The sequence below is a fragment of the Hyla sarda genome, chromosome 2 (genome assembly GCF_029499605.1).
Source record: "Hyla sarda isolate aHylSar1 chromosome 2, aHylSar1.hap1, whole genome shotgun sequence".
Lineage (NCBI taxonomy): Eukaryota > Metazoa > Chordata > Amphibia > Anura > Hylidae > Hyla > Hyla sarda.
This window is the reverse complement of record NC_079190.1, coordinates 476,406,329-476,550,507: the sequence shown is the minus strand read 5'-3', so window position 1 is coordinate 476,550,507 and position 144,179 is coordinate 476,406,329. Positions and strand designations below refer to the sequence as shown.

Genomic DNA, 144,179 nt, shown 5'->3' with positions numbered 1-144,179 from the left:
AATACCCCCGCACAGTACATAACCTCTAGATGTGACTGCACTATTACACTGTAACAATCACCATCCTGTGACCTCATCTAATACCCCCGCACAGTAAATAACCTCTAGATGTGAGTGCACTATTACACTGTAACAACCACCATCCTGTGACCCCCATCTAATACCCCCATACAGTACATAGCCTCTAGATGTGATGCACTATTACACTGTAACAACCACCGTCCTGTGACCTCTTCTAATGCCCCAGCACTGTACATAACCTCTAGATGTGAGTGCACTATTACACTGTAACAACCACCATCCTGTGACCCCCATCTAATACCCCCGCACAGTATATAACCTCTAGATGTGACTGCACTATTACACTGTAACAACCACCATCCTGTGACCTCCAGCTAATACCCCCGCACAGTATATAACCTCTAGATGTGAGTGCACTATTACACTGTAACAACCACCATCCTGTGACCCCCATCTAATACCCCCGCACAGTAAATAACCTCTACATGTGAGTGCACTATTACACTGTAACAACCACCATCCTGTGACCTCCATCTAATACCCCAGCACAGTACATAACCTCTAGATGTGAGTGCACTATTACACTGTAACAACCACCATCCTGTGACCTCAATCTAATACCCCCTCTCAGTATATAACCTCTAGATGTGACTGCACTATTACACTGTAACAACCACCATCCTGTGACCCCCATCTAATACCCCCGCACAGTACATAACCTCCAGATGTGAGTGCACTATTACACTGTAACAACCACCGTCCTGTGACCTCTTCTAATACCCCCGCACAGTACATACCCTCTAGAAGTGAGTGCACTATTACACTGTAACAACCACCATCCTGTGACCCCCATCTAATACCCCCATACAGTACATAGCCTCTAGATGTGAGTGCACTATTACACTGTAACAACCACCATCCTGTGACCTCCATCTAATACCCCCGCACAGTACATAACCTCTAGATGTGAGTGACTATTACACTGTAACAACCACCATCCTGTGACCTCCATCTAATACCCCTGCACAGTACATAACCTCTAGATGTGAGTGCACTATTACACTGTAACAACCACCATCCTGTGACCCCCATCTAATACCCCCGCACAGTACATAACCTCTAGATGTGAGTGCACTATTACACTGTAACAACCACCATCCTGTGACCCCCATCTAATACCCCCGCACAGTACATAACCTCTAGATGTGACTGCACTATTACACTGTAACAACCACCATCCTGTGACCTCCATCTAATACCCCTGCACAGTACATAACCTCTAGAGGTGAGTGCACTATTACACTGTAACAACCACCATCCTCTGACCCCCATCTAATATCCCCGCTCAGTACATGACCTCTAGATGTGACTGCACTATTACACTGTAACAACCACCATCCTGTGACCCCCATCTAATACCCCCGCACAGTACATAACCTCTAGATGTGAGTGCACTATTACACTGTAACAACCATCATCCTGTGACCCCATCTAATACCCCCGCACAGTACATAACCTCTAGATGTGAGTGCACTATTACACTGTAACAACCACCATCCTGTGACCCCATCTAATACCCCCGCACAGTACATAACCTCTAGATGTGAGTGCACTATTACACTGTAACAACCACCATCCTGTGACCCCATCTAATACCCCCGCACAGTATAAAACCTCTAGATGTGAGTGCACTTTTACACTGTAACAACCACCATCCTGTGACCCCCATCAAATACCCCCATGCAGTACATAACCTCTAGATGTGAGTGCACTATTACACTGTAACAACCACCATCCTGTGATCCCATCTAATACCCCCGCACAGTACATAACCTCTAGATGTGAGTGCACTATTACACTGTAACAACCACCATCCTGTGACCCCATCTAATACCCCCGCACAGTACATAACCTCTAGATGTGACTGCACTATTACACTGTAACAACCACCATCCTGTGACCCCCATCTAATACCCCCGCACAGTATATAACCTCTAGATGTGAGTGTACTATTACACTGTAACAGCCACCATCCTGTGACCCCCATCTAATACCCCCGCAGAGTACATAACCTCTAGATGTGACTGCACTATTACACTGTAACAACCACCATCCTGTGACCCCCATCTAATACCCCCGCACAGTATATAACCTCTAGATGTGAGTGTACTATTACACTGTAACAGCCACCATCCTGTGACCCCCATCTAATACCCCCGCAGAGTACATAACCTCTAGATGTGACTGCACTATTACACTGTAACAACCACCATCCTGTGACCCCCATCTAATACCCCCGCACAGTATATAACCTCTAGATGTGAGTGTACTATTACACTGTAACAACCACCATCCTGTGACCCCCATCTAATACCCCCATACAGTACATAGCCTCTAGATGTGAGTGCACTATTACACTGTAACAACCACCATCCTGTGACCTCCATCTAATACCTCCGCACAGTACATAACCTCTAGATGTGAGTGCACTATTACACTGTAACAACCACCATCCTGTGACCTCCATCTAATACCCCCGCACAGTACATAACCTCTAGATGTGACTGCACTATTACACTGTAACAATCACCATCCTGTGACCTCATCTAATACCCCCGCACAGTAAATAACCTCTAGATGTGAGTGCACTATTACACTGTAACAACCACCATCCTGTGACCCCCATCTAATACCCCCATACAGTACATAGCCTCTAGATGTGATGCACTATTACACTGTAACAACCACCGTCCTGTGACCTCTTCTAATGCCCCAGCACTGTACATAACCTCTAGATGTGAGTGCACTATTACACTGTAACAACCACCATCCTGTGACCTCCAGCTAATACCCCCGCACAGTATATAACCTCTAGATGTGAGTGCACTATTACACTGTAACAACCACCATCCTGTGACCCCCATCTAATACCCCCGCACAGTAAATAACCTCTACATGTGAGTGCACTATTACACTGTAACAACCACCATCCTGTGACCTCCATCTAATACCCCAGCACAGTACATAACCTCTAGATGTGAGTGCACTATTACACTGTAACAACCACCATCCTGTGACCTCAATCTAATACCCCCTCTCAGTATATAACCTCTAGATGTGACTGCACTATTACACTGTAACAACCACCATCCTGTGACCCCCATCTAATACCCCCGCACAGTACATAACCTCCAGATGTGAGTGCACTATTACACTGTAACAATCACCGTCCTGTGACCTCTTCTAATACCCCCGCACAGTACATACCCTCTAGAAGTGAGTGCACTATTACACTGTAACAACCACCATCCTGTGACCCCCATCTAATACCCCCATACAGTACATAGCCTCTAGATGTGAGTGACTATTACACTGTAACAACCACCATCCTGTGACCTCCATCTAATACCCCTGCACAGTACATAACCTCTAGATGTGAGTGCACTATTACACTGTAACAACCACCATCCTGTGACCCCCATCTAATACCCCCGCACAGTACATAACCTCTAGATGTGACTGCACTATTACACTGTAACAACCACCATCCTGTGACCTCCATCTAATACCCCTGCACAGTACATAACCTCTAGATGTGACTGCACTATTACACTGTAACAATCACCATCCTGTGACCTCATCTAATACCCCCGCACAGTAAATAACCTCTAGATGTGAGTGCACTATTACACTGTAACAACCACCATCCTGTGACCCCCATCTAATACCCCCATACAGTACATAGCCTCTAGATGTGATGCACTATTACACTGTAACAACCACCGTCCTGTGACCTCTTCTAATGCCCCAGCACTGTACATAACCTCTAGATGTGAGTGCACTATTACACTGTAACAACCACCATCCTGTGACCTCCAGCTAATACCCCCGCACAGTATATAACCTCTAGATGTGAGTGCACTATTACACTGTAACAACCACCATCCTGTGACCCCATCTAATACCCCCGCACAGTTCATAACCTCTAGATGTTAGTGCACTATTACACTGTAACAACCACCATCCTGACCCCCATCTAATATCCCCGCTCAGTACATGACCTCTAGATGTGACTGCACTATTACACTGTAACAACCACCATTCTGTGACCCTCATCTAATAGCCCCGCACAGTACATAACCTCTAGATGTGAGTGCACTATTACACTGTAACAACCACCATCCTGTGACCCCATCTAATACCCCCGCACAGTTTATAGCCTCTAGATGTGACTGCACTATTACACTGCAACAAACATCATCCTGTGACCCCCATCTAATACCCCGCTCAGTATATAACCTCTAGATGTGAGTGACTTTTACACTGTAGCAACCACCATCCTGTGGCCCCCATCTAATACCCCCGCACAGTATATAACCTCTAGATGTGAGTGCACTATTACACTGTAACAACCACCATCCTGTGACCTCCATCTAATACCCCCTCACAGTATATAACCTCTAGATGTGACTGCACTATTACACTGTAACAACCACCATCCTGTGACCCCCATCTAATACCCCCGCACAGTACATAACCTCTAGATGTGAGTGCACTATTACACTGTAACAACCAATGTCCTGTGACCTCCAGCTAATACCCCCGCACAGTATATAACCTCTAGATGTGAGTGCACTATTACACTGTAACAACCACCATCCTGTGACCCCCATCTAATACCCCCATACAGTACATAACCTCTAGATGTGAGTGCACTATTACACTCTAACAACCACCATCCTGTGACCCCCATCTAATACCCCCGCACAGTACATAACCTCTAGATGTGAGTGCACTATTACACTGTAACAACCACCATCCTGTGACCCCATCTAATACCCCCGCACAGTTCATAACCTCTAGATGTTAGTGCACTATTACACTGTAACAACCACCATCCTGACCCCCATCTAATATCCCCGCTCAGTACATGACCTCTAGATGTGACTGCACTATTACACTGTAACAACCACCATCCTCTGACCCTCATCTAATAGCCCCGCACAGTACATAACCTCTAGATGTGAGTGCACTATTACACTGTAACAACCACCATCCTGTGACCTCCATCTAATACCCCCACACAGTACATAACCTCTAGATGTGAGTGCACTATTACACTGTAACAACCACCATCCTGTGACCTCCATCTAATACCCCCTCACAGTACATAACCTCTAGATGTGAGTGCACTATTACACTGTAACAACCACCATCCTGTGACCTCCATATAATACCCCCACACAGTACATAGCCTCTAGATGTGAGTGCACTATTACACTGTAACACCCACCATCCTGTGACCCCATCTAATACCCCCGCACAGTACATGACCTCTACATGTGACTGCACTATTACACTGTAACAACCACCATCCTGTGACCTCCAGCTAATACCCCCGCACAGTATATAACCTCTAGATGTGACTGCACTATTACACTGTAACAACCACCATCCTGTGACCTCCATCTAATACCCCCGCACAGTACATAACCTCTAGATGTGAGTGCACTATTACACCGTAACAACCACCATCCTGTGACCTCCATCTAATACCCCCGCACAGTACATAACCTCTAGATGTGAGTGCACTATTACACCGTAACAACCACCATCCTGTGACCTCCATCTAATACCCCCGCTCATTATATAACCTCTAGATGTGACTGCACTATTACACTGTAACAACCAATGTCCTGTGACGTCCATCTAATACCCCCGCACAGTACATGACCTCTAGATGTGAGTGCACTATTACACTGTAACAACCACCGTCATGTGACCTCCATCTAATACCCCCGCATAGTATATAACCTCTAGATGTGACTGCACTATTACGCTGTAACCACCACCATCCTGTGACCCCATCTAATACCCCCGCACAGTACATAACCTCTAGATGTGAGTGCACTATTGTTACGCCGAGCGCTCCGGGTCCCTGCTCCTCCCCGGAGCGCTCACGGCGTCTCTCTCCCTGCAGCGCCCCGGTCAGACCCGCTGACCGGGAGCGCTGCACTGACTTTGCCGGCGGGGATGCGATTCGCATAGAGGGACGCGCCCGCTCGCGAATCGCATCCCAAGTCACTTACCCGTCCCGGTCCCCGGCTGTCATCTGCTGGCGCGCGCGGCTCCGCTCTCTAGGGCGCGCGCGCGCGCCAGCTCTCTGAGACTTGAAGGGCCAGTGCACCAATGATTGGTGCCTGGCCCAATTAGCTTAATTAGCTTCCACCTGTTCCCTGGCTATATCACATCACTTCCCCTGCACTCCCTTGCCGGATCTTGTTGCCTTGTGCCATTGAAAGCATTTAGTGTTGTCCAAGCCTGTGTTACCTGATCTCCTGCTATCCATATTGACTACGAACCTTGCCGCCTGCCCCGACCTTCTGCTATGTCTGACCTTGCCTCTGCCTAGTCCTTCTGTCCCACGCCTTCTCAGCAGTCAGCGAGGTTGAGCCGTTGCTAGTGGATACAACCTGGTTGCTACTGCCGCAGCAAGACCATCCCGCTTTGCGGCGGGCTCTGGTAAACACCAGTAGCCTCTTAGAACCGGTCCACCAGCACGGTCCACGCCAATCCCTCGCTGACGCAGAGGATCCACAACCTGTAAGCCGAATCGTGACAGTAGATCCGGCCATGGATCCCGCTGAGGTGTCGCTGCCAAGTCTCGCTGACCTTACCACGGTGGTCGCTCAGCAATCGCAGCAAATTGCCCAACAAGGACAGCAGCTGTCGCAGTTGACCGCCACGTTACAGCAACTTCTGCCTCTGCTACAGCAGCAACCATCTCCTCCGCCAGCTCCTGCACCTCCTCCGCAGCGAGTGGCCGCTCCTAGCCTCCGCTTGTCCCTGCCGGACAAATTTGATGGGGACTCTAGACTCTGCCGTGGGTTTTTGTCTCAATGTTCCCTGCATATGGAGATGTTGTCGGACTTGTTTCCAACAGAACGGTCTAAGGTGGCGTTCGTAGTGAGCCTTCTTTCTGGAAAGGCCTTGTCTTGGGCCACACCGCTCTGGGACCGCAATGATCCTGCCACAGCCACAGTCCAGTCCTTCTTTGCTGAAGTCCGTAGTGTCTTCGAGGAACCAGCCCGAGCTTCTTCTGCCGAGACTGCCCTGCTGAACCTGGTCCAGGGTAATTCTTCAGTAGGCGAGTACGCCATCCAATTTCGTACTCTTGCTTCCGAATTATCTTGGAATAACGAGGCTCTCTGCGCGACCTTTAAAAAAGGCCTATCCAGTAGCATCAAGGATGTGCTGGCCGCACGAGAGATTCCTGCCAACCTGCAAGAACTTATCCATTTGGCCACCCGCATTGACATGCGTTTTTCTGAGCGACACCAAGAGCTCCGCCAGGAAAAAGACTTAGATCTCTGGGCACCTCTCCCACAGTATCCTTTGCAATCTACGCCTGGGCCTCCCGCCGAGGAGGCCATGCAAGTGGATCGGTCTCGCCTGACCCAGGAAGAGAGGAATCGCCGTAGGGAAGAAAATCTTTGTCTGTACTGTGCCAGTACCGAGCATTTCTTGGTGGATTGCCCTATTCGTCCTCCACGTCTGGGAAACGCACGCACGCACCCAGCTCACGTGGGTGTGGCGTCTCTTGGTTCGAAGTCTTCTTCTCCACGTCTCACAGTGCCCGTGCGGATTTCTCCTTCTGCCAACTCCTCCCTCTCAGCCGTGGCTTGCTTGGACTCTGGTGCCTCTGGGAATTTTATTCTGGATTCTTTTGTGAATGAATTCTGCATCCCGGTGACCCGTCTCGTCAAGCCGCTCTACATTTCCGCGGTCAACGGAGTTAGATTGGATTGCACCGTGCGTTACCGCACTAAACCCCTCTTAATGTGCATTGGACCCCATCACGAATTGATTGAATTTTTTGTCCTTCCTAACTGCACCTCTGAGGTCTTCCTCGGTCTGCCATGGCTTCGGCTTCATTCTCCCACATTTGACTGCACCACCGGGGAGATCAAGAACTGGGACTCTGCTTGCCATAAGAAATGCCTCTCCCCCCCTCCCAGTCCCGTCAGGCAAGCCTCAGTGCCTCCTCATGGCCCCCGTCCTGGTGACACACTGCCCCATGCCAAGCTTCACCCTCTGCCCTCCCTCCCCATTCCCACTCCTGCTGTACTGCCTGCCTTTGAGGAAACCCTCCATTCACTCCCGGTGTCCTCGTCCCAGGTAAAGCAGTTGTCGGACAAAAAAAGGGGGAGACCTAAGGGGGGGGGGTACTGTTACGCCGAGCGCTCCGGGTCCCTGCTCCTCCCCGGAGCGCTCACGGCGTCTCTCTCCCTGCAGTGCCCCGGTCAGACCCGCTGACCGGGAGCGCTGCACTGACTTTGCCGGCGGGGATGCGATTCGCATAGCGGGACGTGCCCGCTCGCGAATCGCATCCCAAGTCACTTACCCGTCCCGGTCCCCGGCTGTCATCTGCTGGCGCGCGCGGCTCCGCTCTCTATGGCGCGCGCGCGTGTGCCAGCTCTCTGAGACTTTAAGGGCTATATCACATCACTGGCTATATCACATCACTTCCCCTGCACCCCCTTGACGGATCTTGTTGCCTTGTGCCAGTGAAAGCGTTTAGTGTTGTCCAAAGCCTGTGTTACCTGATCTCCTGCTATCCATCTTGACTACGAACCTTGCCGCCTGCCCCGTCCTTCTGCTACGTCTGACCTTGCCTCTGCCTAGTCCTTCTGTCCCACGCCTTCTCAGCTGTCAGCGAAGTTGAGCCGTTGCTAGTGGATACGACCTGGTTGCTACTGCCGCAGCAAGACCATCCTGCTTTGCGGCGGGCTCTGGTGAACACCAGTAGCCTCTTAGAATCGGTCCACCAGCACGGACCACGCCAATCCCTCGCTGACACAGTGGATCCACAACCTGTAAGCCGAATCGTGACAACTATTACACTGTAACAACCACCGTCCTGTGACCCCATCTAATACCCCCGCACAGTACATAACCTCTAGATGTGAGTGCACTATTACACTGTAACAACCACCATCCTGTGACCCCATCTAATACCCCCGCACAGTACATAACCTCTAGATGTGAGTGCACTATTACACTGTAACAACCACCATCCTGTGACCCCATCTAATACCCCTCACAGTACATAGCCTCTCGATGTGAGTGCACTATTACACTGTAACAACCACCATCCTGTGACCCCCATCTAATACCCCCGCACAGTACATAACCTCTAGATGTGAGTGCACTATTACACTGTAACAACCACCGTCCTGTGACCCCATCTAATATCCCGCACAGTACATAACCTCTAGATGTGACTGCACTATTACACTGTAACAACCACCATCCTGTGACCTCCATCTAATACCCCCGCTCAGTATATAACCTCTTGATGTGACTGCACTATTACACTGTAACAACCACCGTCCTGTGACCTCCATCTAATACCCCCGCACAGTACATAACCTCTACATGTGACTGCACTATTACACTGTAACAACCACCATCCTGTGACCCCATCTAATACCCCAGCACAGTACATAACCTCTAGAGGTGAGTGCACTATTACACTGTAACAACCACCGTCCTGTGACCTCCATCTAATACCCCCGCACAGTACATAACCTCTTGATGTGACTGCACTATTACACTGTAACAACCACCATCCTGTGACCCCATCTAATACCCCAGCACAGTACATAACCTCTAGAGGTGAGTGCACTATTACACTGTAACAACCATCATCCTGTGACCCCCATCTAATACCCCCGCTCAGTATATAACCTCTAGATGTGAGTGCACTATTACACTGTAACAACCATCATCCTGTGACCCCCATCTAATACCGCCGCACAGTACATAACCTCTAGATGTGAGTGCACTATTACACTGTAACAACGATCATCCTGTGACCCCATCTAATACCCCCGCACAGTATATAACCTCTAGATGTGACTGCACTATTACACTGTAACAACCACCATCCTGTGACCTCCATCTAATACCCTCGCACAGTACATAACCTCTAGATGTCAGTGCACTATTACACTGTAACAACCACCGTCCTGTGACCCCCATCTAATACCCCCGCACAGTATATAACCTCTAGATGTGAGTGCACTATTACACTGTAACAACCATCATCCTGTGACCCCCATCTAATACCCCCGCACAGTACATAACCTCTAGATGTGAGTGCGCTATTACACTGTAACAACCATCATCCTGTGACACCATCTAATACCCCCGCACAGTATAAAACCTCTAGATGTGACTGCACTATTGCACTGTAACAACCACCATCCTGTGACACCCATCTAACACCCCCACACAGTACATAACCTCTAGATGTGAGTGCACTATTACACTGTAACAACCACCGTCCTGTGACCCCATCTAATACCCCCGCACAAAACATAACCTCTAGATGTGAGTGCACTATTACACTGTAATAACCACCATCCTGTGACCCCCATCTAACACCCCCGCACAGTACATAACCTCTAGATGTGAGTGCACTATTACACTGTAATAACCACCATCCTGTGACCTCCATCTAATACCGCCGCACAGTATATAACCTCTAGATGTGAGTGCACTATTACACTGTAACAACCACCATCCTGTGACCCCATCTAATACCCCCGCACAGTACATAACCTCTAGATGTGAGTGCACTATTACACTGTAATAATCACCATCCTGTGACCTCCATCTAATACCGCCGCACAGTATATAACCTAGATGTGAGTGCACTATTACACTGTAACAATCACCATCCTGTGACCCCATCTAATACACCGCACAGTTCATAACCTCTAGATGTGAGTGCACTATTACACTGTAACAACCACCATCCTGTGACCTCCATCTAATACCCCCGCTCAGTACATAACCTCTAGATGTGAGTGCACTATTACACTGTAACAACCACCATCCTCTGACCTCCATCTAATACCCCCGCACAGTATATAACCTCTAGATGTGACTGCACTATTACACTGAAACAACCACCATCCTGTGACCCCCATCTATTACCCCCGCTCAGTATATAACCTCTAGATGTGAGTGCACTATTACACTGTAACAACCACCATCCTGTGACCTCCATCTAATACCCCCTCACAGTATATAACCTCTAGATGTGAGTGCACTATTACATTGTAACAACCACCATCCTGTGACCTCCATCTAATACCCCCACACAGTACATAGCCTCTAGATGTGAGTGCACTATTACACTGTAACAACCACCATCCTGTGACCTCCATCTAATACCCCCGCACAGTATATAACCTCTAGATGTGAGTGCACTATTACACTGTAACAACCACCATCCTGTGACCTCCATCTAATACCCCCGCACAGTATATAACCTCTAGAAGTGAGTGCACTATTACACTGTAACAACCACCATCCTGACACCCCCATCTAATACCCCCACACAGTACATAACCTCTACATGTGAGTGCACTATTACACTGTAACAACCACCATCCTGTGACCCCATCTAATACCCCCGCACAGTACATGACCTCTACATGTGACTGCACTATTACACTGTAACAACCACCATCCTGTGACCCCATCTAATACCCCCGCACAGTACATGACCTCTACATGTGACTGCACTATTACACTGTAACAACCACCATCCTGTGATCTCCATCTAATACCCCCGCACAGTACATAACCTCTAGATGTGAGTGCACTATTACACTGTAACAACCACCATCCTGTGACCTCAATCTAATACCCCCGCTCATTATATAACCTCTAGATGTGACTGCACCATTACACTGTAACAACCACCGTCCTGTGACCCCATCTAATACCCCCGCACAGTACATAACCTCTAGATGTGAGTGCACTATTACACTGTAACAACCACCATCCTGTGACCCCATCTAATACCCCGCACAGTAGATAACCTCTAGATGTGACTGCACTATAACACTGTAACAACCACCATCCTCTGACCTCCATCTAATACCCCCGCACAGTATATAACCTCTAGATGTGACTGCACTATTACACTGTGACCCCCATCTAATACCCCCGCACAGTACATAACCTCTAGATGTGAGTGCACTGTTACACTGTAACAACCACCATCCTATGGCCCCATCTAATACCCCCGCACAGTACATAACCTCTAGATGTGAGTGCACTATTACACTGTAACAATCACCATCCTGTGACCCCCATCTAATACCCCCATACAGTACATAACCTTTAGATGTGAGTGCACTATTACACTGTAACAACCACCATCCTGTGACCTCATCTAATACCCCCGCTCAGTATATAACCTCTAGATGTGACTTCACTATTACACTGTAACAACCACCATCCTGTGACCTCATCTAATACCCCAGCACAGTACATAACCTCTAGAGGTGAGTGCACTATTACACTGTAACAACCACCATCCTGTGACCTCCATCTAATACCGCCGCACAGTATATAACCTCTAGATGTGAGTGCACTATTACACTGTAACAACCACCATCCTGTGACCCCATCTAATACCCCGCACAGTACATAACCTCTAGATGTGAGTGCACTATTACACTGTAACAACCACCATCCTCTGACCTCCATCTAATACCCCCGCACAGTATATAACCTCTAGATGTGACTGCACTATTACACTGTGACCCCCATCTAATACCCCCGCACAGTACATAACCTCTAGATGTGAGTGCACCATTACACTGTAACAACCACCGTCCTATGACCCCATCTAATCCCCCCGCACAGTACATAACCTCTAGATGTGAGTGCACTATTACACTGTAACAACCACCATCCTGTGACCTCATCTAATACCCCCGCTCAGTATATAACCTCTAGATGTGACTTTACTATTACACTGTAACAACCACCATCCTGTGACCTCCATCTAATACCCCCGCTCAGTATATAACCTCTAGATGTGACTTCACTATTACACTGTAACAACCACCATCCTGTGACCTCATCTAATACCCCCGCTCAGTATATAACCTCTAAATGTGAGTGCACTATTACACTGTAACAACCACCATCCTGTGACCCCATCTAATACCCCCGCACAGTATATAACCTCTAGATGTGACTGCTCTATTACAGTGTAACAACCACCATCCTGTGACCCCATCTAATACCCCCGCACAGTACATAACCTCTAGATGTGAGTGCACTATTACACTGTAACAACCACCATTCTGTGACCCCCATCTAATACCCCCGCACAGTATATAACCTCTAGATGTGACTGCTCTATTACACTGTAACAACCACCATCCTGTGACCCCATCTAATACCCCCGCACAGTACATAACCTCTAGATGTGAGTGCACCATTACACTGTAACAACCACCGTCCTGTGACCCCATCTAATACCCCCGCACAGTATATAACCTCTAGATGTGAGTGCACTATTACACTGTAACAACCACCATCCTGTGACCCCATCTAATACCCCGCACAGTATATAACCTCTAGATGTGACTGCACTATTACACTGTGACCCCCATCTAATACCCCCGCACAGTACATAACCTCTAGATGTGAGTGCACTATTACACTGTGACCCCCATCTAATACCCCCGCACAGTACATAACCTCTAGATGTGACTGCACTATTACACTGTGACCCCCATCTAATACCCCCGCACAGTACATAACCTCTAGATGTGAGTGCATTGTTACACTGTAACAACCACCATCCTGTGACCCCATCTAATACCCCCGCACAGTACATAACCTCTAGATGTGAGTGCACTATTACACTGTAACAACCACCATCCTGTGACCCCATCTAATACCCCCGCACAGTACATAACCTCCAGATGTGAGTGCACTATTACACTGTAACAACCACCGTCCTGTGACCTCCATCTAATACCCCCGCACAGTACATAACCTCTAGATGTGAGTGCACTATTACACTGTAACAACCACCGTCCTGTGACCCCATCTAATACCCCCGCACAGTACATAGCCTCTAGATGTGAGTGCACTTTTACACTGTAACAACCACCGTCCTGTGACTTCATATAATACCCCCGCACAGTACATACCCTCCAGATGTGAGCGCAATATATACGCTGTAACAACCACCGTCCTGTTACATATATATTGGGGACATCTCACCCACATGACACCTCGAAGTGACGACATTTTTCCCTGTTCTCCCTCGAGCTCCCACCGTACTCTTGCTTTGAAAGCTTTGGCTCAGATCTAAACCCCTAGTTGGTATGTAAGGGTTAATCCTTAATCCAGAATTTAATCTTTAAGACTTTCTCTGACTTGCTCCATTGATTTATTTTAAAATGTTTACAATAATGCGCAAATGATGCACAGCATAGGGTCTATTCACACAGCAGAAATTGCGCCTCAAATTAAAGCTTTAATTTGAGGTGGAATATCGCAAGCAGATATTCTGCCATGTGAATAGACCCTTAAGATACGTTCACACGCGGATTACCTGCAGATTTTCCGCTGCGTATCTGCTGAGAAAATTCAGCAGTGGATTTTGCTACTATTGACTTCAATGTGTCTGAAGGAAAATCTGTAGATCTGCCTCTATTGCGGATTTTCTGCTGACCCATTGAAGTCAATGATATAAAAAATCCGCTGCAGATTTTCCGCAGCCAATATGCAGCGAAAAATCCACAGGTAATCCGCCCGTGTGAACGAACCCTTAGGGTACGTTCACACATGCTTATTTTTTCTGCAGCTGCAGATTTTGCTGCCCGTTGACTTCAATGGGTAGCAAAATCTGCAGCAGCAGATCTGCAGCTGAAAATACGCACGTGTGTACATAACCTAAAGCTCTTGGAGGGGGAACTCTCGAAACTCTGTTCCCTCAGGACTCATTGGGAGGCAGATATGGAGCTATAACATTTGGGTGGAAGTTCTTCTGCAGTCATCTGTTAGGGAACCCCATAGACTCTCACATTTCTGTTTCATGCTTTCATGTATATATATGCAAACATTGTGACGAACCCTCAGCTGCGTTATGAAGGGGAGAATTAATGCATTCTGCGCATTAGTCGTCGGATCCACAGGTAAACGCGGCGGCCGTAGATCCTGCAGATTAATCATCTATTGTAGATGAAGGAAAACTGAGGAGAAGGTGTCGTGTTTGCCGTGTATCCGAGCTGCTGTTAACTGATCTGTTCGCTGTGTATCAGAGCTGCTGTTCAATGATCTGTTCGCCGTGTATCCGAGCTGCAGTTCACTGATCTGTTCGCCGTGTATCCGAGCTGCTGTTCACTGATCTGTTTGCCATGTATCCGAGCTGCTTTTCACTGATCTGTACGCCATGTATCCAAGCTGCTGTTCACTGACCTGTTCGCTGTGTATCCGAGCTGCTTTTCACTGATCTGTACGCCATGTATCCAAGCTGCTGTTCACTGATCTGTTGGCTGTGTATCCGAGCTGCTGTTCACTGATCTATTCGCCGTGTATCCGAGCTGCTGTTCACTGATCTGTTCGCCGTGTATCCGAGCTGCTGTTCACTGATCTGTTCGCCGTGTATCCGAGCTTCTGTTCCCTGATCTGTTCTCCATGTATCTGAGCTGCTGTTCCCTGATCTGTATGCCATGTATCCGAGCTGCTGTTCACTGATCTGTTCGCTGTGTATCTGAGCTGCTGTTCACTGATTTATTCGCTATGTATCCAAGCTGCTGTTCACTGATCTGTTCGTCGTGTATCCAAGCTGCTGTTCACTGATCTGTTCGCCGTGTATCCGAGCTTCTGTTCCCTGATCTGTTCGCCATGTATCCGAGCTGCTGTTCCCTGATCTGTTCGCCCTGTATCCGAACTTCTGTTCCCTGATCTGTTCGCCATGTATCCAAGCTGTTGTTCACTGATCTGAACATAGACTCTCACAGATCCGTCTGCCCGTCAGGGTATATAGGACACCATTCCTCTTGCTTCTGGGGATGATTCCTGTGCCCGCTGTGAGGGGCAGGCGCTGATCTTATTTCTCTTATGGAATTGTCGGAGGTTCTGTAGGCACTGGGGGATGTAGTCTCTCATCAACTCCTTTTATGACTGTAGCCTCGAATTAGAACTGATTGTGCACTAATAATTTCTGGGGTCCACAGATAATCAGGGTCCCAGATACGGTGTCCTCGGGAAGCTCTGCCAAGTTCATGAATTGCTAACACTTTATTGGAGAGACACCGCCCTCCCTTGTCAGAATATATATCCTAAATAAATGTCTTTCTAATCTTCAGAGAGAGGAGGAGGCTACCGTATATAGGCGCCATGGTTAGATACTCCATTCACTAGATACTCCTGGCCTAGCGTCTTCCTTGTTGACCTGGAATAAACATTTGTCCTCCTTGAGCAGGAGAAAATCCCCATAGCAAACCTCTCCTACTTTGGACAGTTCCTGACATGGACAGAGGTGTCAGCAGAGAGCACTGTGGTCAGACTGGAAAGAACTACACAACTTCCTGTGGAGCATACAGCAGCTGATAAGTACTGGAAGGGTTAATATTTTTACATAGAAGTAATTTACAAATCTGTAGAAGTTTTTGGTACCAGTTCATTTGTAAAAAAAAAATTAAAAAATTAAAAGTTTTCCACCGGAGTACCACTTTAACCCCTCAAGGACCAGGCCCATTTTGGCCTTAAGGACCAGACCAATTTTATTTAGTATTTTTGTTTTTTCCTCCTCGCCTTCTAAAAATCAGAACTCTCTTATATTTCCATCCACAGACCCATATGAGGGCTTGTTTTTTGCGTCACCAATTGTACTTTGTAATTACATCACTTATTTTACTATAAAATCTACGGTGCAACCAAACAAATATTATTTATGTGGGAAAATTGAAAAGAAATCCGCAATTTAGCAAATTTTGGAAGGTTTTGTTTTCACACTGTACACTTTCCGGTAAAAATTACATGTTTTCTTTATTCTGTAGGTCAATACGATTAAAATGATCCCCATGATTACATACTTTTCTATAATTGTACCACTTAAAAAAAAATCTCAAACCATTTAAACAAAATTAGTATGTTTGAAATTGCCCTCTTTTCACCACCTATAACTTTCTAATTTTTCTGTATATGGGGCGATATGAGGGCTCATTTTTTGCACCATGATCTTTAGTTTTTATCAGTACCACTTTTGCTTAGGTTTTACTTTTTATACATTTTTATAAAATGTTTTTTTTAATAAAATGTGACAAAAAAAGCAGCAATTTTGGACTTTAAAAAATAAATAAAAATTACGTTTACGCCGTTCACTGTACGGGATAATTAACAATATATTTTAATAGTTCAGACTTTTACGCATGCGGCGATACCAAATATGTGTATTAATTATTTTTTACGCTTTTTGGGGGGTAAAATGGGAAAAACTGTCGTTTTTTGTTTTTTTTGGGGGGGAGAGGATTTTTCAAATTTTTTTACTTTTTTATTTTACATTTGTTACTTTTTTTGTTACACTTTTTATGTCCCCATAGGGGACTATTCATGGCAATCCTTTGATTTCTAATACTGTTCAGTGCTATGTATAGGACATAGCATTGATCAGTGTTATTGGTGATCTTCTGCTCGATCTCAGACCAGAGCAGAAGACCCCGGGAGATGGCTGGAGCCAGGTGAGGGGACCTCCGGCCGCCATGCTGGATGATCGGATCGCTGCGTCAGCGCTGCAGGCGATCCAATCATCCATTCAAAGTACCGCACTGCCGCAAATACCGTGATCTGTATTGATCACGGCATCTGAGGGGTTAATGGCGGACATCCGTGCGATCGCGGATGTGCGCCATTACTGGCGGGTCCCTGGCTGCTGATAGCAACCGGGACCTGCCGCGCATGACGTGAGCACCGCACCGCCGCGTTAAGTACCATGTCACCATGACGTACATTTACGTTCATTGTCGTTAAGGGGTTAAACACAATGGAGCTGGTTCTCTGCTGTTGTAGGTCACCCGTGCTGAGGTGCGGGGAGTTGTGGGTCCTAATACGTTAATAACCCGACCCCATCATTATATTCAGCTCCAGTTTCCTGACTGTTCATCAGAACGACTCCTGACATCCTCCTCTGACCCCTTTCGGAGTTATTTCTTATTTCTGGAGGTTTGTCCTCAGTCGCACCGTTCTCTGTATACTCTCCGTATACTCTCCATATACTCTCCGTATACTCTCCATGAAAAAACTTTTCACAAGTTCGGCAATGAAATCCTGGCTAGTCGAGCCCCGATGACCAGGCCTTGCTACAAGTCGCTCTGATCCCTAGATTTTATCACCTAACGTGGATGGACACTCGAACGGATCCCCAGAAAACTGATCACTGGATTTAGGGCTCATTTCAGGGTCCAGGATCTAATGTCCATCTATGGAAGATACTTTACTGTAGTTAGGAATAAAGTGCACAACTCCATATTATGAAGGTCCCATAGATCTACTCCACTCAAAATGGCAAAATTAGGGCGACCTACGAAGGTCCCCACCCAACTGATCTGTATTAAAAAGGCGGTAAAGTAAGGAGCGCTCCGTTATCTCCACCACATGGCTGCGCTCCACCCGGGGACCATCTTCCTCCTCAGATCTCCTGTGCTCCACATTTCATCATGGACGCAGCATGAAGCTACAATATCCCGGAACTTCTGTGGAATTCATCCGGAATCCAGGAACAAAGAACAAAGATTAAACCATTACTTGGTTAAGACAAAGTTTCCAGAATTGAGTCTATCGGATTCCTGATCAACCATGTACCCAGATCCCGTCTGTGGATCCCCTTCAGATACAGGGAAGCATAAGTGTTCTCTCAGTCATCCTCTTTTGGTGTCCGGAATCCCGTTGGCCTAAGGGTAGCTTCACGCTACTGAAATTCCGCCTGTCTGCTTGCAAAAGTTTGATATAGTAATCTCCACCTCCAAAGTCTATTTTCTGTTGCAGGCGGAGTTTTGTCATTTCCACCCCTATTCCAGACGGATTTTCTGCCCCCAATTCAAAATAGAAATTTGAAGCAGAAAACAGTGGGAGTGCACTAAGGATCAAAGTTCAGCCCCTTTTGGACCATTTGGTCACATGACCAGAACCAGGTTAAAATTCTAACTAAACTCCGTACGGAAATATCGCCTGCAATCCGCTTCCACTCTGTCTCCATTCCGCGTTGGGTAAAAATCTGAAGTCAATGGGATTCTAGGCGAAAATCCCCCTGAAGAAAGAGCACCATTCTTCAGCCAGAAATTTGAACGTAAAACTTCTGCTTCAAAAATTCCGAAGTGTGACTGGGTGCATGGAAAACCCATTGACTCGCATGTACATTTTAGTAAGCAGAATTTCTGTCTGCAAATTCAAAGGGGAATTGCAGGCTGAATTCTGTAGTGTAAACCTAGCCTAAGTGTTCTAAGTTCTTTCAGTCATCCTCCTTTGGTGGCCGGGGTGCCAGAAGGGGACAGGGTCCACCCCCACCCCACCCCAGCGTTATACCATCTGTGGATCCCCTTCAGATACATGGAGGTGTAAGTGTTCTTAGTTCTTTCGGTCATCCTCCTTCCTCATAGTCTTGGAAGACGTGCAGAAACCATTCCTTAGGGTACGTTCACACGAGCGGATTTACAGCATATTTTGCACTGCGGATCCGCTGGTGAAGGCCCGCTCTATGCTGTCTTTCCATGTGCCTGCTCATAGCGGCAATACACCGCGACGAGCAGACACCCTGCAACAATGTGCGCGGCGTACTCGCACATCGCGGCCACTCTCCCTGCTCTGAGCTAGGCTGAGATCTCCCGCGATGTGCGAGTATACTGCGACTCGCACATCGCAGTGTGTCTTCTCATAGCGGCGTATTGCCGCTACGAGCAAGCACTTGTAAAGACAGCATAGAGCGGGCTTCACCAGTGGATCCGCAGCGAAATAGGCTGCAAAAATCCGCTCGTGTGAACATACCCTTACAGGAGAATTCCCACAGAGAAGCCCTCTCCACCCTAAAACATTTTCACAAACAGTCTGTAACATCCTTCATGAATAGGTTCGGTCTGTTCTCACACAATAAGTCTGGAGATTGTGACAATGACAAGTTGTCTCCCAGGTGTCTTTGGAGAAATCACCCAAATTCCAGGACTAATCTTTACTTTTCTTGGGTCCAGGCTTTTGCTCTTACTGCAATGCAGTTGACGCCTCTGAATAGCACTGAATTTCTGACATCACCCCAGGGTCAGAGACGTAACTTGTAGCTTTTAGGCCCCGATGCAAAATCTGCAACAGGGTCCCCTGCGTCAATTATAACACTGGTTTCTTATGGGGCAGATGCACTTTGGGGCCCCCAAAGGCACCAGGGCCCCAGTGCGACTGCTACTTCTGCACCCCCTATAGCTACACCCCTGCCCAGGCTCCTCTCCATCTGCATCAGATATCACCAACAAACCACCCCAATGCCCAAGACATCCCGATTACAAGCAGAGGTCTCCTATATAGAGGGAGATTGTAAGCTCCTGAGGGAGGATGTTACTTATACACGGTTCAGTGAGATCAGTTGCTGATATATGAGGAGCAGGTAATAAATAGCAGCAGATATGGCTTCTATATAGTATAAGGGGGTAGTTATTGGACTGGTGCAGTGTTAGGACATTTCCCTGCCGGGGTTTCCATGTGCTTCTTGTCTACACATTACTGAGCTCAGCAGAGACGCGGCCCCCTGGGTGCCTAATTGCTTTTACATCACTGAGCTGAGTGGAAGGCAATGCTGTTGTGATCCCTGCCAAATACAGAGGGATTGCGGTAAAATTACTGGAAGATTCACTGATTCTGCAATAACAAGAAGACAGACTCAGCACTGAATGCAGCTCCAGCAGCAGCAAACGGACAGCAGCAATGCAGAGAACGAGGATAGCAACAATGTAGATAGAGGAGAGCAATGCAGAGAATGAGGAGAGTGATGCAGAGAACGAGGAGAGCAACAATGTAGATAGAGGAGAGCAATGCAGAGAACGAGGAGAGCAACAATGTAGATAGAGGACAGCAATGCAGAGAACAAGTAGAGCGATGGTGCACAGAGAGGGGAGAGAATCTGGTAGAGAGAGAGAAGAGCAACAATGATGAAGAGAGAGCAAAGATGTAGAGAGATAAAGGGACAGCAGCAATGCAGAGAACGAGGAGAGCAATGCAGAGAGAGTGGAGAGCAATGGTGCTGAGAGAGAGGAGAGCAATGGTGCTGAGAGAGAGGAGAGCAATGGTGCAGAGAGAGAGGAGAGCAATGATGCAGAGAGAGAGAGGATGTCCTGCAGCTTGCACCAGGAAGTTCTGCAGCTCGCACCATGATATCCTGCAGCTGGCATCATAATGTCCTGCAGCTGGCACCATGATGTCCTGCAGCTCGCACCATGATGTCCTGCAGCTGGCACCATGATGTCCCGCAGCTTGCACCATGATGTCCTGCAGCTGGCACCGTAATGTCATGCAGCTGGCTCCATGATGTCCTGCAGATGGCTCCGTGATGTCCTGCAGCTGGCACCATTATGTCATGCAGCTGGCTCAATGATGTCCTGCAGATGGCTCCATGATGTCCTGCAGTGGGCTCCATGATGTCCTGCAGCTGGCTTAATGATGTCCTGAAGCTGGCTCCATGATGTCCTGCAGCTGGCACCGTAATGTCATGCAGCTGGCTCCATGATGTCCTGCAGATGGCTCCGTGATGTCCAGCAGCTTGCACCATGATGTCCTGCAGCTGGCTCAATGATGTCCTGCAGCTGGTTCCATGATGTCCTGCAGCTGGTTCCATGATGTCCTGCAGCTGGTTCCATGATGTCCTGCAGCTGGCTCCATGATGTCCTGCAGCTGGCTCCATGATGTCCTGCAGCTGGCTCCATGATGTCTTGCAGCTGTCTCCGTGATGTCCTGCAGATGGCTCCGTGATGTCCTGCAGCTGGAACCATGATGTCCTGCAGCTGGAACCGTGATGTCCTTCAGCTGGCACCATGAAGTCCTGCAGCTGGCACCATGAAGTCCTGCAGCTGGCACCATAATGTCATGCAGCTGGCTCCGTGATGTCCTGCAGATGGCTCTGTGATGTCCTGCAGCTTGCACCATGATGTCCTGCAGCTTGCACCATGATGTCCTACAGCTGGCTCCATGATGTCCTGCAGCTGGTTCTATGATGTCCTGCAGCTGGCTACATGATGTCCTGCAGCTTGCACCATGAAGTCCTGCAGCTTGCACCATGAAGTTCTGCGGCGCGCACCATGATGTCCTGCAGCTGGCATCATAATGTCCTGCAGCTGGCACCATGATGTCCTGCAGCTGGCTCCATGATGTCCTGCAGATGGCTCCGTGATGTCCTGCAGTGGGCTCCATGATGTCCTGCAGCTGGCTCAATGATGTCCTGAAGCTGGCTCCATGATGTCCTGCAGCTGGTTTCATGATGTCCTGCAGCTGGCACCATAATGTCATGTAGCTGGTTCCATGATGTCCTGCAGCTGGTTCCATAATGTCCTGCAGCTGGCTTCATGATGTCCTGCAGATGGCTCCATGATGTCCTGCATCTGGCTCCATGATGCCCTGCAGCTGGCTCCATGATGTCTTGCAGCTGGCTCCGTGATGTCCTTCAGCTGGCACCGTGATGTCCTTCAGCTGGCACCATGAAGTCCTGCAGCTGGCACCATGAAGTCCTGCAGCTGGCACCATAATGTCATGCAGCTAGCTCCGTGATGTCCTGCAGATGGCTCTGTGATGTCCTGCAGCTTGCACCATGATGTCCTGCAGCTTGCACCATGATGTCCTGCAGCTGGCTCCATGATGTCCTGCAGCTGGTTCTATGATGTCCTGCAGCTGGCTCCATGATGTCCTGCAGCTGGTTCCATGATGTCCTGCAGCTTGCACCATGAAGTCCTGCAGCTCGCACCATGAAGTTCTGCGGCTCGCGCCATGATGTCCTGCAGCTGGCTACATGATGTCCTGCAACTGGCTCCATGATGTCCTGCAGCTGGCTCCATGATGTCTTGCAGCTGGCTCCATGATGTCCTGCACATGGCTCCGTGATGTCCTCCAGCTGGCTCCATGATATCCTGCAGCTTGCACCAGGACGTTCTGCAGCTCGCACCATGATGTCCTGCAGCTGGCATCATAATTTCCTGCAGCTGGCACCATGATGTCCTGCAGCTGGCACCATAATGTCATGCAGCTGGTTCCATGATGTCCTGCAGCTGGCTCCATTATGTCCTGCAGATGGCTCCATGATGTCCTGCAGCTGGCTCCATGATGTCCTGCAGCTGGCTCCATGATGTCTTGCAGCTGGCTCCGTGATGTCCTTCAGCTGGCACCGTGATGTCCTTCAGCTGGCACCATGAAGTCCTGCAGCTGGCACCATGAAGTCCTGCAGCTGGCACCATAATGTCATGCAGCTAGCTCCGTGATGTCCTGCAGATGGCTCTGTGATGTCCTGCAGCTTGCACCATGATGTCCTGCAGCTTGCACCATGATGTCCTGCAGCTGGCTCCATGATGTCCTGCAGCTGGTTCTATGATGTCCTGCAGCTGGCTCCATGATGTCCTGCAGCTGGTTCCATGATGTCCTGCAGCTTGCACCATGAAGTCCTGCAGCTCGCACCATGAAGTTCTGCGGCTCGCGCCATGATGTCCTGCAGCTGGCTACATGATGTCCTGCAACTGGCTCCATGATGTCCTGCAGCTGGCTCCATGATGTCTTGCAGCTGGCTCCATGATGTCCTGCACATGGCTCCGTGATGTCCTCCAGCTGGCTCCATGATATCCTGCAGCTTGCACCAGGACGTTCTGCAGCTCGCACCATGATGTCCTGCAGCTGGCATCATAATTTCCTGCAGCTGGCACCATGATGTCCTGCAGCTGGCACCATAATGTCATGCAGCTGGTTCCATGATGTCCTGCAGCTGGCTCCATTATGTCCTGCAGATGGCTCCATGATGTCCTGCAGCTGGCTCCATGATGTCCTGCAGCTGGCTCCATGATGTCTTGCAGCTGGCTCCGTGATGTCCTGCAGATGGCTCCGTGATGTCCTGCAGCTGGCACCGTGATGTCCTTCAGCTGGCACCATGATGTCCTTCAGCTGGCACCATGAAGTCCTGCAGCTGGCACCATGAAGTCCTGCAGCTGGCTCCGTGATGTCCTGCAGATGGCTCTGTGAAGTTCTGCAGCTCGCACCATGATGTCCTGCAGCTGGCATCATAATGTCCTGCAGCTGGCACCATGATGTCCTGCAGTTGGCTCCATGATGTCCTGCAGCTGGCTCCGTGATGTCCTCCAGCTGGCTCCATGATATCCTGCAGCTTGCACCAGGAAGTTCTGCAGCTCGCACCATGATGTCCTGCAGCTGGCATCATAATGTCCTGCAGCTGGCACCATGATGTCCTGCAGCTGGCACCATAATGTCCTGCAGCTGGCACCATAATGTCATGCAGCTAGCTCCATGATGTCCTGCAGCTGGCTCTATGATGTCCTGCAGCTTGCACCATAATGTCCTTCAGCTGGCACCATGAAGTCCTGCAGCTGGCACCATGAAGTCATGCAGCTGGCACCATAATGTCTTGCAGCTCGCGCACCTTTATGCCGTGCAGAGAACATGCTGTGGTTACAGGCGAGGGAATGTTCCAGAATATTTCCACAACGATATTGATCTGCAGGGGAGATTTCCTATTCAGTTTCTATTAGAGAAATATTGTCTTATATCCACAACGAAGCTGCTTCATGAAGAGTCATCAGATGATGTTCACACGTTGCTTTTGTACTGGATTTTTGACAAAGTTTTGCCTGTTTTTACTGTAATCGCTTTAAAATAGAGGAGGGGCGGTGTTAACTATTATATATCCTGATCCCATAGAGATAGCAGCAGTATACAGATAGAGCTGGAGGGGAGGGGTATAGCTATTATATATCCTGATTCCATAGAGATAGCAGCAGTATACAGATAGAGCTGAAGGGGAGGGGTATAGCTATTATATATCCTGATCCCATAGATAGCAGCAGTATTCAGATAGAGCTGGAGGGGAGGTGTATAACTATTATATTTCTTGATCCCATAGAGATAGCAGCAGCAGTATACAGATAGAACTGGAGGGGAGTTGTATAACTACTATATATCCTGATCCCATAGAGATAGCAGCAGTATACAGGTAGAGCTGGAGGGGAGGGGTATAACTATTATATATCCTGATCCCATAGAGATAGCAGCAGTATTCAGATAGAGCTGGAGGGGAGGTGTATAACTATTATATTTCCTGATCCCATAGAGATAGCAGCAGCAGTATACAGATAGAACTGGAGGGGAGTTGTATAACTACTTTATATCCTGATCCCATAGAGATAGCAGCAGTATACAGATAGAGCTGGAGGGGAGGGGTATAACTATAATATATCCTGATCCCATAGAGATAGCAGCAGCAATATACAGATAGAGCTGGAGGGGAGGTGTATGACTATTATATATTCTGATCCCATAGAGATAGCAGCAGTAGACAGATAGAGCTGGAGGGGAGTTGTGTAACTACTATATATCCTGATCCCATAGAGATAGCAGCAGCAGTATATAGATAGAGCTGGAGGTGAGGTGTATAACTACTATATATCCTGATCCCATAGAGATAGCAGCAGTATACAGAGAGCAGGAGGGGAGACATAACTATTATATATCCTGATCCCATAGAGAAAGCAGCAGAAGTATACAGATCTATCTATATACTTCTGCTGCTATTTCTATGGGATCAGGATATATAGTAGTTATATGTCTCCCCTCCTGCCCTATCTGTATACTGCTGCTATCTCTATGTGATCAGTATATATATATATATATATAGTAGTTATACACCTCCCCTCCAGCTCTATCTGTATACTGCTGCTGCAATCTCTATGGGATTGGGATATGCGGGAAGCCTATTGGCTGAATTTGTGTGAGGGACGGGAGTATCGCCGCCACCTGCCACCCCCCCCCCCCCACACACACACACACACACACGTGTCTAGGCGGGGCGTCTAGTAGAGGTAGGTAGGTAGGTGGTATATAATGCCCCTGCTCCTACGGGAGGGGCGTTCGGGATGTTCTCCGGACGCCACGGGTCCTTCACTGCCAGCCGGTCTGCTGACTATTCGAGTCAGCTGATTGGAACCGATAGTCAGCGTGAGCGGCAGCGAGAGAAGGGTAAGTGGCCGGGACTGATCGGGGGGTTGTGTAGCTTCCTTATCCTCGGCTCCGGAGGTAAGCTGGAGACGGAGGGGACCCCTGATCAGCCCGGTCCTGGTTAATCATGTGCCGCACTTTTGTAAATGGCCGGCTAGCGTCACGCGGCGCAAACTAAGTACGGGCCGTTCCTTCTCACAGGGGGATGCCAGCTCGAGCCACGCCACGAGGTGTCAGGAGGGAGGGGCTGGAGCAGTGCAGGGTTGTTGGCCAGCCAGGCAATTCCACAGCTAACCTATTCAGCTTGCACCATGATGTCCTACAGCTGGCTCCATGATGTCCTGCAGCTGGTTCTATGATGTCCTGCAGCTGGCTACATGATGTCCTGCAGCTTGCACCATGAAGTTCTGCGGCGCGCACCATGATGTCCTGCAGCTGGCATCATAATGTCCTGCAGCTGGCACCATGATGTCCTGCAGCTGGCTCCATGATGTCCTGCAGATGGCTCCGTGATGTCCTGCAGTGGGCTCCATGATGTCCTGCAGCTGGCTCAATGATGTCCTGAAGCTGGCTCCATGATGTCCTGCAGCTGGTTTCATGATGTCCTGCAGCTGGCACCATAATGTCATGTAGCTGGTTCCATGATGTCCTGCAGCTGGTTCCATAATGTCCTGCAGCTGGCTTCATGATGTCCTGCAGATGGCTCCATGATGTCCTGCATCTGGCTCCATGATGTCCTGCAGCTGGCTCCATGATGTCTTGCAGCTGGCTCCGTGATGTCCTTCAGCTGGCACCGTGATGTCCTTCAGCTGGCACCATGAAGTCCTGCAGCTGGCACCATGAAGTCCTGCAGCTGGCACCATAATGTCATGCAGCTAGCTCCGTGATGTCCTGCAGATGGCTCTGTGATGTCCTGCAGCTTGCACCATGATGTCCTGCAGCTTGCACCATGATGTCCTGCAGCTGGCTCCATGATGTCCTGCAGCTGGTTCTATGATGTCCTGCAGCTGGCTCCATGATGTCCTGCAGCTGGTTCCATGATGTCCTGCAGCTTGCACCATGAAGTCCTGCAGCTCGCACCATGAAGTTCTGCGGCTCGCGCCATGATGTCCTGCAGCTGGCTACATGATGTCCTGCAACTGGCTCCATGATGTCCTGCAGCTGGCTCCATGATGTCTTGCAGCTGGCTCCATGATGTCCTGCACATGGCTCCGTGATGTCCTCCAGCTGGCTCCATGATATCCTGCAGCTTGCACCAGGACGTTCTGCAGCTCGCACCATGATGTCCTGCAGCTGGCATCATAATTTCCTGCAGCTGGCACCATGATGTCCTGCAGCTGGCACCATAATGTCATGCAGCTGGTTCCATGATGTCCTGCAGCTGGCTCCATTATGTCCTGCAGATGGCTCCATGATGTCCTGCAGCTGGCTCCATGATGTCCTGCAGCTGGCTCCATGATGTCTTGCAGCTGGCTCCGTGATGTCCTGCAGATGGCTCCGTGATGTCCTGCAGCTGGCACCGTGATGTCCTTCAGCTGGCACCATGATGTCCTTCAGCTGGCACCATGAAGTCCTGCAGCTGGCACCATGAAGTCCTGCAGCTGGCTCCGTGATGTCCTGCAGATGGCTCTGTGAAGTTCTGCAGCTCGCACCATGATGTCCTGCAGCTGGCATCATAATGTCCTGCAGCTGGCACCATGATGTCCTGCAGTTGGCTCCATGATGTCCTGCAGATGGCTCCGTGATGTCCTCCAGCTGGCTCCATGATATCCTGCAGCTTGCACCAGGAAGTTCTGCAGCTCGCACCATGATGTCCTGCAGCTGGCATCATAATGTCCTGCAGCTGGCACCATGATGTCCTGCAGCTGGCACCATAATGTCCTGCAGCTGGCACCATAATGTCATGCAGCTAGCTCCATGATGTCCTGCAGCTGGCTCTATGATGTCCTGCAGCTTGCACCATAATGTCCTTCAGCTGGCACCATGAAGTCCTGCAGCTGGCACCATGAAGTCATGCAGCTGGCACCATAATGTCTTGCAGCTCGCGCACCTTTATGCCGTGCAGAGAACATGCTGTGGTTACAGGCGAGGGAATGTTCCAGAATATTTCCACAACGATATTGATCTGCAGGGGAGATTTCCTATTCAGTTTCTATTAGAGAAATATTGTCTTATATCCACAACGAAGCTGCTTCATGAAGAGTCATCAGATGATGTTCACACGTTGCTTTTGTACTGGATTTTTGACAAAGTTTTGCCTGTTTTTACTGTAATCGCTTTAAAATAGAGGAGGGGCGGTGTTAACTATTATATATCCTGATCCCATAGAGATAGCAGCAGTATACAGATAGAGCTGGAGGGGAGGGGTATAGCTATTATATATCCTGATTCCATAGAGATAGCAGCAGTATACAGATAGAGCTGAAGGGGAGGGGTATAGCTATTATATATCCTGATCCCATAGATAGCAGCAGTATTCAGATAGAGCTGGAGGGGAGGTGTATAACTATTATATTTCTTGATCCCATAGAGATAGCAGCAGCAGTATACAGATAGAACTGGAGGGGAGTTGTATAACTACTATATATCCTAATCCCATAGAGATAGCAGCAGTATACAGGTAGAGCTGGAGGGGAGGGGTATAACTATTATATATCCTGATCCCATAGAGATAGCAGCAGTATTCAGATAGAGCTGGAGGGGAGGTGTATAACTATTATATTTCCTGATCCCATAGAGATAGCAGCAGCAGTATACAGATAGAACTGGAGGGGAGTTGTATAACTACTTTATATCCTGATCCCATAGAGATAGCAGCAGTATACAGATAGAGCTGGAGGGGAGGGGTATAACTATAATATATCCTGATCCCATAGAGATAGCAGCAGCAATATACAGATAGAGCTGGAGGGGAGGTGTATGACTATTATATATTCTGATCCCATAGAGATAGCAGCAGTAGACAGATAGAGCTGGAGGGGAGTTGTGTAACTACTATATATCCTGATCCCATAGAGATAGCAGCAGCAGTATATAGATAGAGCTGGAGGTGAGGTGTATAACTACTATATATCCTGATCCCATAGAGATAGCAGCAGTATACAGAGAGCAGGAGGGGAGACATAACTATTATATATCCTGATCCCATAGAGATAGCAGCAGAAGTATACAGATCTATCTATATACTTCTGCTGCTATTTCTATGGGATCAGGATATATAGTAGTTATATGTCTCCCCTCCTGCCCTATCTGTATACTGCTGCTATCTCTATGTGATCAGTATATATATATATATAGTAGTTATACACCTCCCCTCCAGCTCTATCTGTATACTGCTGCTGCAATCTCTATGGGATTGGGATATGCGGGAAGCCTATTGGCTGAATTTGTGTGAGGGACGGGAGTATCGCCGCCACCTGCCACCCCCCCCCCCCCCCACACACACACACACACACACGTGTCTAGGCGGGGCGTCTAGTAGAGGTAGGTAGGTAGGTGGTATATAATGCCCCTGCTCCTACGGGAGGGGCGTTCGGGATGTTCTCCGGACGCCACGGGTTCTTCACTGCCAGCCGGTCTGCTGACTAGTCGAGTCAGCTGATTGGAACCGATAGTCAGCGTGAGCGGCAGCGAGAGAAGGGTAAGTGGCCGGGACTGATCGGGGGGTTGTGTAGCTTCCTTATCCTCGGCTCCGGAGGTAAGCTGGAGACGGAGGGGACCCCTGATCAGCCCGGTCCTGGTTAATCATGTGCCGCACTTTTGTAAATGGCCGGCTAGCGTCACGCGGCGCAAACTAAGTACGGGCCGTTCCTTCTCACAGGGGGATGCCAGCTCGAGCCACGCCACGAGGTGTCAGGAGGGAGGGGCTGGAGCAGTGCAGGGTTGTTGGCCAGCCAGGCAATTCCACAGCTAACCTATTCACTTACTCTGCATTCAGCCTACCCCCCCCCCTGTTCATAGATGATTGGGAGGCGGGGAATCCTTAGGGTCACAGTGGATGTCTTTGGCGTTGTTACGGTTTGTGGGGCCACGCTACAAGTCACGGCACTCTGGGATTCCCCCTCCTCTCAAACCTAGTTCTCTCCCATCTCTCCTGATATGTCGTTTTGAATTTTGTATAAATACGGTCAATCCCTTAGTTTCATTTCATACAGTCCGCCCGGTTCATTTTCAGGCTTCATCTGCTTAAGCTAATTTACATTATATCGCTTTCTGCTCAGGGGTTAATGCATTTATCATATCATCTGACTATCATCATGCATTGTGTACATCTATACTATGTATTCTCAGAGCGTTTGTGCGTGCATTTATACTATGCATTCTCCAGCATTGTTGCATGCTCTGGGCAGTGCTGCGTTCATGCATAGCATTTTCTGTCAGTTCCTCCACAGCATTACACCATTTGTTCACTGTTGGCATTTGCCGTGCATTCACTCATAGCGTGTGTTGGTGTTATTTCTGTGATGAGCGCAGGGGGCAACTGACGTACGTATCGCCATACTCCAGTACATAGTTGTTCCTTCATAAATCTTATGTAGCGGTGACAATTATAACAAGATACGGATGTCCCACGCGGGTGCTTCAACATAATTGCTGTGCACACATCACACAAATCATTGCACGCATGCAACACGATATAGTTATACCACATACATGCACCGCGATATAGTTATACCACACACATGCACCGCGATTTAGTTATGCCACACACATGCACCGCGATATAGTTATGCCACACACATGCACCGCGATATAGTTATGCCACACACATGCACCGCGATATAGTTATGCCACACACATGCACCGCGATATAGTTATGCCACACACATGCACCGCGATATAGTTATGCCACACACATGCACCGCGATATAGTTATGCCACACACATGCACCGCGATATAGTTATGCCACACACATGCACCGCGATATAGTTATGCCACACACATGCACCGCGATATAGTTATGCCACACACATGCACCGCGATATAGTTATGCCACACACATGCACCGCGATATAGTTATGCCACACACATGCACCGCGATATAGTTATGCCACACACATGCACCGCGATATAGTTATGCCACACACATGCACCGCGATATAGTTATGCCACACACATGCACCGCGTTATAGTTATGCCACACACATGCACCGCGTTATAGTTATGCCACACACATGCACCGCGTTATAGTTATGCCACACACATGCACCGCGATATAGTTATACCACACACATGCACCGCGATATAGTTATACCACACACATGCACCGCGATATAGTTATACCACACACATGCACCGCGATATAGTTATACCACACACATGCACCGCGATATAGTTATACCACACACATGCACCGCGATATAGTTATACCACACACATGCACCGCGATATAGTTATACCACACACATGCACCGCGATATAGTTATACCACACACATGCACCGCGATATAGTTATACCACACACATGCACCGCGATATAGTTATACCACACACATGCACCGCGATATAGTTATACCACACACATGCACCGCGATATAGTTATACCACACACATGCACCGCGATATAGTTATACCACACACATGCACCGCGATATAGTTATACCACACACATGCACCGCGATATAGTTATACCACACACATGCACCGCGATATAGTTATACCACACACATGCACCGCGATATAGTTATACCACACACATACACCGCGTTATAGTTATACCACACACATACACCACGATATAGTTATACCACACACATACACCACGTTATAGTCATACCACACACATACACCACGATATAGTCATACCACACACATACACCACGATATAGTCATACCACACACATACACCACGATATAGTCATACCACACACATACACCACGTTATAGTCATACCACACACATACACCACGATATAGTCATACCACACACATACACCACGATATAGTCATACCACACACATACACCACGATATAGTTATACCACACACATACACCACGATATAGTTATACCACACACATACACCACGATATAGTTATACCACATACATACACCACGATATAGTTATACCACATACATACACCACGATATAGTTATACCACATACATACACCACGATATAGTTATACCACATACATACACCACGATATAGTTATACCACATATATACACCACGATATAGTTATACCACATACATACACCACGATATAGTTATACCACATATATACACCACGATATAGTTATACCACATACATACACCACGATATAGTTATACCACATATATACACCACGATATAGTTATACCACATACATACATCATGATATAGTTATACCACACACAGGATAAAGAAAAATAAATAAATTTAAGAAAAATAAAATAAATAAATAAATAAAATAAATCCATCACGCTCAAGCCGTCTAAGATAGCCGCATCAGGGCACACACTTACGGACGCATACCACAAACAGAGGATACAACTAATCAAATTCATCGAATTGCCGTTACAAGCATGTGGCATGATGTCATATTGTTTAACAGTCTGATGGCATTCATACTGGTCATACATTCATGGCATTCATACTGTTCATACACTCACAGCGTTTACACTGTCCATACGCTCACAGCATTTATACTGTTCATACGCTCATGGCTTTCTTTCACTTATGGCTTGTATAGTGTTCATACGCTCATGGCGTTTTACTGTTCATACGCTCACAGCATTTCACTCGATTCACACGCTCATTGCTTTATACCGTCCTCACGTTTATGGAATTTATACTGTTTATATGCTCTTGGCTTTACTGTACACACAATCATAACATTTCATGCTCTTGACATTCGAACTGTCTATATGATCAGGGCGTTTATACCATACGCATCCATACTGTTTTACCGGACATCCATACTGTTTTATGTTCAGGACATCCACACTGTTTCATGCTGTTCATACACGGCATTTACACCGTTCTTACATTCATAACATTCCATGTATATGCTTGTGGAACACACACTGGGCGGGCACACATAGTATTCATGCTGTTCTACGCTTATGCCACTGGTATTGCTCGCTCCGTTTATGGCATTCATGCTGTGCGTATGCTCAGGGTTTTTCGATCATTGCATTTACAATGTGTATGTCATGGCTACATTGTTAGGTGCTCATGGTATTCATTCGCTCATGGAACAAACTGTTGATATGATTGTGGCATTCATACTGGTCGTGAGACATGGTAGTTATACTGTCGTTACGCTCGTGCCAGTTATACTCTGCATATGCTCATGGCATTCATACTGATCGCATGCTCATAGTGTTCATACTGTTCGGGTTTCACACGCTCAGGGCTTTTAGACGGTTCACACACATAGTTTCATACTGGTTCATAGGTTGTGGCGTTACAGTCTTTACGCTCATGGCATTTATACTGTCGTACGTTCATAGCTTTCACACTGTCATTCGCTCGTGGCATTGATACTGTGCGTCCCTTTGACATTATACCATTCCCACGCTCATAGCATGTACACTGTTCACATTCTTGGCGTTACACGGCTCATACGCTCTTTTGTTCACGTGTTCATAGTATTATGTGGCACATGCATCCTTGGCGGTTGGTGCTACGCATGCACTCCTGGCTTTGTGTTTTTCATGCCCATGGCAGTAGTGCTGCATGTGTGCTTGTGACATCCTGTGTTTGTGCGCCTGTGGTGTCGGTGCTGTTCGGATGCTCATACACACTCATAGTAGTACTATGCACAGTGATTGGCATCTATGCTCTGTATACATTCACATAATTATAATGTACAGGTGCTCCTTGAATACGGCTCATACGCTCATAGTCATACCATGCACACGCTACAGCATGTACACGGTACACGCGGTCATAGCTTATACCTTACTTCACACATCTCGGCATGGACATCATAGCGTAACACGGTACATACGCTCATAGCATGCTGTGTTATAGGTTTGTAGTATTCATGTTATGTAACTGCACAGCATTCTCTCAGGGCATACATACTTTAGATATAATACTATACTGTAAGTTCGATTGCAATTTACATTGTTTTACACTATGCAGTCATACGCAGCATGTTACACAGGTCATTAGCTTGCATCAGTCGTACGTTCATGACAACATATGATGCATAGTTAGGTTACACACAGACGTCAATGCTAGAATTCACAGGCATACTCTTGACGTCACATCGATACATTCAACAGTACACTTGCACTACTGTAGCCATCACCCTGTGCATGTGATAGACGTTGTTACCACGCACGTGTCTACCACACGTCTGTTAGTTCACCAGAAGTTCCGAATACTATTACTTTCTAATGGTATTACGTACGCCACCAAGTCAATCTCACTCATTGCCACCACACAGTTCGTATCATGGCCATACACCACCACATGGTTATACTGGTTTCCTGCAGCTGATAGGTCATACAGGTTACTGGAGTTGCACCATGGTAGTCACCACGTCAGTATCATGATCACATGTTAGCACTATACGTTGACATCTGATAGTCAGCCTCTTTAATAAGTTGTTGTCGCAGACACGTCTCCAGCAAATAACATCATGACACGTAAGTGGTTTCCCAACACACGATACACCTTCAGAGCAACAATATCTCGACAGACAGATGGTTGTTTACCCATTATGCCTGCCACGTCCGATGGGGGTGGCACCACGCAGGTAATTGCTACTGACACGTCTTCAAAGCAATAACTATACGACACATAGGTGTTTGTTTAACCTTTATGCCTGCCACGTCGGCAGGGGTTAATATCACGCAGTTAGCTGCTACTGACACGTCTTCTGAGCAATAACTATACGACACATAGGTGGTTGTTTACCTGTTATGCCTGCCACGTCTGCAGGGGTCGGTATGATGCAGTTAATTGCTACTGACACGTCTTCAGAGCAATAACTATATGACACATAGGTGGTTGTTTACTCGTTATGCCTGCCACGTCTGCAGGGGTCAGTATCAAGCAGTTAGTTGCTATTGACACGTCTTCAGAGCAATAACTATACGACACAGAGGTGGTTGTTTAACTGTTATGCATGCCATGTCTGCAGGGGTCGGTATGATGCAATTAATTGCTACTGACACGTCTTCAGAGCTATAACTATACGACACATAGGTGGTTGTTTACCCATTATGCCTGCCACGTCTACAGGGGAGGCACTACACAAGTTATTGTTACTGACACATCTTCAGAGCAATAATATTTTGACATGCAGGTGGTTGTTTACCTGTTATGTCTGCCATGTCTGCAGGGGGAGGCACCACGTAGGATATTGTTACTGACACATCTTCAGAACAATAACATTACGACACAGTTGGTTGTTTACCCTTTATGCCTGCCACGTCTGCAGGGGGAGGCACCACGCAGGTTATTGTTACTGACACACCTTCAGAGCAATAACATCTCGAGTCATAGGCTGTTGTATACCAGTTATACCTGCCACGTCTGCAGAGGGATGCACTACGTAATTGTTGCTACTGAAACATCTTCAGAGCAACAACATCACGCTTCACAGGCTGTTGTATACCCGTTCTAGCTGCCACATCTTCAGGGGAGGGCACTGCACAATTGTTATTACTGACATGTCTTCCGAGCAACTACATCACGACACGTAGGTGCTTGTATACGCTTCAGACCTGCCAGCCTGCAGGAGGATACACTGCGAAGGTATTGTCACGGACACGTTTTTTCACAGAAATAATTTCATGAAACACAGGTGATTGCAAAGAACGGAAATATAATAAATAAGATAAAATAAAAGAGCCTCAGGTCCATAGCAACAATGGCTGCGTAGGATCTGACACGACCATAGTCACGATGGTGCACGGGATCTGTTTAGTCCACAGGCATGATGGTTCGCTTACAGAACCCTAGCGTCTATGGGTAAGTTGGTTGCGCAGGGACTGGTCATGACTGGTCATGTCTACAGGCATGATGGCCATGAAAGGATCGGTAAATCACAGCGGGACGTCACTCCCAAGATCACTGAGTGGGCAGCTTGTGAGTTGAAGGTATGGTTTAGCCAGGCAAGTTGCTTATTCGAGGGTAGTTGATTACAAGAGACATGGCTCCACAAGGTTATTATCACCAGGTCTGTCAGGTAGCATACTGTGTGTCACTTTCTAACAGTTTTATTTTTGCCCCCTTTTTATTCCTACCAGGTCCATTTTTGCCCACTAAAGGCGTGCCTTCCGTCGCGGTCATTGGGCACAAATCTGACCGTTAGGTTTAGTGTAATGTTTCCATACAGGTACGTATGTATTACTATAACCACGAGCACGAGTGTGAAGCCCTGAACACAAATAGTAGTTAAACAACTCCCCTCCAGCTCTGCTATATATCCTGATCCCATAGAGATAGCAGCAGTAAACAGATAGAGCTGGAAGGGAGGTGTATATTTACTATATATCCTGATCCCATAGAGATAGAGCAGCAGTATACAGGCAGAGCTGGAGGGGAGAGGTATAACTGCAAAATATCCTGATCCCAGAGAGATAGCAGCAGTATCCAGATAGAGCTGGAGGGGAGGGGTATAACTGCTGAATATCCTTATTTTAGAGAGATAGCAGCAGTATACAGATCGAGATGGAGGGGAGGTGTATAACTACTATATATACTGATCCCATAGAGAAAGCAGCAGTATACAGACAGAGCTGGAGGAAACAGCCTCCGACACAGATGTGACCACGGATAGAAACAGCCTCCGACACAGATGGGACCACAGATAGAAACAGCCTCCACACAGATGTGACCACGGATAGAAACAGCCTCCACACAGATGTGACCACGGATAGAAACAGCCTCCACACAGATGTGACCACGGATAGAAACAGCCTCCAACACAGATGTGACCACGGATAGAAACAGCCTCCAACACAGATGTGACCACGGATAGAAATAGCCTCTGACACAGATGTGACCACGGATAGAAACAGCCTCCACACAGATGTGACCACGGATAGAAACAGCCTCCACACAGATGTGACCACGGATAGAAACAGCCTCCAACACAGATGTGACCACGGATAGAAACAGCCTCCACACAGATGTGACCACGGATAGAAACAGCCTCCACACAGATGTGACCACGGATAGAAACAGCCCACACACAGATGTGACCACGGATAGAAACAGCCTCCAACACAGATGTGACCACGGATAGAAATAGCCTCTGACACAGATGTGACCACGGATAGAAACAGCCTCCACACAGATGTGATCACGGATAGAAACAGCCCACACACAGATGTGACCACGGATAGAAATAGCCTCTGACACAGATGTGACCACGGATAGAAACAGCCTCCACACAGATGTGATCACGGATAGAAACAGCCTCCAACACAGATGTGACCACGGATAGAAATAGCCTCTGACACTGATGTGACCACAGATAGAAACAGCCTCCGACACAGAGATGAAGATGGATGTTATTAGGAGATTGTCTCTACAGGATGAGACTGCTGTAGGACATGCCACTTCTTATCCTCCTCAGTCATATAGCAGGAGGGAGGGTTTGGTAGGTTGCCAGATTTGGTTGAAGTCTCCAAGAGTCACAGAACATAGAGACATCTGTGGGAGTCATAGAACATAATATCATGTCTGATGAGACCGCAGCAGTCTGTGAAGCTCCTGTATATAATATCATGTCTGATGAGACCGCAGCAGTCTGTGAAGCTCCTGTATATAATGTAATGTCTGATGAGACCGCAGCAGTCTGTAAAGCTCCTGTATATAATATCAGGTCTGATTATACCGCAGCAGTCTGTGAAGCTCCTGTATATAATATCATGTCTGATGAGACCGCAGCAGTCTGTGAAGCTCCTTTATATAATATCATGTCTCATGGGACCGCAGCAGTCTGTGAAGCTCCTGTATATAATGTAATGTCTGATGAGACCGCAGCAGTCTGTGAAGCTCCTGTATATAATATCATGTCTGATGAGACCGCAGCAGTCTGTGAAGCTCCTGTATATAATATCAGGTCTGATGAGACCACAGCAGTCTGTGAAGCTCCTTTATATAATATCATGTCTGATGAGACCGCAGCAGTCTGTGAAGCTCCTTTATATAATATCATGTCTGATGAGACCGCAGCAGTCTGTGAAGCTCCTGTATACAATATCATGTCTGATGAGACCGCAGCAGTCTGTGAAGCTCCTTTATATAATATCATGTCTGATGAGACCGCAGCAGTCTGTGAAGCTCCTTTATATAATATCATGTCTGATGAGACCGCAGCAGTCTGTGAAGCTCCTGTATATAATATCATGTCTGATGAGACCGCAGCAGTCTGTGAAGCCCCTGTATATAATATCATGTCTGATGAGACCGCAGCAGTCTGTGAAGCCCCTGTATATAATATCATGTCTGATGAGACCGCAGCAGTCTGTGAAGCTCCTGTATATAATATCATGTCTGATGAGACCGCAGCAGTCTGTGAAGCTCCTGTATATAATATCAGGTCTGATGAGACCGCAGCAGTCTGTGAAGCTCCTGTATATAATATCATGTCTGATGAGACCGCAGCAGTCTGTGAAGCTCCTTTATATAATATCATATCTGATGAGACCGCAGCAGTCTGTGAAGCCCCTGTATATAATATCATGTCTGATGAGACCGCAGCAGTCTGTGAAGCCCCTGTATATAATATCATGTCTGATGAGACCGCAGCAGTCTGTGAAGCTCCTGTATATAATATCATGTCTGATGAGACCGGTCTCGCATATTCTAGTCTTGCATGTTCCGGACTCGCATGTTGCGGTCTCATTAGAGCGCGGTGATGAAGTCTCTTTACTCGGTTGGTTTATGAGGGTTGGAGGTTTCCTTGGATAAGTGACATTAGGACATTATCAGCCGACCTCTCGCACCGGGATCGGCTCATACTGGATATTTACAGGCGCCTATTAAATATCCATTCACATTCCTGCCGCCCATTAACCTCTTCATGTCCTCCACCACCTGTTCAGGGAGCGTTCAGCGCCATCTGGAGTCATGTGACTATGGTCGGGCCCCTCAGATCATTCTATACTGTGACCCCAAACCACAGGCTGTGACATACAAGGATTATATGATATTATATATTACTCTATTCACTATACAGAGGATTATATTATATATTACTATATTCACAATACAGAGGATTATATTATATATTACTATACAGAGGATTATATTATATATTTACTATACAGAGGATTATATTATATATTACTATACAGAGGATTATATTATATATTACTATACAGAGGATTATATTCTATATTACTATACAGAGGATTATATTCTATATTACTCTATTCACTATACAGAGGATTATATTATATATTACTATATTCACTATACAGAGGATTATATTATATATTACTATATTCACTATACAGAGGATTATATTATATATTACTATATTCACTATACAGAGGATTATATTATATATTACTATATTCACTATACAGAGGATTATATTATATATTACTATATTCACTATACAGAGGATTATATTATATATTACTATATTCACTATACAGAGGATTATATTATATATTTACTATACAGAGGATTATATTATATATTACTATATTCACTATACAGAGGATTATCTTATATATTACTATATTCACAATACAGAGGATTATATTATATATTACTATATTCACTATACAGAGGATTATCTTATATATTACTATACAGAGGATTATATTATACATCACTATACAGAGGATTATATTATATATTACTATATTCACTATACAGAGGATTATATTATATATTACTATATTCACTATACAGAGGATTATCTTATATATTACTATATTCACTATACAGAGGATTATATTATATATTACTATAGTACTATATTCACTATACAGAGGATTATATTATATATTATATATTCACTATACAGAGGATTATATTATATATTACTATACAGAGGATTACCGTATTTATCGGCGTATAACACACACTTTTTAGGCAAAAATTTTTAGCCTAAAGTCTATGTGCGTGTTATACCCCGATACACCCCCAGGAAAGGCAGGGGGAGAGAGGCCGTCGCTGCCCGCTTCTCTCCCCCTGCCTTTCCTGGGGTCTAGAGCCCTGCTGCCGGCCCTTCTCACCCCCTGGCTATCGGTGCCGCTGCCCGTTCTGTCCCCCTGACTATCGGTGCCGGCGCCCCATTGCCGGCGCCGATAGCCAGGGGGAGAGAAGCGGCGCCGACAGCCAGGGGGAGAGAAGGGGCAGCGGCACCCATTGCCTCCCCCCATCCCCGGTGGCATAATTACCTTTTGCCGGGGTCGGGTCTGCGCTGCTTCAGGCCTCCGGCGTGCGTCCCCGGCGTCGTTGCTATGCGCTGCACGGCGCATGACATCAGTCCGCCGCGCCGTGCATAGCAACGACGCCGGGGACGCACGCCGGAGGCCTGCAGCAGCGCGGACCCGACCCCGGCAAAAGGTAATTATGCCACCGGGGATGGGGGGGGGGCAGCGGCGCCGGCAATGGGTGCCGCTGCCCCTTCTCTCCCCCTGGCTGTTGGCGCCCCATTGCGCCGGCACCGATAGTCAGGGGGACAGAACGGGCAGCGGCGCCGATAGCCAGGGGGTGAGAAGGGCCGACAGCAGGGCTCTAGACCCCAGGAAAGGCAGGGGGAGAGAAGTGGGCAGCGACGGCCTCTCTCCCCCTGCCTTTCCTGGGGGTGTATCGGGGTATACACGCGCACACACGCACCCTCATTTTACCGTGGATATTTGGGTAAAAAACTTTTTTTACCCAAATATCCTTGGTAAAATGAGGGTGCGTGTTATAGGCCGGTGCGTGGTATACCCCGATAAATACGGTATATTATATATTACTATATTTACTATACAGAGGATTATATTATATATCACTATACAGAGGATTATATTATATATTACTATATTCACTATACAGAGGATTATATTATATATTACTATATTCACTATACAGAGGATTATATTATATATTACTATATTTACTATACAGAGGATTATATTATATATTACTATATTCACTATACAGAGGATTATATTATATATTACTATATTCACTATACAGAGGATTATATTATATATTACTATATTCACTATATAGAGGATTATATTATATATTACTATATTCACTATACAGAGGCTTATATTATATATTACTATATTCACTATACAGAGGCTTATATTATATATTACTATATTCACTATACAGAGGATTATATTATATATTACTATATTCACTATACAGAGGCTTATATTATATATTACTATATTCACTATACAGAGGCTTATATTATATATTACTATATTCACTATACAGAGGATTATATTATATATTCACTATACAGAGGATTATATTATATATTCACTATACAGAGGATTATATTATATATTCACTATACAGAGGATCATATTATATATTACTATACAGAGGATTATATTATATATTACTATACAGAGGATTATTGTTACGCCGAGCGCTCCGGGTCCCTGCTCCTCCCCGGAGCGCTCGCGGCGTTCCTCTCTCTGCAGCGCCCCGGTCAGACCCGCTGACCGGGAGAGCTGCACTGACTCTGCCGACGGGGATGCGATTCGCCTAGCGGGACGCGCCCGCTCGCAAATCGCATCCCAAGTCACTCACCTGTCCCGGTCCCCGGCTGTCACGTCCTGGCGCGCGCGGCTCCGCTCTCTGAGATTTAAAGGGCCAGTGCACCAATGATTGGTGCCTGGCCCAATCAGTCTAATTAGCCTCACCTGCTCCCTGCTCATATAACCTCACTTCTACTGCACTTCCTTGCCGGATCTTGTTGCCATTGTGCCTGGAGAAAGCGTTTATTGTGTTTGCCATTACTGTGTTCCTGACCTCTTGCTATATCCATTGACTACGAACCTTGCCGCCTGCCCCGACCTTCTGCTACGTCTGACCTTGCCTCTGCCTAGTCCTTCTGTCCCACGCCTTCTCAGCAGTCAGCGAGGTTGAGCTGTTGCCGGTGGATACGACCTGGTTGCTACCGCCGCAGCAAGACCATCCCGCTTTGCGGCGGGCTCTGGTGAAAACCAGTAGCAACCTAGAACCGGTCCACCGACACGGTCCACGCCAATCCCTCGCTGACACAGAAGATCCACATCCAGCTAGCCGAATCATAACAGTAGATCCGGCCATGGATCCCGCTGAGGTCCCGCTGCCAATTGTCGCTGACCTCACCACGGTGGTCGCCCAGCAGTCGCAACAGATAGAGCAACTTGGACAACAGTTCGCCCAACAAGGACAGCAGCTGTCGCAGTTGACCGCCATGCTACAGCAACTTCTGCCACAGCTACAGCAGCAACCATCTCCTCCGCCAGCTCCTGCACCTCCTCCGCAGCGAGTGCCCGCTCCTGGCCTCCGCTTGTCCCTGCCGGACAAATTTGATGGGGACTCTAGACTTTGCCTTGGTTTCCTGTCACAATGTTCCCTACATTTGGAGATGTTGTCGGACCAATTTCCTACAGAACGGTCAAAGGTGGCTTTCGTGGTCAGTCTCCTGTCTGGGAAGGCCCTGTCATGGGCCACACCGCTCTGGGACTGCAATGATCCTGTCACTGCCTCCGTACAGTCCTTTTTCCCTGAGATTCGAAGTGTCTTCGAGGAACCAGCCCGAGCTTCCTCTGCCGAGACTGCCCTGCTGAACCTGGTCCAAGGAAATTCTTCTGTAGGCGAATACGCCATCCAATTTCGTACTCTCGCCTCCTAATTATCTTGGAATAACGAGGCCCTCTGCGCGACCTTTAAAAAAGGCCTATCCAGTAACATCAAAGATGTGCTGGCCGCACGAGAAATTCCTGCCAACCTGCATTAACTTATCCATTTGGCCACCCGCATTGACATGCGTTTTTCTGAAAGACACCAGGAGCTCCGCCAGGAAAAGGACCTTGATCTCTGGGCACCTCTCTCCCGGAATCCTTTGCAATCTACCCCTGTGCCTCCCGCCGAGGAGGCTATGCAAGTGGATCGGTCTTGCCTGACCCATGAAGAGAGGACTCGCCGCAGAGATAAAAATTTATGTCTGTACTGCGCTGTACCGAACATTTCTTGGTGGATTGCCCGATTCATCCTCCACGTCTGGGAAATGCACGCACGCACCCAGCTCACGTGGGAGTGGCGTCTCTTGGTCTGAAGTCTACTTCTCCACGTCTCACTGTGCCCCTACGGATTTCTCCTTCTGCCAACTCCTCCTCCTCAGCTGTAGCCTTCTTGGACTCTGGTTCTGCGGGAAATTTCATTTTGGCCTCTTTTGTTAATAAATTCAACATTCCTGTGACCCGTCTCGCCAAGCCGCTCTACATTTCCTCGGTCAACGGAGTGAAATTGGACTGCACTGTGCGTTACCGCACAGAACCCCTGCTCATGAGCATTGGACTGCATCACGAGAAAAATTGAACTTTTTGTTTTGCCCAACTGCACCTCTGAAGCCCTCCTTGGTCTGCCATGGCTCCAGCGCCACTCTCCTAACCTTGATTGGACCACCGGGGAGATCAAGAGCTGGGGTGCTTCTTGCCACAAAAAATGCCTCACGTCTGCTCCCAGTCCCGTCTGGCAAGCCTCAGTGCCTCCTCCTACACCTGGTCTCCCCAAGGCCTATCAGGACTATGCTTTGCTTCGTCATAGCCTCCGTCCTGGTAACACTCTGCCCCGTACCAAGCTTCACCCTCTGCCCCCCTCCCCATTCCCACTCCTTCTGAACTGCCTGCCATTGATGTGTATACCCAGGACTTCTCTGTCCTCCAGAAGGAGACTCTACAATCGCTCCCAAAGTCCTCGTCCCTGGTGGAGCGACAACCGGAAAAAAAGAAGGGGAGACCTAAGGGGGGGGGGGTACTGTTACGCCAAGCGCTCCGGGTCCCTGCTCCTCCCCGGAGCGCTCGCAGCGTTCCTCTTTCTGCAGCGCCCCGGTCAGACCCGCTGACCTGGAGCACTGCACTGACTCTGCCGGCGGGGATGCGATTCGCATAGCGGGAAGCGCCTGCTTGCGAATCGCATCCCAAGTCACTCACCTGTCCTGGTCCCCGGCTGTCACGTCCTGGCGTGCGCGGCTCCGCTCTCTAGGATTTAAAGGGCCAGTGCACCAATGATTGGTGCCTGGCCCAATCAGTCTAATTAGCTTCCACCTGCTCCCTATCTATTTAACCTCACTTCCCCCTCACTTCCTTGCCGGATCTTGTTGCCATTGTGCCTGGAGAAAGCGTTTATTGTGTTTGCCATTACTGTGTTCCTGACCTCTTGCTATATCCATTGACTACGAACCTTGCCGCCTGCCCCCGACCTTCTGCTACGTCTGACCTTGCCTCTGCCTAGTCCTTCTGTCCCACGCCTTCTCAGCAGTCAGAGAGGTTGAGCCGTTGCCGGTGGATACGATCTGGTTGCTACCGCCGCAGCAAGACCATCCCGCTTTGCGGCGGGCTCTGGTGAAAACCAGTAGCAACCTAGAACCGGTCCACCGACACGGTCCACGCCAATCCCTCTCTGACACAGAGGATCCACATCCAGCTAGCCGAATCATAACAATTATATTATATATTACTATATTCACTATACAGAGGATTATATTATATATATATATAATAAAGATATAGGTCACAGCAAAAAGTATGCAGACTCCCAATTTCAGGTGAACACCCCTGAGGAAGTCACAAACGGTGACGGAACGCGTGGGGCTTAGGGGTCCCATCCCGCTACTTACCATCTCGGCTCCTTTGTTCTGTGGTTGCTGTGCACTGGTGATATGTATTTATTTATCTTTTCTTTGTACACCGTGTATTTCTTCTCATTTGATGTTAGGATTATTTATTTGGTGACATAGATTGATGCTGTACGTGTACCATCTTATTAGTTAGCACCACTGCCTGAGCCATTGTATTGTATAACAGAGGGACGGGACTTTGGTGAGAAGGGGATTCATGGCCCCTCTCCCATGTTGTAGAGGTTGCTCGATTGAGAGCTTTTAATTGATTTTAGCCCTTTTGTGTCTTTTTTGCAAACTTTATATGATACTTAATAAAATTTGTTACTTATATGAATATTGATCTTGTGGTGTGCACTCTTTACAGTAATCCTTACCCTTGTATAGAAACATGTATACTGTGTGAAAAATGCAAGGGTGTATACTGTATGGAAAAAATACAACGTGTATACAGTATAGAGATGCAAGCTTGTAATGCTGTCTGAATATACCAGCATGATCTACTGTATGTAAATGCAAGTGTTCTACCGAACGGAACGTACCAGCGTGTGAATTATACTGGCGTGTCTGCAGTATTGTACCTACCAGCGTGAATATTGTATAAAAATGCCAATGTGTATACTGTATGGTAAATACCAGCATGCATACCACATGGTGAAAACCAGCGCGTATACTGCATAAACATCAGCGTATACACTGTATGGCTGGAACCAGCGTGCATGCTGTATAGCGGATACCAGCGTGTATACTCTATAATGAGTACCGACATGTATACTGTATGGTAAATGTAACTGTGTATACAAGCGTGTATACTGTATGAAAAACCGTATGGAAAATACAAGTGTAGACTTTATGGTGAATAGAAGCGTGTATACTGGATGGTGAGTAGAAGCGTGTATACTGTATGGTGAATAGAAGCGTATATACTGTATGGTGAATAGAAGCGTATATACTGTATGGGGAATAGAAGCGTGTATACTGTATGGTGAATAGAAGCGTGTATACTGTATGGTGAATAGAAGCGTATATACTGTATGGTGAATAGAAGCGTATATACTGTATGGGGAATAGAAGCGTGTATACTGTATGGTGAATAGAAGCGTGTATACTGTATGGTGAATAGAAGCGTGTATACTGTATGGTGAATAGAAGCGTATATACTGGATGGTGAATAGAAGCGTATATACTGGATGGTGAATAGAAGCGTATATACTGGATGGTGAATAGAAGCGTATATACTGGATGGTGAATAGAAGCGTATACACTGTATGGCTGGAACCAGCGTGCATGCTGTATAGCGGATACCAGCGTGTATACTCTATAATGAGTACCAACATGTATACTGTATGGTAAATGTAACTGTGTATACAAGCGTGTATACTGTATGAAAAACCGTATGGAAAATACAAGTGTAGACTTTATGGTGAATAGAAGCGTGTATACTGGATGGTGAATAGAAGCATGTATACTGTATGGTAAATAGAAGCGTGTATACTGTGTGGTGAATAGAAGCGTGTATACTGTATGGTGAATAGAAGCGTATATACTGTATGGTGAATAGAAGCATGTATACTGTATGGTAAATAGAAGCGTGTATACTGTGTGGTGAATAGAAGCGTGTATACTGTATGGTGAATAGAAGCGTGTATACTGTATGGTGAATAGAAGCGTGTATACTGTATGGTGAATAGAAGCGTGTATACTGTATGGTGAATAGAAGCGTGTATACTGTATGGTGAATAGAAGCCTGTATACTGTATGGGGAATAGAAGCGTGTATACTGGATGGTGAATAGAAGCGTGTATACTGTGTGGGGAATAGAAGCGTATATACTGTATGGTGAATAGAAGCGTATATACTGTATGGTGAATAGAAGCGTGTATACTGTATGGTGAATAGAAGCGTGTATACTGTATGGTGAATAGAAGCGTGTATACTGTATGGTGAATAGAAGCGTGTATACTGTATGGTGAATAGAAGCGTGTATACTGGATGGTGAATAGAAGCGTGTATACTGGATGGTGAATAGAAGCGTGTATACTGTATGGTGAATAGAAGCGTGTATACTGTATGGTGAATAGAAACGTGTATACTGTATGGTGAATAGAAGCGTATATACTGTATGGTGAATAGAAGCGTATATACTGTATGGGGAATAGAAGCGTGTATACTGTATGGTGAATAGAAGCGTATATACTGTATGGTGAATAGAAGCGTATATACTGTATGGTGAATAGAAGCGTGTATACTGTATGGGGAATAGAAGCGTGTATACTGTATGGTGAATAGAAGCGTATATACTGTATGGGGAATAGAAGCGTGTATACTGTATGGTGAATAGAAGCGTATATACTGTATGGTGAATAGAAGTGTATATACTGTATGGTGAATAGAGGCGTGTATACTGTATGGTGAATAGAAGCGTATATACTGTATGGTGAATAGAAGCGTATATACTGTATGGTGAATAGAAGCGTATATACTGTATGGTGAATAGAAGCGTATATACTGTATGGTGAATAGAAGCGTATATACTGTATGGTGAATAGAAGCGTATATACTGTATGGTGAATAGAATCGTATATACTGTATGGTGAATAGAAGCGTATATACTGTATGGTGAATAGAAGCGTATATACTGTATGGTGAATAGAAGCGTATATACTGTATGGTGAATAGAAGCGTGTATACTGTGTGGTGAATAGAAGCGTGTATACTGTATGGGGAATAGAAGCGTGTATACTGTATGGGGAATAGAAGCGTGTATACTGTATGGTGAATAGAAGCGTTTATACTGTATGGTGAATAGAAGCGTGTATACTGTATGGTGAATAGAAGCGTGTATACTGTATGGTGAATAGAAGCGTGTATACTGTATGGTGAATAGAAGCGTATATACTGTATGGTGAATAGAAGCGTATATACTGGATGGTGAATAGAAGCGTATATACTGGATGGTGAATAGAAGCGTGTATACTGTATGGGGAATAGAAGCGTATATACTGGATGGTGAATAGAAGCGTGTATACTGTATGGTGAATAGAAGCGTGTATACTGTATGGTGAATAGAAGCGTGTATACTGTATGGTGAATAGAAGCGTATATACTGTATGGTGAATAGAAGCGTATATACTGTGTGGTGAATAGAAGCGTGTATACTGTATGGGGAATAGAAGCGTTTATACTGTGTGGTGAATAGAAGCGTGTATACTGTATGGGGAATAGAAGCGTATATACTGTATGGTGAATAGAAGCGTTTATACTGTGTGGTGAATAGAAGCGTTTATACTGTATGGTGAATAGAAGCGTATATACTGTATGGTGAATAGAAGCGTTTATACTGTATGGTGAATAGAAGCGTGTATACTGTATGGTGAATAGAAGCGTGTATACTGTATGGTGAATAGAAGCGTATATACTGTATGGTGAATAGAAGCGTATATACTGTATGGGGAATAGAAGCGTATATACTGGATGGTGAATAGAAGCGTATATACTGTATGGTGAATAGAAGCGTATATACTGTGTGGTGAATAGAAGCGTATATACTGTATGGGGAATAGAAGCGTGTATACTGTATGGTGAATAGAAGCGTATATACTGTATGGTGAATAGAAGCGTGTATACTGTGTGGTGAATAGAAGCGTGTATACTGTATGGTGAATAGAAGCGTGTATACTGGATGGTGAATAGAAGCGTGTATACTGTGTGGTGAATAGAAGCGTGTATACTGTATGGTGAATAGAAGCGTGTATACTGTATGGTGAATAGAAGCGTATATACTGTATGGTGAATAGAAGCGTTTATACTGTATGGTGAATAGAAGCGTGTATACTGTATGGTGAATAGAAGCGTGTATACTGTATGGTGAATAGAAGCGTGTATACTGTATGGTGAATAGAAGCGTATATACTGTATGGTGAATAGAAGCGTTTATACTGTATGGTGAATAGAAGCGTGTATACTGTATGGTGAATAGAAGCGTGTATACTGTATGGTGAATAGAAGCGTATATACTGTATGGTGAATAGAAGCGTGTATACTGTATGATGAATAGAAGCGTGTATACTGTATGGTGAATAGAGGCGTGTATACTGTATGGTGAATAGAAGCGTGTATACTGTATGGTGAATAGAAGCGTGTATACTGTGTGGGGAATAGAAGCGTATATACTGTATGGTGAATAGAAGCGTATATACTGTATGGTGAATAGAAGCGTATATACTGTATGGTGAATAGAAGCGTATATACTGTATGGTGAATAGAAGCGTGTATACTGTATGGGGAATAGAAGCGTATATACTGTATGGTGAATAGAAGCGTATATACTGTATGGTGAATAGAAGCGTATATACTGTATGGTGAATAGAAGCGTATATACTGTATGGTGAATAGAAGCGTATATACTGTATGGTGAATAGAAGCGTATATACTGTATGGTGAATAGAAGCGTATATACTGTATGGTGAATAGAAGCGTATATACTGTATGGTGAATAGAAGCGTATATACTGTATGGTGAATAGAAGCGTATATACTGTATGGTGAATAGAAGCGTATATACTGTATGGTGAATAGAAGCGTATATACTGTATGGTGAATAGAAGCGTGTATACTGTATGGGGAATAGAAGCGTGTATACTGTATGGGGAATAGAAGCGTGTATACTGTATGGTGAATAGAAGCGTGTATACTGTATGGGGAATAGAAGCGTATATACTGTATGGTGAATAGAAGCGTGTATACTGTATGGTGAATAGAAGCGTGTATACTGTATGGTGAATAGAAGCGTGTATACTGTATGGTGAATAGAAGCGTGTATACTGTATGGTGAATAGAAGCGTGTATACTGTATGGTGAATAGAAGCGTGTATACTGTATGGTGAATAGAAGCGTGTATACTGTATGGTGAATAGAAGCGTGTATACTGTATGGTGAATAGAAGCGTGTATACTGTATGGTGAATAGAAGCGTGTATACCGTATGGTGAATAGAAGCGTGTATACTGTATGGTGAATAGAAGCGTATATACTGTATGGTGAATAGAAGCGTATATACTGTATGGTGAATAGAAGCGTGTATACTGTATGGTGAATAGAAGCGTGTATGCTGGATGGTGAATAGAAGCGTATATACTGTATGGTGAATAGAAGCGTGTATACTGTATGGTGAATAGAAGCGTATATACTGTGTGGTGAATAGAAGCGTGTATACTGTATGGGGAATAGAAGCGTTTATACTGTGTGGTGAATAGAAGCGTGTATACTGTATGGGGAATAGAAGCGTATATACTGTATGGTGAATAGAAGCGTTTATACTGTGTGGTGAATAGAAGCGTTTATACTGTATGGTGAATAGAAGCGTATATACTGTATGGTGAATAGAAGCGTTTATACTGTATGGTGAATAGAAGCGTGTATACTGTATGGTGAATAGAAGCGTGTATACTGTATGGTGAATAGAAGCGTATATACTGTATGGTGAATAGAAGCGTATATACTGTATGGGGAATAGAAGCGTATATACTGGATGGTGAATAGAAGCGTATATACTGTATGGTGAATAGAAGCGTATATACTGTGTGGTGAATAGAAGCGTATATACTGTATGGGGAATAGAAGCGTGTATACTGTATGGTGAATAGAAGCGTATATACTGTATGGTGAATAGAAGCGTGTATACTGTGTGGTGAATAGAAGCGTGTATACTGTATGGTGAATAGAAGCGTGTATACTGGATGGTGAATAGAAGCGTGTATACTGTGTGGTGAATAGAAGCGTGTATACTGTATGGTGAATAGAAGCGTGTATACTGTATGGTGAATAGAAGCGTATATACTGTATGGTGAATAGAAGCGTTTATACTGTATGGTGAATAGAAGCGTGTATACTGTATGGTGAATAGAAGCGTATATACTGTATGGTGAATAGAAGCGTGTATACTGTATGATGAATAGAAGCGTGTATACTGTATGGTGAATAGAGGCGTGTATACTGTATGGTGAATAGAAGCGTGTATACTGTATGGTGAATAGAAGCGTGTATACTGTGTGGGGAATAGAAGCGTATATACTGTATGGTGAATAGAAGCGTATATACTGTATGGTGAATAGAAGCGTATATACTGTATGGTGAATAGAAGCGTATATACTGTATGGTGAATAGAAGCGTGTATACTGTATGGGGAATAGAAGCGTATATACTGTATGGTGAATAGAAGCGTATATACTGTATGGTGAATAGAAGCGTATATACTGTATGGTGAATAGAAGCGTATATACTGTATGGTGAATAGAAGCGTATATACTGTATGGTGAATAGAAGCGTATATACTGTATGGTGAATAGAAGCGTATATACTGTATGGTGAATAGAAGCGTATATACTGTATGGTGAATAGAAGCGTATATACTGTATGGTGAATAGAAGCGTATATACTGTATGGTGAATAGAAGCGTATATACTGTATGGTGAATAGAAGCGTATATACTGTATGGTGAATAGAAGCGTGTATACTGTATGGGGAATAGAAGCGTGTATACTGTATGGGGAATAGAAGCGTGTATACTGTATGGTGAATAGAAGCGTGTATACTGTATGGTGAATAGAAGCGTGTATACTGTATGGTGAATAGAAGCGTGTATACTGTATGGTGAATAGAAGCGTGTATACTGTATGGTGAATAGAAGCGTGTATACTGTATGGTGAATAGAAGCGTGTATACTGTATGGTGAATAGAAGCGTGTATACCGTATGGTGAATAGAAGCGTGTATACTGTATGGTGAATAGAAGCGTATATACTGTATGGTGAATAGAAGCGTATATACTGTATGGTGAATAGAAGCGTGTATACTGTATGGTGAATAGAAGCGTGTATACTGTATGGTGAATAGAAGCGTGTATGCTGGATGGTGAATAGAAGCGTATATACTGTATGGTGAATAGAAGCGTGTATACTGTATGGTGAATAGAAGCGTGTATACTGTATGGTGAATAGAAGCGTATATACTGTATGGTGAATAGAAGCGTGTATACTGTATGGTGAATAGAAGCGTGTATACTGTATGGTGAATAGAAGCGTGTATACTGTATGGTGAATAGAAGCGTGTATACCGTATGGTGAATAGAAGCGTGTATGCTGGATGGTGAATAGAAGCGTATATACTGTATGGTGAATAGAAGCGTGTATACTGTATGGTGAATAGAAGCGTGTATACTGTATGGTGAATAGAAGCGTGTATACTGTATGGTGAATAGAAGCGTGTATACTGTATGGTGAATAGAAGCGTGTATACTGTATGGTGAATAGAAGCGTGTATACCGTATGGTGAATAGAAGCGTGTATACTGTATGGTGAATAGAAGCGTATATACTGTATGGTGAATAGAAGCGTATATACTGTATGGTGAATAGAAGCGTGTATACTGTATGGTGAATAGAAGCGTGTATGCTGGATGGTGAATAGAAGCGTATATACTGTATGGTGAATAGAAGCGTGTATACTGTATGGTGAATAGAAGCGTGTATACTGTATGGTGAATAGAAGCGTATATACTGTATGGTGAATAGAAGCGTGTATACTGTATGGTGAATAGAAGCGTGTATACTGTATGGTGAATAGAAGCGTGTATGCTGGATGGTGAATAGAAGCGTGTATACTGTATGGTGAATAGAAGCGTGTATGCTGGATGGTGAATAGAAGCGTGTATACTGTATGGTGAATAGAAGCGTGTATACTGTATGGTGAATAGAAGCGTGTATGCTGGATGGTGAATAGAAGCGTGTATACCGTATGGTGAATAGAAGCCTGTATACTGTATGGTGAATAGAAGCGTATATACTGTATGGTGAATAGAAGCGTGTATACTGTATGGTGAATAGAAGCGTTTATACTGTATGGTGAATAGAAGCGTATATACTGTATGGTGAATAGAAGCGTGTATACTGTATGGTGAATAGAAGCGTATATACTGTATGGTGAATAGAAGCGTATATACTGTATGGTGAATAGAAGCGTGTATGCTGGATGGTAGATGAAACTGTGTATACTGAATGGTAAATACAATTGTGTACCGTAGAGAAAATACAAGTGTATACTGAAGGAAAATCTATGCGTGTATACTGTATGGTAACATGTAGTGACTGCACGGTATGAATGCTATGAGTGACTGCACGGTATGAATGCTTTGAGTGTCTGCATGATGTGGACGCTATGAGGGACCGGACGGTATAAATGCTGGGTTACTGCCAGGTATGACAACTGAGTGACTGTATGGAATGCGATTCTATGAGCGATGTGCGGTATAAATGTTATGAGTAACTGTACGGCACAACATTGTGAACGGCTGTAGTGCATAGCCGCCACGTGAACCGTCAGCCACTACTAAACATGGTCCGAGGTGACCCGGAACACGGCAGGGAAAACCTGGGGAGTAAGAACTGAAGGGGGGGGTTGTGCTGGGGACTCCCCCCTTGGCATACCCGCGGCCCGTGGCCACGGGGAGCCGAGCCCTTAAATGATAAAGAGCTGCCGCCGGTTCTCCGTCTGTTGGGAGGCCGGTGTGCTAACCCGGCCGCCCGATATTTCCCAGTTATTAGCTCCGCCCCCTAGCACACTACATGACCCGGCGGTGCCACCCCCGGCAACCGGGGAGGACGCTGATCCCGCCGCCTGGAGCAAGGAGGAGGAGAGCCCGGCCCAAGAACCAGGCCGGGTACCGTAACGGTCGTGGTTTCCCCCACACCACGCGGCCGGGCAATCGAGGATGACGCCGGTCAAGCCGCCCGGAGCCACGGGACGCGAGGAGGAGACCCGGCGCAGACCCAGGTGAGGAACCGGCCAGGCACCGAGACGGCAGTGGGCCCCGCGCCCCACCCCCGTGGCACCACTCGAGTGGGGAGAGAAGCTGTACTCTGGCTACGGGGAGCGAAAAGGGGCGAGGACCCCGGTAAAAACACTGGGGGTGCTGGAACCGGGGCTGACCGAGGGTGCCCTCCGTGCTCCGGCTTACCTTCGGAGAGAGGGCTTCAGTGGACATCGCCGGCCCCGGCCGCTTACCATCACCCTGAAGACCGGAACTCCTGCTCGTCAGCTGATCCCCAGTCATGTGATATACAGCGTGACGTTCGACGTGCCCCCTGAACCTGCACGTAGACGTATTTATACTACCCAGGCCCCTCCCATAAATTCAGGTATGAAACCAACCTTCCACATATATAGTAAAGATGGCGGTGATGTCATATAATATATATATATATAGTAAAGATGGCAGTGATGTCATATAATATGTATATAGTAAAGATGGCGGTGATGTCATAATAGTAAAGATGGCGGTGATGTCATATAATATGTATATAGTAAAGATGGCGGTGATGTCATATAATATGTATATAGTAAAGATGGCGGTGATGTCATAATATGTATATAGTAAAGATGGCGGTGATGTCATATAATATGTATATAGTAAAAATGGCGGTGATGTCATATAATATATTAAAGATGGCGGTGTTGTCATATAATATATATATAATAAAGATGGTGGTGATGGCATATAATATATATATAGTAAAAATGGCGGTGATGTCATGTAATATATATAGTAAAGATGGCGGTGATGTCATATAATATGTTTATAGTAAAGATGGCGGTGATGTCATGTAATATATATAGTAAAGATGGCGGTGATGTCATGTAATATATATAGTAAAGATGGCGGTGATGTCATGTAATATATATAGTAAAGATGGTGGTGATGTCATGTAATATATATATAATAAAGATGGCGGTGATGTCATATAATATATATATATATAATAAAGATGGCGGTGATGTCATATAATATATATATAATAAAGATCGCGGTGATGTCATATAATATATATATATATATAATAAAGATGGCGGAGATGTCATATAATATACATATATAATAAAGATGGCGGTGATGTCATATAATATATATATATAATAAAGATCGCGGTGATGTCATATAATATATATATATATATAATAAAGATGGCGGAGATGTCATATAATATACATATATAATAAAGATGGCGGTGATGTCATATAATATATCAGTAGACTCTGTCCTCCTGGGTCGCACTGCTTCAGTCGCTGCAGTGCACAACACTGACCACAGATCACCAAAAATTACTACAGATCCCAACAAATTATTACAGATCATTACAGATCATCACAAATCATTACAGATCATAACAAATCATTACAGATCACCACAAACCATTACAGATCACCATAGATCATTGCAGATCACCACAGATCATCACAGATCACCACAAACCATTACAGATCACCACAGATCATTACAGATCACCACAAACCATTACAGATCACCACAGATCATTACAGATCACCACAAACCATTACAGATCACCTCAGATCATTAAAGATCATTACAGATCACCACAGATCAATACAGATCACCACAAATCATTACAGATCACCGCAGATCATTACAGATCACCACAGATCATGACAGATCACCTCAGATCATTACAGATCATTTTAGATCATTACAGATCATTTTAGATCATTACACATCACCACAGATCATTACAGATCACCACAAATCATTACAGATCACCACAAATCATTACAGATCATTACAGATCACTGCAGATCATTATAGATCACCACAGATCATTACAGATCACCACAAATCATTTCAGATCATTACAGATCACCACAAATCATTACAGGTCACCTCAGATCATTGCAGATCACCACAGATCATTACAGATCTCTATAAATTCATACAGATCACAACAAATAATTACAGATCACCACAAATCATTACAGATCTCTATAAATTCATACAGATCACAACAAATAATTACAGATCACCGCAGATCATCACATTTCTAATCCCATCAAATTATTACAGATCACCACAGATTATTGCTCACCATGACAGATCACTATAAACCATAACAGATCTTTTCAAATCATGACTGATCATCACAGATCACTACAAATAATCACAGATCTCTATAAATCACTACAGATCCCCACAGTTTACCAGAAATCACAATAAATATTCACAGATCATTACATATTAAGAGAAATATTCACAAATCTCAACAGATCGCTGCAGATCATTACAAATCACCACAAATTATCACAGATCTCCATAAATCACCACAATACATCACTGATCACCAGAGATCATCATATGTGATTACAGATCCCCAGAGATTATTACAGATCATCGCCGATCACCATTAAGTGGGCACTGCCACCCACAAACACTGGTGACATGTAGCAATAACATGTAAATAGTTTTGATCAGTGGGGATCGGGAGATCCCCACACTTAAAGGGGTACTCCGGTGGGGGGGAAAAAATTAAAATCAACTGGTGGCAAAAAGTTTAACAGATTTGTAAATTACTTCTATCTAAAAATCTTAATCCTTCCAGTACTTATCAGCTGCTGTATACTACAGAGGAAGTTATTTTCTTTTTGAATTCCCTTTCTGTCTGACCACAGTGCTCTCTGCTGACATCTCTGTCCATCTCAGGAACTGTCCAGAACAGGAAAGGTTTACTATGGGGATTTTCTCCTACTCTGGACAGTTCCTGACATGGACAGAGGTGTCAGCAGAGAGCACTGTGGTCAGACTGGAAAGAACTACACGACTTCCTCTGTAGTATATAGCAGCTGATAAGTACTGGAAGGATTAAGATTTTTACGTATAAGTCATTTACAAATCTGTTTAACTTACTGGCACCAGTTGGTTTGCAAAGTTTTTTGTTTTATTTTTGCCTCCAGAGTACCCCTTTAAGGTGCCTATACATATTATAGTTCATGAAAATGAATAATTTTAGCCAAAACCATTTTTTTTTCGGGTGAACTTTAAAGGGGTACTCCACTTGGAAAAAAAAAATTTAATCAACTGGTGCCAGAAAGTTAAACTGATTTGTAAATTACTTCTATTAAAAAATAATAATAATGATAATCTTAATCCTTCCAGTACTTATCAGCTGCTGTATGATCCACAGGAAGTTCTTTTGTTTTTGGAATTTCCTTTCTGTCTGATCACAGTGCTCTCTGCTGACACCTCTGTCCATGTCAGGAACTGTCCAGAGTAGGAGAAAATCCTCATAGAAAACCTCTCCTGCACTGGACAGTTCCTAAAATGGACAGAGGAGTCAGCAGAGAGCACTGTGGTCAGGCAAAACAGGAAATTCAAAAAGAAAAGAACTTTCTGTGGAGCATAAAAGCAGCTGATAAGTACTGGAAGTATTAAGATTGTTTTTATTAGAAGTAATTTACAAATCAGTTGACTAAAATAAAAAATGTTTTCCAGTGGAGTACCCCTTTAAAAATAAACAATCAATTTGACAACCGATGGGGGATTATTAGCGTCTGAAGAAGAAACCGGCCACGCTGAAAATATTCATTCAATATGGAGTAAATCCTATAGAGCGGCTTTTTTTTAATTTTTTTAAAACAGCGTGTCTCCAGCTGTTGCAAAACTACAACTCCCAGCATGCCCGGACAGCTGTTGGCTGTCCGGGCATGCTGGGAGTTGTAGTTTTGCAACAGCTGGAGACACACTGTTTGGAAAACTGCATAGGAAGACCACAATCCATGACACGGAACGTGCAGAATGGCGAAACATCCTGCTCCGCGACGTGTCGCGCACACAACTGCGGAGATCACTGCATGATGGAAAAAAATTCTGGAATTAATAATTTACTGACAGCAAGCAGAGATCTTGAGCAAGGAACTGAAAAAACATAATAAACAAGATACCTGCAGAATATTTTACTATACACAGGGTGAGGCTGCCATTCCCTGGAGCAGCGCTGACACCTGGTGGACAATCTGTGCTCTGCATGTCCTGCCTCCTGGTCACAGATGTGAGCAACCAAGGACAGCCTGGGCAGGGGGGAGTAATAGCGCAATGACCAGAGGAGGCTACAAGAAAGGGGCCCCATAACAAATCAGGGGGGCCCAACTCTTCCTCATAGCCATTGTTCACACTGCCTATAGGGAATGGCCCAATGTGAACGGGGCCCCAGCCCCCTATGTGACGTGATGATGCCCCCTCTGATGTACACACACCCTGATGATGTCTGACTGCTCGTACGGTGAAATGTGACACATTCTACGTCTGTTATGTTATGCGCTCCGGCCGCACACGCTGGCCGTGAGCGCGTGGTCCCGTTACCTGCTGCTGCCGGCGGGGCTGGGACTCGCATTGCGGGACGTGCCCGAGTCTGTCACTCACCTGGTGCTTCTCCTGCCCACGCCTCTGCCTCTCTGCTCCGGCGCACGTGTCCCAGTCCCCTAGGGGCGCGCGCATGCCCGAGCTTTAAGATTTAAAGGGCCAGTGCGCTCATTAGTGTATTTCACCTGTGGCTCATTGATAAATTCCTTCACCCTCCTCACTTCCATGCCGGATCTTTGTTGCCTTGAGCCTGAGAGAAAGCATTCCTGTCATTGCCTTGCCGTGTATCTGATCCTTTGCTCCGTGACCTGACCTTGCTCCTTGCCGCCTGCCTACTGACCTCCTGCTACGTTCCTGACTACGCTACTGTGCCACCTGCCTTGAACTTCTGCTATCCAGACTACGAGCTGTCTTATCCCTCCTGTGCCTCGCATCTCCTCAGCCACCTGTGTGGTCGAGCTGTGCCAGGGGTAGAGACCTGGGTGCCGCCTGCCGCAGCATGTCCATCTGGTGAAAACCAGCAGCACCTTAGACTCCGCTCCCTGGTACGGTCCGAGTCATCTGCCACACAGCTGCAGCAGAGCCACATCCACCGGGGTTCCTGTCTTCTGAAACGTGAGTGTTACAACATCCTACAGAAAAATGGCACATCTCAAACCTTCATTCCTCACAGCCCTTTTATGCCACGTCCTAAATTAGATTTAACCCCCCCACTCTCCATTCACGGCATTAGGGATTTGACAGTGACGGCTCCTCGGGGGTGGTTCAAGGTGGAGTTTATTGTAACAGGGCAGAATCACAATGCACAGGGTAAAAAATCGATACATCTAGACGTGACCCTACAAAGTGTAAATAACATATAGAATACAATGTATAACGGGGCTCTATATCACCTCGGGAACGTAGGCGTGTTTTTTTTTCTACTAGGGCGGAGTCATGGAGGATGCAATGTGCAATGAGATTTAGGGATTACCCCCCCCCCCACACACACACACACACACACACACACACACACACACACAATCCACAGTAAATATATGAGGACTTTATTCTCTGGGCGCGACCATCACACACATGACTGCACTGTGACTCTCGTCTCCTGAAACAGATGTCACTAATGGTTAACTCCGCCCCTGAGGAACTGAGTGCCTCTAGATTATCATTTACATCCAATGTGAAACCCGTTAGTCCTGATGGGCAGGTGATCCCTCCATGGAGTAGGGCAGGGCAGTCAGTCAGCGTTCTTCACAAGGACATGCTTCTAGTCAGAGGGAACGCTGCTAGTTACCTGTAGGGGGCAGATGAGTGTTCTTTGACTTATGGAACATTGTCTTTAATCTCTGGACAGTGATGTTTCTACCACTGGAGACTCGGCGCCCCCTCCCCCCCCCCCCCGATTGGACGATCACATTCTTTATCCATTGTAATCTGTACACACTTCACTATATCCACAGGGAGAGATATCCGGAGAGATGCTCCTCGGGGGTGGTCTCAACAGATGGAGGTGTGGTCACAGTATGGAGAAAGATTCAGAGTAGGACACTGCAGGAATCTCCTCAGTTTGTCAGCGAGCTTGTCTAACTGGTTGGCGTCTGCGTATTTAAGAAGATTTGCCCGTCTGACGAAGTAATGGCGCAGGAAGCGCTGGCGGGAACATTTCAGGAGTCTGCGAACAAGACGGAGAAAGGAGGAGCCAAAATTGAGCCAGGCCTTTGAGGAAGGATTCCGCTCACACTCCCAGAGGAGGATCATCTGTCAGGAGGAGGACAGCATCAATAGTCAGAGGGGGATATACGGCCATGAGATCGGGGGATGTTCACACACTGGGGATCTGTTGCAGATTTTCTGCAGCGTGTGAACAAACCCTAATATAAACATCTAGTCACACCGGGGTAACATGCAGAACTGAGCCGGAGCTCTCCCCCTGAAGGGTGACCCCAGACAGTGACTGCTCACCCTGAGGGGGAGGGGGTGACCCCAGACAATGACGGCTCACCCTGAGGGGGAGGGGGTGACCCCAGACAATGATGGCTCACCCTGAGGGGTAGGGGGTGACCCCAGACAGTGACTAATCACCCTGAGGGGTAGGGGGTGACCCCAGACAATGACGGCTCACCCTGAGGGGTAGGGGGTGACCCCAGACAATGACGGCTCACCCTGAGGGGGAGGGGGTGACCTCAGACAATGATGGCTCACCCTGAGGGGGAGGGGGTGACCCCAGACAATGACGGCTCACCCTGAGGGGGAGGGGGTGACCCCAGACAATAACGGCTCACCCTGAGGGGGAGGGGGTGACCCCAGACAATGACTAATCACCCTGAGGGGGAGGGGGTGACCCCAGACAGTGACGGCTCACCCTGAGGGGTAAGGGGTGACCCCAGACAGTAACTAATCACCCTGAGGGGGAGGGGGTGACCCCAGACAATGAAGGCTCACCCTGAGGGGGAGGGGGTGACCCCAGACAATGACGGCTCACCCTGAGGGGGAGGGGGTGACCCCAGACAATGACTACTCATCCTGATGGGGAGGGGGGTGACCCCAGACAATGACGGCTCACCCTGAGGCGGAGGGGGTGACCCCAGACAATGACTTCTCATCCTGATGGGGAGGGGGGTGACCCCAGACAATTACTACTCACCCTGAGGGGGAGGGGGTGACCCCAGACAATGACGGCTCACCCTGAGGGGTAGGGGGTGACCCCAGACAGTGACTAATCACCCTGAGGGGGAGGGGGTGACCCCAGACAATGACGGCTCACCCTGAGGGGGAGGGGGTGACCCCAGACAATGACTAATCACCCTGAGGGGGAGGGGGTGACCCCAGACAGTGACTAATCACCCTGAGGGGGAGGGGGTGACCCCAGACAATGACTAATCACCCTGAGGGGGAGGGGTGACCCCAGACAATGACTAATCACCCTGAGGGGGAGGGGGGTGACCCCAGACAATGACTAATCACCCTGAGGGGGAGGGGGTGACCCCAGACAATGACTAATCACCCTGAGGGGGAGGGGGTGACCCCAGACAATGACTAATCACCCTGAGGGGGAGGGGGGTGACCCCAGACAATGACTAATCACCCTGAGGGGGAGGGGGGTGACCCCAGACAATGACTAATCACCCTGAGGGGGAGGGGGGTGACCCCAGACAATGACTAATCATCCTGAGGGGGAGGGGGGTGAGCCCAGACAATGACTAATCACTCTGATGGGGAGGGGGGTGACCCCAGACAATGACTAATCATCCTGAGGGGGAGGAGGTGACCCCAGACAATGACTAATCACCCTGAGGGGGAGGGGGGGTGACCCCAGACAATGACTAATCACCCTGAGGGGGAGGGAGTGACCCCAGACAATGACTAATCACCCTGAGGGGGAGGGGGGGGTGAGCCCAGATGATGACTAATCACCCTGAGGGGGAGGGGGGGTGACCCCAGACAATGACTAATCACCCTGAGGGGGAGGGGGGTGACCCCAGACAATGACTAATCACCCTGAGGGGGAGGGGGGGTGAGCCCAGATGATGACTAATCACCCTGAGGGGGAGGGGGGTGACCCCAGACAATGACTAATCACCCTGAGGGGGAGGGGGTGAGCCCAGATGATGACTAATCACCCTTAGGGGGAGGGGGTGACCCCAGACAATGACTAATCACCCTGAGGGGGAGGGGGTGACCCCAGACAATGACTAATCACCCTGAGGGGGAGGGGGTGACCCCAGACAATGACTAATCACCCTGAGGGGGTAACCCCAGACAATGACTAATCACCCTGAGGGGGAGGGGGTGACCTCAGACAGTGACTTATCACCCTGAGGGGGAGGGGGTAACCCCAGACAATGACTAATCACCATGAGGGGGAGGGGGGGTTACCTCAGACAATGACTAACCACCCTGAGGGGGAGGGGGTGACCCCAGACAATGACTAATCACCCTGAGGGGGAGGGGGTGACCCCAGACACTGACTAATCAACCTGAGGGGGAGGGGGTGACCCCAGACAATGACTAATCACCCCGAGGGGTGACCCCAGACAATGACTAATCACCCCGAGGGGGAGGGGGGTGAGCCCAGATGATGACTAATCACCCTGAGGGGGAGGGGGTGACCCCAGACAATGACTAATCACCCTGAGGGGGAGGGGGTGACCCCAGACAATGACTAATCACCCTGAGGGGGAGGGGGTGACCTCAGACGATGACTAATCACCCTGAGGGGGAGGGGGGTGACCCCAGACAATGACTAATCACCCTGAGGGGGAGGGGGTGACCCCAGACAATGACTAATCACCCTGAGGGGGAGGGGGTGACCCCAGACAATGACTAATCACCCTGAGGGGGAGGGGGTAACCCCAGACAATGACTAATCACCCTGAGGGGGAGGGGGTGACCCCAGACAATGACTAATCACCCTGAGGGGGAGGGAGTGACCCCAGACAATGACTAATCACCCTGAGGGGGAGGGGGTGACCCCAGACAATGACTAATCACCCTGAGGGGGAGGGAGTGACCCCAGACAATGACTAATCACCCTGAGGGGGAGAGGGTGACCTCAGACAATGACTAATCACCCTGAGGGGGAGGGAGTGACCCCAGACAATGACTAATCACCCTGAGGGGGAGGGGGTGACCTCAGACAATGACTAATCACCCTGAGGGGGAGGGGGGGTGACCCCAGACAATGACTAATCACCCCGAGGGGGAGGGGGTGACGCCAGACACTGACTAATCACCCTGAGGGGGAGGGGGTGACCCCAGACAATGACTAATCACCCTGAGGGGGAGGGGGTGACCCCAGACAATGACTAATCACCCTGAGGGGGAGGGGGTGACCCCAGACAATGACTAATCACCCTGAGGGGGTAACCCCAGACAATGACTAATCACCCCGAGGGGGAGGGGGTGACGCCAGATACTGACTAATCACCCTGAGGGGGAGGGGGTGACGCCAGACACTGACTAATCACCCTGAGGGGGAGGGGGTGACCCCAGACAATGACTAATCACCCTGAGGGGGAGGGGGTGACCCCAGACAATGACTAATCACCCTGAGGGGGAGGGGGTGACCCCAGACAATGACTAATCACCCTGAGGGGGAGGGGGTGACCTCAGACAGTGACTTATCACCCTGAGGGGGAGGGGGTAACCCCAGACAATGACTAATCACCATGAGGGGGAGGGGGGGTTACCTCAGACAATGACTAACCACCCTGAGGGGGAGGGGGTGACCCCAGACAATGACTAATCACCCTGAGGGGGAGGGGGTGACCCCAGACACTGACTAATCAACCTGAGGGGGAGGGGGTGACCCCAGACAATGACTAATCACCCCGAGGGGTGACCCCAGACAATGACTAATCACCCCGAGGGGGAGGGGGGTGAGCCCAGATGATGACTAATCACCCTGAGGGGGAGGGGGTGACCCCAGACAATGACTAATCACCCTGAGGGGGAGGGGGTGACCCCAGACAATGACTAATCACCCTGAGGGGGAGGGGGTGACCTCAGACGATGACTAATCACCCTGAGGGGGAGGGGGGTGACCCCAGACAATGACTAATCACCCTGAGGGGGAGGGGGTGACCCCAGACAATGACTAATCACCCTGAGGGGGAGGGGGTGACCCCAGACAATGACTAATCACCCTGAGGGGGAGGGGGTAACCCCAGACAATGACTAATCACCCTGAGGGGGAGGGGGTGACCCCAGACAATGACTAATCACCCTGAGGGGGAGGGAGTGACCCCAGACAATGACTAATCACCCTGAGGGGGAGGGGGTGACCCCAGACAATGACTAATCACCCTGAGGGGGAGGGAGTGACCCCAGACAATGACTAATCACCCTGAGGGGGAGGGGGTGACCTCAGACAATGACTAATCACCCTGAGGGGGAGGGGGGGTGACCTCAGACAATGACTAATCACCCTGAGGGGGAGGGGGTGACCCCAGACAATGACTAATCACCCTGAGGGGGAGGGAGTGACCCCAGACAATGACTAATCACCCTGAGGGGGAGGGGGTGACCTCAGACAATGACTAATCACCCTGAGGGGGAGGGGGGGTGACCCCAGACAATGACTAATCACCCCGAGGGGGAGGGGGTGACGCCAGACACTGACTAATCACCCTGAGGGGGAGGGGGTGACCCCAGACAATGACTAATCACCCCGAGGGGGAGGGGGTGACCCCAGACAATGACTAATCACCCCGAGGGGTGACCCCAGACATCTCACCTGCAGATGTTGGGAAGTGATAACAGGGCGAGATCCCGGGCACCACACGTCTTCCTTCAGCTGCCGAACCACTCGCAGGCACTTCATCCGACACCCTCCATCCTCATCTATGTCGTCCAGCAGGAGGCGCTCTGCCCTCAGGAACGAAAGCTGCCAGTGGTAATTTGTACGAGCGATGAGGTCAAAGCCAAAAGACTAAAGGAGAATAATTATTACTGAGTGAGATAAGAGACATAGTGCTGACAACAAGCCTCGTAGTCATAGCCCCGCCCCCTGCATGACATCACTGATATAATGACATGTGGTCACAGCCCCGCCCTGTATGACATCACCGATGTAATAGTGATATAATGACATGTGATCACAGCCCCGCCTCCTGTATGACATCGCTGATATAATATAATAGTAATATAATGACATGTGATCACAGCCCCGCCCCCTGGATGACATCACTGATATAATAGTAATATAATGATGTGGTCACAGCCCCGCCCTGTATGACATCACCGATGTAATAGTAATATAATGACATGTGATCACAGCCCCGCCCCCTGGATGACATCACTGATATAATAGTAATATAATGATGTGGTCACAGCCCCGCCCTGTATGACATCACCGATGTAATAGTAATATAATGACATGTGATCACAGCCCCGCCTCCTGTATGACATCGCTGATATAATATAATAGTGATATAATGACATGTGATCACAGCCCCGCCCCCTGGATGACATCACTGATATAATAGTAATATAATGACGTGGTCACAGCCCCGCCCCCTATATGACATCACTGATATGATATAATAGTAATATAATGACATGTGATCACAGCCCCGCCCCCTGTATGACAGCACTGATATAATATAATAGTAATATATTTACATGTGATCACAGCCCCGCCCCCCGCATGACATCACTGATATAATATAATAGTAATATAATGACATGTGGTCACAGCCCCGCCCCCTGTATGACATCACTGATATAATATAATAGTAATATAATGACATGTGATCACAGCCCCGCCCCCTGTATGACATCACTGATATAATATAATAGTTATATAATGACATATGATCACAGCCCCGCCCCCTGTATGACATCACTGATATAATAGTAATATAATGACATGTGGTCACAGCCCCGCCCCCTGTATGACATCACTGTATAATACCTTCACACAGCGTGCTCTCTCCTTAGAGGGCCAACGCTTAAAGAATCTGGGCCACCGCGCCTTCCGAGACCAACATCCTGGGATCTCCACCACTGGGAGCAGCTCCACCTCCACCATCTGCCCGAACGTCTCTACGGTGACTCTGATGGTCGAACCAATGGACTCCAGGACGCTCACCCTGTCTGGAGGAGACACCACAACAACATTGAGCTCTGAATAACACCACCTGTTTGTGGTTGTATTGATTGTATTCACCTGTCCTACAGTCACCTCTCCTCTCCTGACATGGCTGATAACAGAGAACAATAGATATATTCACCTGTCCTACAGTCACCTCTCCTGACATGGCTGATAACAGAGAACAATAGATATATTCACCTGTCCTACAGTCACCTCTCCTCTCCTGACATGGCTGATAACAGAGAACAATAGATTATATTCACCTGTCCTACAGTCACCTCTCCTCTCCTGACATGGCTGATAACAGAGAACAATAGATATATTCACCTGTCCTACAGTCACCTCTCCTCTCCTGACATGGCTGATAACAGAGAACAATAGATTATATTCACCTGTCCTACAATCACCTCTCCCCTCCTGACATGGCTGATAACAGAGGACAATAGATTATATTCACCTGTCCTACAGTCACCTCTCCCCTCCTGACATGGCTGATAACAGAGGACAATAGATTATATTCACCTGTCCTACAGTCACCTCTCCTCCTGACATGGCTGATAACAGAGAACAATAGGTATATTCACCTGTCCTACAGTCACCTCTCCCCTCCTGACATGGCTGATAACAGAGAACAATAGATTGTATTCACCTGTCCTACAGTCACCTCTCCTCTCCTGACATGGCTGATAACAGAGAACAATAGATATATTCACCTGTCCTACAGTCACCTCTCCCCTCCTGACATGGCTGATAACAGAGAACAATAGATTATATTCACCTGTCCTACAGTCACCTCTCCCCTCCTGACATGGCTGATACCAGAGAACAATAGATTGTTTTCACCTGTCCTACAGTCACCTCTCCCCTCCTGACATGGCTGATAACAGAGAACAATAGATATAATCACCTGTCCTACAGTCACCTCTCCTCTCCTGACATGACTGATAACAGAGAACAATAGATATATTCACCTGTCCTACAGTCATCTCTCCTCTCCTGACATGGCTTATAACAGAGAACAATAGATTATATTCACCTGTCCTACAGTCACCTCTCCCCTCCTGACATGGCTGATAACAGAGAACAATAGATATAATCACCTGTCCTACAGTCACCTCTCCTCTCCTGACATGACTGATAACAGAGAACAATAGATATATTCACCTGTCCTACAGTCATCTCTCCTCTCCTGACATGGCTTATAACAGAGAACAATAGATTATATTCACCTGTCCTACAGTCACCTCTCCTCTCCTGACATGGCTGATAACAGAGAACAATAGATTATATTCACCTGTCCTACAGTCACCTCTCCCCTCCTGACATGGCTGATAACAGAGAACAATAGATATAATCACCTGTCCTACAGTCACCTCTCCTCTCCTGACATGACTGATAACAGAGAACAATAGATATATTCACCTGTCCTACAGTCATCTCTCCTCTCCTGACATGGCTTATAACAGAGAACAATAGATATATTCACCTGTCCTACAGTCACCTCTCCTCTCCTGACATGGCTGATAACAGAGAACAATAGATATATTCACCTGTCCTACAGTCACCTCTCCTCTCCTGACATGGCTGATAACAGAGAACAATAGATTATATTCACCTGTCCTACAGTCACCTCTCCTCTCCTGACATGGCTGATAACAGAGAACAATAGATATATTCACCTGTCCTACAGTCACCTCTCCTCTCCTGACATGGCTGATAACAGAGAACAATAGATTATATTCACCTGTCCTACAATCACCTCTCCCCTCCTGACATGGCTGATAACAGAGGACAATAGATTATATTCACCTGTCCTACAGTCACCTCTCCCCTCCTGACATGGCTGATAACAGAGGACAATAGATTATATTCACCTGTCCTACAGTCACCTCTCCTCCTGACATGGCTGATAACAGAGAACAATAGGTATATTCACCTGTCCTACAGTCACCTCTCCCCTCCTGACATGGCTGATAACAGAGAACAATAGATTGTATTCACCTGTCCTACAGTCACCTCTCCTCTCCTGACATGGCTGATAACAGAGAACAATAGATATATTCACCTGTCCTACAGTCACCTCTCCCCTCCTGACATGGCTGATAACAGAGAACAATAGATTATATTCACCTGTCCTACAGTCACCTCTCCCCTCCTGACATGGCTGATACCAGAGAACAATAGATTGTTTTCACCTGTCCTACAGTCACCTCTCCCCTCCTGACATGGCTGATAACAGAGAACAATAGATATAATCACCTGTCCTACAGTCACCTCTCCTCTCCTGACATGACTGATAACAGAGAACAATAGATATATTCACCTGTCCTACAGTCATCTCTCCTCTCCTGACATGGCTTATAACAGAGAACAATAGATTATATTCACCTGTCCTACAGTCACCTCTCCTCTCCTGACATGGCTGATAACAGAGAACAATAGATTATATTCACCTGTCCTACAGTCACCTCTCCCCTCCTGACATGGCTGATAACAGAGAACAATAGATATAATCACCTGTCCTACAGTCACCTCTCCTCTCCTGACATGACTGATAACAGAGAACAATAGATATATTCACCTGTCCTACAGTCATCTCTCCTCTCCTGACATGGCTTATAACAGAGAACAATAGATTATATTCACCTGTCCTACAGTCACCTCTCCTCTCCTGACATGGCTGATAACAGAGAACAATAGATTATATTCACCTGTCCTACAGTCACCTCTCCCCTCCTGACATGGCTGATAACAGAGAACAATAGATTATATTCACCTGACCTACAGTCACCTCTCCCCTCCTGACATGACTGATAACAGAGCACCCTCCCCCCCCCCCCCCCCCCCCTCATCACCTGCACAGTGAACCGGCCTGCGCCCCCACGTCTTCTGTTGCACCGGCCCAACATACCTCTGCAGGGCCGCGCAGGAGAACGTGACGTCACTCGCAGAGCGCCCGGAGAGAAGGAGCGCTGCGCTGGATGGGTGAGTGAGTGTGTGCCTGTCTCACTCTATCTCTGTTTGTGTGTCTCTGTGTGTGACTGTGTGACTCTGTGTGTGTCTCTGTCTGTGAGTGTGTGTCTCTCTGACTGACTGTGCGTCTCTATCTGTGTGTGTATGTCTCTGTGTGTTTTCTTTTTGTGTGTGTGGGGGGGTTTGTTTGAACCAGCGATCTAATGTGGGGAGACTTTGACCTATTGTGGGGAACATGCAAGGGAACCTGAGGCCTAATGGGGGGAAACTACTACCAAATGTGGGGAATCTATGCTACCTAATGTGGGGAAACTGCTACCTAATGTGGGGAATCTGTGCTACCTAATGTGTGGAATCTGTGCTACCTAATGTGTGGAATCTGTGCTACCTAATGTGGGGAATCTGTGCTACCTAATGTGGGGAAATTACTACCTAATGTGGGGAATCTGTGCTACCTAATGTGGGGAAATTACTACCTAATGTGGGGAATCTGTGCTACCTAATGTGGGGAAATTACTACCTAATGTGGGGAATCTGTGCTACCTAATGTGGGGAAATTACTACCTAATGTGGGGTAACTGGTACCAAATGTGGGGAATCTATGCTACCTAATGTGGGGAAACTGCTACCTACCTAATGTGGGGGAACTGCTACCTACCTAATGCTCCCCCCCTGGCAGTAGCACCCTCATCATCCACCAGCAACCCCCCCAGCAGCACCACCATCAGCAGATCCTGCCGATGGATGATGGGAGTGATACTTCCAGGGGGATGGCCAGTAGCGCCCTCATCATCCTCCAGCAACACCCCCCCAGTACTAGCACCCCCATCATCCACTAGCAACACCACCAGATTTATATTCAGAGAGTACAGTATGTGGCAGATTTATATTCAGAGAGTACAGTGTGTGGCAGATTTATATTCAGAGAGTACAGTGTGTGGTAGTATTATATTCAGAGGGTACAGTATGTGGCAGATTTATATTCAGGGGCACAGTATGTGGCAGATTTATATTCAGAGGGTACAGTATGTGGCAGATTTATATTCAGGGGTACAGTATGTGGCAGATTTATATTCAGAGGGTACAGTATGTGGCAGATTTAAATTCAGAGGGCGCAGTATGTGGCAGATTTATATTCAGAGGGTACAGTATGTGGCAGATTTACATTCAGAGGGTACAGTATGTGGCAGATTTATATTCAGAGCGCGCAGTATGTGGCAGATTTATATTCAGAGGGCACAGTATGTGGCAGATTTATATTCAGAGGGCGCAGTATGTGGCAGATTTATATTCAGAGAGTACAGTATGTGGCAGATTTATATTCAGGGGTACAGTGTGTGGCAGATTTATATTCAGAGTGTACAGTATGTGGCAGATTTATATTCAGAGAGTACAGTGTGTGGCAGATTTATATTCAAGGGTACAGTATGTGGCAGATTTATATTAAGAGGGTACAGTATGTGGCAGATTTATATTCAGGGGTACAGTATGTGGCAGATTTATATTAAGAGGGTACAGTATGTGGCAGATTTATATTCAGAGGGTACAGTATGTGGCAGATTTATATTCAGAGGGTACAGTGTGTGGCAAATTTATATTCAGAGAGTACAGTATGTGGCAGATTTATATTCAGAGAGTACAGTGTGTGGCAGATTTATATTCAGGGGTACAGTATGTGGCAGATTTATATTCAGGGGTGGGGTACAGTATGTGGCAGATTTATATTCAGCGGTACAGTATGTGGCAGATTTATATTCAGACAGTACAGTATGTGGCAGATTTATATTCAGAGAGTACAGTGTGTGGCAGATTTATATTCAGGGGTACAGTATGTGGCAGATTTATATTCAGCGGTACAGTATGTGGCAGATTTATATTCAGACAGTACAGTATGTGGCAGATTTATATTCAGAGAGTACAGTGTGTGGCAGATTTATATTCAGGGGTACAGTATGTGGCAGATTTATATTCAGCGGTACAGTATGTGGCAGATTTATATTCAGACAGTACAGTATGTGGCAGATTTAAATTCAGAGGGCGCAGTATGTGGCAGATTTATATTCAGAGGGTACAGTATGTGGCAGATTTACATTCAGAGGGTACAGTATGTGGCAGATTTATATTCAGAGCGCGCAGTATGTGGCAGATTTATATTCAGAGGGCACAGTATGTGGCAGATTTATATTCAGAGGGCGCAGTATGTGGCAGATTTATATTCAGAGAGTACAGTATGTGGCAGATTTATATTCAGACAGTACAGTATGTGGCAGATTTATATTCAGGGGTACAGTGTGTGGCAGATTTATATTCAGAGTGTACAGTATGTGGCAGATTTATATTCAGAGAGTACAGTGTGTGGCAGATTTATATTCAGGGGTACAGTATGTGGCAGATTTATATTAAGAGGGTACAGTATGTGGCAGATTTATATTCAGAGGGTACAGTATGTGGCAGATTTATATTCAGAGGGTACAGTGTGTGGCAAATTTATATTCAGAGAGTACAGTATGTGGCAGATTTATATTCAGAGAGTACAGTGTGTGGCAGATTTATATTCAGGGGTACAGTATGTGGCAGATTTATATTCAGGGGTGGGGTACAGTATGTGGCAGATTTATATTCAGAGGGTACAGTATGTGGCAGATTTATATTCAGACAGTACAGTATGTGGCAGATTTATATTCAGAGAGTACAGTGTGTGGCAGATTTATATTCAGGGGTACAGTATGTGGCAGATTTATATTCAGCGGTACAGTATGTGGCAGATTTATATTCAGACAGTACAGTATGTGGCAGATTTATATTCAGAGAGTACAGTGTGTGGCAGATTTATATTCAGCGGTACAGTATGTGGCAGATTTATATTCAGACAGTACAGTATGTGGCAGATTTATATTCAGAGAGTACAGTGTGTGGCAGATTTATATTCAGGGGTACAGTATGTGGCAGATTTATATTCAGGTGTACAGTATGTGGCAGATTTATATTCAGAGGGTACAGTATGTGGCAGATTTATATTCAGAGGGTACAGTATGTGGCAGATTTATATTCAGTGGGTACAGTATGTGATGGTATTATATTCAGAATGTACAGTGTGTGGTAGTATTATATTCAGTGGGTACAGTGTATGGAAGGTTTATAATCAAAGAGTGTAGTGTATAGTAGTATTATATTTAGAGGATACAGTGTCTGGCAGGTTTATAATAATACTTGTTCTCATATAGAGGATGAGAATGCACTGACATAGTGAGGAGACGTCTGGGTGTCACATTCTGCAGACAGAAGTTTTAGCTGGACCCGGTGGTATATACCATCTGAATTAGATAAGGGAAGACTATAGAGAAGACGTCACCTGTAGTCACTGATATCATTGTGTATTCTCCTCACTATAGAGAAGATGTCACCTGTAGTCACTGATATCATTATGTATTCTCCTCACTATAGAGAAGACGTCACCTGTAGTCACTGATATCATTGTACATTCTCCTGACTATAGAGAAGACGTCACCAGTAATCACTGATATCATTGTGTATTCTCCTCACTATAGAGAAGACGTCACCTGTAATCACTGATATCATTGTGTATTCTCCCCACTATAGAGAAGACGTCACCTGTAGTCACTGATATCATAGTACATTCTCCTCACTATAGAGAAGATGTCACCTGTAGTCACTGATATTGTGTATTCTCCTCACTATAGAGAAGACATCACCTGTAGTCACTGATATCATTGTGTATTCTCCTCACTATAGAGAAGATGTCACCTATAGTCACTGATATTGTGTATTCTCCTCACTATAGAGAAGACATCACCTGTAATCACTGATATCATTGTGTATTCTCCTCACTATAGCGAAGACATCACCTGTAATCACTGATATCATTGTGTATTCTCCTCACTATAGAGAAGATGTCACCTGTAGTAACTGATATTGTGTATTCTCCTCACTATAGAGAAGACGTCACCTGTAGTCACTGATATTGTGTATTCTCCTCACTATAGAGAAGACGTCACCTGTAGTCACTGATATCATTGTGTATTCTCCTCACTATAGAGAAGATGTCACCTGTAATCACTGATATCATTGTGTATTCTCCTCACTATAGAGAAGACGTCACCTGTAATCACTGATATCATTGTGTATTCTCCTCACTATAGAGAAGACGTCACCTGTAGTCCCTGATATCATTGTGTATTCTCCTCACTATAGAAAAGACATCACCTGTAGTCCCTGATATCATTGTGTATTCTCCTCACTATAGAGAAGACGTCACCTGTAGTCCCTGATATCATTGTGTATTCTCCTCACTATAGAGAAGACGTCACCTGTAGTCACTGATATCATTGTGTATTCTCCTCACTATAGAGAAGACGTCACCTGTAGTCACTGATAGTGTATTCTCCTCACTATAGAGAAGACGTCACCTGTAGTCACTGATATCATTGTATATTCTCCTCACTATAGAGAAGAAGTCACCTGTAATCACTGATATCATTGTGTATTCTCCTCACTATAGAGAAGACGTCACCTGTAGTCACTGATATCATTGTGTATTTTCCTCACTATAGAAAGGACGTCACCTGTAGTCACTGATATCATTGTGTATTCTCCTCACTATAGAGAAGATGTCACCTGTAATCACTGATATCATTGTGTATTCTCCTCACTATAGAGAAGACGTCACCTGTAGTCACTGATCATTGTGTATTCTTCTCACTATAGAGAAGAGGTCACCTGTAATCACTGATATCATTGTGTATTCTCCTCACTATAGAGAAGACGTCAGCTGTAATCACTGATATCATTGTGTATTCTCCTCACTATAGAGAAGATGTCACCTGTAGTCACTGATATCATTGTGTATTCTCCTCACTATAGAGAAGACGTCTCCTGTAATCACTGATATCAGATAACAATAGATATATTCACCTGTCCTACAGACACCTCTCCTCTCCTGACATGGCTGATAACAGAGAACAATAGATTGTATTCACCTGTCCTACAGTCACCTCTCCTCTCCTGACATGGCTGATAACAGAGAACAATAGATTATATTCACCTGTCCTACAGTCACCTCTCCTCTCCTGACATGGCTGATAACAGAGAACAATAGATTGTGTTCACCTGTCCTACAGTCACCTCTCCTCTCCTGACATGGCTGATAACAGAGAACAATAGATTATATTCACCTGTCCTACAGTCAACTCTCCTCTCCTGACATGGCTGATAAAAGAGAACAATAGATTATATTCACCTGTCCTACAGTCACCTCTCCTCTCCTGACATGGCTGATAACAGAGAACAATAGATATATTCACCTGTCCTACAGTCACCTCTCCTCTCCTGACATGGCTGATAACAGAGAACAATAGATTATATTCACCTGTCCTACAGTCACCTCTCCCCTCCTGACATGGCTGATAACAGAGAACAATAGATATATTCACCTGTCCTACAGTCACCTCTCCTCTCCTGACATGGCTGATAACAGAGAACAATAGATTATATTCACCTGTCCTACAGTCACCTCTCCCCTCCTGACATGGCTGATAACAGAGAACAATAGATATATTCATCTGTCCTACAGTCACCTCTCCTCCTGACATGGCTGATAACAGAGAACAATAGATGTATTTACCTGTCCTACAGTCACCTCTCCTCTCCTGACATGGCTGATAACAGAGAACAATAGATTGTATTCACCTGTCCTACAGTCACCTCTCCTCTCCTGACATGGCTGATAACAGAGAACAATAGATATATTCTCCTGTCCTACAGTCACCTCTCCCCTCCTGACATGGCTGATAACAGAGAACAATAGATTGTATTCACCTGTCCTACAGTCACCTCTCCCCTCCTGACATGGCTGATAACAGAGAACAATAGATATATTCACCTGTCCTACAGTCACCTCTCCCCTCCTGACATGGCTGATAACAGAGAACAATAGATTATATTCACCTGTCCTACAGTCATCTCTCCTCTCCTGACATGGCTGATAACAGAGAACAATAGATTATATTCACCTGTCCTACAGTCACCTCTCCCCTCCTGACATGACTGATAACAGAGAACAATAGATATATTCACCTGTCCTACAGTCACCTCTCCCCTCCTGACATGGCTGATAACAGAGAACAATAGATATATTCACCTGTCCTACAGTCACATCTCCTCTCCTGACATGGCTGATAACAGAGAAGAATAGATTATATTCACCTGTCCTACAGTCACCTCTCCTCTCCTGACATGGCTGATAACAGAGAACAATAGATTATATTCACCTGTCCTACAGTCACCTCTCCTCTCATGACATGGCTGATAACAGAGAACAATAGATTATATTCACCTGTCCTACAGTCACCTCTCCCCTCCTGACATGGCTGATAACAGAGAACAATAGATTATATTCCCCTGTCCTACAGTCACCTCTCCTCACCTGACATGGCTGATAACAGAAAACAATAGATATATTCACCTGTCCTACAGTCACCTCTGCCCTCCTGACATGGCTGATAACAGAGAACAATAGATATATTCACCTGTCCTACAGTCACCTCTCCTCCTGATATGGCTGATAACCGAGAACAATAGATTATATTCACCTGTCCTACAGTCACCTCTCCTCACCTGACATGGCTGATAACAGAGAACAATAGATATATTCATCTGTCCTACAGTCACATCTCCTCTCCTGACATGGCTGATAACAGAACAATAGATTATATTCACCTGTCCTTCAGTCACCTCTCCTCTCCTGACATGGCTGATAACAGAGAACAATAGATTGTATTCACCTGTCCTACAGTCACCTCTCCTCTCCTGACATGGCTGATAACAGAGAACAATAGATTATATTCACCTGTCCTACAGTCACCTCTCCCCTCCTGACATGGCTGATAACAGAGAACAATAGATATATTCACCTGTCCTACAGTCACCTATCCTGACATGGCTGATAACAGAGAACAATAGATATATTCACCTGTCCTACAGTCACCTCTGCCCTCCTGACATGGCTGATAACAGAGAACAATAGATATATTCACCTGTCCTACAGTCACCTCTCCTCCTGATATGGCTGATAACCGAGAACAATAGATTATATTCACCTGTCCTACAGTCACCTCTCCTCACCTGACATGGCTGATAACAGAGAACAATAGATATATTCATCTGTCCTACAGTCACATCTCCTCTCCTGACATGGCTGATAACAGGACAATAGATTATATTCACCTGTCCTACAGTCACCTCTCCTCTCCTGACATGGCTGATAACAGAGAACAATAGATTATATTCACCTGTCCTACAGTCACCTCTCCCCTCCTGACATGGCTGATAACAGAGAACAATAGATTGTATTCACCTGTCCTACAGTCATCTCTCCTCTCCTGACATGGCTGATAACAGAGAACAATAGATATATTCACCTGTCCTACAGTCACCTATCCTGACATGGCTGATAACAGAGAACAATAGATATATTCACCTGTCCTACAGTCACCTCTCCTTTCCTGATATGGCTGATAACAGAACAATAGATTATATTCACCTGTCCTACAGTCACCTCTCCCCTCCTGACATGGCTGATAACAGAGAACAATAGATTATATTCACCTGTCCTACAGTCACCTCTCTCCTCCTGACATGGCTGATAACAGAGAGCAATAGATTATATTCACCTGTCCTACAGTCACCTCTCCCCTCCTGACATGGCTGATAACAGAGAACAATAGATATATTCACCTGTCCTACAGTCACCTATCCTGACATGGCTGATAACAGAGAACAATAGATATACTCACCTGTCCTACAGTCACCTCTCCCCTCCTGACATGGCTGATAACAGAGAACAATAGATTATATTCACCTGTCCTACAGTCACCTCTCCATTCCTGACATGGCTGATAGAGAACAATAGATAATATTCTCCTGTCCTACAGTCACCTCTCCCCTCCTGACATGGCTGATAACATAGAACAATAGATATATTCACCTGTCCTACAGTCACCTCTCCTGACATGGCTGATAACAGAGAACAATAGATATATTCACCTGTCCTACAGTCACCTCTCCTCTCCTGACATGGCTGATAAAAGAGAACAATAGATTATATTCACCTGTCCTACAGTCACCTCTCCTCTCCTGACATGGCTGATAACAGAGAACAATAGATATATTCACCTGTCCTACAGTCACCTCTCCTCTCCTGACATGGCTGATATATGAGAACAATAGATATATTCACCTGTCCTACAGTCACCTCTCCCCAGTGGTTAATAACAGTGGACATTAGAGTAAATTGAGGTGTAGTGGGTACTGCTGGGCCCCTGTGGCCCCTCACCAGTCAGGTTGCAGGCTGGGATGGCTCGTTGGAGGAGCCCCTGTAGGACGCTGAGTACTCGGGCGGGCACCAGGTCCCCCTGGATGGAGACATCGGTGTCGTGCCAGTGTGCGCTGCTCTTCTGAAACTGCTCCACCTCCAGCCACTGGTGAAGCTTTTCCGGCTCGACTACTGGGCTCAGGAGCTGCACTCCGCTGGGCGTGTAATAGCGCCATCTCCTGGAACTCTTCTGACGATACCCACTGAGACCCCGCAGGGGAACAGTCACCAGGAGCTGTGAGGGGGCCAAAACCTGCAACATAAGAAGTTAATGTCACCACAGAGAAGTCAGTGCTGAGAAGGGTGCAACCCCCCGTGGTCTAAGTCACCTCCAGAGCTGCATTCACAATTCTGCTGTGATGTCCTAGTATATAGTCTGATCACATCCAGAGCTGCATTCACAATTCTGCTGTGATGTCCTAGTATATAGTCTGATCACATCCAGAGCTGCATTCACAATTCTGCTGTGATGTCCTAGTATATAGTCTGATCACATCCAGAGCTGCATTCACAATTCTGCTGTGATGTCCTAGTATATAGTCTGATCACATCCAGAGCTGCATTCACAATTCTGCTGTGATGTCCTAGTATATAGTCTGATCACATCCAGAGCTGCATTCACAATTCTGCTGTGATGTCCTAGTATATAGTCTGATCACATCCAGAGCTGCATTCACAATTCTGCTTGTCCTAGTATATAGTCTGATCACATCCAGAGCTGCATTCACAATTCTGCGTGTCCTAGTATATAGTCTGATCACATCCAGAGCTGCATTCACAATTCTGCTGTGATGTCCTAGTATTTAGGCTGCTCACATCCAGAGCTGCATTCACAATTCTGCTGTGATGTCCTAGTATATAGTCTGATCACATCCAGAGCTGCATTCACAATTCTGCTGTGCTGTCCTAGTATATAGTCTGATCACATCCAGAGCTGCATTCACAATTCTGCTGTGATGTCCTAGTATATAGTCTGATCACATCCAGAGCTGCATTCACAATTCTGCTGTGCTGTCCTAGTATATAGTCTGATCACATCCAGAGCTGTATTCACAATTCTGCTGTGATGTCCTAGTATATAGACTGATCACATCCAGAGCTGCATTCACAATTCTGCTGTGATGTCCTAGTATATAGTCTAATCACATCCAGAGCTGCATTCACAATTCTGCTGTGATGTCCTAGTATATAGTCTGATCACATCCAGAGCTGTATTCACAATTCTGCTTGTCCTAGTATATAGTCTAATCACATCCAGAGCTGCATTCACAATTCTGCTGTGATGTCCTAGTATTTAGGCTGCTCACATCCAGAGCTGCATTCACAATTCTGCTGTGATGTCCTAGAATATAGTCTGATCACATCCAGAGCTGTATTCACAATTCTGCTTGTCCTAGTATATAGTCTGATCACATCCAGTGCTGCATTCACAATTCTGCTGTGATGTGATGAGCGCTGGCTGCACTAGGAATAAGTAAGCGCTAGAGAAGAGAAAAGTTAGGTGACATGGCACTAAACTACAGCAGTACATTATGGGAGATGTAGCTTCTTTTTTTTTGGGGCGCCTTCAATGCTCAGTGTACTTCCACAATGCACCACAACAGGGAGCCAGCAGGGGGCAATAGTGAGATGTGGTGACTAGAGGTGACTGGAGTATGACTCACAAGCATCTCTATGAACAATGGAGAAAAGAGCCGAGGACCCGAGAGGGAAGAGTCGAGGACCCGAGAGGGAAGAGCCGAGGACCCGAGAGGGAAGAGCCGAGAGGGAAGAGTCAAGGACCCGAGAGGGAAGAGCCAAGGACCCGAGAGGGAAGAGCCGAGGACCCGAGAGGGAAGAGCCGAGGACCCGAGAGGGAAGAGCCGAGGACCCGAGAGGGAAGAGCCGAGGACCCGAGAGGGAAGAGCCGAGAGGGAAGAGCCAAGGACCCGAGAGGGAAGAGCCGAGTGGGAAGAGCCGAGGACCCGAGAGGGAAGAGCCGAGGAGACAGACATCAGGGGAACCTTATAGAGGGATCTACAGTGACCCCCAATCTCAGCTGAGCTGAGCACAGAAAGGACAATAAACCCTGAGATCAGGCAGGCAATCGATCATACACCAAACAATGGATCCTGAGATCAGACAGCCGATCATACACCCAACAATGCATCCTGAGATCAGACAGCCGATCATACACCCAACAATGCATCCTGAGATCAGACAGCCGATCATACACCCAACAATGGATCCTGAGATCAGACAGCCGATCATACACGCAACAATGGATCCCGAGATCAGACAGCCGATCATACACCCAACAATGGATCTTGAGATCAGACAGCCGATCATACACCCAACAATGGATCTTGAGATCAGACAGCCGATCATACACCCAACAATGGATCTTGAGATCAGACAGCCGATCATACACCGGACAATGCATCCTGAGATCAGACAGCCGATCATACACCCAACAATGGATCCTGAGATCAGACAGCCGATCATACACCCAACAATGCATCCTGAGATCAGACAGCCGATCATACACCCAACAATGCATCCTGAGATCAGACAGCCGATCATACACCGGACAATGCATCCTGAGATCAGACAGCCGATCATACACCCAACAATGCATCCCGAGATCAGACAGCTGATTATACACCCAACAATGCATCCTGAGATCAGGCAGTCGATCATACACCCAACAATGGATCTTGAGATCAGTCAGTCGATCATACACTGGACAATGGATCTTGAGATCAGTCAGTCGATCATACACTGGACAATGGATCTTGAGATCAGACAGCCGATCATACACCCAACAATGCATCCTGAGATCAGACAGCCGATCATACACCCAACAATGCATCCTGAGATCAGGCAGTCGATCATACACCCAACAATGGATCTTGAGATCAGTCAGTCGATCATACACTGGACAATGGATCTTGAGATCAGACAGCCGATCATACACCGGACAATGGATTCAGAGGTCAGGCAGTCGATCATACACATCTCATTTTTTGGGGTTTTTCAGCATGTTCACATTCCGAAGCTTTTTTTATACAAGATTGTGATCCTGTGAGATTCATCTGTTCTACCTACAGCCCCTGATCCCCCATAGACATGCACGCTCGGACCAGTGACATCCTGATCACGCGGTTGCTCCCAGACACTTTGGTTACACATTCTGCTGGGATCTGTAGGGATCTAGTGTGTGTGATCTGCAGGGATCTAATGTGTGATCTGCAAGCATCTGGTGTGTGACCTGCAGGGATCTAGTGCGTGTGCTCTGCAGGGATCTAATTTTGTGTGATCTGCAAGCATCTGGTGTGTGATCTGCAGGGATCTAGTGTGTGTGTGTGTGTGTGTGATCTGCAAGGATCTAGTGCGTGTGCTCTACAGGGATTTAATTGTGTGTGATCTGCTTGATTCTGGCCATTCTTCCTCTACAGTCACCGGTTATCTGGGTGCAGGATGGGGACAGCACTGGGTACAGGGTAAGTGGACAGTATATACAGCCAGCCCCTTTATTACCTGTATACAGGGGTACAAAGAACGTCGCCCCCTGAGCAGCACCATCCAATGAGCCAGTAAATCTGGCTGATCCTGATCCAGCAGCAGAAATAGAAAGAGAATCCACAAGTCATAAGACAGGACAGATAGAAAACATGTCAGCTTGTGCCATATGACAGGGCAGATAGACGTGTCAGCTCGGTGCCATATGACAGGGCAGATAGAAGATATGTCAGCTCGGTGTCATATGACAGGGCAGATAGAAGACATGTCAGCTCGGTGTCATATGACAGGGCAGATAGAAGACGTGTCAGCTCGGTGCCATATGACAGGACGTGTCAGCTCAGTGTCATATGACAGGGCAGATAGACGTGTCAGCTCAGTGCCATATGACAGGGCAGATAGAAGACATGTCAGCTCGGTGTCATATGACAGGGCAGATAGAAGACGTGTCAGCTCGGTGCCATATGACAGGACGTGTCAGCTCGGTGTCAAATGACAGGGCAGATAGAAGACATGTCAGCTCGGTGCCATATGACAGGGCAGATAGAAGACGTGTCAGCTCGGTGTCATATGACAGGGCAGATAGAAGACATGTCAGCTCGGTGTCATATGACAGGGCAGATAGAAGACATGTCAGCTCGGTGCCATATGACAGGGCAGATAGAAGACATGTCAGCTCGGTGCCATATGACAGGGCAGATAGAAGACGTGTCAGCTCGGTGTCATATGACAGGGCAGATAGAAGACGTGTCAACTCGGTGTCATATGACAGGGCAGATAGAAGACATGTCAGCTCGGTGCCATATGACAGGGCAGATAGAAGACATGTCAGCTCGGTGTCATATGACTGGGCAGATAGAAGACATGTCAGCTCGGGGCCATATGACAGGGCAGATAGAAGACATGTCAGCTCGGTGCCATATGACAGGGCAGATAGAAGACGTGTCAGCTCGGTGTCATATGACAGGGCAGATAGAAGACGTGTCAGCTCGGTGTCATATGACAGGGCAGATAGAAGACATGTCAGCTCGGTGTCATATGACAGGGCAGATAGAAGACATGTCAGCTCGGTGCCATATGACAGGGCAGATAGAAGACATGTCAGCTCGGTGTCATATGACAGGGCAGATAGAAGACATGTCAGCTCGGTGCCATATGACAGGGCAGATAGAAGACATGTCAGCTCGGGGCCATAAGACAGGGCAGATAGAAGACATGTCAGCTCAGTGTCATATGACAGGGCAGATAGAAGACATGTCAGCTCAGTGTCATATGACAGGGCAGATAGAAGACGTGTCAGCTCGGTGTCATATGACAGGGCAGATAGAAGACATGTCAGCTCGGTGCCATAAGACTGGGCAGATAGAAGACGTGTCCAGACAATTAAGTTTTCAGGCTGAAATCTCCCCCAATGTGTAAGTTTATTGGCTGTAGACAGTGTAATAGGTCTATATTATATTATATGTGGATCTACAATTATATGCGGATCTCCTATTATATTATATGTGGATCTACTATTATATTATATGCTGACCTATTATTATATTATATGGGGATCTACTATTATATTATATGGGGATCTACTATTATATTATATGCGGATCTATTATATTATATGCGAATCTACTATTATATGCTGATCTATTATTATATTATATGCAGATCTACTATTATATGGGGATCTACTATTATATTATATGTGGATCTACAATTATATGCGGAACTACTATTATATTATATGATGATCTACTATTATATTATATGGGGATCTACTATTATATTATATGGGGATCTACTATTATATTATATGCGGATCTATTATATTATATGCGAATCTACTATTATATGCTGATCTATTATTATATTATATGCAGATCTACTATTATATGGGGATCTACTATTATATTATATGTGGATCTACAATTATATGCGGAACTACTATTATATTATATGATGATCTACTATTATATTATATGGGGATCTACTATTATATTATATGGGAATCTACTATTATATAATATGCGGATCTACTATTATATTATATGCAGATCTACTATTATATTATATATGGATCTACAATTATATGCGGATCTACTATTATATTATATGCGGATCTATTATTATATTATATGTGGATCTACTATTATATTATATGGGGACCTATTATATTATATAGGGATCTACTATTATATTATATGGGGATCTACTATTATATTATATGGGAATCTACAAATATATGCAGATCTACTATTATATTATATTGGGATCTACTATATGTGGATCTACTATTATATTATATGCTGATCTATTATTATATTATATAGGGATCTACTATTATATTATATGCGGATCTAATATATTATATGGGGATCTGCTATTATATTATATGGGGATCTACAAATATATGCAGATCTACTATTATATTATATGTGGGTCTACAATTATATGCTGACCTATTATTATATTATATGCGGATCTACTATTATATTATATGGGGATCTACTATTATATCATATGCGGATCTACTATTATATTATATGCAGATCTACTATTATATTATATATGGATCTACAATTATATGCGGATCTACTATTATATTATATGCGGATCTATTATTATATTATATGCGGATCTATTATTATATTATATGGGGATCTACTGTTATATTATATGGGGATCTACTGTTATATTATATAGGGATCTACTGTTATATTATATGGGGATCTACTATTATATTCAGATTTACTATTATATGCTGATCTATTATTATATTATATAGGGATCTACTATTATATTATATGGGGATCTACTATTATATTATATGGGGATCTACAAAAATATGCAGATCTACTATTCTATTATATTGGGATCTACTATATGTGGATCTACTATTATATGCTGATCTATTATTATATTATATAGGGATCTACTATTATATTATATGCGGATCTAATATATTATATGGGGATCTACTAATATATTATATGGGGATCTACAAATATATGCAGATCTACTATTATATGCTGACCTATTATTATATTATATGCGGATCTACTATTATATTATATGGGGATCTACTATTATATCATATGCGGATCTACTATTATATTATATGGGGATCCACATTTACATTATATGGGGATCTACGATGATATATGTGGATCTACAATTATATGCGGATCTACTATTATATTATATGCTGATCTATTATTATATTATATGCGGATCTACTATTATATTATATGGGGATCCACAATTATATTATATGGGGATCTACTATTATTTTATATGCTGATCTACAATTATATGCGGATCTACTATTATATGCGGATCTACTATTATATTATATGCTGATCTATTATATTATTTGCGGATCTACTATTATATTATATGCGGATCTGCTATTATATTATATGCTGATCTATTATATTATATGCGGATCTACTATTATATTATATGCGGATCTACGATTATATTATATGCGGATCTACTATTATATTATATGGGTATGTGCTATTATATTATATGGGGATCTACTATTATATGCGGATCTACTATTATATTATATGCTGATCTATTATTATATTATATGGGGCTGTACTATTATATTATATGCAGATCTACTATTATATTATATGCGGATGTACTATTATATTATATGGGGATGTACTATTATATTGGGATCTACTATTATATTATATGTGGATCTACAAATATATGCGGATCTACTATTATATTATATGCTGATCTATTATTATATTATATGGGGATCTACTATTATATTATATGGGGATCTACAATTATATGCGGATCTACTATTATATTATATGCTGATCTATTATTATATTATATGCTGATCTGCTATGCGGATCTACTATATCATATATGTGGATCTACTATTATATTATGTGTGGATCTACAATTATATGCGGATCTACTATTATATTATATGCGGATCTACTATTATATTATATGCAGATCTACTAATATATGGGAATCTACTATTATACTATATGCAGATCTACTATTATATTACATGCGGATCTACTATTTTATTACATCAAGTCAGCTCAGTGTCCGTCTGCAGCCAATAAAGGTTCCTAATACCAAAAACTACAACCAGGGCTTATAGCCCTAAACACACCGTCTGGAGGCCTCAGACCTCTATAGTAATGGATACGTGAAATATATTTGCGCTTTGAGAAAAACAAATTGATGGGACCGTTGGTGACCCCTGCTTTGTCCTTTATAGATTCCTGTCCCTGTAAACCAACCAGCAGGCATGAGAAGCGGCCCCTACAATGATGTCCTCGGGGGCCCCTGAGGCCTTTATCTCACTCACCTTCAGGTTGTCGCTGTGGATCCCAGAGTTGGAGATACTATTAAACCTGGAGTCCCAGGAACTGATCTGCGTTGTCAGCTTCAGCATCACGGTCTGCACCTCCTCCACCATACGGGAGACGCAGCGATGGCGGACATCCCCCTGAGAACCATAGACACAGGTGAGAGATGGCGCTGAGATAACACAGGACAAGGAGATTATAGTTATATCTAATCTTGTCAAAAATGTAAAGAAAGAACGGATAATACAGAGAGATCCCAATAATTCTACTTATCTAGATTATTAGTATCAGCCTTACTGCATTATTTTATGTCTCCTATAGCCCTCGTAACCCACCTCATACCTCTCAGCATCTACTCATACCACCATATATCTACTCATACCACAATATATCTCCTCATACAACCATATATCTCCTCATACCACCATATATCTCCTCATACCACCTTGTATCTCCTCATAACACCTTATATCTCCTCATACCACCTTATGTCTCCTCATACCACCTTATATCTCCTCATACCACCATATATCTCCTCATACAACCATATATCTCCTCATATCACCATATATCTCCTCATACCACCTTATATCTCCTCATAACACCTTATATCTCCTCATACCACCTTATATCTCCTCATACCACCATATATCTCCTCATACAACCATATATCTCCTCATATCACCATATATCTCCTCATACCACCTTATATCTCCTCATAACACCTTATATCTCCTCATACCTCTCAGCATCTACTCATACCACCTTATATCTCCTCATACCACCATATATCTCCTCATACAACCATATATCTCCTCATACCACCTTATATCTCCTCATACCACCATATATCTCCTCATACCACCTTATATCTCCTCATACCACCTTATATCTCCTCATACCACCTTATATCTCCTCATACCTCCTTATGTCTCCTCATACCTCCTTATGTCTCCTCATACCACCTTATATATCTCCTCATACCACCTTATATATCTCCTCATACCTCCTTATGTCTCCTCATACCACCTTATATATCTCCTCATACCTCCTTATGTCTCCTCATACCTCCTTATGTCTCCTCATACCACCTTATATATCTCCTCATACCACCTTATATCTCCTCATACCTCCTTATGTCTCCTCATACCACCTTATATATCTCCTCATACCACCTTATATATCTCCTCATACCACCATATATCTCCTCATACCACCATATATCTCCTCATAACACCTTATATCTCCTCATACCACCTTATATCTCCTCATACCACCATATATCTCCTCATACCACCTTATATCCCCTCATACCTCCTTATATCTCCTCATACCACCTTACATCTCCTCATACCAACATATATCTCCTCATACCACCATATATCTCCTCATACCACCATATATCTCCTCATACCACCTTATATCTCCTCATACCTCCTTATATCTCCTCACACCACCATATATCCCCTCATACCTCCTTATATCTCCTCATACCACCTCATATCTACTCATACCACCTTATATCTCCTCATACCACCTTATATCTCCTCATACCTCCTTATGTCTCCTCATACCACCATATATCTCCTCATACCACCATCTATCTCCTCATACCACCTTATATCTCCTCATACCTCCTTATGTCTCCTCATACCACCATATATCTCCTCATACCACCTTATATCTCCTCATACCTCCTTATGTCTCCTCATACCACCATATATCTCCTCATACCACCTTATATCTCCTCAAACCACCTTACATCTCCTCATACCACCATATATCTCCTCATACCTCCTTATGTCTCCTCATACCACCATATATCTCCTCATACCACCTTATATCTCCTCATACCTCCTTATGTCTCCTCATACCTCCTTATATCTCCTCATACCACCTTACATCTCCTCATACCACCATATATCTCCTCATACCTCCTATCTCCTCAAACCACCATACATCTCCTCATACCTCCTTATATCTCCTCATACCACCTTATATCTCCTCATACCTCCTTATATCTCCTCATACCACCTTATATCTCCTCATACCTCCTTATATCTCCTCATACCACCTTATATCTCCTCATACCTCCTTATATTTCCTCATACCTCCTTATAGCTCCTCATACCTCATTATATCTCCTCATACCACCTTATATCTCCTCATACCTCCTTATACCTCCTTACATCTCCTCATACCACCTTATATCTCCTCATACCTCCTTATATATCCTAATACCACCTTATATCTCCTCATACCTCCTTATACCTCCTTATATCTCCTCATACCACCTTATATCTCCTCATACCTCCTTATATATCCTAATACCACCTTATATGTCCTCATACCACCTTATATCTCCACATACCACCTTATATCTCCTCATACCTCCTTACATCTCCTCATACCTCCTTATATCTCCACATACCACCTTATATGTCTTCATACCTCCTTATATCTCCTCATACCACCTTATATCTCCTCATACCTCCTTATACCTCCTTATATCTCCTCATGCCACCTTATATCTCCTCATACCACCATATATGTACTCATACCTCCTTATATCTCCTCATACCACCTTATATCTCCTCATACCACCTTATATCTCATCATACCACCTTATATCTCCTCATACCTCCTTATACCTCCTTATATCTCCTCATGCCACCTTATATCTCCTCATACCACCATATATATACTCATATCTCCTTATATCTCCTCATACCACCTTATATCCCCTCATACCTCCTTATATCTCCTCATACCACCTTATATGTCCTCATACCACCTTATATGTCCTCATACCACCTTATATGTCCTCATACCACCTTATATCTCCTCATCCCACCTTATATCTCCTCATACCTCCTTATGTCTCCTCATACCACCTTATGTCTCCTCATACCTCCTTATATCTACTCATACCACCTTATATCTCCTCATACCATCTTATATTTCCTCATACCACCTTATATCCCCTCATACCTCCTTATATCTACTCATACCACCTTATATCCCCTCATACCTCCTTATATCTACTCATACCACCTTATATCTCCTCATACCATCTTATATTTCCTCATACCACCTTATATCCCCTCATACCTCCTTATATCTACTCATACCACCTTATATCCCCTCATACCTCCTTATATCCCCTCATACCACCTTATATCTCCTCATACCACCTTATATCTACTCATACCTCCTTATATCTCCTCATACCACCTTATATCTCCTCATACCACCTCATATCTCCTAATACCACCTCATATCTACTCATACCACCTTATATGGACTCATATCACCCTATGGAACATAGAGGAGGCCTGTCTACTATATGGGGGCACAGAGGAGGCCTGTCTACTATATGGGGGCACAGAGGAGGTCTGTCTACTATATGGGAGCACAAAGGAGGCCTGTCTACTATATGGGGGCACAGAGGAGGCCTGTCTACTATATGGGGGCACAGAGGAGGCCTGTCTACTATATGGGGACACAGAGGAGGCCTTTCTACTATATGGGGGCACAGAGGAGGCCTGTCTACTATATGGGGACACAGAGAAGGCCTGTCTACTATATGGGGACACAGAGGAGGCCTGTCTACTATATGGGGACACAGAGGAGGCCTGTCTACTATATGGGGACACAGAGGAGGCCTGTCTACTATATGGGGACACAGAGGAGGCCTGTCTACTATATGGGGGCACAGAGGAGGCCTGTCCACTATATGGGGGCACAGAGGAGGCCTGTCTACTATAATGGAGGCACAGAGGAGGCCTGTCTACTACATGGGGGCACAGAGGAAACCAGTCTACTATATGGGGGCACAGAGGAGGCCTGTCTACTATATGGGGACACAGAGGAAGCCTGTCTACTATATGGGGGCACAGAGGAGACCTGTCTACTATATGGGGACACAGAGGAGGCCTGTCTACCATATGGGGACACAGAGGAGGCCTCTCTACTATATGGGGCACAGAGGAGGCCTATCTACTATATGGGGACACAGAGGAAGCCTGTCTACTATCTGGGGGCATAGAGGAGGCCTGTCTACTATATGGTGGCACAGAGGAGGCCTGTCCACTATATGGGGGCACAGAGGAGGCCTGTCTACTATATGGGGACACAGAGGAGGCCTGTCTACCATATGGGGACACAGAGGAAGCCTGTCTACCATATGGGGCACAGAGGAAGCCTGTCTACTATATGGGGACACAGAGGAAGCCTGTCTACTATATGGGGGCACAGAGGAGGCCTGTCTACTATATGGGGACACAGAGGAGGCCTGTCTACCATATGGGGACACAGAGGAGGCCTGTCTACTATATGGGGCACAGAGGAAGCCAGTCTACTATATGGGGCACAGAGGAGGCCTGCCTACTATATGGGGCACAGAGGCGGCCTGTCTACTATATGGGGGCACAGAGGAGGCCTGTCTACTATATGGGGACACAGAGGAGGCCTGTCTACTATAATGGAGGCACAGAGGAGGCCTGTCTACTACATGGGGGCACAGAGGAAACCAGTCTACTATATGGGGGCACAGAGGAGGCCTGTCTACTATATGGGGACACAGAGGAAGCCTGTCTACTATATGGGGGCACAGAGGAGACCTGTCTACTATATGGGGACACAGAGGAGGCCTGTCTACCATATGGGGACACAGAGGAGGCCTCTCTACTATATGGGGCACAGAGGAGGCCTATCTACTATATGGGGACACAGAGGAAGCCTGTCTACTATATGGGGCATAGAGGAGGCCTGTCTACTATATGGTGGCACAGAGGAGGCCTGTCCACTATATGGGGGCACAGAGGAGGCCTGTCTACTATATGGGGACACAGAGGAGGCCTGTCTACCATATGGGGACACAGAGGAGGTCTGTCTACTATATGGGACACAGAGGAGGCCTGTCTACTATATGGGGCACAGAGGAGGTCTGTCTACTATATGGGGACACAGAGGTGGTCTGTCTACTATATGGGGACACAGAGGAGGTCTGTCTACTATATGGGGGCACAGAGGAAGCCTGTCTACTATATGGGGGCACAGAGGAGGCCTGTCTACTATATGGGGCACAGAGGAAGCCTGTCTACTATATGGGGGCACAGAGGAGGCCTGTCTACTATATGGGGGCACAGAGGAGGCCTGTCTACTATATGGGGCACAGAGGAGGTCTGTCTACTATATGGGGCACAGAGGAGGCCTGTCTACTATATGGGGGCACAGAGGAAGCCTGTCTACTATATGGGGGCACAGAGGAGGCCTGTCTACTATATGGGGGCACAGAGGAGGCCTGTCTACTATATGGGGCACAGAGGAAGCCTGTCTACTATATGGGGCACAGAGGAGGCCTGTCTACTATATGGGGCACAGAGGAAGCCTGTCTACCATATGGGGACACAGAGGAGGCCTGTCTACTATATGGGGACACAGAGGAGGCCTGTCTACTATATGGGGGCACAGAGGAGGCCTGTCTACTATATGGGGGCACAGAGGAGGCCTGTCTACTATATGGGGACACAGAGGAGGCCTGTCTACTATATGGGGCACAGAGGAGGCCTGTCTACTATCTGGGGCACAGAGGAGGCCGGTATACTACTGTATGTCTATGGAAAACTGCTAATTGGTTCCTGCACGACCATTGTATGTTGAGTACATCCATTGACTGTCTGAGCATATGCTGGGAGTTGTAGTTTTGCAACTGCTGGGGACACACTGGTTTGGATAGGTTTGGACACCGCGCCCCCCCCCCCCCTTCAGTAGGTAGGGAGTAGATAGATTAGATCACCCCCCCCCCCCCTCCCTTGCAGGTAGGTAGTAGGTAGGGAACGTCATTGCATGCTACATCATTATGTGGCCGCCCGATCTGTGTAGCGGCTGTATAGTTCATAGGTCATCTGCCCGTCTCCCGACTCCTGCACCAACGGCACCTGGAAATGAGTCGATTAGGTAAGTGGGCCCAGTCCTCTTAATACAAAACTGTTGCGCCTGCCAGCCGGTCCATGGAACATGTGACCTACCGGCCCAGGCCATCCGGCAGCTGCTGAATCGGTCAGCGCTCTTGGATAGCCATTTTACCCTTCCAGTAAATTTTAGTAGCTGTATGCTACGGAGGAAATTCTTTTTTCTCTTGTCCACAGTGCTCTCTGCTGACACTTGATGCCCAGGGACTGTCCAGAGCAGCATAGGTTTGCTACGGGCATCAGGTGTCAGCAGAGAGCACTGTGGACAAGACAAAAAAGAATTTCCTCTGTAGCATACAGCTGCTAAAAAGAAATAATTTACAAATCTGGGTTACTAGAAGAATAGAGATTGGTGCAGCTCACAATTATATACTGGACGAGATATAGCAGGCAAATACCCCTAATCCCAGGTGTATAGTAACAATAAATGGAAAATAGAGAAAGAGAAACAGCCTACACCTCAAGGACAGTAATAGGCAAATGATATAAGATTAGAAAAATGGCCGTGCTTCAAATATTAATATTATAGAGATTTATTTAAAACAAATCATAATCATTAAATGCAAAAAATTCCCCTCTCAGGGCCCAGGTGGGTGTGGGGGGGGGGGGGGGGGGAATAGTTACATCTATAAAACATGAGACATGGTTAGAATAATAAAAAATAATAAAATTGATAAAATGTTAAATCAACAGTGTGACCGTTAATCCGGCAGATTAAAAATGTTTTCCACCGGAGTACCCCTTTAATACATTTAGGCATGTAGACACTGTCAAGACAACTCACTAAAGTTCAAACCGATCTGAATGGTGAAGAGAGGAGATGTAGGTGATGGTGAACGTGTCCTGATTGTTGGCACCAAACGGGCCGGTCTGAGGATTTTACAATCTGCTGATCTCTGGAATCTCATCCTATAGATCACCTCCACAGTCACCAGATCTCATCCAATAGATCACTTCCACAGTCACCAGATCTCCTCTAATAGATCACCTCCACAGTCACCTGACCTACACAGTCATCTGATCTCATCCTATAAAATCACCTCCACAGTCACCAGATCTCATACTATAGATCACCTCCACAGTCACCAGATCTCATCCTATAGATCACCTCCACAGTCACCAGATCTCACCCTATAGATCACCTCCACAGTCACCTGATCTCATCCTATAGATCACCTCCACAGTCACCAGATCTCACCCTATATATAGATCACCTCCACAGTCACCTGATCTCATCCTATAGATCACCTCCACAGTCACCAGATCTCACCCTATATATAGATCACCTCCACAGTCACCTGATCTCATCCTATAGATCACCACGACAGTCACCAGATCTCATCCTATAGATCACCTCCACAGTCACCTGATCTCATCCTATAGATCACCTCCACAGTCACCAGATCTCACCCTATATATAGATCACCTCCACAGTCACCTGATCTCATCCTATAGATCACCTCCACAGTCACCTGATCTCATCCTATAGATCACCACCACAGTCACCTGATCTCATCCTATAGATCACCTCCACAGTCACCTGATCTCATCCTATAGATCACCACCACAGTCACCTGATCTCATCCTATAGATCACCACCACAGTCACCAGATCTCATCCTATAGATCACCTCCACAGTCACCAGATCTCATCCTATAGATCACCTCCACAGTCACCAGATCTCATCCTATAGATCACCTCCACAGTCACCAGATCTCATCCAATAGATCACCTCCACAGTAACCAGATCTCATCCAATAAAACACCTCCACGGTAGACGTGGGCAGTAAAAGGCTCTGCTATAGATGGATGTGGGCAGCAGAGGGCAGTAGATGGCTTTGCTATGGGTGGACGTGGGCAGTAAAAGGTAGTAAAAGGCTCTGCTATGGGTGGATGTGGGCAGTAGATGGCTCTGCTATGGGTGGACGTGGGCAGTAGAGGGCAGTAGATGGCTCTGTTATGAGAGGACGTGGGCAGTAGAGGGCAGTAGATTGCTCTGATATGGGTGGACGTGGGCAGTAGAGGGTAGTAGATGGCTCTGTTATGAGAGGACGTGGGCAGTAGAGGGTAGTAGATGGCTCTGCTATGGGTGGATGTGGGCAGTAGAGGGTAGTAGATGGCTCTGCTATGAGAGGACGTGGGCAGTAGACGGTAGTAGATGGCTCTGCTATGAATGGACGTGGGCAGTAGAGGGTAGTAGATGGCTCTGCTATGGATCGACGTGGGCAGTAGAGGGTAGTAGATGGCTCTGCTATGGGTGGATGTGGGCAGTAGAGGGTAGTAGATGGCTCTGCTATGGGTGGATGTGGGCAGTAGAGGGTAGTAGATGGCTCTGCTATGAGAGGACGTGGGCAGTAGACGGTAGTAGATGGCTCTGCTATGAATGGACGTGGGCAGTAGAGGGTAGTAGATGGCTCTGCTATGGATCGACGTGGGCAGTAGAGGGTAGTAGATGGCTCTGCTATGGGTGGACGTGGGCAGTAGAGGGTAGTAGATGGCTCTGCTATGAGAGGACGTGGGCAGTAGACGGTAGTAGATGGCTCTGCTATGAATGGACGTGGGCAGTAGAGGGTAGTAGATGGCTCTGCTATGAATGGACGTGGGCAGTAGAGGGTAGAAGATGGCTCTACTTTGGATGGACGTGGGCAATAGAGGGTAGTAGATGGCTCTGCTGTGGATGGACGTGGGCAGTAGAGGGCAGTAGATGGCTCTGCTATGAATGGACGTGGGCAGTAGAGGTCAGTAGATGGCTCTGCTATGAATGGACGTGGGCAGTAGAGGTCAGTAGATAGCTCTGCTATGGGTGGACGTGGGCAGTAGAGGGTAGTAGATGGCTCTGCTATGAATGGACGTGGGCAGTAGAGGGCAGTAGATGGCTCTGCTATGGGTGGACGTGGGCAGTAGAGGGTAGTAGATGGCTCTGCTATAAGTGGACGTGGGCAGTAGTGGGTAGTAGATGGCTCTGCTATGAGTGGATGTGGGCAGTAGAGGGCAGTAGATGGCTCTGCTATGCATGGACATGGGCAGTAGAGGGTAGTAGATGGCTCTGCTATGAGTGGATGTTGGCAGTAGAGGGTAGTACATGGCTCTGCTATGAGTGGACGTGGGCAGTAGAGGGTAGTAGATGGCTCTGCTATGGACGGATGTGGGCAGTAGAGGGTAGTAGATGGCTCTGCTATGGGTGGATGTGGGCAGTAGAGGGTAGTAGATGGCTCTTCTTTGGATGGACATGGGCAGTAGAGGGTAGTAGATGGCTCTGCTATGAGTGGATGTTGGCAGTAGAGGGTAGTACATGGCTCTGCTATGAGTAGACGTGGGCAGTAGAGGGTAGTAGATGGCTCTGTTATGAGTAGACGTGGGCAGTAGAGGGTAGTAGATGGCACTGCTATGGGTGGATGTGAGCAGTAGAGAGTAGAAGATGGCTCTGTTATGGGTGGACATGGGCAGTAGAGGGTAATAGATGGCTCTGCTATGAATGGACATGGGCAGTAGAGGGTAGTAGATGGCTCTGCTATGAGTGGACATGGGCAGTAGAGGTCAGTAGACGGCTCTGCTATGAGTGGATGTGGGCAGTAGAGGGCAGTAGATGGCTCTGCTATGCGTGGACGTGGGCAGAAGAGGGTAGAAGATGGCTCTGCTATGGATGGACATGGGCAGTAGAGGATAGTAGATGGCTCTGATATGAATGGACGTGGGCAGTAGAGGGTAGTAGATGGCTCTGCTATGAGTGGACAAGGGCAGTAGAGGTCAGTAGATGACTCTGCTATGAGTGGACGTGGAAAATAGAGGGTAGTAGATGGCTCTGCTATGAATGGACGTGGGCAGTAGAGGGTAGTAGATGGCTCTGCTAAGACTGGACGTGAGCAGTAGAGGGTAGTAGATGGCTCTGCTATGGGTGGATGTGGGCAGTAGAGGGTAGTAGATGGCTCTGCTATGGGTGGACGTGGGCAGCAGAGGGTAGTAGATGGCTCTGCTATGGATGGACGTGGACAGTAGAGGGAAGTAGATGGCTCTGCTATGAGTGGACGTGGGCAGTAGAGGGTAGTAGATGGCTCTGCTATGGATGGATGTGGGCAGTAGAGGGTAGCAGATGGCTCTGCTATGAGTGGACGTGGGCAGTAGAGGGTAGTAGATAGCTCTGCTATGGATGGACGTGGGCAGTAGAGGGTAGAAGATGGCTCTGCTATGGATGGACATGGGCAGTAGAGGGTAGTAGATGGCTCTGCTATGAGTGGACGTGGGCAATAGAGGGTTGTAGATGGCTCTGCTATGGATGGACGTGGGCAGTAGAGGGTAGTAGATGGCTCTGCTATGAATGGATGTGGGCAGTAGAGGCTAGTAGATGGCTCTGCTATGGATGGACGTGGGCAGTAGAGGGTAGAAGATGGCTCTGCTATGGATGGACATGGGCAGTAGAGGGCAGTAGATGGCTCTGCTATGAGTGGAAGTGGGCAGTAGATGGCTCTGCTATGCATGGACGTGGGCAGTAGAGGGTAGTAGATGGCTCTGCTATGGATGGATGTGGGCAGTAGAGGGTAGCAGATGGCTCTGCTATGGGTGGATGTGGGCATTAGATGGCTCTGCTATGAGTGGACATGGGCAGTAAATGGCTCTGCTATGGATGGATGTGGGCAGTAGAGGGCAGTAGATCGCTCTGTTATGAGAGGACGTGGGCAGTAGATGGCTCTGCTATGGGTGGACGTGGGCAGTAGAGGGCAGTAGATGGCTCTGTTATGAGAGGACGTGGGCAGTAGAGGGCAGTAGATTGCTCTGATATGGGTGGACGTGGGCAGTAGAGGGTAGTAGATGGCTCTGTTATGAGAGGACGTGGGCAGTAGAGGGTAGTAGATTGCTCTGCTATGGGTGGATGTGGGCATAGAGGGTAGTAGATGGCTCTGCTATGGGTGGATGTGGGCAGTAGAGGGTAGTAGATGGCTCTGCTATGAGAGGACGTGGGCAGTAGACGGTAGTAGATGGCTCTGTTATGAATGGACGTGGGCAGTAGAGGGTAGTAGATGGCTCTGCTATGGATCGACGTGGGCAGTAGAGGGTAGTAGATGGCTCTGCTATGGGTGGACGTGGGCAGTAGAGGGCAGTAGATGGCTCTGCTATGCGTGGACGTGGGCAGAAGAGGGTAGAAGATGGCTCTGCTATGGATGGACATGGGCAGTAGAGGGTAGTAGATGGCTCTGCTATGAGTGGACAAGGGCAGTAGAGGTCAGTAGATGGCTCTGCTATGAGTGGACGTGGAAAATAGAGGGTAGTAGATGGCTCTGCTATGAATGGACGTGGGCAGTAGAGGGTAGTAGATGGCTCTGCTAAGACTGGACGTGAGCAGTAGAGGGTAGTAGATGGCTCTGCTATGGGTGGATGTGGGCAGTAGAGGGTAGTAGATGGCTCTGCTATGGGTGGACGTGGGCAGCAGAGGGTAGTAGATGGCTCTGCTATGGATGGACGTGGACAGTAGAGGGAAGTAGATGGCTCTGCTATGAGTGGACGTGGGCAATAGAGGGTAGTAGATGGCTCTGCTATGGGTGGATGTGGGCAGTAGAGGGTAGTAGATGGCTCTGCTATGAGTGGACAAGGGCAGTAGAGGTCAGTAGATGGCTCTGCTATGAGTGGACGTGGAAAATAGAGGGTAGTAGATGGCTCTGCTATGAATGGACGTGGGCAGTAGAGGGTAGTAGATGGCTCTGCTAAGACTGGACGTGAGCAGTAGAGGGTAGTAGATGGCTCTGCTATGGGTGGATGTGGGCAGTAGAGGGTAGTAGATGGCTCTGCTATGGGTGGACGTGGGCAGCAGAGGGTAGTAGATGGCTCTGCTATGGATGGACGTGGACAGTAGAGGGAAGTAGATGGCTCTGCTATGAGTGGACGTGGGCAATAGAGGGTAGTAGATGGCTCTGCTATGGGTGGATGTGGGCAGTAGAGGGTAGCAGATGGCTCTGCTATGGATGGATGTGGGCAGTAGAGAGTAGCAGATAACTCTGTTATGAGTGGACATGGGCAGTAGATGGCTCTGCTATGGATGGACGTGGGCAGTAGAGGGTAGAAGATGGCTCTGCTATGGATGGACATGGGCAGTAGAGGGTAGTAGATGGCTCTGCTATGAGTGGACGTGGGCAATAGAGGGTAGTAGATGGCTCTGCTATGGGTGGATGTGGGCATTAGATGGCTCTGCTATGAGTGGACATGGGCAGTAGAGGGTAGTAGATGGCTCTGCTATGAGTGGACGTGGGCAGTAGAGGGTAGTAGATGGCTCTGCTATGGATGGATGTGGGCAGTAGAGGGCAGTAGATGGCTCTGTTATGAGAGGACGTGGGCAGTAGATGGCTCTGCTATGGGTGGACGTGGGCAGTAGAGGGCAGTAGATGGCTCTGTTATGAGAGGACGTGGGCAGTAGAGGGCAGTAGATTGCTCTGATATGGGTGGACGTGGGCAGTAGAGGGTAGTAGATGGCTCTGTTATGAGAGGACGTGGGCAGTAGAGGGTAGTAAATTGCTCTGCTATGGGTGGATGTGGGCAGTAGAGGGTAGTAGATGGCTCTGCTATGGGTGGATGTGGGCAGTAGAGGGTAGTAGATGGCTCTGCTATGAGAGGACGTGGGCAGTAGACGGTAGTAGATGGCTCTGCTATGAATGGACGTGGGCAGTAGAGGGTAGTAGATGGCTCTGCTATGGATCGACGTGGGCAGTAGAGGGTAGTAGATGGCTCTGCTATGGGTGGACGTGGGCAGTAGAGGGTAGTAGATGGCTCTGCTATGAGAGGACGTGGGCAGTAGACGGTAGTAGATGGCTCTGCTATGAATGGACGTGGGCAGTAGAGGGTAGAAGATGGCTCTACTTTGGATGGACGTGGGCAATAGAGGGTAGTAGATGGCTCTGCTGTGGATGGACGTGGGCAGTAGAGGGCAGTAGATGGCTCTGCTATGAATGGACGTGGGCAGTAGAGGTCAGTAGATAGCTCTGCTATGGGTGGACGTGGGCATTAGAGGGTAGTAGATGGCTCTGCTATGAATGGACGTGGGCAGTAGAGGGTAGTAGATGGCTCTGCTATAAGTGGACGTGGGCAGTAGTGGGTAGTAGATGGCTCTGCTATGAGTGGATGTGGGCAGTAGAGGGCAGTAGATGGCTCTGCTATGCATGGACATGGGCAGTAGAGGGTAGTAGATGGCTCTGCTATGAGTGGATGTTGGCAGTAGAGGGTAGTACATGGCTCTGCTATGAGTGGACGTGGGCAGTAGAGGGTAGTAGATGGCTCTGCTATGGACGGATGTGGGCAGTAGAGGGTAGTAGATGGCTCTGCTATGGGTGGATGTGGGCCGTAGAGGGTAGTAGATGGCTCTTCTTTGGATGGACATGGGCAGTAGAGGGTAGTAGATGGCTCTGCTATGAGTGGATGTTGGCAGTAGAGGGTAGTACATGGCTCTGCTATGAGTAGATGTGGGCAGTAGAGGGTAGTAGATGGCACTGCTATGGGTGGATGTGAGCAGTAGAGAGTAGAAGATGGCTCTGTTATGGGTGGAAATGGGCAGTAGAGGGTAGTAGATGGCTCTGCTATGAATGGACATGGGCAGTAGAGGGTAGTAGATGGCTCTGCTATGAGTGGACATGGGGAGTAGAGGTCAGTAGACGGCTCTGCTATGAGTGGATGTGGGCAGTAGAGGGCAGTAGATGGCTCTGCTATGCGTGGACGTGGGCAGAAGAGGGTAGAAGATGGCTCTGCTATGGATGGACATGGGCAGTAGAGGGTAGTAGATGGCTCTGATATGAATGGACGTGGGCAGTAGAGGGTAGTAGATGGCTCTGCTATGAGTGGACAAGGGCAGTAGAGGTCAGTAGATGACTCTGCTATGAGTGGACGTGGAAAATAGAGGGTAGTAGATGGCTCTGCTATGAATGGACGTGGGCAGTAGAGGGTAGTAGATGGCTCTGCTAAGACTGGACGTGAGCAGTAGAGGGTAGTAGATGGCTCTGCTATGGGTGGATGTGGGCAGTAGAGGGTAGTAGATGGCTCTGCTATGGGTGGACGTGGGCAGCAGAGGGTAGTAGATGGCTCTGCTATGGATGGACGTGGACAGTAGAGGGAAGTAGATGGCTCTGCTATGAGTGGACGTGGGCAGTAGATGGCTCTGCTATGCATGGACGTGGGCAGTAGAGGGTAGTAGATGGCTCTGCTATGGATGGATGTGGGCAGTAGAGGGTAGCAGATGGCTCTGCTATGAGTGGACGTGGGCAGTAGAGGGTAGTAGATGGCTCTGCTATGGATGGACGTGGGCAGTAGAGGGTAGAAGATGGCTCTGCTATGGATGGACGTGGGCAGTAGAGGGTAGTAGATGGCTCTGCTATGGGTGGACGTGGGCAGTAGAGGGTAGTAGATGGCTCTGCTATGGATGGACGTGGGCAGTAGAGGGTAGTAGATGGCTCTGCTATGAGTGGATGTGGGCAGTAGAGGGTAGTAGATGGCTCTGCTATGGGTGGACGTGGGCAGTAGAGGGTAGTAGATGGCTCTGCTATGGATGGACGTGGGCAGTAGAGGGTAGAAGATGGCTCTGCTATGGATGAACATGGGCAGTAGAGGGCAGTAGATGGCTCTGCTATGAGTGGAAGTGGGCGGTAGATGGCTCTGCTATGCATGGACGTGGGCAGTAGAGGGTAGTAGATGGCTCTGCTATGGATGGATGTGGGCAGTAGAGGGTAGCAGATGGCTCTGCTATGGATGGATGTGGGCAGTAGAGAGTAGCAGATAACTCTGCTATGAGTGGACATGGGCAGTAGATGGCTCTGCTATGGATGGACGTGGGCAGTAGAGGGTAGAAGATGGCTCTGCTATGGATGGACATGGGCAGTAGAGGGTAGTAGATGGCTCTGCTATGAGTGGACGTGGGCAATAGAGGGTAGTAGATGGCTCTGCTATGGGTGGCTGTGGGCATTAGATGGCTCTGCTATGAGTGGACATGGGCAGTAGATGGCTCTGCTATGGATGGATGTGGGCAGTAGAGGGCAGTAGATCGCTCTGTTATGAGAGGACGTGGGCAGTAGATGGCTCTGCTATGGGTGGACGTGGGCAGTAGAGGGCAGTAGATGGCTCTGTTATGAGAGGACGTGGGCAGTAGAGGGCAGTAGATTGCTCTGATATGGGTGGACGTGGGCAGTAGAGGGTAGTAGATGGCTCTGTTATGAGAGGACGTGGGCAGTAGAGGGTAGTAGATTGCTCTGCTATGGGTGGATGTGGGCATAGAGGGTAGTAGATGGCTCTGCTATGGGTGGATGTGGGCAGTAGAGGGTAGTAGATGGCTCTGCTATGAGAGGACGTGGGCAGTAGACGGTAGTAGATGGCTCTGCTATGAATGGACGTGGGCAGTAGAGGGTAGTAGATGGCTCTGCTATGGATCGACGTGGGCAGTAGAGGGTAGTAGATGGCTCTGCTATGGGTGGACGTGGGCAGTAGAGGGTAGTAGATGGCTCTGCTATGAGGGGACGTGGGCAGTAGACGGTAGTAGATGGCTCTGCTATGAATGGACGTGGGCAGTAGAGGGTAGAAGATGGCTCTACTTTGGATGGACGTGGGCAATAGAGGGTAGTAGATGGCTCTGCTGTGGATGGACGTGGGCAGTAGAGGGCAGTAGATGGCTCTGCTATGAATGGACGTGGGCAGTAGAGGTCAGTAGATAGCTCTGCTATGGGTGGACGTGGGCAGTAGAGGGTAGTAGATGGCTCTGCTATGAATGGACGTGGGCAGTAGAGGGCAGTAGATGGCTCTGCTATGGGTGGACGTGGGCAGTAGAGGGTAGTAGATGGCTCTGCTATAAGTGGACGTGGGCAGTAGTGGGTAGTAGATGGCTCTGCTATGAGTGGATGTGGGCAGTAGAGGGCAGTAGATGGCTCTGCTTTGCATGGACATGGGCAGTAGAGGGTAGTAGATGGCTCTGCTATGAGTGGATGTTGGCAGTAGAGGGTAGTACATGGCTCTGCTATGAGTGGACGTGGGCAGTAGAGGGTAGTAGATGGCTCTGCTATGGACGGATGTGGGCAGTAGAGGGTAGTAGATGGCTCTGCTATGGGTGGATGTGGGCAGTAGAGGGTAGTAGATGGCTCTTCTTTGGATGGACATGGGCAGTAGAGGGTAGTAGATGGCTCTGCTATGAGTGGATGTTGGCAGTAGAGGGTAGTACATGGCTCTGCTATGAGTAGACGTGGGCAGTAGAGGGTAGTAGATGGCTCTGTTATGAGTAGACGTGGGCAGTAGAGGGTAGTAGATGGCACTGCTATGGGTGGATGTGAGCAGTAGAGAGTAGAAGATGGCTCTGTTATGGGTGGACATGGGCAGTAGAGGGTAGTAGATGGCTCTGCTATGAATGGACATGGGCAGTAGAGGGTAGTAGATGGCTCTGCTATGAATGGACATGGGCAGTAGAGGTCAGTAGACGGCTCTGCTATGAGTGGATATGGGTAGTAGATGGCTCTGCTATGCGTGGACGTGGGCAGAAGAGGGTAGAAGATGGCTCTGCTATGGATGGACATGGGCAGTAGAGGGTAGTAGATGGCTCTGCTATGAGTGGACAAGGGCAGTAGAGGTCAGTAGATGGCTCTGCTATGAGTGGACGTGGAAAATAGAGGGTAGTAGATGGCTCTGCTATGAATGGACGTGGGCAGTAGAGGGTAGTAGATGGCTCTGCTAAGACTGGACGTGAGCAGTAGAGGGTAGTAGATGGCTCTGCTATGGGTGGATGTGGGCAGTAGAGGGTAGTAGATGGCTCTGCTATGGGTGGACGTGGGCAGCAGAGGGTAGTAGATGGCTCTGCTATGGATGGACGTGGACAGTAGAGGGAAGTAGATGGCTCTGCTATGAGTGGACGTGGGCAGTAGATGGCTCTGCTATGCATGGACGTGGGCAGTAGAGGGTAGTAGATGGCTCTGCTATGGATGGATGTGGGCAGTAGAGGGTAGCAGATGGCTCTGCTATGAGTGGACGTGGGCAGTAGAGGGTAGTAGATGGCTCTGCTATGGATGGACGTGGGCAGTAGAGGGTAGAAGATGGCTCTGCTATGGATGGACATGGGCAGTAGAGGGTAGTAGATGGCTCTGCTATGAGTGGACGTGGGCAATAGAGGGTAGTAGATGGCTCTGCTATGGATGGACGTGGGCAGTAGAGGGTAGTAGATGGCTCTGCTATGAGTGGATGTGGGCAGTAGAGGCTAGTAGATGGCTCTGCTATGGATGGACGTGGGCAGTAGAGGGTAGAAGATGGCTCTGCTATGGATGGACATGGGCAGTAGAGGGCAGTAGATGGCTCTGCTATGAGTGGAAGTGGGCAGTAGATGGCTCTGCTATGCATGGACGTGGGCAGTAGAGGGTAGTAGATGGCTCTGCTATGGGTGGATGTGGGCAGTAGAGGGTAGCAGATGGCTCTGCTATGGATGGATGTGGGCAGTAGAGAGTAGCAGATAACTCTGTTATGAGTGGACATGGGCAGTAGATGGCTCTGCTATGGATGGACGTGGGCAGTAGAGGGTAGAAGATGGCTCTGCTATGGATGGACATGGGCAGTAGAGGGTAGTAGATGGCTCTTCTATGAGTGGACGTGGGCAATAGACGGTAGTAGATGGCTCTGCTATGGGTGGATGTGGGCATTAGATGGCTCTGCTATGAGTGGACATGGGCAGTAGAGGGTAGTAGATGGCTCTGCTATGAGTGGACGTGGGCAGTAGAGGGTAGTAGATGGCTCTGCTATGGATGGATGTGGGCAGTAGAGGGCAGTAGATGGCTCTGTTATGAGAGGACGTGGGCAGTAGATGGCTCTGCTATGGGTGGACGTGGGCAGTAGAGGGCAGTAGATGGCTCTGTTATGAGAGGACGTGGGCAGTAGAGGGCAGTAGATTGCTCTGATATGGGTGGACGTGGGCAGTAGAGGGTAGTAGATGGCTCTGTTATGAGAGGACGTGGGCAGTAGAGGGTAGTAAATTGCTCTGCTATGGGTGGATGTGGGCAGTAGAGGGTAGTAGATGGCTCTGCTATGGGTGGATGTGGGCAGTAGAGGGTAGTAGATGGCTCTGCTATGAGAGGACGTGGGCAGTAGACGGTAGTAGATGGCTCTGCTATGAATGGACGTGGGCAGTAGAGGGTAGTAGATGGCTCTGCTATGGATCGACGTGGGCAGTAGAGGGTAGTAGATGGCTCTGCTATGGGTGGACGTGGGCAGTAGAGGGTAGTAGATGGCTCTGCTATGAGAGGACGTGGGCAGTAGACGGTAGTAGATGGCTCTGCTATGAATGGACGTGGGCAGTAGAGGGTAGAAGATGGCTCTACTTTGGATGGACATGGGCAATAGAGGGTAGTAGATGGCTCTGCTATGAATGGACGTGGGCAGTAGAGGGCAGTAGATGGCTCTGCTATGAATGGACGTGGGCAGTAGAGGTCAGTAGATAGCTCTGCTATGGGTGGACGTGGGCAGTAGAGGGTAGTAGATGGCTCTGCTATGAATGGACGTGGGCAGTAGAGGGCAGTAGATGGCTCTGCTATGGGTGGACGTGGGCAGTAGAGGGTAGTAGATGGCTCTGCTATAAGTGGACGTGGGCAGTAGTGGGTAGTAGATGGCTCTGCTATGAGTGGATGTGGGCAGTAGAGGGCAATAAATGGCTCTGCTATGCATGGACATGGGCAGTAGAGGGTAGTAGATGGCTCTGCTATGAGTGGATGTTGGCAGTAGAGGGTAGTACATGGCTCTGCTATGAGTGGACGTGGGCAGTAGAGGGTAGTAGATGGCTCTGCTATGGACGGATGTGGTCAGTAGAGGGTAGTAGATGGCTCTGCTATGGGTGGATGTGGGCAGTAGAGGGTAGTAGATGGCTCTTCTTTGGATGGACATGGGCAGTAGAGGGTAGTAGATGGCTCTGCTATGAGTGGATGTTGGCAGTAGAGGGTAGTACATGGCTCTGCTATGAGTAGATGTGGGCAGTAGAGGGTAGTAGATGGCACTGCTATGGGTGGATGTGAGCAGTAGAGAGTAGAAGATGGCTCTGTTATGGGTGGACATGGGCAGTAGAGGGTAGTAGATGGCTCTGCTATGAATGGACATGGGCAGTAGAGGGTAGTAGATGGCTCTGCTATGAGTGGACATGGGGAGTAGAGGTCAGTAGACGGCTCTGCTATGAGTGGATGTGGGCAGTAGAGGGCAGTAGATGGCTCTGCTATGCGTGGACGTGGGCAGAAGAGGGTAGAAGATGGCTCTGCTATGGATGGACATGGGCAGTAGAGGGTAGTAGGTGGCTCTGATATGAATGGACGTGGGCAGTAGAGGGTAGTAGATGGCTCTGCTATGAGTGGACATGGGCAGTAGAGGTCAGTAGATGGCTCTGCTATGAGTGGACGTGGAAAATAGAGGGTAGTAGATGGCTCTGCTATGAATGGACGTGGGCAGTAGAGGGTAGTAGATGGCTCGGCTAAGACTGGACGTGAGCAGTAGAGGGTAGTAGATGGCTCTGCTATGGGTGGATGTGGGCAGTAGAGGGTAGAAGATGGCTCTGCTATGGGTGGACGTGGGCAGCAGAGGGTAGTAGATGGCTCTGCTATGGATGGACGTGGGCAGTAGAGGGTAGAAGATGGCTCTGCTATGGATGGACATGGGCAGTAGAGGGTAGTAGATGGCTCTGCTATGAGTGGACGTGGGCAATAGAGGGTAGTAGATGGCTCTGCTATGGATGGACGTGGGCAGTAGAGGGTAGTAGATGGCTCTGCTATGAGTGGATGTGGGCAGTAGAGGCTAGTAGATGGCTCTGCTATGGATGGACGTGGGCAGTAGAGGGTAGAAGATGGCTCTGCTATGGATGGACATGGGCAGTAGAGGGCAGTAGATGGCTCTGCTATGAGTGGAAGTGGGCAGTAGATGGCTCTGCTATGCATGGACGTGGGCAGTAGAGGGTAGTAGATGGCTCTGCTATGGATGGATGTGGGCAGTAGAGGGTAGCAGATGGCTCTGCTATGGATGGATATGGGCAGTAGAGAGTAGCAGATAACTCTGTTATGGATGGACGTGGGCAGTAGAGAGTAGCAGATAACTCTGTTATGAGTGGACATGGGCAGTAGATAGCTCTGCTATGGATGGACGTGGGCAGTAGAGGGTAGAAGATGGCTCTGCTATGGATGGACATGGGCAGTAGAGGGTAGTAGATGGCTCTGCTATGAGTGGACGTGGGCAATAGAGGGTAGTAGATGGCTCTGCTATGGGTGGATGTGGGCATTAGATGGCTCTGCTATGAGTGGACATGGGCAGTAGATGGCTCTGCTATGGATGGATGTGGGCAGTAGAGGGTAGTAGAAGGCTCTGCTATGGGTGGACGTGGGAAGTAGAGGGTAGTAGATGGCTCTGCTATGAGTGGATGTGGGCAGTAGAGGGTAGTAGATGGCTCTGCTATGGGTGGATGTGGGCAGTAGAGAGTAGTAGATGACTCTGCTATGGATGGACGTGGTCAGTAGATGGCTCTGCTATGCGTGGATGTGGGCAGTAGAGGGTAGTAGATGGCTCTGCTATGGATGGACGTGGGCAGTAGAGGGTAGTAGATGGCTCTGCTATGGATGGACATGGGCAGTAGAGGGTAGTAGATGGCTCTGCTATGGATGGACATGGGCAGTAGAGGGTAGTAGATGGCTCTGCTATGGGTGGATGTGGGCAGTAGAGGGTAGTAGATGGCTCTGCTATGGATGGACGTGGGCAGTAGAAGGTAGTAGATGGCTCTGCTATGGATGGACGTGGGCAGTAGAGGGTAGTAGATGGCTCTGCTATGGGTGGACGTGGGAAGTAGAGGGTGGTAAATGGCTCTGCTATGAGTGGAAGTGGGAAATAGTGGGTAGTGGATGGCTCTGCTATGGGTGGATGTGGGCAGTAGACGGTAGTAGATGGCTCTGCTATGAGTGGATGTGGGCAGTAGAGGGTAGTAGATGGCTCTGCTATGGGTGGATGTGGGCAGTAGAGGGTAGTAGATGGCTCTGCTATGGATGGATGTGGGCAGTAGAGGGTAGAAGATGGCTCTGCTATGAGTGGATGTGGGCAGTAGAGGGTAATAGATGGCTCTGCTATGGGTGGATGTGGGCAGTAGAGGGAAGTAGATGGCTCTGCTATGGGTGGACATGGGCAGTAGAGAGTAGTAGATGACTCTGCTATGGATGGACGTGGGCAGTAGAGGGCAGTTGATGGCTCTGCCATGGATGGACGTGAGCAGTAGAGGGTTGTAGATGGCTCTGCTATGGATGGACGTGGGCAGTAGATGGCACTTCTATGCATGGATGTGGGCAGTAGAGGGTAGTAGATGGCTCTGCCATGGATAGACGTGGGCAGTAGAGGGTTGTAGATGGCTCCTCTATGAGTGGCTGTGGGCAATAGATGGCCCTGCTATGAGTGGATGTGAGCAGTAGAGAGTAGATGGCGACTCTGCTATGAGTGGACGTGGGCAGGAGAGGGCTCTGCCATGGGTGGACGTGGGCAGTAGAGAGTAGTAGATGGCTCTGCTACGGATAGACGTGGGTAGTAGAGGTCAGTAGATGGCTCTGCTATGAGTGGACGTGGGGAGTAGACAGTAGAAGATGGCTCTGCTATGGATGGACATGGGTGGTAGAGGGTAGTAGATTCTCTGCTATGAGTGGACGTGGGCAGTAGAGGTCAGTAGATGGCTCTGCTATGAGTGGACGTGGGCAGTAGAGGGCAGTAGATGGCTCTGCTATGGGTGGATGTGGGCAGTAGAGGGTAGTAGATGGCTCTTCTTTGGATGGACATGGGCAGTAGAGGGTAGTAGATGGCTCTGCTATGAGTGGATGTTGGCAGTAGAGGGTAGTACATGGCTCTGCTATGAGTAGACGTGGGCAGTAGAGGGTAGTAGATGGCTCTGTTATGAGTAGACGTGGGCAGTAGAGGGTAGTAGATGGCTCTGCTATGAGTGGACGTGGGCAGTAGAGGTCAGTAGATGGCTCTGCTATGAGTGGACGTGGGCAGTAGAGGGAAGTAGATGGCTCTGCTATGAGTGGATGTGGGCAGTAGACGGTAGTAGATGGCTCTGTTATGGGTGGACATGGGCAGTAGAGGGTAGAAGATGGCTCTGCTATGGATGGACATGGGCATTAGAGGGTAGTAGATGGCTCTTCTATGAGTGGACTTGGGCAGTAGATGGCTCTGCTATGAATGGACGTGGACAGTAGAGGGTAGTAGATGGCTCTGCTATGGGTGGATGTGGGCAGTAGAGGGTAGTAGATGGCTCTGCTATGGGTGGATGTGGGCAGTAGAGAGTAGTAGATGGCTCTGCTATGAGTGGATGTGGGCAGTAGAGGGAAGTAGATGGCTCTGCTATGGATGGACGTGGGCAGTAGAGGGTAGTAGATGGCTCTGCTATGGATGGACGTGGGCAATAGAGGGTAGAAGATAGCCATGCTAACGATGGACGTGGGCAGTAGAGGGTAGAAGATGGCTCTGCTATGGATGGACGTGGGCAGTAGAGGGTAGAAAATGGCTCTGCTATGAGTGGACGTGAGCAGTAGAGGATAGTAGATGGCTCTGCTATGGACGGACGTGGGCAGGAGAGAGTAGAAGATGGCTCTGCTATGGGTGGACGTGGGCAGTAGAGGGTGGTAGATGGCTGCTATGGATGGATGTGGGCAGTAGAGGTAGAAGATGGCTCTGCGTGTACGTAGGCAGTAGAGGGAAGTAGATGGTTCTGCTATGGGTGGACGTGGGCAGTACAGGGTAGTAGATGACTCTGCTATGGATGGACGTGGGCAGTAGATGGCTCTGCTATGGGTGGATGATGGCAGTAGAGGGTAGTAGATGGCTCTGCTATGGGTGGACATGGGCAGAAGAGGGTAGTAGATGGCTCTGATATGAATGGACGTGGGCAGTAGAGGGTAGTAGATGGCTCTGCTATATGTGGACGTGGGTAGTAGAGGGCAGTAGATGGTTCTGCTATGGGTGGATGATGGCAGTAGAGGGTAGTAGATGGCTCTGCTATGGGTGGACATGGGCAGAAGAGGGTAGTAGATGGCTCTGATATGAATGGACGTGGGCAGTAGAGGGTAGTAGATGGCTCTGCTATATGTGGACGTGGGTAGTAGAGGGCAGTAGATGGTTCTGCTATGGGTGGACGTGGGCAGTAGAGGGTAGTAGAAGGCTCTGCAATGGGTGGACGTGGGTAGTAGAGGGCAGTAGATGGCTCTGCTATGTGTGGACGTGGGCAATCGAGGGTAGTAGATGGCTCTGCTATGGGTGGACGTGGGCAGAAGAGGGTAGTAGATGGCTCTGCTATGGATGGACATGGGCAGAAGAGGGTAGTACATGGCTCTGCTATGAGTGGACATGGGCAGTAGAGGGTAGTAGATGGCTCTGCTATGGGTGGACATGGGCAGAACAGGGTAGTAGATGGCTCTGCTATGAATGGACGTGGGCAGTAGAGGGTAGTAGATGGCTCTGCTATGAGTGGACGTGGGCAGTAGATGGCTCTGCTATGGGTGGATGTGGGCAGTAGAGGGAAGTAGATGGCTCTGCTATGAGTGGACGTGGGCAGAGGAGGGAAGTAGATGGCTCTTCTATGGGTGGACGATGGCAGTAGAGGGTAGTAGATGGCTCTGCTATGAATGGACGTGGGCAGTAGAGGGTAGTAGATGGCTCTGCTATGGGTGGACGTGGGCAGTAGAGGGTAGTAGATGGCTCTGCTATGAGTGGACGTGGGCAGTAGAGGGTAGTAGATGGCTCTGCTATGAATGGACGTGGGCAGTAGAGGGCTCTACTATGAGTGGACGTGGGCAGTAGAGGGTAGTAGATGGCTCTTCTATGGGTGGACGATGGCAGTAGAGGGTAGTAGATGGCTCTGCTATGAATGGACGTGGGCAGTAGAGGGTAGTAGATGGCTCTGCTATGAATGGACGTGGGCAGTAGAGGGTAGTAGATGGCTCTGCTATGGATGGACGTGGGCAGTAGAGGGTAGAAGATGGCTCTGCTATGAATGGACATGGGCAGTAGAGGGCAGTAGATGGCTCTGCTATGAGTGGACGTGGGCAGTATAGGGTAGTAGATTGCTCTGCTATGAATGAACGTGGGCAGTAGAGGGAAGTAGATGGCTCTGCTATGAGTGGACGTGGGCAGTAGAGGGTAGTAGATGGCTCTGCTATGAATGAACGTGGGCAGTAGAGGGAAGTAGATGGCTCTTCTATGGGTGGATGTGGGCAGTAGAGGGTAGTAGATGGCTCTGCTATGAGTGGACGTGGGCAGTAGAGGGTAGTAGATGGCTCTGCAATGGATGGACATGGGCAGTAGGGGGCAGTAGATAGCTATGTCCCCAGCATTAGCCCAGGGGCTGTAGGTCACTCATGTTTCGTTTTGGATCAGTGATGGGTGATAAATGAGTCGTGAAGGTCAGAGCACGATGAAGACTTGGCAGATAGAGCGGAAAGAATGGGGGGGGGAGATCAATAATGAGTGGAGAGGGGGAGGGATGGTGGCAGAAGATAGATCAGTGATGGATGAAGGATGGGGCAGCAGATAGATCAGTGATGGATGAAGGATGGGGCAGCAGATAGATCAGTGATGGATGAAGGATGGGGCAGCAGATAGATCAGTGATGGATGAAGGATGGGGCAGCAGATAGATCAGTGATGGATGAAGGATGGGGCAGCAGGTAGATCAGTGATGGAGGAAGGATGGGGGGGGGGGGGGGCGCACATAAATGACCACCAAGGTATAAAACAGGTTTCCCCGCTTAACAGTCAATGGGGGTCATAGAGTGCTGCCTCCCACTGATGGTGATGCCACCAGCTGCAGGACACATATACAAATTTATACACATAAGGATTATACCGTATTGATGAGAAGGTTGTGCAGCTCTTCATCCGTGATCCCCTTCATCTCAGCCTCAGCGCGGTGTACACAACAGTGACTGCAAACTCATGATGTCCCGAGTGAGGATAGAACCGCTCTGCAGTGTCCCGGGTGAGGATAGAACCGCTCTGCAGTGTCCCGGGTGAGGATATAACCGCTCTGCAGTGTCCCGGGTGAGGATTTAACCGCTCTGCAGTGTCCCGGGTGAGGATAGAACCGCTCTGCAGTGTCCCGGGTGAGGATAGAACCGCTCTGCAGTCTCCCGGGTGAGGATAGAACCGCTCTGCAGTGGCCCGGGTGAGGATAGAACCGCTCTGCAGTGTCCTGGGGTAGGATAGAACCGCTCTGCAGTGTCCTGGGTGAGGATATAACCGCTCTGCAGTGTCCCGGGTGAGGATAGAACCGCTCTGCAGTGTCCCGGGTGAGGATAGAACCGCTCTGCAGTGTCCCGGGTGAGGATAGAACCGCTCTGCAGTGTCCCGGGTGAGGATAGAACCGCTCTGCAGTGTCCTGGGGTAGGATAGAACCGCTCTGCAGTGTCCCGGGTGAGGATAGAACCGCTCTGCAGTGTCCTGGGGTAGGATAGAACCGCTCTGCAGTGTCCTGGGTGAGGATATAATCGCTCTGCTGTGTCCTGGGTGAGGATAGAACCGCTCTGCTGTGTCCTGGGTGAGGATATAACCGCTCTGCTGTGTCCTGGGTGAGGATATAACCGCTCTGCTGTGTCCTGGGTGAGGATATAACCGCTCTGCTGTGTCCCGGGTGCACACAATCGATGTCACAGAGGCCGCCCCTCCCTAATGTTCCGGTTTGTTGACTCTGCGTCGCCCTTCATCTTGTCTTTACTGTAAACACCGAACAAACCGATTGTTTTATCTGCCCCCCCCCCCCCCCACTTTGTGCAGGAACAATAACTAATGATTTATGTCGTTCCTGCTCTGATTCTTGTACTATATAGCCAGTGGCCCTGATTAAGTGAGTGGTCAGTAGTGGTCTGTGGTCCTGGTTAGGTGAGTGGTCAGTAGTGGTCTGTGGCCCTGATTAAGTGAGTGGTCAGTAGTGGTCTGTGGTCCTGGTTAGGTGAGTGGTCAGTAGTGGTCTGTGGTCCTGGTTAGGTGAGTGGTCAGTAGTGGTCTGTGGCCCTGATTAAGTGAGTGGTCAGTAGTGGTCTGTGGTCCTGGTTAAGTGAGTGGTCAGTAGTGGTTTGTGGTCCTGGTTAGGTGAGTGGTCAGTAGTGGTCTGTGGCCCTGGTTAGGTGAGTGGTCAGTAGTGGTCTGTGGCCCTGGTTAGGTGAGTGGTCAGTAGTGGTCTGTGGTCCTGGTTTGGTGAGTGGTCAGTAGTGGTCTGTGGTCCTGGTTAGGTGAGTGGTCAGTAGTGGTCTGTGGCCCTGATTAAGTGAGTGGTCAGTAGTGGTCTGTGGTCCTGGTTAGGTGAGTGGTCAGTAGTGGTCTGTGGTCCTGGTTAGGTGAGTGGTCAGTAGTGGTCTGTGGCCCTGATTAAGTGAGTGGTCAGTAGTGGTCTGTGGTCCTGGTTAAGTGAGTGGTCAGTAGTGGTTTGTGGTCCTGGTTAGGTGAGTGGTCAGTAGTGGTCTGTGGCCCTGGTTAGGTGAGTGGTCAGTAGTGGTCTGTGGCCCTGGTTAGGTGAGTGGTCAGTAGTGGTCTGTGGTCCTGGTTTGGTGAGTGGTCAGTAGTGGTCTGTGGTCCTGGTTAGGTGAGTGGTCAGTAGTGGTCTGTGGCCCTGATTAAGTGAGTGGTCAGTAGTGGTCTGTGGTCCTGGTTAAGTGAGTGGTCAGTAGTGGTTTGTGGTCCTGGTTAGGTGAGTGGTCAGTAGTGGTCTGTGGTCCTGGTTAAGTGAGTGGTCAGTAGTGGTCTGTGGTCCTGGTTAAGTGAGTGGTCAGTAGTGGTTTGTGGCCCTGGTTAGGTGAGTGGTCAGTAGTGGTCTGTGGCCCTGGTTAGGTGAGTGGTCAGTAGTGGTCTGTGGTCCTGGTTTGGTGAGTGGTCAGTAGTGGTCTGTGGTCCTGGTTAGGTGAGTGGTCAGTAGTGGTCTGTGGCCCTGGTTAGGTGAGTGGTCAGTAGTGGTTTGTGGTCCTGGTTAGGTGAATGGTCAGTAGTGGTTTGTGGTCCTGGTTAGGTGAGTGGTCAGTATTGGTCTGTGGCCCTGGTTAGGTGAGTGGTCAGTAGTGGCCAGTGGCCCTGATTAAGTGAGTGGTCAGTAGTGGTCTGTGGTCCTGGTTAAGTGAGTGGTCAGTAGTGGTTTGTGGTCCTGGTTAGGTGAGTGGTCAGTAGTGGTCTGTGGCCCTGGTTAGGTGAGTAGTCAGTATTGGTCTGTGGTCCTGGTTAGGTGAGTGGTCAGTAGTGGTCTGTGGTCCTGGTTAGGTGAATGGTCAGTAGTGGTCTGTGCTCCTGGTTAGGTGAGTGGTCAGTAGTGGTCTGTGGCCCTGGTTAGGTGAGTGGTCAGTAGTGGTCTGTGGTCCTGGTTAGGTGAGTGGTCAGTAGTGGTCTGTGGTCCTGGTTAGGTGAGTGGTCAGTAGTGGTCTGTGGTCCTGGTTAGGTGAGTGGTCAGTAGTGGTCTGTGGTCCTGGTTAGGTGAGTGGTCAGTAGGGGTCTGTGGTCCTGGTTAGGTGAGTGGTCAGTAGTGGTCTGTGGCCCTGATTAAGTGAGTGGTCAGTAGTGGTCTGTGGTCCTGGTTAAGTGAGTGGTCAGTAGTGGTTTGTGGTCCTGGTTAGGTGAGTGGTCAGTAGTGGTCTGTGGTCCTGCTTAGGTGAGTGGTCAGTAGTGGTCTGTGGTCCTGCTTAGGTGAGTGGTCAGTAGTGGTCTGTGGTCCTGGTTAGGTGAGTAGTGGTCTGTGGCCCTGGTTAGGTGAGTGGTCAGTATTGGTGTGTGGCCCTGGTTAGGTGAGTGGTCAGTAGTGGTCTGTGGTCCTGGTTAGGTGAGTGATCAGTAGTGGTCTGTGGCCCTAGTTAGGTGAGTGGTCAGTAGTGGCCAGTGGCCCTGATTCAGTGAGTGGTCAGTAGGGGTCTGTGGTCCTGGTTAGGTGAGTGGTCAGTAGTCCTGGTTAGGTGAGTGGTCAGTAGGGGGTCTGTGGCCCTGGTTAGGTGAATGGTCAGTAGTGGTCTGTGGTCCTGGTTAGGTGAGTGGTCAGTAGTGGTCTGTGGTCCTGGTTAGGTGTGTGGTCAGTAGTGGTCTGTGGTCCTAGTTAGGTGAGTAGTGGTCTGTGGCCCTGGTTAGGTGAGTGGTCAGTATTGGTCTGTGGTCCTGGTTAAGTGAGTGGTCAGTAGTGGTCTGTGGCCCTGGTTAGGTGAGTGGTCAGTAGTGGTCTGTGGCCCTGGTTAGGTGAGTAGTCAGTAGTGGTCTGTGGCCCTGGTTAGGTGAGTAGTCAGTATTGGTCTGTGGTCCTGGTTAGGTGAGTGGTCAGTATTGGTCTGTGGTCCTGGTTAGGTGAGTGGTCAGTAGTGGTCTGTGGCCCTGGTTAGGTGAGTGGTCGGTAGTGGTCTGTGGCCCTGGTTAGGTGAGTGGTCAGTAGTGGTCTGTGGTCCTGGTTAGGTGAGTGGTCAGTAGTGGTCTGTGCTCCTGGTTAGGTGAGTGGTCAGTAGTGGTCTGTGGCCCTGGTTAGGTGAGTGGTCAGTAGTGGTCTGTGGCCCTGGTTAGGTGAGTGGTCAGTATTGGTCTGTGGCCCTGGTTAGGTGAGTGGTCAGTAGTGGTCTGTGGTCCTGGTTAGGTGAGTGGTCAGTAGTGGTCTGTGCTCCTGGTTAGGTGAGTGGTCAGTAGTGGTCTGTGCTCCTGGTTAGGTGAGTGGTCAGTAGTGGTCTGTGGTCCTGGTTAGGTGAGTGGTCAGTAGTGGTCTGTGGTCCTGGTTAGGTGAGTGGTCAGTAGTGGTCTGTGGTCCTGGTTAGGTGAGTGGTCAGTAGTGGTCTGTGGTCCTGGTTAGGTGAGTGGTCAGTAGTGGTCTGTGGTCCTGGTTAGGTGAGTGGTCAGTAGTGGTCTGTGGTCCTGGTTAGGTGAGTGGTCAGTAGTGGTCTGTGGCCCTGGTTAGGTGAGTAGTCAGTAGTGGTCTGTGGCCCTGGTTAGGTGAGTAGTCAGTATTGGTCTGTGGTCCTGGTTAGGTGAGTGGTCAGTATTGGTCTGTGGTCCTGGTTAGGTGAGTGGTCAGTAGTGGTCTGTGGCCCTGGTTAGGTGAGTGGTCAGTAGTGGTCTGTGGCCCTGGTTAGGTGAGTAGTCAGTAGTGGTCTGTGGCCCTGGTTAGGTGAGTAGTCAGTATTGGTCTGTGGTCCTGGTTAGGTGAGTGGTCAGTATTGGTCTGTGGTCCTGGTTAGGTGAGTGGTCAGTAGTGGTCTGTGGCCCTGGTTAGGTGAGTGGTCAGTAGTGGTCTGTGGCCCTGGTTAGGTGAGTGGTCAGTAGTGGTCTGTGGTCCTGGTTAGGTGAGTGGTCAGTAGTGGTCTGTGCTCCTGGTTAGGTGAGTGGTCAGTAGTGGTCTGTGGCCCTGGTTAGGTGAGTGGTCAGTAGTGGTCTGTGGCCCTGGTTAGGTGAGTGGTCAGTATTGGTCTGTGGCCCTGGTTAGGTGAGTGGTCAGTAGTGGTCTGTGGTCCTGGTTAGGTGAGTGGTCAGTAGTGGTCTGTGCTCCTGGTTAGGTGAGTGGTCAGTAGTGGTCTGTGCTCCTGGTTAGGTGAGTGGTCAGTAGTGGTCTGTGGTCCTGGTTAGGTGAGTGGTCAGTAGTGGTCTGTGGTCCTGGTTAGGTGAGTGGTCAGTAGTGGTCTGTGGTCCTGGTTAGGTGAGTGGTCAGTAGTGGTCTGTGGTCCTGGTTAGGTGAGTGGTCAGTAGTGGTCTGTGGTCCTGGTTAGGTGAGTGGTCAGTAGTGGTCTGTGGTCCTGGTTAGGTGAGTGGTCAGTAGTGGTCTGTGGCCCTGGTTAGGTGAGTGGTCAGTAGTGGTCTGTGGCCCTGGTTAGGTGAGTGGTCAGTAGTGGTCTGTGGTCCTGCTTAGGTGAGTGGTCAGTAGTGGTCTGTGGTCCTGCTTAGGTGAGTGGTCAGTAGTGGTCTGTGGTCCTGGTTAGGTGAGTAGTGGTCTGTGGCCCTGGTTAGGTGAGTGGTCAGTATTGGTGTGTGGCCATGGTTAGGTGAGTGGTCAGTAGTGGTCTGTGGTCCTGGTTAGGTGAGTGATCAGTAGTGGTCTGTGGCCCTATTTAGGTGAGTGGTCAGTAGTGGCCAGTGGCCCTGATTCAGTGAGTGGTCAGTAGGGGTCTGTGGTCCTGGTTAGGTGAGTGGTCAGTAGTCCTGGTTAGGTGAGTGGTCAGTAGGGGGTCTGTGGCCCTGGTTAGGTGAATGGTCAGTAGTGGTCTGTGGTCCTGGTTAGGTGAGTGGTCAGTAGTGGTCTGTGGTCCTGGTTAGGTGAGTAGTGGTCTGTGGCCCTGGTTAGGTGAGTGGTCAGTATTGGTCTGTGGCCCTGGTTAGGTGAGTGGTCAGTAGTGGTCTGTGGTCCTGGTTAGGCGAGTGGTCAGTAGTGGTCTGTGGCCCTAGTTAGGTGAGTGGTCAGTAGTGGCCAGTGGCCCTGATTAAGTGAGTGGTCAGTAGGGGTCTGTGGTCCTGGTTAGGTGAGTGGTCAGTAGTGGTCTGTGGTCCTGGTTAGGTGAGTGGTCAGTAGGGGGTCTGTGGCCCTGGTTAGGTGAATGGTCAGTAGTGGTCTGTGGTCCTGGTTAGGTGAGTGGTCAGTAGTGGTCTGTGGTCCTGGTTAGGTGTGTGGTCAGTAGTGGTCTGTGGTCCTAGTTAGGTGAGTAGTGGTCTGTGGCCCTGGTTAGGTGAGTGGTCAGTATTGGTCTGTGGCCCTGGTTAGGTGAGTGGTCAGTAGTGGTCTGTGGTCCTGGTTAGGTGAGTGGTCAGTAGTGGTCTGTGGCCCTAGTTAGGTGAGTGGTCAGTAGTGGTCTGTGGTCCTGGTTAGGTGAGTGGTCAGTAGTGGTCTGTGGTCCTGGTTTGGTGAGTGGTCAATAGTGGTCAGTGGTCCTGGTTAGGTGACAGGTCAGTAGTGGTCTGTGGCCCTGGTTTGGTGAGTGGCCAGTAGTGGTCTGTGGTCCTGGTTTGGTGAGTGGTCAGTAGTGGTCAGTGGTCCTGGTTAGGTGACAGGTCAGTAGTGGTCTGTGGTCCTGGTTAGATGAGTGGTCAGTAGTGGTCTGTGGCCCTGGTTAGGTGAGTGGTCAGTAGTGGTCTGTGGTCCTGGTTAGGTGAGTGGTCAGTAGTGGTCTGTGGTCCTGGTTAGGTGAGTGGTCAGTAGTGGTCTGTGGTCCTGGTTAGGTGAGTGGTCAGTAGTGGTCTGTGGTCCTGGTTGAGTGGTCAGTAGTGGTCTGTGGTCCTGGTTAGGTGAGTGGTCAGTAGTGGTCTGTGGTCCTGGTTTAGTGAGTGGTCAGTAGTGGTCTGTGGTCCTGGTTAGATGAGTGGTCAGTAGTGGTCTGTGGCCCTGGTTTGGTGAGTGGTCAGTAGTGGTCTGTGGCCCTGGTTTGGTGAGTGGTCAGTAGTGGTCTGTGGCCCTGGTTAGGTGAGTGGTCAGTAGTGGTCTGTGGTCCTGGTTAGGTGAGTGGTCAGTAGTGGTCTGTGGCCCTGGTTAGCTGACTGGTCAGTAGTGGTCTGTGGTCCTGGTTTAGTGAGTGGTCAGTAGTGGTCTGTGGTCCTGGTTAGCTGACTGGTCAGTAGTGGTCTGTGGTCTTGGTTTGGTGAGTGGTCAGTAGTGGTCAGTGGTCCTGGTTAGGTGAGTGGTCAGGAGTGTTCAGTGTTCCTGGTTAGGTGAGTGGTCAGTAGTGTTCAGTGTTCCTGGTTAGGTGAGTGGTCAGTAGTGTTCAGTGGTCCTGGTTAGGTGAGTGGCCAGTAGTGGTCTGTGGTCCTGGTTAGGTGAGTGGTCAGTAGTGGTCTGTGGTCCTGGTTAGGTGAGTGGTCAGTAGTGGTCTGTGGTCCTGGTTAGGTGAGTGGTCAGTAGTGGTCTGTGGTCCTGGTTAGGTGAGTGGTCAGTAGTGTTCTGTGGTCCTGGTTAGGTGAGTGGTCAGTAGTGGTCTGTGGTCCTGGTTAGCTGACTGGTCAGTAGTGGTCTGTGGTCCTGGTTTGGTGAGTGGTCAGTAGTGGTCAGTGGTCCTGGTTAGGTGAGTGGTCAGTAGTGTTCAGTGGTCCTGGTTAGGTGAGTGGTCAGTAGTGTTCAGTGGTCCTGGTTAGGTGAGTGGTCAGTAGTGGTCTGTGGTCCTGGTTAGGTGAGTGGTCAGTAGTGGTCTGTGGTCCTGGTTAGGTGAGTGGTCAGTAGTGGTCTGTGGTCCTGGTTAGGTGAGTGGTCAGTAGTGGTCTGTGGTCCTGGTTAGGTGAGTGGTCAGTAGTGGTCTGTGGTCCTGGTTAGCTGACTGGTCAGTAGTGGTCTGTGGTCCTGGTTAGCTGACTGGTCAGTAGTGGTCTGTGGTCCTGGTTAGGTGAGTGGTCAGTAGTGGTCTGTGGTCCTGGTTAGCTGACTGGTCAGTAGTGGTCTGTGGTCCTGGTTAGGTGAGTGGTCAGTAGTGGTCTGTGGTCCTGGTTAGCTGACTGGTCAGTATTGGTCTGTGGCCCTGGTTAGGTGAGTGGTCAGTAGTGGTCTGTGGTCCTGGTTAGGTGAGTGGTCAGTAGTGTTCTGTGGTCCTGGTTAGGTGAGTGGTCAGTAGTGGACTGTGGTCCTGGTTAGCTGACTGGTCAGTAGTGGTCTGTGGTCCTGGTTAGGTGAGTGGTCAGTAGTGGTCTGTGGTCCTGGTTAGCTGACTGGTCAGTAGTGGTCTGTGGTCCTGGTTAGGTGAGTGGTCAGTAGTGGTCAGTGGTCCTGGTTAGGTGAGTGGTCAGTAGTGTTCAGTGGTCCTGGTTAGGTGAGTGGTCAGTAGTGGTCTGTGATCCTGGTTAGGTGAGTGGTCAGTAGTGGTCTGTGGTCCTGGTTAGGTGAGTGGTCAGTAGTGGTCTGTGGTCCTGGTTAGGTGAGTGGTCAGTAGTGGTCTGTGGCCCTGGTTAGGTGAGTGGTCAGTAGTGTTCAGTGGTCCTGGTTAGGTGAGTGGTCAGTAGTGTTCAGTGGTCCTGGTTAGGTGAGTGGTCAGTAGTGGTCTGTGGTCCTGGTTAGCTGACTGGTCAGTAGTGGTCTGTGGTCCTGGTTAGGTGAGTGGTCAGTAGTGGTCTGTGGTCCTGGTTAGGTGAGTGGTCAGTAGTGTTCAGTGGTCCTGGTTAGGTGAGTGGTCAGTAGTGTTCAGTGGTCCTGGTTAGGTGAGTGGTCAGTAGTGGTCTGTGATCCTGGTTAGGTGAGTGGTCAGTAGTGGTCTGTGGTCCTGGTTAGGTGAGTGGTCAGTAGTGGTCTGTGGTCCTGGTTAGGTGAGTGGTCAGTAGTGGTCTGTAGCCCTGGTTAGGTGAGTGGTCAGTAGTGGTCTGTGGTCCTGGTTAGGTGAGTGGTCAGTAGTGGTCTGTGCTCCTGGTTTGGTGAGTGGTCAGTAGTGGTCTGTGGCCCTGGTTAGGTGAGTGGTCAGTAGTGGTCTGTGGCCCTGGTTAGGTGAGTGGTCAGTATTGGTCTGTGGCCCTGGTTAGGTGAGTGGTCAGTAGTGGTCTGTGGTCCTGGTTAGGTGAGTGGTCAGTAGTGGTCTGTGGTCCTGGTTAGGTGAGTGGTCAGTAGTGGTCTGTGGTCCTGGTTAGGTGAGTGGTCAGTAGTGTTCTGTGGTCCTGGTTAGGTGAGTGGTCAGTAGTGGTCTGTGGTCCTGGTTAGCTGACTGGTCAGTAGTGGTCTGTGGTCCTGGTTTGGTGAGTGGTCAGTAGTGGTCAGTGGTCCTGGTTAGGTGAGTGGTCAGTAGTGTTCAGTGGTCCTGGTTAGGTGAGTGGTCAGTAGTGTTCAGTGGTCCTGGTTAGGTGAGTGGTCAGTAGTGGTCTGTGGTCCTGGTTAGGTGAGTGGTCAGTAGTGGTCTGTGGTCCTGGTTAGGTGAGTGGTCAGTAGTGGTCTGTGGTCCTGGTTAGGTGAGTGGTCAGTAGTGGTCTGTGGTCCTGGTTAGGTGAGTGGTCAGTAGTGGTCTGTGGTCCTGGTTAGCTGACTGGTCAGTAGTGGTCTGTGGTCCTGGTTAGCTGACTGGTCAGTAGTGGTCTGTGGTCCTGGTTAGGTGAGTGGTCAGTAGTGGTCTGTGGTCCTGGTTAGCTGACTGGTCAGTAGTGGTCTGTGGTCCTGGTTAGGTGAGTGGTCAGTAGTGGTCTGTGGTCCTGGTTAGCTGACTGGTCAGTATTGGTCTGTGGCCCTGGTTAGGTGAGTGGTCAGTAGTGGTCTGTGGTCCTGGTTAGGTGAGTGGTCAGTAGTGTTCTGTGGTCCTGGTTAGGTGAGTGGTCAGTAGTGGACTGTGGTCCTGGTTAGCTGACTGGTCAGTAGTGGTCTGTGGTCCTGGTTAGGTGAGTGGTCAGTAGTGGTCTGTGGTCCTGGTTAGCTGACTGGTCAGTAGTGGTCTGTGGTCCTGGTTAGGTGAGTGGTCAGTAGTGGTCAGTGGTCCTGGTTAGGTGAGTGGTCAGTAGTGTTCAGTGGTCCTGGTTAGGTGAGTGGTCAGTAGTGGTCTGTGATCCTGGTTAGGTGAGTGGTCAGTAGTGGTCTGTGGTCCTGGTTAGGTGAGTGGTCAGTAGTGGTCTGTGGTCCTGGTTAGGTGAGTGGTCAGTAGTGGTCTGTGGCCCTGGTTAGGTGAGTGGTCAGTAGTGTTCAGTGGTCCTGGTTAGGTGAGTGGTCAGTAGTGTTCAGTGGTCCTGGTTAGGTGAGTGGTCAGTAGTGGTCTGTGGTCCTGGTTAGCTGACTGGTCAGTAGTGGTCTGTGGTCCTGGTTAGGTGAGTGGTCAGTAGTGGTCTGTGGTCCTGGTTAGGTGAGTGGTCAGTAGTGTTCAGTGGTCCTGGTTAGGTGAGTGGTCAGTAGTGTTCAGTGGTCCTGGTTAGGTGAGTGGTCAGTAGTGGTCTGTGATCCTGGTTAGGTGAGTGGTCAGTAGTGGTCTGTGGTCCTGGTTAGGTGAGTGGTCAGTAGTGGTCTGTGGTCCTGGTTAGGTGAGTGGTCAGTAGTGGTCTGTAGCCCTGGTTAGGTGAGTGGTCAGTAGTGGTCTGTGGTCCTGGTTAGGTGAGTGGTCAGTAGTGGTCTGTGCTCCTGGTTTGGTGAGTGGTCAGTAGTGGTCTGTGGCCCTGGTTAGGTGAGTGGTCAGTAGTGGTCTGTGGCCCTGGTTAGGTGAGTGGTCAGTATTGGTCTGTGGCCCTGGTTAGGTGAGTGGTCAGTAGTGGTCTGTGGTCCTGGTTAGGTGAGTGGTCAGTAGTGGTCTGTGCTCCTGGTTAGGTGAGTGGTCAGTAGTGGTCTGTGCTCCTGGTTAGGTGAGTGGTCAGTAGTGGTCTGTGGTCCTGGTTAGGTGAGTGGTCAGTAGTGGTCTGTGGTCCTGGTTAGGTGAGTGGTCAGTAGTGGTCTGTGGTCCTGGTTAGGTGAGTGGTCAGTAGTGGTCTGTGGTCCTGGTTAGGTGAGTGGTCAGTAGTGGTCTGTGGTCCTGGTTAGGTGAGTGGTCAGTAGTGGTCTGTGGTCCTGGTTAGGTGAGTGGTCAGTAGTGGTCTGTGGCCCTGGTTAGGTGAGTGGTCAGTAGTGGTCTGTGGCCCTGGTTAGGTGAGTGGTCAGTAGTGGTCTGTGGCCCTGGTTAGGTGAGTGGTCAGTAGTGGTCTGTGGTCCTGCTTAGGTGAGTGGTCAGTAGTGGTCTGTGGTCCTGCTTAGGTGAGTGGTCAGTAGTGGTCTGTGGTCCTGGTTAGGTGAGTAGTGGTCTGTGGCCCTGGTTAGGTGAGTGGTCAGTATTGGTGTGTGGCCATGGTTAGGTGAGTGGTCAGTAGTGGTCTGTGGTCCTGGTTAGGTGAGTGATCAGTAGTGGTCTGTGGCCCTATTTAGGTGAGTGGTCAGTAGTGGCCAGTGGCCCTGATTCAGTGAGTGGTCAGTAGGGGTCTGTGGTCCTGGTTAGGTGAGTGGTCAGTAGTCCTGGTTAGGTGAGTGGTCAGTAGGGGGTCTGTGGCCCTGGTTAGGTGAATGGTCAGTAGTGGTCTGTGGTCCTGGTTAGGTGAGTGGTCAGTAGTGGTCTGTGGTCCTGGTTAGGTGAGTAGTGGTCTGTGGCCCTGGTTAGGTGAGTGGTCAGTATTGGTCTGTGGCCCTGGTTAGGTGAGTGGTCAGTAGTGGTCTGTGGTCCTGGTTAGGCGAGTGGTCAGTAGTGGTCTGTGGCCCTAGTTAGGTGAGTGGTCAGTAGTGGCCAGTGGCCCTGATTAAGTGAGTGGTCAGTAGGGGTCTGTGGTCCTGGTTAGGTGAGTGGTCAGTAGTGGTCTGTGGTCCTGGTTAGGTGAGTGGTCAGTAGGGGGTCTGTGGCCCTGGTTAGGTGAATGGTCAGTAGTGGTCTGTGGTCCTGGTTAGGTGAGTGGTCAGTAGTGGTCTGTGGTCCTGGTTAGGTGTGTGGTCAGTAGTGGTCTGTGGTCCTAGTTAGGTGAGTAGTGGTCTGTGGCCCTGGTTAGGTGAGTGGTCAGTATTGGTCTGTGGCCCTGGTTAGGTGAGTGGTCAGTAGTGGTCTGTGGTCCTGGTTAGGTGAGTGGTCAGTAGTGGTCTGTGGCCCTAGTTAGGTGAGTGGTCAGTAGTGGTCTGTGGTCCTGGTTAGGTGAGTGGTCAGTAGTGGTCTGTGGTCCTGGTTTGGTGAGTGGTCAATAGTGGTCAGTGGTCCTGGTTAGGTGACAGGTCAGTAGTGGTCTGTGGCCCTGGTTTGGTGAGTGGCCAGTAGTGGTCTGTGGTCCTGGTTTGGTGAGTGGTCAGTAGTGGTCAGTGGTCCTGGTTAGGTGACAGGTCAGTAGTGGTCTGTGGTCCTGGTTAGATGAGTGGTCAGTAGTGGTCTGTGGCCCTGGTTAGGTGAGTGGTCAGTAGTGGTCTGTGGTCCTGGTTAGGTGAGTGGTCAGTAGTGGTCTGTGGTCCTGGTTAGGTGAGTGGTCAGTAGTGGTCTGTGGTCCTGGTTAGGTGAGTGGTCAGTAGTGGTCTGTGGTCCTGGTTGAGTGGTCAGTAGTGGTCTGTGGTCCTGGTTAGGTGAGTGGTCAGTAGTGGTCTGTGGTCCTGGTTTAGTGAGTGGTCAGTAGTGGTCTGTGGTCCTGGTTAGATGAGTGGTCAGTAGTGGTCTGTGGCCCTGGTTTGGTGAGTGGTCAGTAGTGGTCTGTGGCCCTGGTTTGGTGAGTGGTCAGTAGTGGTCTGTGGCCCTGGTTAGGTGAGTGGTCAGTAGTGGTCTGTGGTCCTGGTTAGGTGAGTGGTCAGTAGTGGTCTGTGGCCCTGGTTAGCTGACTGGTCAGTAGTGGTCTGTGGTCCTGGTTTAGTGAGTGGTCAGTAGTGGTCTGTGGTCCTGGTTAGCTGACTGGTCAGTAGTGGTCTGTGGTCTTGGTTTGGTGAGTGGTCAGTAGTGGTCAGTGGTCCTGGTTAGGTGAGTGGTCAGGAGTGTTCAGTGTTCCTGGTTAGGTGAGTGGTCAGTAGTGTTCAGTGTTCCTGGTTAGGTGAGTGGTCAGTAGTGTTCAGTGGTCCTGGTTAGGTGAGTGGCCAGTAGTGGTCTGTGGTCCTGGTTAGGTGAGTGGTCAGTAGTGGTCTGTGGTCCTGGTTAGGTGAGTGGTCAGTAGTGGTCTGTGGTCCTGGTTAGGTGAGTGGTCAGTAGTGGTCTGTGGTCCTGGTTAGGTGAGTGGTCAGTAGTGTTCTGTGGTCCTGGTTAGGTGAGTGGTCAGTAGTGGTCTGTGGTCCTGGTTAGCTGACTGGTCAGTAGTGGTCTGTGGTCCTGGTTTGGTGAGTGGTCAGTAGTGGTCAGTGGTCCTGGTTAGGTGAGTGGTCAGTAGTGTTCAGTGGTCCTGGTTAGGTGAGTGGTCAGTAGTGTTCAGTGGTCCTGGTTAGGTGAGTGGTCAGTAGTGGTCTGTGGTCCTGGTTAGGTGAGTGGTCAGTAGTGGTCTGTGGTCCTGGTTAGGTGAGTGGTCAGTAGTGGTCTGTGGTCCTGGTTAGGTGAGTGGTCAGTAGTGGTCTGTGGTCCTGGTTAGGTGAGTGGTCAGTAGTGGTCTGTGGTCCTGGTTAGCTGACTGGTCAGTAGTGGTCTGTGGTCCTGGTTAGCTGACTGGTCAGTAGTGGTCTGTGGTCCTGGTTAGGTGAGTGGTCAGTAGTGGTCTGTGGTCCTGGTTAGCTGACTGGTCAGTAGTGGTCTGTGGTCCTGGTTAGGTGAGTGGTCAGTAGTGGTCTGTGGTCCTGGTTAGCTGACTGGTCAGTATTGGTCTGTGGCCCTGGTTAGGTGAGTGGTCAGTAGTGGTCTGTGGTCCTGGTTAGGTGAGTGGTCAGTAGTGTTCTGTGGTCCTGGTTAGGTGAGTGGTCAGTAGTGGACTGTGGTCCTGGTTAGCTGACTGGTCAGTAGTGGTCTGTGGTCCTGGTTAGGTGAGTGGTCAGTAGTGGTCTGTGGTCCTGGTTAGCTGACTGGTCAGTAGTGGTCTGTGGTCCTGGTTAGGTGAGTGGTCAGTAGTGGTCAGTGGTCCTGGTTAGGTGAGTGGTCAGTAGTGTTCAGTGGTCCTGGTTAGGTGAGTGGTCAGTAGTGGTCTGTGATCCTGGTTAGGTGAGTGGTCAGTAGTGGTCTGTGGTCCTGGTTAGGTGAGTGGTCAGTAGTGGTCTGTGGTCCTGGTTAGGTGAGTGGTCAGTAGTGGTCTGTGGCCCTGGTTAGGTGAGTGGTCAGTAGTGTTCAGTGGTCCTGGTTAGGTGAGTGGTCAGTAGTGTTCAGTGGTCCTGGTTAGGTGAGTGGTCAGTAGTGGTCTGTGGTCCTGGTTAGCTGACTGGTCAGTAGTGGTCTGTGGTCCTGGTTAGGTGAGTGGTCAGTAGTGGTCTGTGGTCCTGGTTAGGTGAGTGGTCAGTAGTGTTCAGTGGTCCTGGTTAGGTGAGTGGTCAGTAGTGTTCAGTGGTCCTGGTTAGGTGAGTGGTCAGTAGTGGTCTGTGATCCTGGTTAGGTGAGTGGTCAGTAGTGGTCTGTGGTCCTGGTTAGGTGAGTGGTCAGTAGTGGTCTGTGGTCCTGGTTAGGTGAGTGGTCAGTAGTGGTCTGTAGCCCTGGTTAGGTGAGTGGTCAGTAGTGGTCTGTGGTCCTGGTTAGGTGAGTGGTCAGTAGTGGTCTGTGGTCCTGGTTAGGTGAGTGGTCAGTAGGGGTCTGTGGTCCTGGTTAGGTGAGTGGTCAGTAGTGGTCTGTGGCCCTGATTAAGTGAGTGGTCAGTAGTGGTCTGTGGTCCTGGTTAAGTGAGTGGTCAGTAGTGGTTTGTGGTCCTGGTTAGGTGAGTGGTCAGTAGTGGTCTGTGGTCCTGCTTAGGTGAGTGGTCAGTAGTGGTCTGTGGTCCTGCTTAGGTGAGTGGTCAGTAGTGGTCTGTGGTCCTGGTTAGGTGAGTAGTGGTCTGTGGCCCTGGTTAGGTGAGTGGTCAGTATTGGTGTGTGGCCCTGGTTAGGTGAGTGGTCAGTAGTGGTCTGTGGTCCTGGTTAGGTGAGTGATCAGTAGTGGTCTGTGGCCCTAGTTAGGTGAGTGGTCAGTAGTGGCCAGTGGCCCTGATTCAGTGAGTGGTCAGTAGGGGTCTGTGGTCCTGGTTAGGTGAGTGGTCAGTAGTCCTGGTTAGGTGAGTGGTCAGTAGGGGGTCTGTGGCCCTGGTTAGGTGAATGGTCAGTAGTGGTCTGTGGTCCTGGTTAGGTGAGTGGTCAGTAGTGGTCTGTGGTCCTGGTTAGGTGTGTGGTCAGTAGTGGTCTGTGGTCCTAGTTAGGTGAGTAGTGGTCTGTGGCCCTGGTTAGGTGAGTGGTCAGTATTGGTCTGTGGTCCTGGTTAAGTGAGTGGTCAGTAGTGGTCTGTGGCCCTGGTTAGGTGAGTGGTCAGTAGTGGTCTGTGGCCCTGGTTAGGTGAGTAGTCAGTAGTGGTCTGTGGCCCTGGTTAGGTGAGTAGTCAGTATTGGTCTGTGGTCCTGGTTAGGTGAGTGGTCAGTATTGGTCTGTGGTCCTGGTTAGGTGAGTGGTCAGTAGTGGTCTGTGGCCCTGGTTAGGTGAGTGGTCGGTAGTGGTCTGTGGCCCTGGTTAGGTGAGTGGTCAGTAGTGGTCTGTGGTCCTGGTTAGGTGAGTGGTCAGTAGTGGTCTGTGCTCCTGGTTAGGTGAGTGGTCAGTAGTGGTCTGTGGCCCTGGTTAGGTGAGTGGTCAGTAGTGGTCTGTGGCCCTGGTTAGGTGAGTGGTCAGTATTGGTCTGTGGCCCTGGTTAGGTGAGTGGTCAGTAGTGGTCTGTGGTCCTGGTTAGGTGAGTGGTCAGTAGTGGTCTGTGCTCCTGGTTAGGTGAGTGGTCAGTAGTGGTCTGTGCTCCTGGTTAGGTGAGTGGTCAGTAGTGGTCTGTGGTCCTGGTTAGGTGAGTGGTCAGTAGTGGTCTGTGGTCCTGGTTAGGTGAGTGGTCAGTAGTGGTCTGTGGTCCTGGTTAGGTGAGTGGTCAGTAGTGGTCTGTGGTCCTGGTTAGGTGAGTGGTCAGTAGTGGTCTGTGGTCCTGGTTAGGTGAGTGGTCAGTAGTGGTCTGTGGTCCTGGTTAGGTGAGTGGTCAGTAGTGGTCTGTGGCCCTGGTTAGGTGAGTAGTCAGTAGTGGTCTGTGGCCCTGGTTAGGTGAGTAGTCAGTATTGGTCTGTGGTCCTGGTTAGGTGAGTGGTCAGTATTGGTCTGTGGTCCTGGTTAGGTGAGTGGTCAGTAGTGGTCTGTGGCCCTGGTTAGGTGAGTGGTCAGTAGTGGTCTGTGGCCCTGGTTAGGTGAGTAGTCAGTAGTGGTCTGTGGCCCTGGTTAGGTGAGTAGTCAGTATTGGTCTGTGGTCCTGGTTAGGTGAGTGGTCAGTATTGGTCTGTGGTCCTGGTTAGGTGAGTGGTCAGTAGTGGTCTGTGGCCCTGGTTAGGTGAGTGGTCAGTAGTGGTCTGTGGCCCTGGTTAGGTGAGTGGTCAGTAGTGGTCTGTGGTCCTGGTTAGGTGAGTGGTCAGTAGTGGTCTGTGCTCCTGGTTAGGTGAGTGGTCAGTAGTGGTCTGTGGCCCTGGTTAGGTGAGTGGTCAGTAGTGGTCTGTGGCCCTGGTTAGGTGAGTGGTCAGTATTGGTCTGTGGCCCTGGTTAGGTGAGTGGTCAGTAGTGGTCTGTGGTCCTGGTTAGGTGAGTGGTCAGTAGTGGTCTGTGCTCCTGGTTAGGTGAGTGGTCAGTAGTGGTCTGTGCTCCTGGTTAGGTGAGTGGTCAGTAGTGGTCTGTGGTCCTGGTTAGGTGAGTGGTCAGTAGTGGTCTGTGGTCCTGGTTAGGTGAGTGGTCAGTAGTGGTCTGTGGTCCTGGTTAGGTGAGTGGTCAGTAGTGGTCTGTGGTCCTGGTTAGGTGAGTGGTCAGTAGTGGTCTGTGGTCCTGGTTAGGTGAGTGGTCAGTAGTGGTCTGTGGTCCTGGTTAGGTGAGTGGTCAGTAGTGGTCTGTGGCCCTGGTTAGGTGAGTGGTCAGTAGTGGTCTGTGGCCCTGGTTAGGTGAGTGGTCAGTAGTGGTCTGTGGTCCTGCTTAGGTGAGTGGTCAGTAGTGGTCTGTGGTCCTGCTTAGGTGAGTGGTCAGTAGTGGTCTGTGGTCCTGGTTAGGTGAGTAGTGGTCTGTGGCCCTGGTTAGGTGAGTGGTCAGTATTGGTGTGTGGCCATGGTTAGGTGAGTGGTCAGTAGTGGTCTGTGGTCCTGGTTAGGTGAGTGATCAGTAGTGGTCTGTGGCCCTATTTAGGTGAGTGGTCAGTAGTGGCCAGTGGCCCTGATTCAGTGAGTGGTCAGTAGGGGTCTGTGGTCCTGGTTAGGTGAGTGGTCAGTAGTCCTGGTTAGGTGAGTGGTCAGTAGGGGGTCTGTGGCCCTGGTTAGGTGAATGGTCAGTAGTGGTCTGTGGTCCTGGTTAGGTGAGTGGTCAGTAGTGGTCTGTGGACCTGGTTAGGTGAGTAGTGGTCTGTGGCCCTGGTTAGGTGAGTGGTCAGTATTGGTCTGTGGCCCTGGTTAGGTGAGTGGTCAGTAGTGGTCTGTGGTCCTGGTTAGGCGAGTGGTCAGTAGTGGTCTGTGGCCCTAGTTAGGTGAGTGGTCAGTAGTGGCCAGTGGCCCTGATTAAGTGAGTGGTCAGTAGGGGTCTGTGGTCCTGGTTAGGTGAGTGGTCAGTAGTGGTCTGTGGTCCTGGTTAGGTGAGTGGTCAGTAGGGGGTCTGTGGCCCTGGTTAGGTGAATGGTCAGTAGTGGTCTGTGGTCCTGGTTAGGTGAGTGGTCAGTAGTGGTCTGTGGTCCTGGTTAGGTGTGTGGTCAGTAGTGGTCTGTGGTCCTAGTTAGGTGAGTAGTGGTCTGTGGCCCTGGTTAGGTGAGTGGTCAGTATTGGTCTGTGGCCCTGGTTAGGTGAGTGGTCAGTAGTGGTCTGTGGTCCTGGTTAGGTGAGTGGTCAGTAGTGGTCTGTGGCCCTAGTTAGGTGAGTGGTCAGTAGTGGTCTGTGGTCCTGGTTAGGTGAGTGGTCAGTAGTGGTCTGTGGTCCTGGTTTGGTGAGTGGTCAATAGTGGTCAGTGGTCCTGGTTAGGTGACAGGTCAGTAGTGGTCTGTGGCCCTGGTTTGGTGAGTGGCCAGTAGTGGTCTGTGGTCCTGGTTTGGTGAGTGGTCAGTAGTGGTCAGTGGTCCTGGTTAGGTGACAGGTCAGTAGTGGTCTGTGGTCCTGGTTAGATGAGTGGTCAGTAGTGGTCTGTGGCCCTGGTTAGGTGAGTGGTCAGTAGTGGTCTGTGGTCCTGGTTAGGTGAGTGGTCAGTAGTGGTCTGTGGTCCTGGTTAGGTGAGTGGTCAGTAGTGGTCTGTGGTCCTGGTTAGGTGAGTGGTCAGTAGTGGTCTGTGGTCCTGGTTGAGTGGTCAGTAGTGGTCTGTGGTCCTGGTTAGGTGAGTGGTCAGTAGTGGTCTGTGGTCCTGGTTTAGTGAGTGGTCAGTAGTGGTCTGTGGTCCTGGTTAGATGAGTGGTCAGTAGTGGTCTGTGGCCCTGGTTTGGTGAGTGGTCAGTAGTGGTCTGTGGCCCTGGTTTGGTGAGTGGTCAGTAGTGGTCTGTGGCCCTGGTTAGGTGAGTGGTCAGTAGTGGTCTGTGGTCCTGGTTAGGTGAGTGGTCAGTAGTGGTCTGTGGCCCTGGTTAGCTGACTGGTCAGTAGTGGTCTGTGGTCCTGGTTTAGTGAGTGGTCAGTAGTGGTCTGTGGTCCTGGTTAGCTGACTGGTCAGTAGTGGTCTGTGGTCTTGGTTTGGTGAGTGGTCAGTAGTGGTCAGTGGTCCTGGTTAGGTGAGTGGTCAGGAGTGTTCAGTGTTCCTGGTTAGGTGAGTGGTCAGTAGTGTTCAGTGTTCCTGGTTAGGTGAGTGGTCAGTAGTGTTCAGTGGTCCTGGTTAGGTGAGTGGCCAGTAGTGGTCTGTGGTCCTGGTTAGGTGAGTGGTCAGTAGTGGTCTGTGGTCCTGGTTAGGTGAGTGGTCAGTAGTGGTCTGTGGTCCTGGTTAGGTGAGTGGTCAGTAGTGGTCTGTGGTCCTGGTTAGGTGAGTGGTCAGTAGTGTTCTGTGGTCCTGGTTAGGTGAGTGGTCAGTAGTGGTCTGTGGTCCTGGTTAGCTGACTGGTCAGTAGTGGTCTGTGGTCCTGGTTTGGTGAGTGGTCAGTAGTGGTCAGTGGTCCTGGTTAGGTGAGTGGTCAGTAGTGTTCAGTGGTCCTGGTTAGGTGAGTGGTCAGTAGTGTTCAGTGGTCCTGGTTAGGTGAGTGGTCAGTAGTGGTCTGTGGTCCTGGTTAGGTGAGTGGTCAGTAGTGGTCTGTGGTCCTGGTTAGGTGAGTGGTCAGTAGTGGTCTGTGGTCCTGGTTAGGTGAGTGGTCAGTAGTGGTCTGTGGTCCTGGTTAGGTGAGTGGTCAGTAGTGGTCTGTGGTCCTGGTTAGCTGACTGGTCAGTAGTGGTCTGTGGTCCTGGTTAGCTGACTGGTCAGTAGTGGTCTGTGGTCCTGGTTAGGTGAGTGGTCAGTAGTGGTCTGTGGTCCTGGTTAGCTGACTGGTCAGTAGTGGTCTGTGGTCCTGGTTAGGTGAGTGGTCAGTAGTGGTCTGTGGTCCTGGTTAGCTGACTGGTCAGTATTGGTCTGTGGCCCTGGTTAGGTGAGTGGTCAGTAGTGGTCTGTGGTCCTGGTTAGGTGAGTGGTCAGTAGTGTTCTGTGGTCCTGGTTAGGTGAGTGGTCAGTAGTGGACTGTGGTCCTGGTTAGCTGACTGGTCAGTAGTGGTCTGTGGTCCTGGTTAGGTGAGTGGTCAGTAGTGGTCTGTGGTCCTGGTTAGCTGACTGGTCAGTAGTGGTCTGTGGTCCTGGTTAGGTGAGTGGTCAGTAGTGGTCAGTGGTCCTGGTTAGGTGAGTGGTCAGTAGTGTTCAGTGGTCCTGGTTAGGTGAGTGGTCAGTAGTGGTCTGTGATCCTGGTTAGGTGAGTGGTCAGTAGTGGTCTGTGGTCCTGGTTAGGTGAGTGGTCAGTAGTGGTCTGTGGTCCTGGTTAGGTGAGTGGTCAGTAGTGGTCTGTGGCCCTGGTTAGGTGAGTGGTCAGTAGTGTTCAGTGGTCCTGGTTAGGTGAGTGGTCAGTAGTGTTCAGTGGTCCTGGTTAGGTGAGTGGTCAGTAGTGGTCTGTGGTCCTGGTTAGCTGACTGGTCAGTAGTGGTCTGTGGTCCTGGTTAGGTGAGTGGTCAGTAGTGGTCTGTGGTCCTGGTTAGGTGAGTGGTCAGTAGTGTTCAGTGGTCCTGGTTAGGTGAGTGGTCAGTAGTGTTCAGTGGTCCTGGTTAGGTGAGTGGTCAGTAGTGGTCTGTGATCCTGGTTAGGTGAGTGGTCAGTAGTGGTCTGTGGTCCTGGTTAGGTGAGTGGTCAGTAGTGGTCTGTGGTCCTGGTTAGGTGAGTGGTCAGTAGTGGTCTGTAGCCCTGGTTAGGTGAGTGGTCAGTAGTGGTCTGTGGTCCTGGTTAGGTGAGTGGTCAGTAGTGTTCAGTGGTCCTGGTTAGGTGAGTGGTCAGTAGTGGTCTGTGGTCCTGGTTAGGTGAGTGGTCAGTAGTGTTCAGTGGTCCTGGTTAGGTGAGTGGTCAGTAGTGGTCTGTGGTCCTGGTTAGGTGAGTGGTCAGTAGTGGTTTGTGGTCCTGGTTAGGTGAGTGGTCAGTAGTGGTCTGTGGCCCTGGTTAGGTGAGTGGTCAGTAGTGTTCAGTGGTCCTGGTTAGGTGAGTGGTCAGTAGTGGTCTGTGGTCCTGGTTAGCTGACTGGTCAGTAGTGGTCTGTGGTCCTGGTTAGGTGAGTGGTCAGTAGTGGTCTGTGGTCCTTGGTTCAGATGTTTGCTGCCGCCATAGTACAAGAATCAGAGCAAAAACGACATAAATTATTAATAAATGTTCCTGCAGAAAGTGGATAAAGTTAAACAATCGGTTTGTTCGGTGTTTACAGTAAAGACAAGATGAAGGGCGACGCAGAGTCAACAAACCGGAACATTAGGGAGGGGCGGCCTCTGTGACATCGATTGTGTGCACCCGGGACACTGCAGAGCGGTTATATCTTCACCCAGGACACAGCAGAGCGGTTATATCCTCACCCGGGACACAGCAGAGCGGTTCTATCCTCACCCGGGACACTGCAGAGCGGTTATATCCTCACCCGGGACACTGCAGAGCGGTTCTATCCTCACCCGGGACACTGCAGAGCGGTTATATCTTCACCCAGGACACAGCAGAGCGGTTATATCCTCACCCGGGACACTGCAGAGCGGTTCTATCCTCACCCGGGACACTGCAGAGCGGTTCTATCCTCACCCGGGACACTGCAGAGCGGTTCTATCCTCACCCGGGACACTGCAGAGCGGTTCTATCCTCACCCGGGACACTGCAGAGCGGTTCTATCCTCACCCGGGACACTGCAGAGCGGTTCTATCCTCACCCAGGACACTGCAGAGCGGTTCTATCCTCACCCAGGACACAGCAGAGCGGTTCTATCCTCACCCGGGACACTGCAGAGCGGTTCTATCCTCACCCGGGACACTGCAGAGCGGTTCTATCCTCACCCGGGACACAGCAGAGCGGTTATATCCTCACCCGGGACACTGCAGAGCGGTTCTATCCTCACCCGGGACACTGCAGAGCGGTTCTATCCTACCCCAGGACACAGCAGAGCGGTTCTATCCTCACCTGGGACACAGCAGAGCGGTTATATCCTCACCCGGGACACCCGGGACCACTACTGACCACTCACTTAACCAGGACCAAAAACCACTACTGATCACTCATCTAACCAGGGCCACATTCCACTATTAGCCACTCACCTAACGAGGGCCACAGACCACTACACCAGGGCCACAGTCCACTACTAACCATTCACCTAGCCAGGACCACAGTCCACTACTGACCATTCACCTAGCCAGGACCACAGTCCACTACTGACCATTCACCTAGCCAGGACCACAGTCCACTACTGACCATTCACCTAGCCAGGACCACAGTCCACTACTGACCATTCACCTAGCCAGGACCACAGTCCACTACTGACCATTCACCTAGCCAGGACCACAGTCCACTACTGACCACCTAGCCAGGACCACAGTCCACTACTGACCATTCACCTAGCCAGGACCACAGTCCACTACTGACCATTCACCTAGCCAGGACCACAGTCCACTACTGACCATTCACCTAGCCAGGACCACAGTCCACTACTGACCATTCACCTAGCCAGGACCACAGTCCACTACTGACCACTCACCTAGCCAGGACCACAGTCCACTACTGACCATTCACCTAGCCAGGACCACAGTCCACTACTGACCATTCACCTAGCCAGGACCACAGTCCACTACTGACCATTCACCTAGCCAGGACCACAGTCCACTACTGACCATTCACCTAGCCAGGACCACAGTCCACTACTGACCATTCACCTAGCCAGGACCACAGTCCACTACTGATCAGACCACACAGAGACCGATCACTGACCACACCCAGCCCGATCACTGGCCACGCCCAGCCAGCCCTGATCCCACCCAGCCCGTTAACACACACCTATCCTGCCTGACGGAGGGAAGGCGGCCAAAAGATCCCACAACAACGAGACATCACATGACCAAAGAGACTCAGGAACTGATGAGAAAGTAATCGACATGGACCGGTCTGTAAAGGGTTACAAAGCATTTATAACGTGTTGGAATGCCAGCGAACCACGAGGAGAGCCATTATCCACAAATAGAGAAAGATTGGAACAGTGGCCAACCTTCCCGGGAGCGGCCGGCCGACCAGAATGACCCCAGGAGGTCACAAAAGAACCACAAGACCCAAAGAACTTCAGGCCTCACTTAAGGTCAAAGGAACAAGGCAAAAATGGCCTCCATGGAGGAGAAGGAGCGGCCATCAGATTGTGACCTCAAGGTGACGCGCACTGACTGACAGTGATCCAAGACAAGAGCGCGCCAAACACCCCACCACCATGTGACTGCTGCTGAGAGGGGCAATTACTTGTTAACCTACCTGAGCCCTCATGGTTCTATGTGATCTCCAATAATAAATGAAATGATCCCCCCCTCCTCTAATAATAATATGACTGCTGACCCCGCCCTCTAATGATGGGATGACTCTGCTGACCACGCCCTCTAATGATAATGAGATGACTCTGCTGACCCTGCCTTCTGATAGATGACTCTGCTAACCCCGCCCTCTAATGATAATGAGATGACTCTGCTGACCCCGCCCTCTGATAGATGACTCTGCTGACCCCGCCCTCTAATGATAATTAGATGACTCTGCTAACCCCGCCCTCTAATGATAATTAGATGACTCTGCTGACCCTGCCTTCTGATAGATGACTCTGCTAACCCCGCCCTCTAATGATAATGAGATGACTCTGCTGACCCCGCCCTCTAATGATAATGAGATGACTGCTGACCCCGCCCTCTAATGATAATGAGATGAATCTGCTAACCCCGCCCTCTAATGATAGATGACTCTGCTGACCCCGCCCTCTAATGATAATGAGATGACTCTGCTGACCCCGCCCTCTAATGATAATGAGATGACTCTGCTGACCCCGCCCTCTAATGATAATGAGATGAATGCAGACTCCGCCCTCTAATGATAATGAGATGAATGCAGACTCCGCCCTCTAGTGACAATGAGATGACTCGGCTGCCCCGCCCTCTAATGATGAGATGACTCTGCTGACCCTGCCCTCTAATAATGAGATGACTCTGCTGACCCCGCCCTCTACTGATAATGAGATGACTGCTGACCCCGCCCTCTAACCCCAGACACAGTGACTGCCCAATTCTTGTGTTTACTATAAATCGCCTCCAGTCCAAAGAGCCCGATTCACAGACGTCAGGATACGGTCATCTGAAGAGTACACCACCCCCCCCAACAGGGTGTGCAGTGACCCCCCCCCCCCCAACAGGGTGTGCAGTGACCCCCCCCCGACAGGGTGTGCAGTGACCCCCCCCACCCCCCCCGACAGGGTGTGCAGTGACCCCCCCACCCCCCCCAACAGGGTGTGCAGTGACCCCCCCCCGACAGGGTGTGCAGTGACCCCCCCCACCCCCCCAACAGGGTGTGCAGTGACCCCCCCACCCCCCCCCCGACAGGGTGTGCAGTGACCACCCCACCCCGACAGGGTGTGCAGTGACCCCCCCCCCCCCCCCCCCCGACAGGGTGTGCAGTGACCCCACCCCCGACAGGGTGTGCAGGCCCCGCTCTCATGGCACATGTGCAAACAATCCCCCCCCCCACGGCACCATGTGCAGGACTCCTGCCTCCCCTCCCCCATACACCACTCACTGCCCATCCTTCCCTGGTATCTGGGTCACTGCTTTCCCTCGGGGTTATGGATTTTTGGCGCGGACCATGTGACGGCCGAGCGGACACATCAGCCACCATAATGTATAACTAATGGAGAGTTTATAATAAATTAAATAGTCTTTATTTAGAGAACGGTAACAGCAGCAGCAACGCCCTCCACCGGGCACCGACCCCCGATCAGAGGCCGAGACGTGTGGGGACCTGGAGGGCGGTCATGTGGGAACACACGGGGTTCAGGAGAATCCAGAAGATGGCGGTATCTGTTCCCAAAGCACAGGAACCCTTACCCCCCCACCCCCACTGGCACACAAGACCCTCCGCCTCACTGGCACACAAGACCCTCCCCCTCACTGGCACACAAGACCTTCCCCCTCACTGGCACACAAGACCTTCCCCCTCACTGGCACACAAGACCCTCCCCCTCACTGGCACACAAGACCTTCCCCCTCACTGGCACACAAGATCCTCCCCCTCACTGGCACACAAGACCCTCCCCCTCACTGGCACACAAGACCCTCCCCCTCACTGGTACACAAGACCCTCCCCCTCACTGGCACACAAGACCCTCCCCCTCACTGGCACACAAGACCCTCCCCCTCACTGGTACACAAGACCCTCCCCCTCACTGGCACACAAGACCCTCCCCCTCACTGGCACACAAGACCCTCCGCCTCACTGGCACACAAGACCCTCCGCCTCACTGGCACACAAGACCCTCCCCCTCACTGGCACACAAGACCCTCCGCCTCACTGGCACACAAGACCCTCCGCCTCACTGGCACACAAGACCCTCCGCCTCACTGGCACACAAGACCCTCCGCCTCACTGGCACACAAGACCCTCCGCCTCACTGGCACACAAGACCCTCCGCCTCACTGGCACACAAGACCCTCCCCCTCACTGGCACACAGGACCCTCCGCCTCACTGGCACACAGGACCCTCTGCTCCGCAGGAATCACAGTTCCTCTGGTACACAAGACCCTTTGCCCCTGTGGCACACAGAACCCTTCGCCTCCCCGTTAAGGCTTTGTTTTTGTAAACTCTGATGAGGGGTCAAGGGGGTGTGGTCAGAGCTCCTCTTCCTCCTCACTGGACACCTCCGCTCCCATCCCCGGCTCAGCCTGCAGAGACAATAGAGATATCAGAGAATGAGGACCCCATTCCACTATCATGGAGGGGCAGTGTGTGTGTGGGGCATAGTGGGGGCCAAATCCAATCCTGTGGCCCTTTATACTGAAACCCACCCTGAAGATGGCAGATCCCCCATATAAAGAGAGTGGGTCACCTCCCATCATGGCCGCAGTCACATTGTGACACCAGTGAGGGGCCAGCAGGTCACATGGTCAGGTAGGTAGTCTGACCTGTGCGGCGTCTTCCCTTAGCAGACAGGACTCCTCCTCCTCCAGGCAGTGATATGTGGACACCTGTAGGTCACTCAGCGTCTGCGGCAGCGGACAGTTCAGCGTCTCGGGTAACAGGAGGCTGAGGAGCCCGGCGGTCACCCCCGAGGAGCCAAACACCACGTAAGGGAGAACCCACCAGACCGAGCGCTGTGGAGAGACAGACACCACGTCAGAGACCACACAGACCGACACCACGTCAGAGACCACACAGACCGACACCACGTCAGAGACCACACAGACCGACACCACGTCAGAGACCACACAGACCGACACCACGTCAGAGACCACACAGACCGACACCACGTCAGAGACCACACAGACCAACACCACACAGACCAACACCACGTCAGAGACCACACAGACCGACACCACGTCAGAGACCACACTGACAGACACCACGTCAGAGACCACACAGAGACACCACGTCTCTGACACAGACCGACCCCACGTCTCTACCACGTCAGAGACCACACAGACCGACACCACGTCAGAGACCACACAGACCGACACCACGTCAGAGACCACACAGACCGACACCACGTCAGAGACCACACTGACCAACACCACACAGACCAACACCACGTCAGAGACCACACAGACCGACACCACGTCAGAGACCACACTGACCGACACCACGTCAGAGACCACACTGACCGACACCACGTCAGAGACCACACTGACCGACACCACGTCAGAGACAGACACCACATCAGAGACCACACAGACCAACACCACACAGACCGACACCACATCAGAGACAGACACATCAAGTCAGAGACCACAGATTGACACCACGTCAGTTGACAGACATCAGAGACCACAGACTGATGTGGTGTCTGTGTCGTCCTTGACGTGGTGTCAGTCTGTGGTCTCTGATGTGTCTGTCTCTGATGTGGTGTCTATCGTCTCTGACGTGGTGTCAGAGACCGACATCACATTAGAGACAGACACATCAGAGACCACAAAGACCGACACCACATCAGAGACAACAAAGACCTACACCACATCAGAGACCACAAAGACTGACACCACATCAGAGACCACAAAGACTGACACCACATCAGAGACTGACACCACATCAGACAGACATGACGTCAGAGATCACACAGACCGACACCACGTCAGAGACAGACACATCAAGTCAGAGACCACACAGACCGACACGTCAGAGACCACACAGACCGACACCACGTCAGAGACCACACAGACCGACACCACGTCAGAGACAGACACATCAAGTCAGAGACCACAAACTGACATCACATCAGACATCACGACTGACACCACATCAGACAGACATCACGTCAGAGATCACACTGACCGACATCACGTCAGAGACCACACAGACCGACACCACGTCAGAGACCACACAGACCGACACCACGTCAGAGACCACACAGACCGACACCACGTCAGAGACCACACAGACCGACACCACGTCAGAGACCTCCCAAGACCCAGCAGCGCGCGATTCTGGAGAACACTATGCATATATATAGCGCTATACATACCAGAGCGGGGACGAACGGCGCAATGATTCCTCCAAAGCGAGAGAACATGGAGCAGACGCCCATCCCCAGACTCCTGCAGACAGCAGAGGACACAGATATAAGGTGGTGAGACAAACTCCCAGCAGGCACCAGGAGGGGGCGCCGTACCTGACAGTGGTGGGATACAGCTCCGAGGTGTAGATATAGACGATGTTAAAGGCCGCGCTGATACAAAGCTTTCCGAGGAGTGAGAACGTCTGACTGCTCCACCAGCCTGGAGGGGAGAACAAAGCACACAGGTGTATCCAACTCTGCAGGTATCTCAGCCTCAGCATAAAGAGAGGTATCCAAGCCCGTGTCCCCCGTACCTCTCTGCCCAGGGGCGGCCATAATGATCAGACACGAGACTCCACCGAGACTCAGGAAGCCACAAAGTGTTCTGCGCCGGCCACAGCTGAAAAAACACAAAGTAACAAACCCTCAGCTCAACAGAGAACAGGACCATAGGGGCCCCAGGAAGGCAACACCCTACCCTCACCCGGGGCCCCCACTACTACCCTGGACCCAGCACTCCCCTCTTATGGCTGATTAGATACATGCTCAGGGGATACACCCAGCACTCCCCTCTTATGGCTGATTAGATACATGCTCAGGGGATACACCCAGCACTCCCCTCTTATGGTTGATTAGATACATGCTCAGGGGATACACCCAGCACTCACCTCTTATGGCCGATTAGATACATGCTCAGGGGATACACCCAGCACTCCCCTCTTATGGCCGATTAGATACATGCTCAGGGGATACACCCAGCACTCCCCTCTTATGGCTGATTAGATACATGCTCAGGGGATACACCCAGCACTCACCTCTTATGGCCGATTAGATACATGCACAGGGGATACACCCAGCACTCACCTCTTATGGTTGATTAGATACATGCACAGGGGATACACCCAGCACTCACCTCTTATGGTTGATTAGATACATGCACAGGGGATACACCCAGCACTCACCTCTTATGGCCGATTAGATACATGCACAGGGGATACACCCAGCACTCCCCTCTTATGGCCGATTAGATACATGCACAGGGGATACACCCAGCACTCCCCTCTTATGGCCGATTAGATACATGCACAGGGGACACACCCAGCACTCACCTCTTATGGTTGATTAGATACATGCACAGGGGATACACCCAGCACTCACCTCTTATGGTTGATTAGATACATGCACAGGGGATACACCCAGCACTCACCTCTTATGATTGATTAGATACATGCACAGGGGATACACCCAGCACTCACCTCTTATGGCCGATTAGATACATGCACAGTGGATACACCCAGCACTCACCTCTTATGGCCGATTAGATACATGGACAGGGGATACACCCAGCACTCACCTCTTATGGCCGATTAGATACATGCACAGGGGATACACCCAGCACTCACCTCTTATGATTGATTAGATACATGCACAGGGGATACACCCAGCACTCACCTCTTATGGCTGATTAGATACATGCACAGTGGATACACCCAGCACTCACCTCTTATGGTTGATTAGATACATGCACAGGGGATACACCCAGCACTCACCTCTTATGATTGATTAGATACATGCACAGTGGATACACCCAGCACTCACCTCTTATGGCCGATTAGATACATGCACAGTGGATACACCCAGCACTCACCTCTTATGATTGATTAGATACATGCACAGGGGATACACCCAGCACTCACCTCTTATGATTGATTAGATACATGCACAGTGGATACGCTGGGACCTCGGCGAGGCCGGATAGCGCCAGGTTGAAGTAGATGTTTCCCCCCAGGTCTCCGGTGCTGAGTGTCAGTCCGTAATACACCAGACTGCAGACAAACCTGAAAAAGGGCGAGTACGGGGTGAGTGGGGGTCTCCTCTCTACTGGGGTCCTTAGTACAGAGCGCAGAACACCCTCCCCCCCCCAGTACAGAGAGGAGACCCCCCCCCCCCTCACCCCAGTACAGAGAGGAGACCCCCCCCCCCCCCTCACCCCAGTACAGAGAGGAGACCCCCCCCCCACCCCAGTACAGAGAGGAGACCCCCCCCCCACCCCAGTACAGAGAGGAGACCCCCCCCCCCCTCACCCCAGTACAGAGAGGAGACCCCCCCCCCTCACCCCAGTACAGAGAGGAGACCCCCCCCCCCCCCTCACCCCAGTACAGAGAGGAGACCCCCCCCCCCCCCTCACCCCAGTACAGAGAGGAGACCCCCCCCCCTCACCCCAGTACAGAGAGGAGACCCCCCCCCCCCCCTCACCCCAGTACAGAGAGGAGACCCCCCCCCCTCACCCCAGTACAGAGAGGAGACCCCCCCCCTCACCCCAGTACAGAGAGGAGATCCCCCCCCCCCCCTCACCCCAGTACAGAGAGGAGATCCCCCCCCCCCCCTCACCCCAGTACAGAGAGGAGATCCCCCCCCCCCCTCACCCCAGTACAGAGAGGAGATCCCCCCCCCCCCTCACCCCAGTACAGAGAGGAGATCCCCCCCCCCCTCACCCCAGTACAGAGAGGAGATCCCCCCCCCCCCTCACCCCAGTACAGAGAGGAGACCCCCCCCCCCTCACCCCAGTACAGAGAGGAGACCCCCCCCCCTCACCCCAGTACAGAGAGGAGCCCCCCCCCCCCCCTCACCCCAGTACAGAGAGGAGACCCCCCCCCCCTCACCCCAGTACAGAGAGGAGACCCCCCCCCCCTCACCCCAGTACAGAGAGGAGACCCCCCCCCCCCTCACCCCAGTACAGAGAGGAGACCCCCCCCCCCCTCACCCCAGTACAGAGAGGAGACCCCCCCCCCCCCCTCACCCCAGTACAGAGAGGAGACCCCCCCCCCCCCTCACCCCAGTACAGAGAGGAGACCCCCCCCCCCTCACCCCAGTACAGAGAGGAGACCCCCCCCCCCTCACCCCAGTACAGAGAGGAGACCCCCCCCCCCCTCACCCCAGTACAGAGAGGAGACCCCCCCCCCTCACCCCAGTACAGAGAGGAGACCCCCCCCCCTCACCCCAGTACAGAGAGGAGACCCCCCCCCCCTCACCCCAGTACAGAGAGGAGACCCCCCCCCCCTCACCCCAGTACAGAGAGGAGACCCCCCCCCCCTCACCCCAGTACAGAGAGGAGACCCCCCCCCCTCACCCCAGTACAGAGGAGACCCCCCCCCCCCTCACCCCAGTACAGAGAGGAGACCCCCCCCCCTCACCCCAGTACAGAGAGGAGACCCCCCCCCTCACCCCAGTACAGAGAGGAGACCCCCCCCCCTCACCCCAGTACAGAGAGGAGACCCCCCCCCCCTCACCCCAGTACAGAGAGGAGACCCCCCCCCCTCACCCCAGTACAGAGAGGAGACCCCCCCCTCACCCCAGTACAGAGAGGAGACCCCCCCCCTCACCCCAGTACAGAGAGGAGACCCCCCCCCCCTCACCCCAGTACAGAGAGGAGACCCCCCCCCCCCTCACCCCAGTACAGAGAGGAGACCCCCCCCCCCTCACCCCAGTACAGAGAGGAGACCCCCCCCCCTCACCCCAGTACAGAGAGGAGACCCCCCCCCCCTCACCCCAGTACAGAGAGGAGACCCCCCCCATTACCCCAGTACAGAGAGGAGACCCCCCCACTCACCAGGCCCACATCATGAGCAGTGTTCGGCGGCGCAGTACCGCGCTGCGGCAGATGCTGAGGATCTTGGACCGGGAGGCGCCGCTGTCCTTCTGCCGGGGGGTCAGGGCGAAGGGTTTGGGTTTGGAGCGGTTCAAGCGTCCCAGGAGGAGCAGCGCGTCCCGAGCGTCCTGCAGGCGGCCCTGAGCGTACAGCCAGCGCGGAGACTCCGGGATCCACCTACACAGAGCGACACCATCAGTGACCGACCACAGAGGAGACCACGACCAACACACGAATACTCACAGCGACAGCAGCAAGATGGCCGCACCCTGGACATTCACCACCAGCGCCAGGAGACGCCACCAGCGCACGAAGAATCCGATGAGCGCGAACTGTGCGATCCCCAGCGCAAAACACAGACTGGACAGAGAGCCTGGAGGGGGCAAGAGCGGGGTCAGAGGGGACGTCACATGATGGGGGCGGCAAGAGCGGGGTCAGAGGGGACGTCACATGATGGGGGCGGCAAGAGCGGGGTCAGAGGGGACGTCACATGATGGGGGCGGCAAGAGCGGGGTCAGAGGGGACGTCACATGATGGGGGCGGCAAGAGCGGGGTCAGAGGGGACGTCACATGATGGGGGCGGCAAGAGCGGGGTCAGAGGGGACGTCACATGATGGGGGGGTCACATACAGGAGGTCAGAGGGGACGTCACATGATGGGGGGGACATCACATACAGGAGGTCAGAGGGGACGTCACATGATGGGGGGGACATCACATACAGGAGGTCAGAGGGGACGTCACATGATGGGGGGGACATCACATACAGGAGGTCAGAGGGGACGTCACATGATGGGGGGGACATCACATACAGGAGGTCAGAGGGGACGTCACATGATGGGGGGGGACATCACATACAGGAGGTCAGAGGGGACGTCACATGATGGGGGGGGACATCACATACCGGAGGTCAGAGGGGACGTCACATGATGGGGGCGGCAAGAGGGGTGTAAGAGGGAACGTCACATGATGGGGGCGGCAAGAGCGGGGTCAGAGGGGACGTCACATGATGGGGGCGGCAAGAGCGGGGTCAGAGGGGACGTCACATGATGGGGGCGGCAAGAGCGGGGTCAGAGGGGACGTCACATGATGGGGGCGGCAAGAGCGGGGTCAGAGGGGACGTCACATGATGGGGGCGGCAAGAGCGGGGTCAGAGGGGACGTCACATGATGGGGGCGGCAAGAGCGGGGTCAGAGGGGACGTCACATGATGGGGGCGGCAAGAGCGGGGTCAGAGGGGACGTCACATGATGGGGGGGTCACATACAGGAGGTCAGAGGGGACGTCACATGATGGGGGGGACATCACATACAGGAGGTCAGAGGGGACGTCACATGATGGGGGGGACATCACATACAGGAGGTCAGAGGGGACGTCACATGATGGGGGGGACATCACATACAGGAGGTCAGAGGGGACGTCACATGATGGGGGGGACATCACATACAGGAGGTCAGAGGGGACGTCACATGATGGGGGGGACATCACATACCGGAGGTCAGAGGGGACGTCACATGATGGGGGGGACATCACATACCGGAGGTCAGAGGGGACGTCACATGATGGGGGGGTCACATACAGGAGGTCAGAGGGGACGTCACATGATGGGGGGGTCACATACAGGAGGTCAGAGGGGACGTCACATGATGGGGGGGGTCACATACAGGAGGTCAGAGGGGACGTCACATGATGGGGGGGTCACATACAGGAGGTCAGAGGGGACGTCACATGATGGGGGGGTCACATACAGGAGGTCAGAGGGGACGTCACATGATGGGGGGGACACATACAGGAGGTCAGAGGGGACGTCACATGATGGGTGGGTCACATACAGGAGGTCAGAGGGGACGTCACATGATGGGGGGGTCACATACAATAGAGTTGGGACACAGATGAATGGGTGGCTCAGATCATGTGACATTACCCACTAATGCCCAGTAGGTGGCACCAATGCATTCATTAAGCAGCACGAAGGCGACCAGGGACATCCCCCCGTTCATCACTCCCACCATAAAGCGAGTACCAAGGAAGACGGGGAAGGAAGGAGACATGGCGTTCACCAGCGAGAAGACGATGTCCAGCGCCAAACCTGCAAGAGACGTCACATGACCCCACACCGCTAACACTGGAGGATAAAACATGATGTAACAGCAGAATAGTGAGCGCAGCTCTGGAGGATAAGACATGATGTGACAGCAGAATAGTGAGTGCAGCTCTGGAGGATAAGACAGGATGTAACAGCAGAATAGTGACTGCAGCTCTGGAGGATAAGACACAATGTAACAGCAGAATAGTGAGTGCAGCTCTGGAGGATAATACTTGATGTAACCTCAGAATAGTGACTGCAGCTCTGGAGGATAAGACAGGATGTAACAGCAGAATAGTGAGTGCAGCTCTGGAGGATAAGACACAATGTAACAGCAGAATAGTGAGTGCAGCTCTGGAGGATAATACTTGATGTAACCTCAGAATAGTGAGTGCAGCTCTGGAGGATAAGACAGGATGTAACAGCAGAATAGTGACTGCAGCTCTGGAGGATAAGACAGGATGTAACAGCAGAATAGTGAGTGCAGCTCTGGAGGATAAGACAGGATGTAACAGCAGAATAGTGACTGCAGCTCTGGAGGATAAGACAGGATGTAACAGCAGAATAGTGAGTGCAGCTCTGGAGGATAAGACAGGATGTAACAGCAGAATAGTGAGTGCAGCTCTGGAGGATAAGACAGGATGTAACAGCAGAATAGTGACTGCAGCTCTGGAGGATAAGACAGGATGTAACAGCAGAATAGTGAGTGCAGCTCTGGAGGATAAGACAGGATGTAACAGCAGAATAGTGACTGCAGCTCTGGAGGATAAGACAGGATGTAACAGCAGAATAGTGAGTGCAGCTCTGGAGGATAAGACAGGATGTAACAGCAGAATAGTGAGTGCAGCTCTGGAGATAAGACAGGATGTAACAGCAGAATAGTGACTGCAGCTCTGGAGGATAAGACAGGATGTAACAGCAGAATAGTGAGTGCAGCTCTGGAGGATAAGACAGGATGTAACAGCAGAATAGTGAGTGCAGCTCTGGAGGATAAGACAGGATGTAACAGCAGAATAGTGAGTGCAGCTCTGGAGGATAAGACAGGATGTAACAGCAGAATAGTGAGTGCAGCTCTGGAGGATAAGACAGGATGTAACAGCAGAATAGTGAGTGCAGCTCTGGAGGATAAGACAGGATGTAACAGCAGAATAGTGAGTGCAGCTCTGGAGGAGAAGACATGATGTAACAGCAGAATAGTGACTGCAGCTCTGGAGGATAAGACAGGATGTAACAGCAGAATAGTGAGTGCAGCTCTGGAGGATAAGACAGGATGTAACAGCAGAATAGTGAGTGCAGCTCTGGAGGATAAGACAGGATGTAACAGCAGAATAGTGAGTGCAGCTCTGGAGGATAAGACATGATGTGACAGCAGAATAGTGAGTGCAGCTCTGGAGGATAAGACAGGATGTAACAGCAGAATAGTGAGTGCAGCTCTGGAGGATAAGACAGGATGTAACAGCAGAATAGTGAGTGCAGCTCTGGAGGATAAGACAGGATGTAACAGCAGAATAGTGAGTGCAGCTCTGGAGGATAAGACAGGATGTAACATTCGGATCACTTACCGGTCACATACACCCACTTTCTGCCAAACTGGTCGGATAATTGTCCGAACGAGACGACTCCGACCAGGACTCCTCCGAAGAAGATGGAGCTGGCGGCACTGACCTTGTAGGCCTGAGCGTCCACCAGAGACCACTGAGGAGGAGACACGTACAGAGCGGTGACCACAGAGATACGGGGCGGCTATATCACTGTACACATATATATATATATACTAGCAGAGTACACGGCGTTGCCCGGTTTTTGCTTCCTAAAAAGGAAAATCAACAAAAGAGGAAACTTTTGACCTGATATCCCGACCCCATATTCTTACCCCCTATCCCGACCCCATGTCCTGTCCTTATGTCCCATCCTCATATCCCGACCCCCTATCCCGACCCCATGTCCTGTCCTTATGTCCCATCCTCATATCCCGACCCATATCCTGTCCTTATGTCCCATCCTCATATCCTGACCCCCTATCC

At 49.0% G+C, this 144,179-nt stretch overlaps 2 protein-coding genes across 5 annotated transcripts; both read right to left on the bottom strand.

Annotated features, from left to right (window-relative positions):
- Window positions 1–58,800: 58,800 nt before the first annotated feature.
- Window positions 58,801–109,770, bottom strand: MAB21L3 (mab-21 like 3). 3 transcript variants are annotated; one of them, XM_056560871.1, is made up of 7 exons: window positions 109,632–109,770; window positions 84,825–84,965; window positions 80,501–80,572; window positions 76,943–77,234; window positions 65,440–65,621; window positions 64,261–64,455; window positions 58,801–59,783 (listed from the first exon to the last, which is right to left on the bottom strand). In XM_056560871.1, exons 1-7 carry the CDS (start codon window positions 109,677–109,679, stop codon window positions 59,523–59,525), a joined length of 1,191 nt encoding a protein of 396 aa, XP_056416846.1. In that variant the 5' UTR covers window positions 109,680–109,770; the 3' UTR covers window positions 58,801–59,522. The 3 variants fall into 3 exon arrangements, with proteins under 3 accessions (XP_056416846.1, XP_056416848.1, XP_056416847.1); XM_056560873.1 differs by having other exon boundaries at window positions 58,801–59,697; XM_056560872.1 differs by lacking the exon at window positions 80,501–80,572.
- Window positions 109,771–134,096: 24,326 nt separating this feature from the next.
- On the bottom strand, window positions 134,097–143,850 carry SLC22A15 (solute carrier family 22 member 15; the record flags this gene model as incomplete). Of its 2 annotated transcripts, none has more annotated exon segments than XR_008889402.1 (10): window positions 134,097–134,597; window positions 134,721–135,026; window positions 136,391–136,463; window positions 136,538–136,643; window positions 136,738–136,823; window positions 138,121–138,261; window positions 140,034–140,249; window positions 140,316–140,445; window positions 141,994–142,158; window positions 143,718–143,850. XR_008889402.1 is itself a non-coding variant. In XM_056560870.1 (10 exon segments), coding segments are annotated over 10 exon segments (1,293 nt in total), but the record flags the coding sequence as incomplete, so codon positions are not given.
- Between the last annotated feature and the right edge of the window lie 329 nt (window positions 143,851–144,179).

Bases quoted from the DNA above. Each gene is read 5' to 3' on its own strand.
- MAB21L3 (XM_056560871.1), bottom strand. From the start codon at position 109,679: ATGAAGGGGATCACGGATGAAGAGCTGCACAACCTTCTCATCAATACG. The intron at 84,966-109,631 runs GTATAATCCTTA...TATGGTTCTCAG, and splicing joins ACAACCTTCTCATCAATACG to GGGGATGTCCGCCATCGCTG. The intron at 65,622-76,942 runs GTGAGGGGCCAC...TGTCTCCTCCAG, and splicing joins CCCAGCCTGCAACCTGACTG to ACAGGGTGAGCGTCCTGGAG.